The sequence below is a fragment of the Cupressus sempervirens genome, chromosome 3, assembly GCF_028749045.1.
Source record: "Cupressus sempervirens isolate cs-2001-9-10 chromosome 3, ASM2874904v1, whole genome shotgun sequence".
NCBI classification, from domain to species: Eukaryota; Viridiplantae; Streptophyta; class Pinopsida; order Cupressales; family Cupressaceae; genus Cupressus; species Cupressus sempervirens.
This window is the reverse complement of record NC_143120.1, coordinates 22021208-22165386: the sequence shown is the minus strand read 5'-3', so window position 1 is coordinate 22165386 and position 144179 is coordinate 22021208. Positions and strand designations below refer to the sequence as shown.

The following is a 144179-nucleotide window of genomic DNA, read 5'->3' as shown; positions in this document are numbered from 1 at the left end:
AGACGATCATTTTTTTTGTTTTGTAGCTACACTAGCTTTACATAGTGGCATGAGACACAGATGAGACCCCTTCAATTCTTCTACATTTCAATGGTATGACGATTATTTTTAGACCAAAATGTGTTCGAACATCAAGCTATATTTCAAAAAGGTGCTTAGTGATGTTGATAATGATAAGACTTAGCTCTGGGAAGTTAGGTAAGGGATGGATGTGTGTTTCCATTCATGCTTGACTTGATGTATGAAGTTGAGGTAATAGCATCTATTGGATAAGAGTCCCTATGTAGGGTTGGAACATTGATTTCCTTAAAGATATTGGTCATTTTTAGGATTCCTCAGTTTTGCAGAATCTTAATGTAGGAAAAAGGTACCCAAATCTATTGTTTGCTTATAGATATTCTATGTGTAGATAGGCTCTATTTTGAAAATTGTCTCAGATGCACTAGAGGAATCTTAAAATGCATTATTTAAGTGCTTATATGTATCATTTCATGGTGTGTCAGGAATTGTTCTATAGGGAAAAAGTATTGTTGTATGTGCAGATGTGCTATTGTATTGTTCAAATGTGTTGTTTCACTTAACAAGTGTGCTAGTCCAAGATTCAAATGCATTATGGAAGTAATCAGATGTGTGTTTAAGGTATGTGATGTATTATTCCAGGGTATAAAACAATGTTTGTGTTTTGTTTAGTGCTAGTTTGCGGTTATGTTTGAATTGGCTTGGAAAGGTTGTAGTCTTAAGTTCATTAACATGTATTAGACACATTCAGGCACAACATTAGCAAAAATGACAATTAAATAATCTCACACACACCTAGAAAATGAAAATAAATGGCTTCTTGACAAGGCTAAGCTAGCAACTACAAGGTTTTAATGTTTAACCAATAGTGTTCGAATTTACCTCTCTAGTGATAGATAGCTTCCCACCAATGCAAAAAAGGTTTGGCACAATCTCTTGGGAGACTACTAGAGAAAAGCTATGTTTCAAACACGATTGACTTTATTTGATTAGGAATACAAGATGGAAGGCTTTCCCTCTCACTGACCTTGCTAAGGAAAATCTCAAGAGGTAACCTTTCTATGACTAAATAATCTACCTAGTGAAAGGTAGGAAAAATAGAAATCAAAAGTAGGCTTGGGAATTTGATCACCCTAAAAGAGTGAGAGCATATCCCTACTACTCTGGTCTCTCAAACACAACAATTGAGATTGTTCAGTTACAAGCCTTTAACTATGGAAGACAAGAGGCTCTTATTTAATCTACACTTTTGTTCATTCCTAGATTAATTCCTACTAACGTTTACAGAAGGTTTGGCATTCTGATCAACTCAAAGTATTGAGAGTATAGGCCTATTTTTTAACATATCAATGAAATCAAACTTCTTACTTAAGCTAGGTTATGAATTTGGAAATGGTGCAATTTAATTGACAAGCGTTTAGGCCTACTTGATTCGATGCTAGCAAAGGGTAGGTGCAAATTTGTTTGTCTTCATTCCCTTCTTACAATTTCAATGGCCTAGGAATTCCTGTCTAGTCTAGAAGAGACCTATAAATAGCTAGCAGTTAGATCTACAAGTTAAATAAGGCAGATCGGATGTGTTAGAAAATGGCATATGTGTTATAGAAATATGCAAATGTGTTATAATGTCAGTCAAAAGCGTTAATTGAACATGTAAATGTGCTACAAGATCTAGTAAATGTTCTATAAAACAATTTAGATGTGTTACAAAACACTTCAAATGCATTACAAAACACTTCAAATATATTAGAAAACAATGTAGAAGCATTAAAACAGTGTTCAAAAGTGCCAAAACATCATAGAAATCTCAGATCTAGTATTTGTGAGCTCCAGAATGTCTTCAAAAGGTTGTTGCTCCTATTAATGTGTCTTCCCAAGTGTTATAAAACCTGTAACAAGTTAGATCTACACAAGAAACTAGAGTAATACATAGATCTACAAGGAAAACGAAAGCTTAGAATGAAAAGTTAAAGAACAATGACACTCTAGAACAAAGCCCCACAGTGGGTGCCAATTCGTACACAATGGAATCACACATTCATGAAACCTTAGTGTGGAGTGCAATTAGAATAACAATGAACTAATATAGACCCAAGAGATCACTATTAAATAAAATCTCCACAAACATCTCATGTTTCCCTAACTACAACTACTAAAATTGATCTCAAGCCAACACCTTAGTGATAGTTTTAGAATGGGAGTGTGATATTAATGCAGATCTAAGTAAGTCTATATGAGATCTATACGAAATGCCAACTATATGAAGATAATAATACTAAAATGCTATGATTAGTGGATGTATAAGGCTAAAGCAATTCTAAATAATGCTAAATAGATATCAAAATTGTAGTGCCTACCCCTAGTGTACATTTTTGTTATCATTGTCGAACTCTTTTAGGTCAATTTTATGCTTGATGATTAGTAGCATTATTTTGAGATTATCGGATATTGTTTTAGACTCAATTAATTATATGATGAGGTTACTTAGTACTCTATACTTCATGTATGCACGATGATTATTACAGTGATTTTAGTAATTGATGATGATTAGTTAGATGGTTTATCATATGTGTTTTCTTATGGATACTTATCCCATACTACATGTTTATGGTGTCTGTGTATTTTCTTTATGTATGATGTTTCTAATGTGGTTAAGGAAGGGAGTCATAGTCACCTGCTAGTCGGGATCTACATGATGCACCACTTCCTACCATTACCTGTTTAGCTTAGTGTATGTGTTTGTACATGCGTGAATTTTATGTAGATTGCATGTATCGGGTATCGGCTTCCCTGAATTACCAGGATGAGCATACCCTATCGCATTATCTCAATGGTAAGAGAGGGGAGATAAATTCTTAATTCCAAATCCTAACCTTTAAAACCATTTGTCTTAGAAAATTAGGACAAGTATCTGAGTTGATTACCTTCCGAATGCATCATATGACATAAGTTCATGATTATAACCCTTTAGTTTCATCTTGTATGTGTTTTTCCATGATGGATTTTCATATTTCGCCCTTTAAGTCTTTGGTATTTTTTATTAATTAAGTCTAATTAAAAGATTAAATTAATAATTTAATTAAATGGAAAATTATTATGATATTTTTAATATTTAATTAATTGGAAAATTAATTAAATAAAAAGAATTAAATTTAAAGATAAAAATTATAAGTTTAATTTTAGAACGTGATAATATTTATTTAATTTAATAATAATATATTTAGGAGTCCATTTTTAAATAAATGCTAAATATTATTATTACTTAAGTTAATAAATATTTTATCAACTAAGGTTTCGAAAATAAATTAAAGCATGGAAAAGATATTAATTTAATAAAGAATTTTAAGATTGCATAAAGTATGCATGAGAATAAAATTTAATAAATTAATTAAAAAGAGAAGTCAAGTGAATTTAATTAAGATATTTTATATTTAATAAACATGTATGAAAAAGATTATAAAGAATTAAAGACTGGTAAGCAAGGAGTCCTCTTGGGTGATCGCACAATTAGTTCCTTGAATTTAGGAGAGAACTCCTTATCACCAATTGAGGGTTCATTTTCGAGGACTGTGGATTTGGAAGAAGGAAATTTTTGGAAGAGAGAAGGTGTTGAGAGGAGAAATTTCTTTCACAAATCTTTTTGGGCGTGGCGATTTAGCATCAGAGTTTAGGTAGACTCTTGTGATTAATTCACACAATTAATTACACTATTTATTTTCCTGTCTTCTTCATGACTGTGAAATGGTTATCTGAATATTTCTTTGTGATGAATCTTTCTATTTTGAATTACTAGTATGCATGTTGATTCCTTCTGCATACGTAGAGATTAAAATATTTTAGAATCCTCGTTCAATAATTTTACAAATTAGTTTTAATTGGGAAAGGTTTTGAATTGAAAAGGAAAATTTTAATTGAAAATTTGACTGGTTAGCCATATTTTCCCTATCAGAGTATTGTTGGAACTTTTATAATATATATATATATATATATATATATATATATATATATATATATATATATATATATATATATATATATATATATATATATATATATATATATATATATATATATATATATATACAATAAAATTTTGGGGAAGGGTTTTTGTTTTGTATTTATAAAATAACAAATTTTATATAAAATAAAATTAAAATAAATTAAAATAAATATGATTGGGTGGGCAAGGGCCACCAAACCCCCACCCCCCTTCTTACCTTTACCCCCTGTAGCTAGGACAACTTGCGTACGCAGACCGCCTGTTGGCCGCATTAGCAGTATTCAATACTACTGCGTGCGGCCACACGAAAGTCACCTTTTGAGGCCGGTCGGCGGACCTTAATTGCTTATCATTTTTTTTTAAATTATTTTTTAAAATTATTATTATTTTATTAAATTTAAATTATTAATTGTTAATTTTATTAATCCCTTTAATTAATATTTAGTAATTTAAGTTTAATTATTAATTATTAATTTTATTAATACTTATTAATTTAATAAATAATTAATGAAAGTTGATATAGTTAATTTATATAATTATAAATTAATTTAATTAAATATAATTTAATTAAGTTTAATTAATAATGGAAGATGTTTACTGAAGTTTTAAATTTGTTTAATTATTATTATTAATTTTATTGATTTTAATAATTTGTAAATTAAGTTATTCAAAAATCAATAAGTATTATTTTAATAATTTTAATAAATAATTACCTTAAGTTATTTGGAATTATGGATTTAAAATCAAATAGGGGTAATTCTATATTTTATTCGAATATCAACATGGATTAATTTGTAAGGGTAAACTATGAATCTCATCTACTTGAAACATGCCTTGAAACAAAAATTGAAAACCTTACATTTAACTCAACAATATGTTTTCAAAATCAAATCAAACTATGAAACCTACACTATGTTATCTGCATGTTGTTTATTTTTTGGGCTTAAGTTGACTAGAGTATTGACCAATTTTAGGACATCTACTAGAGGCTTGGGAGGTTTGTGATTGTGGTATCATGCTGAACTGATCTTGATCTTTTAAACTCAACCATGGTAATGTGGTGGTATGCTCTATGATGAGCGTGAGTATATTGTTGGTTATTGTTTTCATTGTCATTGTAGGATAGTGAAATGAATGCTATGATATATTTGACTTAACCATTTTGAGTCTTCGATCACTATTTTTGGGATACTTTCCAGTTGCTAGTAGAGAATTGATGAATTAATGTGATTTATCTTTTGATGCTTTCTAGTCACTTGTATAGGACTGAGGTGATATTATATGATTCTTTGATTTGTGATTTCATGAGCTTAGGGTAGGTTATCTATATGTAATGTTGGGAAGTGGCTTGCAATGGAGGTTGGGGCCCTAAGTGGCTACCAGGGTAGCCCATTGTAAGTTGTTTAATAAGTGAAAACACTACACTAAATGAGAGTAAAATGAACCTAATAAGAGTCTTCGTATGTTCTCACTCATGCCTCGAGTGCTAGTATGAACTAGGATGGGAGTAGAGAGAATGCTTGGTTGTGACCATGCATCGTTAGTATTCCTTGTCAGTACGAGAGGATACTAGTGCCGCATAGGGTCACTAGGGGGTCAGGGTCCTGAGAGACTGCTAGGGTAACTCTAGCATTGATTCGTGCGATGACACTTGCTCACTTACATAGTAGATTCCCTACGTGTCTTTGTGTGCCTCTGGGTCTAGATGTCAATTTACCTTGGAACCTTTGAGTTAGATTACTTTTAGGGTTTCCTAGACTTAGAGAGTACTTTTGATATTTGGATTGATATCATGTTTGGGACTTGAGACTATCTCCTTAGTGTGGTGACAGTGGGCCTTTTTGGGTTACCACGCAGTCGATGGTAGTGCTTTTTATTCATACCATTGAGATCTATCCATTGATACTATGGCTAGAGTTTTCTTGTCTGCATTTCCTTTCATTCTATCTCTATGTATTATGATGGATGGTTTCACTTATTTCATTGTGCTTTGTATCATGGATCTAAAAGGGATAATGTAATTATATTTTTATAAATGTATATTCTTTTAGCCTTTCATACCCTGTGACATGTACAGTGGATGATTGAGCATTCTGAATTTTATTGCCAAGTGGCATTCAGAACAAATGTATATTATTTAAATGGGCTTTGGACTCTCAATTATTCTTTCATGTAGATGTGGTATTTATTAGACTTAGTATTAATTATATTTAACTTTGATTCAACATCTTGGGATCCTTAAGGAATGTAATCTATTATGTTTTCTTCTGCATGATTGTATGTTATTACTTCTGCTACTTTATGATTGGTGTGTACGTTATTCTTTCTTTTTTTTTAAATGTTTGAAAAACTTAGTTAAAACTTTAGGTTAATTTTTTTGGATCCCTTGGCTAGGTGTTACAAAAATGATGCTAAAATGGCATTAACTCTCAACAACAAGATGCTAAATGATAGCTCTAAATGCCTATAGTATGGATGCCTACAAACTTGGGTGCCTTTGCTCTTGATTTTCCCTCCTATTTATAGGATTTTAGAAGGGGGTTGGAATAAGGATCAAGATTTTAATTTTCACTAGAGGGTAATGGTGAAACTAGAAATATCTCATAAGGCACCAAGAGGAAAAGTCCAACAAACTTAGTTTGTGAGGATAAATGAGGATTTTTCAGTTCTTTTAATTTCAAAAACGATAATTTTGACTTTTGAGAGGATAAATGGTTTTTGTTGATTTATTAAAATATTGCATTTACTTTCAACTTTTGTCTTTACCTTTTTCCTTTTTTATTTTGTTTCATGATTTTATGAGCTGTCTTTCCTCTTTTTAAAGTTATTTTAGTCCTTGTAGATTTGATAGGTGATTGATTGATTTAATCACTTGAATGACTTGATGTTACCATTGATTTGAAAGTTTCTTTTATTCCTTTTTTATCTAATTTTGTCCTTTAATTTTCATTGTTTGATCAAAATTCTTGTTGTTTTAGGTCTTTGCCAATTTTAGGGTGTCTACAAATTCCTCTCATTGAGCTAATATGTGAAGCATATTAGTTCAAAGACTATCTTGATTTACTGATTTTTAACTAGATTTTTTTGTTTAAGTGTTTGATCAAAGATATTTGCTTGATAATTGATGATTTGATGTTTAATTATTGATGTTGTTACGATGTCTAATTTGACATTGGTACGATGTCAGATTGTTGATAGTTTGATGTCTAATTTGATATTATGATGTTTAAAATCCTTTGTTTAGGATAACTTGCTTGGATGCCTTAGTTTTGTTTGATTTGTTATTGAAATTTGGTTAGGGTAGAACATTTTTTATATTTGAACATTTTTTATGCCCTAGTTTGATATGGGTAGAGTGCCTCCTTAGAACTTAAATTGGAAAAATATTAATGTGCCAAATAGGAAGATTCCAATTTTATTTATGGAATTGTTGATGATAAAGTTTGATAGTAGACTGGGGTTGACATATGTGTTTGAGTTGAAATGGAATAATACCCAGGTCAAAGAAATGGGTCAAGAGGTCTTAATTTGGGTGTAGTATGTTGAAAAATGTCATACATGCCTTAAGGGAGGGTCAAATAGGTCAAAAGACCTTTTATCCATTTCATTTTGCACTCCCCTTTTACTTTTTGTGTCTTGGAGCTCTGAGCCAGCAAGGATGGTTGTCCCATTATGAGAGCATAGATTCAAGAGTGGTCGCAGATATGAGTGTCAAATCAACTATGGTGCCTTGGTAAGTCATTGAAATCCTTCATTATTTTAAATTTTTGAATTTTTGCATGAATGTTTAGATTGTTGCACGAATGTGCCACATAAATGCTTAGATCGAATGTTTTAACACATTTGATGTTTCTTTTAATGCATTTAAAATCTGTTAATGTAACCATGACTTAGGATAGTGCATTTGTGGGCTAGAATAGTGCCTTTTATAAGAAACCTAGGTTTTTTCAAATAGTACATATTGTAGAATTGTAGCGCATATGGATGATGGTGTAACACATTTAGGTCTTTTAGTGCATATGAGATGCGTTTTAGCACATATGCTTGGTAGAATAGCGCATTTGATAATTAGGGATTTTTGGTCCAAAATGATGATGAATGTCAAGTTGGATGTATGTTTTGTAGTGCATATTCTAGTTTTCCTAGCACTTTTTTCTTTTGTAGCACATTCATTTAATTGTATAGCACATATGATTAATGGAGTAGTGCATACACATTCTATTGCACATCTAATCTGTTTACTAGCACATATACTGTAGTTAGTAGCATTTATAACTATTGTAGCACTTCCATGTTAAGGAATAGCACATTTGATTAGAAGATTAGTGCATTGGATTTTTGTAGTGCAAATAGCTAGTTTGATAGTGCATGTGATGGATGTGATTGTGCGAAATAATCTTGAAACACTTTTGGTGCATCAGATAGTGCATAGGGCTAGTTTAAGGGTTGAAAAATAGTATAATGTCATGATAGGTAGAGCCAAATGTGTATAACATTTCTTAGAGTATAGGATAGAATCCTGATGTGGAATCAATGAGTCTGAAGTTGTCGTAAGGACTAGTTCATGTAACGAGTCAAATAATAGGGAATGTGTGTTGGAATACTTTAGAATAACTGAGAGGGGGGGTGATTTAGCTATCCAAGGTCCAAATGTATAAATAAAACTTTTCATAGCTTAGTGAACCCATAAAACATTCATATCCATGCATGCATCCATAAGATTATGCAATCACTAAAACTTATAGGTTATTGTCAAATCAACTTGCAGAAATGTAAAGCATGAAACATAACAAATTCATGAACACACTTGACACAATGATTTACATGGAAACCCAATTTGGGAAAAACCACCTGTAACATGCTACTCCTTTTCACTCTTTTGAAGTGATGTCCTATGAAAGGCCAACCCTATTAAAGGTTACAATACACATTGTTAAATGTGACCCAGTTAAGGGATTTCAATCACCTTGTTAGAAGTGAGCCTTGTTAGAGGACTTTAGGCCATTCACTTAGAATGCCACCCGGTTAAAGGATTTACAAATGATTGTTAGGTAAACTTTATTCCAAAGGATTTACCCTATATTGATACAATCGTTATAGAGTAATAGTAGAGCTTTGATCTGGTACAACTTACAACTTCTCTTACAGAATATAGATCTTTGTTCAATCCTCAATTATGCATTGCTTTCATACTTTACAGCTCTAATAGCTTGTTCACCTTCAACCATTCATCTCCTTAAGCCTCTTACTTAACATGTCATTGCAAACTCTTCTCTTAGGTCACTTGATGAAGAAAAACCCTTAACTCCTCTTCCTTAGGTTCTCGTACATGACAACTTTTCTTTGTGACAAGACTTTCCTATAAGTAGGAAATTAGGATATTTTTCCCGCTCATTTTCCATCATCAAAATTTAGGGTTTGGATGGATTAGGTAGGATACGATGCATCTACCCCATATTTCATATCTCTTCTAGAAACTTTTAGAATCCATTTGAATTCACCAAAAAATGATTTACCTCAAAGTCTGTGTCACCAGCTCATCAACCATATCTTCCACTTGGTTCACAAAATTCAAGAAAACAAACTTGTCAGCTCAGATTTAGTGAATCTTCAATCTTTAAAATAATGTAGTAGCTCAGCATTATCAACCTTTTGATGTTCGACACATACTGCGTTGCTCGGCATCAACTGTAAAATCACTCGGCATCAACTAAAGTTTACTAATGCTCAACATCAACTAAACTTTACTCGACATCAACTATCTTGCTTGGCATCCACTAGAATTTTCTTTCACTCGGCTCCAGCTAATTTTTTGCTCGGCTTGCACTGACTTTGCTTGGCACCCACTATCCACTCAGTCAAGCTTGGCAAAAAAAAAATTTGTGTAACTTGTTCTTCTAACTTTTCCTAGTGTAGCCAACATTCGTAACCTTAAGTAGATTATCAATACATCATGTTTTCACTGTCTTAACTAATTCTTGTACTTCATTACATAATCATAACTCAACCTTTCCTCTAAGTGCTATTGTTACATCTTTTGATCAAATCCTCTTCATTAATCAACTAAGTGATAGTACTTGAATCTTATAAGCAGTTATCTTACCAGCAAATAGCAGGTTTGACATCAATGAGAAAATAATGATTGAAACACATAGTCTTCTTCAACAATCTCCCTCTTTCAATAATCTCTCTCAACAATAATCTTTTCAATTAGATCTCAACAATGTGTGATAACAAAGTGATTTGTAGAATCAATCAAGTGATGTTTGATAGATAGGAAAGTACCCCCCTCAGGATACAAAGTAAGGAGAAATAACATGTCTATTTCTAGATATAGAGCGTGACAATAAATAGGTTCAAGATAGAACCTTCAGCTAGATAGCTAGATGTTTGTTTTTTTATTGATGTAGGATAATCACTTGTGATAAAAAAAAATTACTTCATTATTTGGTTGTTTGATGAAATAGGTACATGGGTGAAAGCTCATGGTTTGGGGATTGTATCTATGGCCGTTAAAGTTGATAGGCAGATTGTCAGTGGTTGAATGATAGGTGATTGATAGATATGGGTTTGCATACCTTCTTTAGATGCCTCAGTTTTGAGTGAACAGAGGATTATTGACAATTGTGGCTGAGCAATGGCACTTGGACCACAATTCCTTTTGCATGGCCCTAAGAGAGATGATGATTACTCTAAAGAATGTATATAGGATTCTTAGGATCCCTACTATGGGGGATCTTGTCTATTATGATCATAATGTCGATGGGACAATATTTAGGGATGTGTTTGGGGATGACAACATTGGTGATGACAGTGTTCCATGGTTCTAGATGTTACAGTATGAGCCACTACCTACAGTATTAGTTAGATTGATTGGAGAGATTCTTCTGCAAGATAAGTGAGGACGTAGATGTCTTATTGGATGGGATCATATTATTTAGGATATGATCAACTGATCGCAGATATTTTCATGGGGGAGCTACATATTATCCCACTTGTATCATGATTTACATCAGGTGGTGTACTTGGGGGCCACTTCACTTTCAGCAGGGGTGATATTATTATAGATATGGACATGGGAGCATCTTCCCATTATCCAACTGATATGTGTGTGTCAACAACTATAGGATATATCATATATTTATGTATATTCAAGTGTGCTAGTCCAACCCCATTTAGGCAAGACAAATTACTAGTGACGTATGTTGGATGACCTTGATTAGGTCATGTGGAGACTGTATAGATTTACAGAGCCATGGGTAGAGGATGATGATGAGATAGTCTATTTCTTTGTTGCTTGATATTTTCTCAATCAAATCCTTGTAGTGATTGAGAGATTCTTATTTAGGTGGGTAGTCTGTTAGTTCAGTCGTCAATAAGGGATGACCAAAGGAGTGGCGTATTATGCTTGAGTTTAGGTAGAGAGGCTTGTATGGGGTTTAAGATTAGAGGATGACTTGTGTCGAGAGGAATTTATGTAGATGATAAAGACTCCATAGGTATGGACTTTGAGGGATAGGGAGTCAGATGCGTGGATGGAGGGAGATTATGCTTGGTGGTACATAGATCTAGTAGAGATGATATCTAGGATAGAGGAGGAGTTTAGTGGAGGAGAGGATGGTGGTGGTGGTGGAAAAGGGAGAGGTAGGGGTAGAGGTTGTGCTAGAGACAGAGCTAGAGTGTGGGGGAGGTATACATGTTGAGGCAGGGCAACAACCTTGCCACAATGGAGGAATCTTGTATGACCTAGTGTAGAGTCTAGGGGATGTCAGAGTAGATAGACTCAAAGAGGTCCATGAGTAAGGCAAGGTGGTGATGAGAGGCAGCACAAGTAGTAGCACAAGGACCATTTTATTAGATGATGTTTAGTTTGTCAGGAGATAGAGGATATGTGTATAGGTTCCTATCATAAGGGCATAGAGCTCACAACCATAGGGATAGCCACAAGTGTATACATAGGTTTTTGTAGCACCAAAGCCACCACCAGTAGGATCGAGTGGGCTAGCAGATATTGAGACTCATATGAATGCCATGGAGACACAAGTTGGATTGATGGGGACATAGACTACCCAGTTGACTAGTATAGTGCAGGCATTTAGAGCTTTGATGGCACTGATGCCTCCACCTCCACCTCCACCACCGTCACCTAGGACAGATGGGGAGATGACTAGTTAGGGGATACTTTCTATGGATCCAACATATCAGACTCCATAAGATGTGATGAGAGCGCCCAGTGATCAGGCACTTCCTAATCAAACACACATAAATGATGCAGGTGGTGAGACATAGGAGTGATGTGTGTATCATTTTGTGTTGCATATTATTGGCTTATCATGTGCATCATTTATGATGATGACCTTTTGATGTATGATGATTCAATCTTTTTTTGATGTATAATTTATTTGAACTTTTTGATATTCAGATTTTCATACTTTTTGTATCATGGACTATATATTTGATGTCATGGATGGATGTATGTGATTTTGTGATTTTATTTAGATGATAGTCGTAGATGTTGATGTAGTGATTAATCTAGTGGATCGATGCTTAATGTAATAACATGATATTTGGATTATGAATGTGGAGATGAAGTATATAAATGAAATGTATGAATGAAATGTTATGTAATGAAATAACATGAAAAATAGGATAATGAAGCAAATGGTCATGACAATGGTTTAATGGAAATAATAAAAAGAAGAGAAAAGAATGATAAAAAATTAATAAAATGGATGAATTAAATGATTCAATGATGATAATAATGAAATGAAATGCGAGTAAATAAGAAAAGAAAAGAGTGAAAATGGAAAATGAAAATGAACTAATGAAATGGTATAAAAAGAAATAAAATGAAGATGGGATAAAAAGAAATAAAAATGAATATGAAATGCAAATGATGTATAATGAAATGTAATAGATGGCATGAGAATGTGATGAGAAAAATCATAGAAAGATGATAATATGAGATGAAGAGATGTAACTCAACATTTGAGGTTTAAAGGCCACAAAGGAACTTTGAGGCATCAATGAGGAGTGTGAAATAGGGAATGCATAAAACATGATTGATAATGGTAGGAAAAGAAGTGTGAGATGAGGAAATAGTGACCAAAACTTTTGAGATGCGAACGTCACATAATGCAATAAATGATATGAAAGCTTCAAGGAAATGATGGAAATAGTGACCAGAACTTTTGAGATTTGAAGGTCATAGAATGCAATAGGTGATATGAAAGGTGTGAGATAATGATGGAAATAGTGACCGAAACTTTTGAGATACAAAAGTCACGTAATGCAATAGGTGGAATGGATATTATGGGAAAATAGAGTGTGATGAATAGTGGTGGTGTTGTGATGACACAAAGTCCACAATAGTTGGGTGTTAAAAGCTCATGGTGATGTTGATGTTATTGTCTACCATTTGATAGTCGTATCTTAGTTTTATTACCAATTTATTGGATGATGTTGTGTAGGTATCCTTGTGTAATCCTAATTTATGTGCCAACCATTTGTCTTTAAGGTACCCAAGATGAAATGCAAACTAGATGGATGTAGCTAACTATCACATTTTGTAAAGAGATGCAAATTAATTTCATCATTGAGCTCCTAATTAAAAAGTGACATAGTACAACCACCACTAGCTCGGCTATGGTAATATGAATACACTATCATGTTGAGATTCATGACCAAAACCAAATAATGTTCATGAAGGATATGATAATCATGAAGAACAGAAGTTATTGCCACAATAAATGAAAACAAACATGTAAATAGACACATGTCAGATAAAGAATCTCATCTGAATTGTCATCCAAAACTAGTTGAGGTACACATGTCCTTCCAAACAAGAGGGGGCACTTACAAGTGGACATCAATAATGCATAATATCAAAGGATCACTAGATTAGAACTATGAAAACCAAAAGCAAATAAAAGATCATGCCTTCATCTTGGTACCTCTAGTCAAGTACATCATCGAGGTACTAGAAGCTCATAATAGTAGAAAAGTCATTATTTGCAGACCAATAGTGCCAATGGTTTTGTGCAATAGTGTCAAGTTTGTTTAGTTCTTTGTGGATAAAGTTGTAGGATTCTAGTAACAAGTCATGGGATGTGATAGAGGTAAGTGTGCAATGGAATGCATGGTGATTGTGTTGGAAGATATGTGTCGATGGGGATCAGGGCATTGTAATGTTAGATCAGAGTGGCAAATGTACTTGGTATTGGTATGGTAAATTGCATGGAATGAATACGTGACAAGGTTAGTGAAGTGCAGTGCATGGTGAGTGATGGTCATAAATAGATGATTAATGCACATACAAAAGGAAGCACAGTGAAAGGATAGGTAGTGCAACTGTTGGGTGATTTAGTTGTTCGAGAGGCCAAGTGTGTGTTTGAAAGCATGTCAAGCTCACCATATCAGCCATAACAGGAGGCAGAGATGGGGAATGTTAGCTAGGGAGGATGGGTGAGGCACGAACAAAGGGAAAATCATATATGCCATGTGTCAAGTGAATTAGTGTATCAACCTAAGCTCCAAGTGCTAGTTCATGAGCAGGGTGAGTCGAGTTATGTAGGGCTAACACAAACACAATCAAGGGGTTCTAGAGTTAGGTTGGAAGAAACTCCTTTGTTAGCATTGATGATGTTGTTAGGGAGTGTAGCATAGTGGGCATTGTAAGAAGCAATGGGGGATGATCTGATGATGTAAGCAGAAAGTAGTCTTCTTGGGGTGATAAAAGGTGTGTCAGAGGCAAGGATGGTGGGGGAGATGGACTCTTTGGGGAAGACCACAGGAAAAGCTTAGAGAGTAACCGAAGATGTTAATGTGGTGAAGTGATGAGCACAAGAAGTCAATCAATTTGCCTCACAATCCTAGGACAAAGGTCAACGAAAGAGGAGATGGGCGTATTGGGTGTGATGGAGCCACAGCCACAGGCGAAGGGTGGAGCACAAGCAACAAGTGAAGTGGAGGATTAACAAAAAATGTTGGCCACAAAGAGAGTCTAAGCAAAAAATGTGCAACAAGACATCACATTTGTGTTGGGTTTGATGGATAAAGCTCATGAGGATGGAGCACAAATAAAAGCTTGACAACTCCAAGTGGTGGTGAATACAGACTGGGTGAGAGTGCAATCATAGGGAGCTAAGCTATAGGTAGAACAATCACAAGTGGAGGGGAATGATGTGAGGATCTGGGCTAAGCAAGCATGACCACAAAGGTTACAAGATTCATCGAGGATGGTGTGCGCAGGTTTGGAAAGTGTGCAAAATGAACTAGTGTTACTGCAGGCAATCAGAGTCTTTTAAGGATGTGGTGTCAAAAATGAACATCATGTCATTATAGCTGCAAGAGCAATTAGCGTCTAGCAAGTCAAAGGTGAGGAAATTATAGCAATGACTACGTGAGATAAAAGAGGATGAATGGCAACCGAACAAATGCAACAAGAGTGAGATGTGGCTCAACAGGTAATCACCATGTTGGGTATAAATAAGCTTGTAAATAATGTGTTCGTGGATATGTAAAGGACCATGAATGTACACTAGGAAGTTGCCTATTATATGGGGCTATATTATCAATCGATCCCCTTGAAGTGGCAATGGAAACTCAGTTCTTAGATAGACAATTTGCACAACTATTGAACATGCAACGACGTAGTGGGAGGTTTTTGATAGCAATGGATTTTGTCTGGTTACAAGGGAGATTTATGCCAGGAGCCTCCCTACCACTTCCATAAGGGAGGCCAGAATAAGTGACCTGCTAGATGTTGCTTTGGATGTAATATTACTTTTGTTGTCGTAATAGAATAAAAAAGTGTGTTGTTTGTGGCAAGCAAAAAGGTTGATTGGCACTCATTTTATGTTGATGAACAATGTGATTGAAAGCATATGATAATTATTGTTATTTCTATTTTTGATCTTTTTTTAATATGTTTTGGATGTTTTTTGTATGTTTGAAATGATTTGGATGTTTGAAATTATTTAGATTTTTTTGGTTTTTTTTTTGGAAATATTTGGATTTTCTGGTATCTTTTCGAAAATATGTGAAAGGGTGCCAACATCCACCAAAGTGTGAGTGATGGGATATTTAGAGGAAGATTAACCTTAGCTTATGTATGGTAATTGAATTCCAATGTGGGCTCTCAATGAAAGATGAGTACAAACTTGTGTAACATTTTGAGAGCAGAAGTGCACAAGGTAGAAAAAGCAGTAAGTTTAAACCATGAATTGGAAGCAAAATGGGAGTGTAAAATTCTATGTATATTGATAGCCTTTATAGACAAGCATAGGGCCAAAATTAGGATTTGTCTCTAGGTGTTTGCTGAGACAGATACTCATGTTGTCTATGAAAAGATGTTTGGGCCTAAAAAGGCGGAACCTGGCCTTGCAAAAGGTGTTTGGGCCTAAAAAGGCACTATGGGGCCCTAGAAAAGACATTTAGGCCTGAAAAGGTGCTTAGTGGGCTTGAAAAAGGTGTTTAGGCCAAAAAATGTGCTAGGAGACCCAAAAAGAGTGGGGAGGTCATTGTGGTCTCTCAAATGCACGCTTACTTATTCTATGCCAATGTTGAGTAGTGATGACAGAGTGTGATAGATATCTATGACAATCTGAATGGTGTTTGGATTACCAACGCATCCTTAGAATATAAAGATAAGTCATGAGATCATAAGGACCTTTCAGGATAGCATTGATATATTTGTTGAAGGGTGTTGGATCAATCATGGTCTTTGCAACATAAATAAGGTTGAAAAACCTGTTTGATATTGTTGTGAGAGATACAGAGGCAATTATGCTTCAATGATTCACATTGTGCCATATTTTCCAAAGCCCTAAGATATGTGTCAAGACATAACAATGCTGCATCTTAATTAATTGATGTACTTGTTTATTGTCTTTACTGGAAGTAATATGCCATAAAAAATTTAAATATTTTTCAATGTAGGGGGCCTCACCATTAATTTCATATAAAATTGGTTGAGGTACGCAAACCTGTCCTGAAGGAGCAACATTTATAGATGGACACCAGCTTGACATGAAATCAATGGATCATCAGATTGAAAAATAAAAAAATAATTTATGTCAAATTAAAGACAATATTTGTGGCATGTTTGTGATTTATCATTTTATATTTATTTTTTGATTTGTTTGTTGATTTTTTTGACTATTTTTTATGATTTTTGATATTTGTTTGATGTTTATGATGATTTTTGAGGATTTTTTTATTATTTTTTTAATGATTCTTTATAGTTTTGTGACTGATTTTGATGATTTTTAATTTGGAGATAGTAAAAGGACAAAAGGGAGATTTCTTGGAATATGGAGATCACAAGAGCCATTTTGAAGCACATAAGGAGACCAAAAGTGGGCCATGAAGGCTAAAAGGGAGCTCATAGAGCTATATTTGGAATAATGGAGGATAAATGGACTTTTGGGAATACAAATGAAATTTATGAAGGCTAAAATGGATTTTGGGAAATATTGGCAGTGACAGATATTTGAGATGTGCACTGATTTTCTTGTAATTCATGCCTATGTTATCTTAGAACATAATTGGACTCCATGTTTCATTTGAGTTGCTCATCTACCCTTTGTTTTTGTTTTTGTTGGTTGTCTTTGTTGTGAACTATTTCTAATACCAAGAAACCACTGCACTATAACCCATAAGTGTTTCTCAATTGGGTATGTGTAAAATTATCTAATATGTGCCAAGTAGTGTGGAGATATAAAAGGAAAAGGCCACAAACAAGAAAAATTTGGCTCAAAGAGTGTTTTTATAGCCATGTCCTATTGTATTTTCACATTGAAGGGCTTGTGTTGTTAGAGAAGTTGAAAGGTGTTATCTGTCACTCCTTTTATACTAGATTTCTCTTTTTTTTGGATTTTTTTTTAATATTTTCATATATGAGGTAGTTCTTCAAGGCTTTAGACATGGAACTATTTTAGATGGATAATGTTAATGGGTTTTGCTAATTCTTGCCCATCACAATCAAAAAGTTTGTAGGTACTTATCACAAAATATTTTGTGATGATTTAAATGGTCAATCCAATTGGCTTCCCACTTTCCTTTCTTTTCTCACGTTGCCTAATTTGTTGGGTTTTCTTAGAGGACTAAATCTCCATTTTGGAAAACACAAGGCTTTACCTTCTTGTTGTAGTGTTTGGATAGTCTGTCCTAATGTACTTTAAGATGTTTGTGTGTTGTGCGTTGATACTTTTCTAGGAACTCTAGTTGTTCTAACCAGGCCACTCTATAGTCCTCATCTAACATGACATCATCGAGGGTGACTCTTAGAGATGGGATTTCAACCTCTAAAGGGACAATTTCTATACTATCATAGATGAAAAGAAAGATGTTGCATCTATAGGCATTTGAACACTTGTTCTATATGCCCACAGGGTAGGATTTAACTGTAAATGCCAATCTCTACCAATGTCATTGACATATCTTTTAAGGATTTTAATGATATTTTTATTGGTGGCCTCCACTTGGCCATTGTTGTAGGGAAAGTAAATTGAGGATGAATGGTGGATGATGTGAAAATTTTCACATAGCTCGTCAACTATTTGGTTTTGAAGTACAAGGAATTATCTGTTAAGATAGCATGAGGTATGTCAAACTAACAAATGAAATGGTTTAGGATAAATGAGGAGATTTGTTTGTCAATGGAGTCTATGAGTGGTGTCGTTTTGACCCATTTGATAAAATATTCAAATGTTTGAATAATCCATTTATGCCCGCTGAAGGAAGGTGGGTGAATTGCACCAATCAAGTCAAAACTCCACTGATAAAAGGGCCATGATGTGGCTAATGGGTTGAGTTCCTAGGCTGGAGCATGAATGAGGTTGTCATAGATCTGACACTTCTTACAAGTTTTCACATAGTTGATAGAATCCCTTTCCATTGTGGGCCATAAATAAACCATTCTAAAGAGGTTTTTGGCTAGGGTGAAACCACTAGAATGTGAATCGTAAATACTAGCATGAACCTCTTTAGAGAAATCTTAGACTCATCAATTTCTAGACATCTAAATAAAGTGCCATCTAGACCTTTCCTTTACAATGTATCAGCTACCAATGTGTAATGCGAGGTTTGTCGAATAAAGTTTCATTTTTGGTTTTGAAAAAAAAATTAGAAGGCATAATGTTATCATGTAAGTAGGTGGAAATGAAATCATACCAAGGGGAGTCAAAGTGTCTAAAAGGCAAGTGATGTAGGATTTTGGTTGAGTAAGTGTAGGTTGAACCACCTCCTCTACTAAGAACTCATATCTTTCTTGTTGATCTGGTAATTGGAGTAGAGAGGCCAAAGTAGCCATAACATCAACTGCCCTATTCTTGTCGATAGGAATCTGCTCAAATATGATCTTAACAAAGCATGCCTTGAAAGTATCAACCAAGTGTTTCTAAGGGAGAAATTTTTCATCTTTGGTTTGATATGTATCATTCACCTAATCAATGACTAGTTAAGAATCTCCATAGACCTCCATTGCCATCAATTTCCATTCTAAGGTTGATTTAAGACCAAGAACTAAAGCTTCATATTCTATCATATTATTTGTGCATGGGAACAACAGTTTGTATGACTTTGGTCTGGTGACGCCTAGAGGCGTTATGAATAGTATATTGTCACCTGAGCCATGATGTGTATATGAGTCATCAAAGTACAACTTCCATGTGACTGGCTCTATCTAGAGGATATGTGTATCTAGAAAATCAGCTAGGATGGGATTGGTGCTTTCTTGAGTGCATCCACTAACTGGTTTGCAATGGCTTGTACCTTTATGGCTTTTCTATCAATATACTCAATGTCAAAATCACCCTACCTTCCTATTAATGTTATTTTATGCAAAAGATACTTGAGTGGTTCTATTTTAGCTATGATTTTTACTTTGCGAGTCAGGAGATAGTGATGTATTTTTTGGGAAGCAAAAACTACTATCAAACAAGACTTTTCAATGAAAGTGTAGTTTAACTCATAGTTGACCAAGGTTTGACTAATGTATTATATGGTGTGTTCCTTGCCTTGGTCATTCTCTTATGCCAAGAGGGCTCCTATTGATTTTTCTGTCAAAGATATATATAACAATAAGGGTTTGTATGACATAGGAGGCACCAAAACAGGTGGATTCATTAGGTAGTTCTTGAGAAGGTCAAAGATAGCTTGACATTGATTGTCCCTCTTAAAAACTATATGTTTGTGAAGGAGATGGGTAAAAGGCACTCACTTCTCGGCTAGCTAAGATATGAATCTATGAATTGATTGAAGTCTCCCTTGGAAGGAGCATAGATGGCTCAAGTTCTTGGGAGGTTGCATGATAACAATAGCTTAGACCTTTCTAGGATCAACTTCTATCCCTTTTGTAGAGACAATATAACCTAGGAGCTTTCCAAATTGTATGCCAAAAGCAAATTTCTTAGGATTTAGTCCGACTTTGAAGGATTCAAGGCATGTGAATATCTTATCTAAAATTGACAGATGCTCTTCACAAGTATGAGATTTTTCCAAAAGGTCATCTACATAATTCTCCATAAAGGTATGCATCATGTCATAGAATATAGTGGTCATAACCCATTGATAAGTACCTTCTATATTTTCAAGGTCAGAGGGCATGACGTTCCAACAAAACATTCCCCATACACAAGTGAATGTTGTTTTCTCTTGATCTTCAGGTGTTATTCTGATTTGGTTAGAACCAAAAAAAACCATCCATGAGGGAAAACATAGAATTTCCTACTACTAGATCCACAATAGTGTCAATATTTGGTAGAGGGAAGTCATCTTTGGGTCATGCTTTTTCGACATCATGGAAGTCAATGCAGATTTGTATGCTAGCATCTTTCTTGGAAATATGCATAATGTTTGAGATCCATGAAGCATAGGCCAATGGTGTAATGAAGTTGGTGTGAAGTAACTTTTCTAGCTCTATTTTGACCAACAATGCCATATGTGGATGCATTTTTTTGAGTTTTTGTTTGACTGGCTTGGAATTTGGAGCAATGTCAAGATGATGAAGGATTTTATTAGGATCTAAGCCTAGCATGTCTGCATAGGACCATGCAAAATTAATTTTTCTATCTTTGAAGAAGTGAATAAATTCACTTCTTTCTATTGGAATTAATGATTGTGCCAAGTGGATGATTCTAGGTTCTTGCTTTGTTTTGATGTTAACTTTCTTTGTGGCTCAATTAGGATTGATGACCTCTCTTCTAAATATTTGGGTAAAGGATCAATCATCTCATCTTTAGGTGCCATAGTTGGGTTTTCACTGTCAAATGCATCACTTCTATTTTTTTATCCAGACCTACCACAACGTGGTTTGGATTGTTGGAAGTTTGAAGTGTTAGACCTCTATTCGTATGACTGAGATGATTGATACCAGACCCATCCATAGGTGTTTCTTTTGGTCCTTGTTTCAGATATGGTTCAACTATGTTAAGGTACACACAACTGTCATGGTCAGTGTCAAAGTTAGAAATGTAATGAGACTAGGTTGTATCCCAATCAATAATCTCGGGATGGGTCAAGGAAAATGACTCAGGATATGGATATGGATATGGTTCAACTTGGCTTAAGGATATAAGCTCATTTGGTGACTTATACATTGTATAGGTCAAGTCTATAATGTGCACCTCTTCTAAGTTGTCTAGGAAACTAGAGGTATCCAACTACTCATTTTCCTCATGTTTAAATTATACCTTAAATAAATATGGAAATAAGGTTTGGAATTGGAATTTTTCATTTGGTGTGTCACCACTCTAGGGAGTAAGATTGGATGTTTGTTCCATATCTACTTCTGAATTAGTTTGTCATGAATTGGCTATGTGTGGTGAAGGGGAGTTTGAGCTAGAGGCAAACTCTTATGTTGTGACAATGCTCTGTGTAGGAATGTGAATTACATCACATTATTTATTGTGAGTAGATTCCTTAGATAGTGAATCAAATTCCCATTTGGTAGAGTCATTATTGTCTTCATTGCTAATGACATCCACAAATTTTTCTTCTGTCATATGTAGATTAGGGATTGATAGGTCTATATCCTTTAGATGGGATGCAGTATGATCTACAATGTCCTTCTCTTTTGGTATTCAAACCAAAGTGGAGAAGGAGTCTTTGTGTCTATGTCATGAATTATCAAGGTGTAGGGGCTTAGGATAAGATTGAAAACCTTCCTTTTCTTATTCTAAATAGATCACTCATTTTTAAAGTTTGTTGGGTGTGAATTGTATTGTTAGTGGTTCCACAATACCTTTGTCTTTTCCTAAAGGACCATCCCTCGAGTAACCCATTTTTTCATCAACTCTTAACCTTTTCCAATAAGTTGGGGGGATATATCATAATGTCATATTCTATAATTTTTGTGTTCATTGTACTTGTAGACATATTGCTTTCTTTTAAAAAGTGTCCATTGTAAGTGTTCTTTGTAGGTAGTCTGCCATGTGATTTTTGAGATGATGGGGGGTCAACTAATGAAACTAAATATTCGCCTACACCCTTGCATTGTAGTTTTCATTTTTGGTCAAATTATTTCATTAAACAACTCATTTCCTTGTAATGTGTTTGATTTGAGTCTCTAGGCATTAGTGATGATGAGGTAGAAGAATTAGAACAACCCACTTTCTTTTTTCCCTTAGCTATTGTGGATAAGTGGTTATTGTTGAACCCTTGGTATTTGGTCTTTGATTGTTGTCATTGATGTCAATAATGTAATTGCAATGAGAATATGGTATTCTTAACATCATGTAATTATATTATTTGATTTCCTTTAATATTTTTCAAAACATATTCAAGACAAACACTTAAGTGTTATACAATTAACACTTAATGTTCACATTGGTTTAGAAAATAGTTATAAAAAAATAGTTTTTGTCTATGAGAAAATCGACAATATTTTTTATCTGATAGACCCCAACTATCATCACTTTTTGGAAAGGTCATTGAGTTAACTAAAATGGCTCTTTGTTAGTTTTTGCATATCACATGTATGGAAAGAGGAAAGGTCTTTATCAAAAACAGTTACCAAATTGTTATGACAATTTTAGCATTTTTGAGTGGTTTTGGTCTAATGGAAGTTTGGGGTATGTACCTAACTCCAAAATTTTGAATTTCTTGGTTTATAAGTAGAGGATACATTCCTCTAAAACATAAAATAGATGATTTTGATAAAAAGTTGCAGGATTTGTGGGTAATTCCTTGTAGACCAAATAGTTTGCAGGCAGATTTTTAACAACAAAGAAGAGGGTAATGTTTTATATTTCTATTTTTGTATTTGTGATTTGATTTTCATTACAGAAGTTTATCAGAGGTAGAAGAAGGGTTATATATTGCACCTTCATTCATTCATATCAATATTTGATTAGATCATTTAGTGGAAAAGGAAAATATATTTGGATACTGGATGTTTTGAGGAGAATAGAAGTATATCCTGCATTATGTTTTTTACAAGAATTTGAAACTAGTGATTCATGATTTGTGTTGTAATAGAGATGATCCTCTAATTTTATGTCTCATTTTTTCATTTTTGGAGTTGGTGCTTCTTGTATTTATGAAGTTGGTGATCTAGGCATAAGGGATTGGTGTTCCTTGAAATTGGTGTTTCGATAACAAGGTGTTGGTGCTTCCCAGAGTTGTAACTCTAAAAGACTTGCAAAAGAGACCAACAAATTTTAAGATTCAAAGTGGTTTTTTACCCTAAGGGGTTTTCCACATTAAAATATTTTGTCACTTTATTATTCATTAACTATCTTGCTCATGTGTTAAATTGTATAACTTGTAATTGTTTCAAGTTTTGAAAAAGTATTTTAAACCATTGATTCACTTCCCCCCCGCCACTCTCTCAGTGATTGCATTCCAACAAGTGGTATCACAGCAAGGTTCCCTACATCAAGTTTAACAACTTTGGGTAGATTTTTGTTGAATGGAATACTTATCTTTTATGGCTCAAGATAGTTCTTCAAAGGTTCCTATCTTTAATGCATCAGAATATGCTTTTTGGGAAGTAATGATGCAAACATATTTTTTATCTGTTAATGTTGATGTTTGGGATTCATTTGTTAATGGTTATAAAGTTCCTAATACTTTACCTATAGATCTTGATGAAAAGAGGAAGTATGAAATTGATATGAAAGCTAAATTTTCTATACTTAATAGTTTATCTAAAGATGTTTTTGTTAAGGTAATGTATTGCAGTTCTTCTAAAGAAGTATGGGACAAATTGAAAAACACATATCATGGTAATGATAGAGTTAAAGAAGCCAAGATACAACATTTGAAAACAATATTTGAAGACCTTAAGATGGGTAATGATGAAAAGGTAGAAGACTATCTCCTTAAGATAGATGAAACTATAAATGGTATAAGAGAATTTGGTGAAAAAATTGATGATATTGATGTTGTGAAGAAAGCTTTGAGATCTCATTCCTAATAAATTTGATTCTTAGATATGTTCTATAGAAGAAATAAGAGATATTAACAAGTATACAATGGAAGATATTCATGGAGCAGTTGTAGCTTATGAAATGAGAAAGTTTGGCAAGCATGAATCCACAAGCAAAGAAGTAACATTCAATGTGGAAAAGAAAGTGAAGCAAGTCTCTTCAGAATTAGAAGATCTTGATGTTCTTGAAGTGCATTTATTAAGGAAATTAAATAAAGGAGCAGGTAAATACAAAGGTAAACTTCCTTTTAAATGCTTTAATTATGGTGAAATAGGACACTTTGCATCTAAATGTCCTTTTAATAGTCATGATGAAAAATCTATAACAAAAAGAAGTTCTTTAAGAAGAAGAGTTTGATTGTTGATGTATCAGATAGTGAATCTAGTAGTTTTTAATGTGATGAAAATGAAGTTTCATTCATGGCAATAGAAACTACTTGTCAAGAATCAGATAGTGATGATGATGTTGAACTTGTTGAGGCTGATTTAGAATGTGAATTTCTTTATGCACTTAAAAAGATCGAGGAATTAAAAAGGAATTTAAGTGTTCAAGAAAATAAATTCTTAAAGGAAAAAGAGAACTTTGAAAAAGAAAATAAGGAATTAAATCAACAAGTTATAGAATTGAAATTGCAAGTTGAGGAACAAAAGAGAATTGTCTTTGCTACTAAGGGAGAGTTAAGTTTTAAAGATCACGAATGTACAAGGTCAATGAATGAAGTAGTATCATATAGAAGAAAGTTAGAAAAATATGAGAACACTACTTTGGATGATATTTTAAGAAAAAAAAGAAGAAATGATGATCTAACAGGAATTGGTTTTGAACTTGGACAATGTTTTAGTGACAAGAAAGATAAATCTTTATTCAAAATATTTAAATTTGAAAGTAAGGATTCAAATCAGAATGCCACCACTTCAAATGTAGGTAAAAATGAAGATTTTAAATTAGATTTATAATGCTAAAAATAAGGTTATATCAAGTACTTCATTCATGGGTAAAAGATACTCAAACAGGTTCACTTCTTTCTTTGATGGGCATTGCTTCATGTGTCATCAATATGGACATAGAATAAGTAAGAATAGATACATGTCAAGGAGGTATTCAAAGTTTCAATTTGGTTATTCCTTTCCTAAAGTGAATAGTCTAAGATGTTACAAATGCAATCTCTTTGGTCATGTTATGAGTAATTGCAAAACTAAGTCAATTCAGAATGATCAATCTTATGCTAGTCTACAAGTTGATAAAGAATTTGATACTAAAGTGACTAAGATATGGAGGCCTAAGATTAATAAGTCTATGTTTGTTCAAGTGGCTCTACATTCTGAAGAAAAGGACTAGTGGATAATTGATAGTGGTTGTTCTAGACACATGATAGGAGATAAAACAAAGTTTGACAAAATGATTAACTACAAAGGTGGCAATGTTAGTTTTGGTGATGATTCTTTAAGGCAAACTAAAGGTTTGGGTTCTTTGATGCTTAGAGACAAAATGTCCATTCATGATGTGTATTATGTTGATGGATTAAAGTACAATCTTCTAAGTGTTAGTCAAATTTTTGATCATGGATATGAAGTTCTTTTTGATGACCATGGTTATCAAATCAAATTAAAATCTGGACATTTGGTTACATCAGGTAAAATATCTAAAGGGAATGTATACAATTTAAAAGATATCATAAATACTATCAATCATGAAGATGTTTGTCTTATGGGATAGGTGAATGAAAGTTGGTTATCGCACAAAAGGCTTGGGCACTTGAAATTTGACAACTTGGTAAAAGTTAGTAAGCATCGAAAATTAAGAGGTATGACATGTATAAGTAAGCTAGAGAATGTTATTTGTGAAGAGTGTCAACATGGTAAACAAAAAAAGGCATCTTTTCCTTCAAAAGAATATTTTGCTTCTAAAACATTGCAATTAGTACATGCTAATTTATGTGGTCCTACAAGGACAATGTGGTTAAATGGTAAAAAGTATCTCATGATTTATATAGATGATTATACAAGAATGACATGGGCAACCTTCTTAAAGCATAAATCAACAAAATTTAACAAGTTTAAGATTTTCAGGAAAATGGTCAAAAATGAGTCAGACCTGAAGATTAAATGCTTATAATCAGATAAAGGTGATGAGTTTACTTCAAATGAATTTGTTGATTATTGTGAAAAGCATGGCATCAAAAGACAATATGCAACATCGAAGACACATCAAAAAATGAAGTTGTTGAGAGAAAGAATGGAATAGTGAAAGAAATGGAAAGGACTATGGTAGATAATCTAAAGTACCAAACAAGTATTGGAAAGAAGTAGTTCACACAATAGTATATATTTTAAACAAGGAACAACTAAGGGTAAAAATGAAGTACACTTCTTATGAGTTATGGTATGGACATCCTACATCTATTAAGAATTTTAGAATTTTTGGAAGTAGATGCTTCATTAAAAATTCCAATGATAAAATAGGAAGCTTTGATTGAAGATGTGATCAAGGAATCTTCTTAGAATATTATTCTCAAAGTAAAGCTTACAAATGTTTTAATAAAAGGTTGAATAAACTTGTTGAAACTGTACATGTGAAAGTGAACGAAGTTGTGTAGGATAAAAAGGAAATAAGAATGGATAATACTTTCTTACAAGATAGTGATAAAGACTTGAAAGAAGCAAATAATAAAGTTGATGAAGGTAAAGAAGCAGATAACAAAGTTGGTAAAGGTGAAGAAGAGATAAAAGATCAAATAGGAACACTAAAACCCATAGGTACAAAGGCTACAGGAACAAGATTGAAGAAGTATCATCCTCAAGAATAGATTATAGGGGATAAACATGTAGGTATTCAAACAAGAACAAAAACTAAATCTAGTGAATGTGCTAATCTTTGCTTGTTATCTCAAAATTGATCCTAAATCATACAAAGAAGTTAGTATGGATGAGTTTTGGGTTAATGCTATGAAAGAGGAACCAAGTCAAATTGAAATGGAACTTAGGAATTAGTGCCTAGACCTAAAGATAAACATGTAATAGGTGCTAAATGGATCTTTAGAAATAAACTTGATGAAAATGGAAAGATATCAAGAAACAAGGCTAGACTAGTTTATAAGGGGGTTTTATCCCTCTCTTCTCTTGCATAAGTTCATAAATGAGTGATAGGTTTCGAGGGGAGCATATTTTTCTTATCTTTTTGTTACACTAAGACCTTGGTATATCTCCTTTGTCATTGATGTCAAAGGGGGAGAAAAATGAAGATGAATATGTCTATATGATGGATATACAAGTACATGTACACATGGATATATAGGTACAAATATAGGATATACAAGTACATATGGATATATAGCTACAAATATAGGATATACAGGTACATATGGATATACAAGTGGAAGTTGGTATTGACATCAATGCCAAAGGGGGAGTATGTTGAACCTTTGGTATTTGGTCTTTGATTGTTTTCATTGATGTCAATAATGTAATTATAATGATAATATGGTATGCCTAACATCATGTAGTTATATTATTTAATATCCTTTAATATTGTTCAAAACATATTCAAGACAAATACTTAAGTGTTATACAATTAACACTTAATGTTCACATTGGTTTAGAAAATAGATATTAAAAAATAGTTTTGGCCTACGAGAAAGTCCACAAGATTTTTTATTAGATAGTCCCCAACAATGATACCTTTTTGGAAAGGTCATTGAGTGAATTAAAATGGGTCTTTGTTAGTTTTTGCATATCATGTGTATGGAAAAAGGAAAGGTTTGTTTATAAAAAATAATTACAAAATTGTTATGATAGTTCTAGCAATTTTAAGCGGTTTTGGTCTAGTGAAAGTTAGGGGTATCTATCTACCTCCAAAATTTTGAATTTCTTGGTTTATAAGTAGAGGATACAATCCTCTAAAACATCCAATAGGTGGTTTTGATAGAAGTTGCATGATTTGTGTGTAATTCCTTGTAGATCGAACAGTTTGCAGGCATATTTTTAACAACAAAGAAGAGGGTAATGTTTTATGTTTCTATTTTCGTATTTGTGATTTGATTTTCATTACAGAAGTTTATCAAAGGTAGAAGAAGGTTTATATATTGCATCTTCATTCATTCATACGAGTATTTGATCTGATCTTTTAATGGAAAAGGAAAATATATTTGGATACTGGATGTTTTGAGGAGAATAGAAGTATATCTTGCATTATGTTTTCAACAAGAATTTGAAACTAGTGATTCATGATTTGTGTTGTAATAGAGATGATCCTCTAATTTTATATCTTGTTTGTTCATTTTGGAAGTTGGTGCTTCTTGTATTCATGAAGTTGGTGCTTCATGTGTAAGGGATTGGTGTTTTTGAAACAGGGTATTGGTGCTTCCCAGAGATGTAGCTCTAAAAGATTTGCCCAAGAGGCCAATAAAGCTTTAGATTCAAAGTGTTTTTTTACCCTAAGGGGTTTTCCACATTAAAATATTATGTCACTTTGTTATTTATTAACTATCTTGCTCATGTGATAAATTTTATAACTTGTAATTGTTTCAAGTTTTGAAAAAGTATTTTAAACCATTGATTCACGACCCCCCCACCTCCCTCTTAGTGGTGTTTGTAGCCAAACAATTGTTGTCTTGACTGGTGGATGTTGAGGTTGTTTATGATTGGTTGATGACACTTGTGAAAATGTTTATTTCTTCCCTATTTTGAGGAACAAGGGAGTTACAGTAGTGTGCATGGTTTTGGTTCCCGGGTATGGTTACTTTCTGACCCATTTATGAAAATTTTAGGCACTGGTGATAAGTGAAAGGGACTACTTGCATATCACGGATCCATGGTCTACCTAATAAGATGTTGTAAGTCAGCTTCAAGTCCAAGACATGAGATATAGTTTCTTTTACGACTAGGCCAACTCTTATGGGTAAAATTACCATGCTTTTAGAAGATCTCTCCTCATCGTCATAAGCTTTAATTGTGATCTTCTTCTTAGAATCAAAAACATCCTCTCTATACCCTAGTGCTTTTACTAGGTTTGGTGTGCAAATATTTAAACTGGCTCTATTGTCAACCGAGGCTCTCTTCATTCTATTCTTGTGTATGAAGACTTCAATGTGCAATGGGGAGTTTTGAGGATGAGTGAAGGACATGTTGTCCTACACCGAGAAGGATACATGGTAAGGGGCAATAAGGTTGCTCACCATGTTTTGGACTATATTTACATCAAGGTCATTGGGCACTAAAGCTTTGGTGAGTATCTCCTTATGCTCTAGGTATATTTACAATAATTCAAAAATAGAAATATGAGTAAGAGTTTTCAATAGTTGCTTGACCAAACTATATTTGGGTATGGTGGAACTTATTGTGGCTTGGTCTAAACTGGTGGTTGCCCCCAATAGGATTACTTTAGAGGCTTGACCTTGAGTAATGACGTCCAAGGCTTGTTTCTTGTGTTTATCTTTGACCACGATGACATTGACAATGTCATCAAATCCTAAGATCATGTTAATTGTGTTGTTGTAATTATGAGTGTAGTTGACTTTGTCATTAGAGGATGTGGGTTGGTTAGTTTCAGAAGACTCGCCTTCCTCATGATTCATGAAAGGATTTTCAAAAGTCATGTGATCCTCATTATTGCAAAGATGGTGTCTTCAATTGTCTCATCATCCATTAATTTTTGGATGGCTCCTTTAAGAGCATATCAGTTATTTGTGAGGTGTCCTTAGTTCTGATGGTAAGGGTAGACATATTTTTCATTCCACCACCATCGTTTGACTTGTGGCTCATAAGGTTTAGCTTTTGGTAGTATGATGAGTCATCAACTAAAAGCATCTATAAAGATCTTTCATATGTCTCACCAATGGGTGTGTATACTTTGGGTATGTTGGTGGACTTGTATCCTCTTGGGGGAGGAGCTTGGTTGTATGCTAGTTGTTGATTGGGATTGTTCTGCATTGGAGGAGTAGCTATATTTTATCGGTAAAATAGATGAATGTTATCTTGAGTTGGTGGGTTTTGGAAAGTATGTAGGTTGGTGTTATTGACAATTGTGTATGGTTGATTTGGATATGGGTGAGGTTGTGGTTTGACATGATTGACTTCTACCACCTTGTGGTTTACCATGTTCTTATTAGTATTCCTCCACCATGATTTATGATTGTCATTTGATCAGTCAGATGAGTTATGTGGTTGTAAGGAGTTGTTTGAGAAACCTTTGCCATCTTTTGATAGCTTAATGATGTCATTTCTTAACAAGGTTTCTTCCACTTTAGCTGCATTTTTGGACCTTGGAGCTATGGCCGATAATTTATGGGTTTAGATAGGCTATTGATGAAAATATTTATTTTCTCTTTATTTGGAATTTCTTAATGATACTTGGAAAAGGTGTATCTCCATCTTTGTAAAAACACCTTAAAGGACACTCCTATGAGTTGTTTTGTATTGCATAAGTCAATCATGGTAACCTCCCTTTCAATGTTGTATGAGTATTGTGTGATGAAAATTGAAGTCAGTTGGTTGAATGACTTGATATTGAAGGGGAGTTTTTTAGAACCACTCCATGGCTTGCCCACCCAAACTCCTAGGGAATAGCTGCATAAGGTAGGTCATGTCATGGATGAATTCCATACTTAAAGTGTAGAATTGTCAAAAATGATCTTGAGGATCTAATGTGCCAAACTACTCGTCATGTTTTAGCATCTGCATGTTCTATGGAAAGGGTGTCAAGGCAATGTTTCTATCAAATGGGAGAGGGCATACCTTCTTAAGGCTAAATTCAGCTGGTTGGACCTTTCCTTGTTTCATTCTCTCCATTTCTAATTGCAGGTCTTAGAGTTTTTGAGTTACAACCTCTAGGGGTGATTCTTGTTCATCCCTCCTGAGGTTTGATATATTGAAGTCAAATAGTAATTTCACACCTTGTTGTGCCAATTATAGCAAGTAACATTCTTTATGTCATTTGAGTATCTTTTTTATTATATCAACGAGTTTAGGATTTTGTTGGAAATCCTCAATCTTAGTTTCAAGGCTATTTTTGTCCCATATTTGAGATGAACCCATTTTATTTGAGGGTTTTGAGTTTTGTTTTTTGAACAAGGGTGATTAATTGGCAATGGTGGTTGATAAGCATTCAACGAGTATAACAGGATCAATGATATATGGAGATTGCATAGATTTGATATTTCATTTTAGTATTCTAGAACTTACCTGTATAGGTGATCTTTCTGGTTCTCTTTGTTTTGTAGCTACATTGGTTTTACATAGTAGCATGAGACATGAATGAGAACCCTTTAATTATTCTACATTTCAATGATATGATGATTTTTTTAAGACCAAAATGTGATGTAACATCGATCTATATTTCAAAAATGTTCTTAGTGATGTTGATGATGATAAGACTCAATTTCGTGAAGTCAAGTAATCAATGGATGTGTCTTTCCATTTGTGTCTGACTCGATGTACAAAGTTGAGGTCATGATGGCTATTGGATAAGAGTCCCTATGTAGTGTCAGAACATTTCTTTCTTCAAAGATGTTGGTCATATTTAGGATTCCTCAAGTTTGTAGAATCTTAATGAAGGAAAAGGGTATCCAAATCTATTGTCTATTTATAGATATTCTATGTGCAGATAGCCTCTACTTTGAAAATTCTCTTAGATGTGCTATAGAAATCTTCAAATGCATTATTTAAGTGCTTATATACATCATTTCATGGTGTCCCAGGTGTTGTTCTATAGGATGAAAGTGTTGTTATATATGTAGATGCAATATTGTATTGTTCAAATGCATTTTTTCACTTACCAAGTGCCCTAGTACAAGATTCAAATATGTTATAAAAGTAATTAGATGTGTTGTTTTAGTTATTTAATGTGTTATTCTAGGCATACAATAATTTTTGTGTTTAGTTTAGTGGTTGTTTTCAGTTGTGCTTGAATTGGCTTGGAAACGTTGTAGTCTGAAGTTGATTAACATGTATAAAAGTAGACATACTCAAGCATAACATTAGTAGAAATGACAATAAAATAATCCCACATGCCCCTAGAAAATGGAAAAAAAAAAAGGTTTCTTGACAAGGCTTGCTAAGGCTCATGACTATAAGGTTTTAGTGTTTAACAATAATGTTCAAATTTACCTCTAGTGGTAGATAGCTTCCCACCAACACAAAGGAGGGTTGGCACAATCTCTTGTGAGACTACTAAAGGAAAGCTATGTTTCCAACACAATTGACTTTATTCAATTAGGAATACAAGATGGAAGGCTTTCTCTCACCAGCCCTACTAAGGAAAATCTTGAGAGCTAGCCTTTCTATGACTGAATAATCTACCTGGTGAAAAGTAAGAAAAATAGAAATTGGAAGCAGGTTTGGGAATTTGATCACCCTAAAAGAGGGAGAGCATATCCCTACTACTCCAATCTCTCAAACACAACAAACACAATTGTTCAATTATGAGCCTTTAACTATGGAAAACAAGAGGCTCCTATTTAATCTACATGTTTGTTCATTCCTAGATTAATTCCTATTGATCTTTACAGAAGGTTTGGCATTCTAATCAACTCAGTGAGTTGATAGCATAGGTCTTATTCTAAATAGATGAATGAAATCAGACTTCTTACTTGAGCTAGGTTATGAATTTGGAACTATTGTAATCTAATTGTCAAGGGTTTAGGCCTACCTGATTCGACATTAGCAAAGGATAAGCACATTTTTTATTGTCTTCATTTCCTTCTCACAATTCAGTGGCCCGAGAGTTCCTGTCTAGTCCAAAAGAGACCTTTAAATAGTCAGCAGTCAAATCTGCAAGTTAAATATGAAATTTTATAGCTATGATCAGATGTGCTACAGAAAATGGCATATGCATTACAAAAATGTACAAATGCATTATAATATCAGTCAAAAGCACTAATTGAACATGTAATGCGCTACAAGATTTGGTAAATGCGCTATAAAATAATGCATGTGTTACCATAAATACTTCAAATGCATTACAAAACACTTCAAATGCATTAGAAAACAATTCAAAAGTGTTAAAACAGTGTTTAGAAGTGCCAAAATGTTAGAGAAATCTTAGATCCAATATTTGTGAGCTTGAGAATATCATCAAAAGGTTGTTGTTGTTGTTAATATGTCTTCCCAAGCACTGTAAAACTTGTAAAAATTCAAATATGTACAAGAAACCAGAGTAATATAGAGATCTACAAGAAAAATCAAAGATTAGAATGTAAGGTTAAAGAACAATGAGGTGCTAGAACAAAGCCCCACAGTGGGTGTCAATTTGTACACAGTGGAGTCATGTATTCATGAGACCTTAGTGTGGAGTGCAATCAAAATAACAATGAACTAATCTGGACTGAAGAAATCACTATTAAATAAAGACTCCATGAACATCTCATGTTTCCCTAACTAGAACTACTAAAATTGCACTCAAACCAACATCTTAGTGAAAGATCTAGAATGAGAGTATGCTACTAATGTAGATCTAGGTAAGTCTATATGAGATCTATATGGAATACCAACTCTATGAAGATAATAACACTAAAATGTTATGATAAGTGCATGTATAAGGCTAAAATAATGCTAAATAATGCTAAATAGATATCAAAATGATGCTAAAATGACATTATCTCTCAACAACAATAATGCTAAATGATAGCTCTAAATGCCTATAGTATGGATGCCTACAAACCTCGGTGCCTTTGCTCTTGATTTTCTCTCCTATTTATAGGATTTTAGGAGGGGGTTAGGGTAAGGATTAAGATTTTACTTTTCACTGGAGGGTAATGATGAAACTAGAAATATCTCTCAAGGCACCAAGAGAAAAAGTCTAGCAGACTTGGTTTGTGAGGATAAATGAGGACTTTTCAATTCTTTTAATTTCAAATAGGAGGATTTTCACTTTTGAGAGGATAAATGGTTTTTGTTGATTTATTAAAATGTTGCATTTACTTTCAACTTTTGTTTCCACCTTTTTCCTTTTTTATTTTGTTTTATGATTTTATGAATTGTCTTTCCTCTTTTTCAAGTGATTTTGGTCCTTATAGATATAATAGGTGATTGATTGATTTAATTGCTTGAATGACCTGATGTTACCATTGATTTGAAAGTTTATTATTTTCCTCCATTATCTGATTTGGTTCTTAATTTTCATTGTTTGATCAAAATTCTCATTGTTTTAGGTCTTTGTGCCAATTTTAGGGTGCCTACAATTACTAATGAAGATAAATGAACCTTTTGTTAAGGATGGGATGCCTAAGCCTTTTAAGGACAAGGTGTCTTAACTTGTAAAGGCAACCAGAAAGAGGAAGAAAAAGAAAGAGAAAAAGAGAAAAATATGTTGATAAGAGAAAATAAGAAGCTAAAGAATCAGAAGAATGCCAAAAGGAGATGAAGGCTAATGGAAATAAGTCTAAGGTAGTTGGTGCCCTAACCATGAAGACTATATCACCAAATAAGAGTAAATTTTTTTCTAGACTAATAAAGTTTTAAATAAAGTTATAGATAAGTATTATGACAAGTTGAATGAGGAGGAGAAAAATAAAATATAAGATGTTGTAGTATTAATCATGAATAAATTCAGTTAAATTTTGGTTGAGTTACAAGGATGAATTCCTACATCCTTATATGATAAACTTGAAGCAAGATCCAAAGTTGTCAAAATAGGAGATCAAGGAAATTCTTAGCAAAGACTAGACTGACATAAAAAACCAAAAAAAGATTGATACTATTGCTAAATGGTGACCCTTAATTAGTCCAAGAGGGGCCTAAAGTCATCTTGAAGATGTTTTTAAGATTGATGGAATAAGAAAAAGAAGAAGTAAACATGATTGTAGATGAATCAGAACCAAAGGAACCTAAGATCACTCATACAGATGAGGGATGCAATATTGGAGGTGCACAAGTTTGATTGATGATATTTGTTGCAGTGGCAAATCAGACAAACGCTATAGGAACTAGCATGGTTGAAAATGCTACATAAAGTTAATGTAATGTTTTATGTGTGTTTCCAATTTTAATGTTTGTAATAAAGTCCTATGTGTGGTGGCATAAATGGAGTAGTAATTCGATGAACTATCCAAGTATAGCCACTTAGGACAATGTGTGTTTGTTTTTCAATTGAGTCAATTTTCTTTCAGTCAATTTTGTGTGTTTAATGATGAAGCTATAGGAAGTTAGTGACAGATTATAATTCCTCATAATTCTAAAATGAGTTTCTTTCCTTGTTGGGATAGGCTAATCTTTCATCTCTCAAATCTTAGCAATAGGAAAGTATTGAAAAGGTAGATTTTGAGGGAATTATTGAAAGAGGGAGATTGTTGAAATCAGATTGATACAAGTATGATAAATGTGTTTCAATCATTGTTTTGTCATTAATGTCAAACCTACTTTTTGTTGGTAAGACAACTACTTATATGATTTAAGTACTATCACTTGTTTGATTGATGAAGAGGATTTGATCAAAAAGATGTAACAAAAGCACCTAGAGGAAAGGCTGAGTTATGATATAAAAGAGGAGTACAAGAATCAACTAATATAGTGATATCATAGTGCATTAATAATCTACTTAAGGTTACAAAGGTTGGTTACAGTAAGCAAGTTTAGAAGAACAAGTTGAACAAAGTTTGTTTGCCAAGCTTGACCGAATGAATAGTAGGTGCCAAGCAAAGTTAGTGCAAGTTGAGCAGAAAATCAGTTGGAGCCAAGTAAAAGTTCATTTTAGTGTATGTCGAGCAAAACAATGAATGTTGAGTAAAGTTTAGTTGATGTCAAGCACTAGTAAAATTTAGTTTGTGCCAAGTTATTTTTCAGAGGATGTCAAGCAACACAGTATGTGCTGAGCATCAGAAACAAGTTAATTTCAAGTGTTAGCATTATTAGAAAGATTGTAAATTCAATGGATTTGGGCTGACAAATTTGTTTTCTTGGATTGTGTGAACCAAGTAGAAGATAAGATTGATGAGTTAGTGGCGTAGAATTCACGGTAAACAGTTTTGAGGCAAATTCAAAATCGATTAAAGGAGAAGTTTCTATGGAATGAGGGGTAGATTCATTGAATCCTACCTAATTTGTCCTAACCCTAAATTGAACAATGGAGAATGAATGACAAAAGATCTTAATTCTCTATTTATAGGGATGGTTGGTCAGAAGCAAGAGTTGTCATGTGCGAGAACCTAAGGAAGGCAAGGAGTCAAGGGTATTGCTTCATCAAGTGACCTAAGTGTTACGATTAAATCACAGATAGAAATAACAATTATATGCAAATATAACCAATATCATAAAATAATAGATCGCATAAAAAAGAACACAAGACACCAAGATTTAACGTGTTTCACCCAATCCCTGGGCTACATCCACCAAACAACAAGTTCAATATTATTACGATCTAGTGATTACAACCTGAGTACAATCTGTAATCCCTTATAGCTCAATACTGCTGCAAGAACCAATTTTTACATTACAACACTAAAACAATCCCTAACCCTAAGCCCTTTTGTACAAGTATTTTTCCCGCTTTAGGGTTAAAATTAATTACATGTCAGCCATACATTGGCGAATATAAACAATAACCAATTGGCGAATAGTAGCCCAAAATTGGTGAATAGTAGCCCAAACTTTTTTTTTAGGGTGATACCTCAAGCCCCAAATAATTTATGAAGTATGTACAATAATTTCCTGATCAGTCACCACAAATTAACACTAAGTGAAGAGTTTGTATTGGCATGTTAAGCAAGAAGGCTTAAGGGCATGAATGCTTGAAGGGTGAACAAGATATTAGAGTTGAAAAGTGTGAAAGCCAAGTAGAATGGAGGGTTGAAACCAAGATTTTTAATCTGCAAATGGAGTTATAAGTTGTTAACATATTAAAGCCTTACTATTACTCTCTAATAATTGTATCAGTCTAGAGTAAATCCTTTAACCGAGTGATATTCCAAGTGAATGGTCTAAAGTCCTCTAACAAGGCTCACTCCTAACAAGGTGATTGAAATCCTTTAACAGGGTCACATTTAACAATGTGTATTGAAACCTTTAACAAGGTTAGCCTATTATAGGGCATCACTTCAAAAGAGTGAAAAAGAGTAGCATGTTATTGGTGGTTTTTCCCAAATTGGGTTTCAACATAAATCATTGTGTAAAATGTGTTGTTGAATTTGTTATGTTTCATGTTTACATTTCTACAAATTGATTTCATAGTAACCTACAAGTTTTTAAGTGAATGAACAATCTTATAATCTTATGGATGCATGCATGATGATAAATATTTTATGGGGTCACTAAGCTGTGAAAAGTTTTATTTATACATCTAGACCTTGGATAATTGATTCACCCCCCCAGTTATTCTAAAGAATTCCAATAGGAATGTAATGGGTTATCGAATGTAGAACAAAGGAATAGAAAGCTTTTGAGTTTTGTTTTGATTTTTGTGATTTTTGGTTGTGAATGTGTTTTTCTTTCCTATCTTATCTCTAAAATCAAAACATAGAGTTCTAAGAATCTACTCATGGAATATTCATAGTTGGATGAATTTATTGTCAAGTTTTTAATTCCAACTAAAATTGTTTATTTTTGAATTTACTATAGAGAATTTGATTTCTTGAATCGTGAATGTGAGTACTTGCTATTTTGAGGGTCACAACAATAGATGAAAGTTTTTTAAACTCTCCACGATCTAGTTAGTTGTGTTGAATAAGTAATTTGACAAAGTAAAAGTTAAGAGATGGTTTATTTTCTTAGTAAAATAGTTTGATCCGAAATCAAGGCACAGAAATCAATGAATTGGCTCTGGCTCATGAAATTTGAATTGATTATGGAGATGACTTATGGTAATATCTCTTAGGATTTTTTCATTGGCTTAAAACAAGTATTTAAGCAGAGTTGTAGATCGAATTGTGGGATGTTATGTGATATTGTGATACTTGAAGGTGTTAGTGTAGAATTCTTAAGGAAGAAATTTAAAACAAAGCAATTAAGCACAAGTACATTTGATTTGTCACATTCACTTCTTGATCCAAATAGATTGGCAAGCTAAATCCCTTAACCAGGTCACTTCTAAGAGGGTGAAAAAGATCCCAATAGGTTTAATTAATAAATCCTCTAGCTAGGTAACTCTCACAAGAAATTTTGAAATGCCTTACTCAAGTAGATCTACTAGTCTTTGTAGTAGATTTTATCTGAGCTATAAACACTCTTAACCGAGTATGCCCCTAATAGGGTGAATGTAATGCACCTAACATGGATAACTTATTACAATAACAATGTGATTGGGGGTACTAATTCCACATGAAAAAACTTGGTATCTCTTGTTGCATATGTGGATGCTTAATTTACTTTACTTCTATGTTGCAATGTCCATTGCATGTTGGATATTGTGGAAATTATTGGTAAAAGGTTTTAGATTTGTGGTTGCATTGATTCACATCCCCTCTCAGTGCCTTATATCATTAACACTTCCCCAGTCCCTTCCTCCCCCCCTCTTGTCCTCTCCCTATATATCATTTCTTTTATCTTTATATTTTTATCTCCCCCTTATTGTCTTCCTCTTTATATCTCTATTTCTTCCTCTCTATCACCATCACTCCTCTCTTTGTCTCTCTCCCTCTCTCTCATACAAATATACATACTCCTTGTTCTCCCTCAATATCCCCATCTCAACTCTCGTCCTCCTTATCTATATATTCCTCTCTATAAAGCTCTCTATAATACTTTTGTTTCTCACCTTCTCTCTCTCTCTCTCTCTCTCACACACACACACACACACACACACACACACACACACACATTATTTTCGCTTCTATCTTTATCTCCCTATCTTTCCCTTCCACTCTATATCTTTATATCTCCACCTCTCTATCTTTCAATATTTCTATCCATGCTTTTCTCAACATTTATCTCATGCTCTCTCTCTATTTCTTTATGTATTACTCTCTGACTCTCTATCTACAAAGTCCCCCCTTCTCCCCCCTTTTATATCCCCCGTCTCTTCATCTCTCTCCATCTCCCCAAAACTCCCTCTTTGTTCTACCCTCTCTGTAATTTTATTTATTTATTTGTCTCTCCATACATCTCTCTCTAAACCTCTCTCCACATATCTCATTATTTCCTTCTCTCACTAACATCTTCGACCCCATCTATGTCTTTAAAGAATTAGAAAAAAAAAATCTCTATATTTCTTTCTCTGGCTAAACATCTCCTTCTCCATCAATATGTCCAACTCCATCTCCATCCCTACCTTTCTCTTTATCACTATCTCCTTACCTCTCTCCTTCTCCCCTCTCCCTCATGTTGCCCTATTGCAAACATAAAACACGTATCTCTAAAGTGAGCTCATCTATGTCTCTACTTCGACATCCATTTCTATCTTTCTCTTTATCATTATCCCTTATCTCTATCCCCTTACCTCTCTCCCATTTTTCCACCTCACTTCTCCCCAAAAAAATAAAAAGTAAAAAATAAAAAATAAAATAAATAAAAAATAAAACAAAATAAAAATTCTCTATATTTCCTTCTCTGGATAAACATCTCCTTCTCCATCAACATGCCCAACTCCATCTCCATCCCCAGTTTTCTCTTTGTCACTATCTCTTATCTCTATCTCCTTACCTCTCTCCTCGCCCTATTGCAAACATAGAACAAACATGTCTAAAGTGAGCTCTGATTATTTTAATCTTGATTCAAAGGTTTTATTTCAATTGTGTTTGGATCCACATCTCTCTCTCTCTCTCTCTCACACACGCACACCCACTCACATAACATGAGCCTATTCGTAATGAAAATGATAATCATCCCAAATCACATACTTTTTTGTTTTGGTTGTGTTTAGATACTTGCAAACGAGTGGATGATTGATTTAAAGATATCACTTTTCCATTGAAACCCTTTGTACACAAGTAACATCAATTTATAAATGTCTTACTTATTGACCTCATCAGAATGAGAAATAACTATACATATACAATTTCTATTCAATTTGATAATTTTATTGCATTTATTAAAAATTAAAAACTAAAAACTCAAAAACTGTCTTGTGAATATATACTTTAATTTAATATTATAAATTAATAGATAAAACCTTATTAATTAAAAAAAAGGGTTATAAAAGTGTCATATCAGATGGAATTATGGGCTGTATAGTGAATTCGGTAAAAATGTATCGCAGCATATATACTCAAACAAAAAACATTAATTTAAAATTAATTTCAAATCTTACGGACTCGTGTGCAAATTGCTAGTTAAAGGTATAATTCTCAAATCATATAAGGTGTTTTGTCATTTCAGATTTCCTCTATACAAGCTCTGGACTCCTTAGGTTTACTAAAACCCCAGGATAAAACCTGAAGGATATATGTCTACGGAGAAGTGATATCTCGAAAACCATCTTACCCTGAAATTTTCAAGCCATCTCAAAAACCTTTATTAACCATACGGCCAGAATTAATAACTGCTTTGATACCATAGGTGAAAGCACAGGTGAATGTTGTTATGTCCATTTAAGTGTAAGTTTATTCTACGGAGTCCCGAATGATTGCGAAGGACACTATTAGTAAATAATAAATATTCTGGTTTTGTAATCTGGGCTGAAAAAGGTTATTTTATTTGCATGTGGGTATTGTTCATCCTTTATAAGGCTGTGCAGCATTTGCTCAAATTTAATCATCTAAATGAATAATTTATAATAATTTTTAAAAGGACAAATCATCGATTATAAATAACAGATTTGTGTTCTGGGAACAGAATTGGCAAGATTGAAGCTTTCTTGTACTCAAAACATGATTTCAAAATGCTCTGATTTTTAACTTTTTCAGGTTGACTGACGGGCATCATAGTTCCATTGATCATGGGGTCAACAAGCAAGGATCTGCTCCATTTGGAACAAACATCTAATAAAACTGCTTTAGGTAAATTTCTAGGTATTTATTGGATTTTTATGATGTTTCGATATTTCCGTCTTAAATATATTTGTATGGTTTGTACGTGCAGAGAAGAGTTTATATGTGCTTGAAAATGCCACAGGCAACCCCCAGAAGAAAGAAAATGCTATGTCAAGTAGCTGTAAGAATTCACTAAGAACCACTGCTGTGCCAGAAAGCCAAGGTAACACAAATTCATCTGTTTATAATCTTTATTCCCCATGCTTCTGGTTTTTATGCAAATTACTAAAGGAAATTTAGTTCCAATTTCAAATCAAATAAGTTTACCAAATTGAAAGTTTAAGATATTTAGGGCTTGCTGATGCAATTGTTTCTCCTTAATGTTTTACTTTTTAGTACTGGCATGTTCTGGAATCCAACTACAAATATGATTACCACTGATCAAGTAGCTTTTTTAATATATATTTTGCCATATAAAGTAGATTTGCTGGCTAAAAACAACCCAGGATTTTTTCTTGGCGGGAATTATTCTAGGCAATGATTATTGTGCTTATTCCCCTTCTTTTCTCAAAATAGGATGGTCATGTGTTGTATAAGAATCATGACGGAGCTATGAAGAGCATCAGAAGACAATCAAGATTGATATATGATCTGACCTGCACAATCAAAATAGTATAGTACAATTAAATGCACAATAGAATAAATGATGTAGTTCTAGAGTGTCTAAAACCCATTAAGGCTATTGGCCAAATTTTGAACTTGAAATGCCAAGCTTTCTTAATAGGAAAACCTTCACATCAGATATTGACACAAAGAGAAACCCATATATTGATGTAAGCAAAGCAATGGCTTAGTTTTTCTTTTCTGGTCTACTTCATTGTTCCTAATGGGTAAATTATTGTGTACACTGCTTTGGGATCTTGCTCCCATGCCAAATGGGTGTACTTATATGTCTTAGGATGAGTGGTCTGGGGACACCTAGTGTGCCTAGGAGTGACCCTAGGCATATCCAAGCTGCTCTGGTTAAACCCAAGGGCCATCCTAACTAATATATAAATAATTTTTTTAAAACATTTTCGTAAAGAAGAATGTGCCAAATACCTAAATTAGCAGATTCACATTCTGAAAGTGCAAACCATGTCTGAATGCAACCTCTGAATGCACTCCAAATGCATCTACGATGTACATTTTGGTCCGTATCAGCACATCTGATCCACATCCAAAGGCCAATATCGCATCCTGGACGCATTCGGAGCTCACATTTTGTCACTTAAAGAAACAGAATAAGATTTTTTTTTTTTTGGCTCAAAACCAAAAACAGCTCTTTATGTGGTCATCTTGCTAGAGTCACTACGGATGCTGACAATGATGACGACAAAAAGATACCTGCACATGGTGCACTGAGTACAAGTGACATCGATCTGGGATCAAATGATCTTGAACTTGCAGCAGCTGAAAATGCAATAGATGATTTTTTTGATAATTCTTTTGATGACTGATGAACTACATAGAAGATAGAAGACAATTACCATTTTTGATTGTCAATTTTGTAATTGTAATGATTTTCATTTGAATTGTGAACCTAGACATATATGATATGGCTTATTTGAGTATTTTTGACCCATCAACTGGCATTTACTAATTATCATTAGCATTTGGCATTGATCAATGATGAAGTATCATACTATCAAATGATTTATGTTTACAATTACGTATATTTCTTAATTTTTTTTAAGAAAAAAAAATGATATTATATATTATAATTATTTATACACACACACATGTACCTAAACCCCCCTTAAAAAATGCACGTACCCACATGCTGGGTTCTCGTACCTGTACTGTAATGTCCCCTTTTTAGCATTCATAGCATGATGTTGTCGTTAGCCTATTTCCCCACAGTCCTGTAGGCTGACCAGGACATTAAAGGGGCTTAGAGGCCATTTGGCCTAGATAGTTTTAGTGGGAGGTCTTTTTGAGGGGTTTTGAGGCAACTTTGGGCATACTTACTAATTATAGCAAGTCATCTTGGATATGGTCGGACATCCAGTGGCAGCGGTATGTCGATGGTAATTGTTTAAAATCGGCAAGAAGACTTGTTTATCATTGAGAAGATTTGTTATGCATTGATAAAGCTATTTTATAAAGTTAAATTTAAATATTTAACTTTATTAATGCATAGACTATAGTTTGTGGGAAATATTTAAATTAAAAGAGTCCCCTTTATTTTATGACACATTGGAGACATAAGTTACATAAAGAGAGTGATGTTTTATCCCACATTGAGAAAACAAAGGATTGAGCTCTTGTGAGAACACTATAAAAGAAAGGGAAGAGCTTCTTTTTAGTAGGCTTGGAAATATCAAAGAAATTGGAAAATTTTCTGGAGATTATGTCTCAATAGTTTGAAGGACGAAATCTCTTCAAGCTGGAAATCTTGACGCCATTGAAAGATATGGTCTTGAGATTCAACAGGGTAGCAGTCTGAAAAAGCAGATACGAAAAAGCGGAACCGAAAAAGCAGGCCGAAAAAGCAGTCCGAAAAAGCGGAACCGAAAAAGCAGGCCGAAAAAGCAGGCCGAAAAAGCAGTTCAAAAAGCAAATCGGAACTGCAAAGCAGAAGGGGCAGCATTGAAGAAAATTATTACAGCCATCTACAAACATGTTCCTTTATTAGTATTGCTTTTTAGGGTGTTATAAGTTTTAGCTGTAAGTGTGCATTATACCAGCATTACCATTTTGTAATCCATGTAAATGCCAAAGTCTTGGCCATATTTCATGAGCATTGTATTTTTCATTGCAATTAAGAAGATAATAGTTGCTGGTGTCATTTAAGCAATTTAATATCATTATTTATCAGCTAGTTAGTTTGCATACCAACTGTTTGTAAAAATGCCAGTTGGCTGTAGGTGTTTATTTCTCATGCTTAGATCATATATATACACTGAATATTGTCAAAATTAGTAGCACACTCAGGTTAGGTCATTGTGTAGTCCATTGTAGTCTTCTAGCACAAGATTCTCATTGATGCAAATTGAAGAAAAAAGTCATATGAAGCTAGCTGAAATACTAAATCAGTCATACGTCCCTTGCATGTGAATTGTTTGATGAAATTCCTTGAGCTTTCATCAACATTTTTTTTGAGGGCAGATTTGAGGAGGGTTATTACAGTAGTATCAGAGCTTGCTTGCAAAGTGTTTGATGAAATGTCAAACAACTGAAGTATAAAGATTTTTGTTGTTTGAAGAAGTTATAACCTATTGGGGTTATTACATGTACCCGAACTAGCAACTTAGCCAAATACCTAAATTGGTGTTTGTGACAGGCTTTATCCCTCACCTTGCTTTGTCTTGCTAGGGGTGTTGCCCCTAGGACCCCATGAGGGGTGCTATTACGATAATAGATAATCGTCTATTATTAGTTAATGGTAATCTATTAACTAATCTATTGTAAATATTAGAATGTTTCTAATATTTAGTTAGTTTTAGTTAGCTGTAGCTTTTTTAGCTTTCTTTCAGCTAGAATAGAATGTTTCTATTCTTTATGATCATTTCTTAAGGAAACATTGTTCCATTCTTTTGTATATAATGACCTCTTAGTCTTTGTTAATAACAAGCAAGTATTTACCAATTACTTTGTAATATGGTATCAGAGCCAATACTTCAAATTTTTTTGTCAAATTTATAATTTCTTTCAAAATTATTTGTTTAAATTTTTCAAAATTATTTCTGAGATTTTCTCTACAACCTGTAGGGTTTTTGTTCTTGAGAAAATCATCTAGGGTTCCTGCTGGTAAAAATCGTGCCTTCCCTCTGCAAAAATCACGATCCCAGTCTTGCATTTTCGTGGCTTAATCTGCAACTCGCGTCTAATTTTTTTTCTCGTGTTTTACATAGTTGTTTTTTCCAGCGATCTTCTGCTCTGCTTGTATCTCCATCCAACACCATTGTTTTTTGGGCAGCAAATCGCGATTTTTTTGCAGATTTTTTTTTGTATTCCTATTACACTATCTTTGGGGTCATTTTCGCTTTGCCAAGCCAAAAATGACCTTAGCTCGGCTATTCACACCCTTTGATTACATTTTCCTATCCTCCAAAACTCCATTTTTTTGCAAATCTGAGCTTTCATGGTTGTCGCCTAGGTTTTTTTTGAAACCCTAATTTTTGACCTCAATTTTTTTTTATTATAGATTCTTGGTGGGTTTTTCAAGAGCTCAACTAGGTTGTCGTCCTTTTTACTAGGTGCCTCAATTTTCATGCGAACTGATCGAAAAACTAACAACATTTTCTTTCTGGGTTTTTTGAGCTCTCTTTTGGGTCATCCTTCAAATTTTTGCCTTGAAGAATGTGTCTTCTATGATTTTCACATTTTTTCCTTGAAAAACTTGCCATGGCATCTCTAACAAACATTTTGCTAGAGCCCAACTCCAAATTCAATGGTTGAAATTATGGCACTTGGAAGTAGTGGATCATAGCAATTTTTGAATATCAAAATATTGATCAAATTGTCCTAGGTGTTACACAGCGTCTGACTACCCTTGGTATTGATCAGGATACATGGGATCCAAATATTCGAGAGGCGGTGATGCTTCTCAAATGATCCGTAGCTGATGATCAACTCTCTCAGATTCCTTTCGGCTAGATAGTTGCCGAGATATGGGCACATCTCAAAGGTCTTCATGAGACTTTTGACAAAAGAAGAACTTTCTTCTTGAAGAACACTGCTTTTTATTATCATGGATGAGCGAACCTTGCTCCAGGGACACTTGAATAGGATTTAGGAAATCCATGATTAGTCGCTTGCCATTAGTTGCAAGATGGAGGAAGAGGATATTGTGGTTATCACTCTTCGGAGTTTACCATAGTCCTATGATCATTTTATCGAGACTTTCAACATCACGTCTTTTGATGTTGATCTAAAGTTCACTGATCTCTTCACACTTTTGCTTTAGCTGGACATCATGAGGATGAATTACTGCAGGCTCACATTGCAGTAGATCATTGATCTTAACATGCTCAAAATCCCATCCAATCTCTAGACAGAAGATGATGGCAATATTCTTGATCTAGAATATCATTGTGCTAGTTTTGACAAGTAGTGCCCTTTTCCCATACATTGGCATCAGAAAGAAGGCGTATCTATCTTGGCAAATACCAACAAATGGTTAAAAATCAAAGGCCTAAAGAGGGTGAATTCTAAGCTCGGGGTACACTGTGGCAGTTTTGGAACACCTGGAAGGAAATAATAATTGGAAATTTCAAGCAAAGATGGTGCATCTTCCTTCATTTCAGCTAAATCCCTCAAGTTTAAGTTGAAAGGCGGAAAGGGGTCTAAATCACCTCCACAACCCTCACAAGCACCTGTGCAAACTCAAGACCCTAAGGAGGAATTTGGATAAGAACTTGATGAGGAGGATGAAGAGGAAGAAGGAGAGGTTATGATCATTTCCTCTCCACATCAAGCTCCATCCATTCAGGAAACACCTTTTCGAGGTGTCATAGATGATGATGTGGATTCATTCTCCACTGTTTTCACACCTACCATCCTTGCCTTGGAAGTAAATGATGAAAATTGTCATTGATGTCAATTTAGTGAAGATATGCAAGCATACATACAGAGGAAATTTATCTACAACTATTAAAGCAGCAATCAATAAAAGTAACAAACATTCAAACTTATGGTGACAATCTACAGTGACTATTGTATGCAACAACAGCTAAACATGGTCAACATAGAAATAAACAATAAAAGATGGTATTATTAAAAAACAAGGTTCAATGATCCTACAACAATCTAAACAGAATAGATGGTTCATCATTTCAATCAAGTTTTAGTGAGCAGCAAGTAATCGTGTCTACGTTTGAAATATAGATGACAGTAATTTGAATAATGATGCCTATATCAGTTTAATGGGAGTCATGATAAGTTTTGAGCAACTTGGATACCGTATAATAGTCATGAGAATGTCTGAAGGTTTGAACATCAGATGTTTTCATATGGAATCTAATCAACAAAAAAAGCCGTCTAATTCATGGATAAAGAAACAAAGCAAAGATTGATTAAATAGAAAGCAAAGGTCGTGCAACAGGTAATCTTACTCGAGCGAAGCATCATTTGAATCAGTCCAGATCTGTCCAGAAAGAATGATATTATTATCCAAAGCATGAAAACGGAGAATCATGGAATAAAACAAATTCATATTCAGGATGAAAGCAAAAGTATTCAATCTATAAAATTCAGAGGCGCGATTCTATGTAGGCAAGCATGTGATATAAAGGCGACATCCATTCTAAAGATAAGCAGCTGCGCAACACAGTAAATCTGAAAGCATGCATTAAAAAAATTTAATAATAGGATTCTGTGCATACTAGATAAATAGAGGAGCCATTGGGGTTTATAGAAGTCAAATGTCTTTGGCATCAACAATATACATATATATAGATGAGGAAAGAACATTATTTGGCAAAATCCATGGAACGTGCAAATTGGTATAAACCATATATGGCTAGCGACAATAAGTTTGGGTTGACTATTCCAAGGCACCGTGTGTATCCAGTCATAACGCTGGAGATTTAGACAATAAACAGTCATAGTTCAATTAATAAATGCTACTTGAAGGATATTTGGATAACGTGTTTTCTGTTGCCAATAATCTCATTGTTTGCTAATTTGTGCCAACATATATCAAATTTATCAACCTAAGTATGCCACGTCAACATGGAATATATTGCGTCTCCACCAGTTCGTAAATTCTTGGTAACGTTGAGTTATCTAGTATCGTGGAACGGGTTTTACCACAGGGGAATCAACGACAATTAAATTGAGACTTCAATTATATGGGAGCTCTTCTCAGCAATTGTTTCATCATGAAAAAATAAATAGAGAGAGGTACTCACATCAGATTTTTGAAGACCCCATGTGAAGCAATACTCTTGCAGTCGAGCAGCATAAACAGTGCCGTTGATTGAGGAAAACATATTCAAAAGCCATAACCTTTGGGGATGTGAATTAATTAAAAAGAGAACAATGTTATTAAAACACTAATTACTGTAATATGTAATGGTGCCATTAAAAACTAAAAGATGAGTAAAGAACATTATTTGGCAAAATCCATGGAACGTGCAAATTGGTATAAACCATATATGGCTAGCGACAATAAGTTTGGGTTGACTATTCCAAGGCACCGTGTGTATCCAGTCATAACGCTGGAGATTTAGACAATAAACAGTCATAGTTCAATTAATAAATGCTACTTGAAGGATATTTGGATAACGTGTTTTCTGTTGCCAATAATCTCATTGTTTGCTAATTTGTGCCAACATATATCAAATTTATCAACCTAAGTATGCCACGTCAACATGGAATATATTGCGTCTCCACCAGTTCGTAAATTCTTGGTAACGTTGAGTTATCTAGTATCGTGGAACGGGTTTTACCACAGAGGAATCAACGATAATTAAATTGAGACTTCAATTATATGGGAGCTCTTCTCAGCAATTGTTTCATCATGAAAAAATAAATAGAGAGAGGTACTCACATCAGATTTTTGAAGACCCCATGTTAAGCAATATTCTTGCAGTCGAGCAGCATAAACAGTGTCGTTGATTGAGGAAAACATATTCAAAGGCCATAACCTTTGGGGATGTGAATTAATTAAAAAGAGAACAATGTTATTAAAACACTAATTACTGTAATATGTAACGGTGCCATTAAAAACTAAAAGATTATAATCATGAAAAGGCACATTATTTGAAAAGTCACATCTTCTCACTATGTTAAGAAATAAATAAGAAAATATATCATTTGCAAAGACATGTCAGGAGAAAGAGAAAACCAAAAAAGGAATAGAATAAGAAATATATATTCAGATTTTTAATCTGATATATATTTATCAGAATATAGAGGAAGAGGAATATAGAAGAAAAGTTTATATTTGCAGAATCAAAGCTGACACAAAAATAAAATCACGTTTTCAGATTGGAGAACATATTATATCCATCACTGGGTTGAGCAAGCAATCATATAAAAGGTGGAATTTGAGAGTTCATATTAGAAGTGGGAGTAGGTGCTTCCGGTGGGTTGGAGCTTGCAAATTGTGGGAGTTGTAGCTTCCAGTGGGTTGGTGCTCATAAAATTCAAGGTTGGAGCCTACAAATTTTTGTAAAAGATCAAAATTATATATAAAAGCAATTTAATTTCCGTGTTTTTCTCCCATATTGGGTTTCCACGTAAAAATTGTGTTATTGTGTTCACGTGCATAATTATTGATTTCAGCATTTAAAGTTATTTGAAGTTACTTGTGTGTGTAAAATTTTTAAATTGACAAATTCGTTATAATACTGGTTCTCCCCCACTCTCAGTATTATCTTGTGCTTTTCAATTGGTATCAGAGCAGGTGCCTTCTATAAAGCCTAACTGGCGAAATCTTTCAAAATAAAACGCCAATGTTTGATGGGACGAACTATGCCTACTGGAGTATAAAAATGGAAACTTCTCAGATGGCTATTAGTTTCGATGCCTAGCAATTGGTTGTAGATGGTTATACAACACCGCAAAACCCACCAACGGATACAACCGGAAAGAGAAAATGTGAAAATAATGCCAAAGCAAAACATGCACTTTTGTGCAATCTTGCCAAATCAATATTCTCAAAAGTCATGCTCTATAGATCAGCCAAGGACATTTGGGACAAGCTGAAAAATGTTTATGAGAGAACCGAGAATGGAAAGAAATCCAAACTTCAAACTCATCGTAAAGTATTTGAAAATCTCAACGTGAAGGAAGATGAGAATATAGCCACTTTTCTTGATTGTGTAGATGATGTTGCCAATTCTATGCAAGCTCTTGGTGAGGAAGTAAAAGAAAGTCTTGTAGTTGAAAAGATTTTAAGATCGCTACCTATGAAGTTTAATTCTAAAATATCTGCAAAGAAAAGATTTAGATGAATTGACAAAAGATGAATTACATGGAATACTTACCACTTATGAAATGAGAATTGGAAGCAATGAATCAAAGAAAGAAATAACATTTAAAGCATCTAAGAAAAATAAAAGCAAAAAACAAATGTCAAGTGAGAGCTTGGATAGTGCATCAGACAAAGAAGAAGCTTACTTCTTGAGAAAGCAAAAGGGAAAGAATGGGAAAAAACAAAGGAAAGTTCAAATGCTTTAGTTGCGGAAAGCCAGGCCACTACGCATCTAAATGTCCTTTTAACAATAGTGACTCCAGGAAAGATGAAAATGAAGCCTTCAAAAAGAAGAAATGGAAAAAGAACAACAAATTTAATAAAAGGAAACAATATCAAAAGAAGAGAAAAAAAAGTTTTTACTCCAAAAAGTAAAGTAGCTTGTTAGATGAAGAAAATGAGGATTGGCCAAGTGGTGAGGAGGATGAAGTCCTCTTTATGGCTGAATCTGATTTCAGTCACAATAACCATGGAAGGTATAATGGCCTTCTCCAATCATTCATATGATGTTATGTTGTTCTACATTCTATAGCTTTGTGCCCAATAAGACTGCATGAATAACAACAACCATGAAACATATAATGAGATTTGTGCACATCTCTTTATGGTTTCAAAAATGAAAATAAAAGAAAAAGGAACTCTTAGTCTAGATCATGGAAAATCCAAAACAAAGGATGTCCTATATGTAAACGGATTAAAAGAAAACTTACTAAGTGTAAGTCAGCTTTGTGATCAAGGCCATAATGTAATATTTCATCCTAAAGGGTGTGAAATTAGGAAGGATGGGAAATTGATAGCTGATGCAAATAGAACAGAAAATAAGACATTCTACAAGAGATGAAAATGAGACTTGTTTCTTGGCTCAACAAGATGAAAATTGGCTGTGGCACAAAAGATTGGGGCATTTAAACTTTGACAACTCGGTCCAAATCAGCCGTAAAGGAGCTGAAAGAGACATACCAATATTATCAAAACCTTCAAACACCATTTGCAAATAATGTCAACTAAGAAAGAAAACAAGAAGCACATTCAAAACAAAGAAGTACTCTACCACAAAGCCACTTGAACTTGTGCATTCAGATTTATGTGGACCAACAAGGACAAAAAGTCTTCAAGGAGAAAGATATTTCATGTTATTTATTGATGACTACTCTAGAATGACTTGGGTAGCCTTCCTAAAAGAAAAACCAGAAGCACTTGACAAGTTCATAGCCTTCAAAGAACTAGTTGAAAATGAAATGGATACAAAAACAAAATGTTTTAGAACAGATAGAGGAGGAGAATTTACATCACATTAATTTGATATGTATTGTGAAAAAAATGGAATAAAAAGACAACTTTCAGCACCTAGAACTCCACAACAAAATGTAGTAGTTGAAAGAAAGAACATAACAATTCAAGAAATGTTGAGGGCAATGCTTAACGAATCAAATATGGCCGATACCTTTTGGAAAGAAGCAGTACATACATCAGTCTACATTTTGAATCGTGCAAAAATAAGAGTAACTCATGACAAAACACCCTACGAATTATGGAAAGGAAGACCAGCATCAGTCAAATATTTCAGAATCTTTTGAAGTACATGCTATATAAGAAGGGATGAAGATGACTTGGGTGAATTTGAAGCTAGAGCAGATGAAGGAATCTTTGTTGGATATTCATCTAAAAGTTAAGCATATAGATGTGACAATAAAAGACTTCACAAGATAGTTGAAAGCGCAAATGTTAAAATTGATGAAGAATTTGAAAAGATAAAATAAAATGCAGAAATACCAAGTACATTTCAAGAAGAAGAAGATCCAAAAGATGAAGAAAAAATTGAACAAACACCTTTGAAGACACCAGCAAAAACTCCTTTAAAGGCACCAGCAAAAACACCATCAAAATTTGTCCAAAGAAATCATCTAGAAGACTTGGTAATCAGAGATCTAGAAAAGGAAGTTCAAACACAAAGAAGATCAACAAACAATGATGAGCATGCATATCTTTTTCTTTTATCAAAAAAAAAAAAAAAACCAAAGTGTTGAAGATAGTAGCTGCGATAGAGATCTTTATCTCTAGAAATATGAACATTATTATCGTTATTGTCATCTTCATCTGAAAAGGACACTTAAAGTTTAATTTGTAACATTATAAATGTAAATGACATGTGTCATTCACATGCATTGAGGCATGAATATTTGAAGAGTCATATTTAATTATAGGAGTTATGAGAAACTCAAGAGACCTTCAGTTAGAATATGAAGAGTCTCTTCTATTGTTATATATTCGCATCATGCGATAAGCATTGTACACTTGAACATTTTATTATCAATAAAGATATATTTTGTTGTGCGGCTGGGTTTTTCCTAGGATATTTCTGGTGTTCTTTGTTTCAATTTTATCTCTTTAGTATTGCTGATTATTTCATAGTTTTTTGGGCCCTAGTTTCAACATGGTATTAGAGCCAGGTTTTCTTACCACAACAATTGAAGGAATCTATGTATTGGTTATTCTCTCTTTGGTTGTATCTCATTCTGTTGCATGCATATATATATATATTGTGATGAGGGTTAAGGTTTGTCATGTTTATCGCGGTGCCTAGGGTTTGGAAGTGTTGCTTTGTAATAGTCCGAGTATTCTCAAATATTGGGTGCTTATTATTTTCGATACAGTGTTAGAGATGAATAGCTCTTGAGTTTGATAGGATTTAAACCTACAATTTTTTTTCTTTAAAATACAATTTGATTATCGGGGTTTCGTTTTTTACTTGTAGTAGGATGAGGTATGATATGTCCTTTTTTGGGGTTTTAAGGGTAACATGCATTATGTAGAAAATTCAAGGATTTGGGAGGATTAGTCTGCAATGTCCAGAGTTTGGAGCTTCAAGAACCGCATATTTGAGAAGATTAGCCTGTATTTATTTTGGGAAAACACAGTTGCAAAGCATTTTCTCTGTGTTTGGAAAGCTGAGACTTCAGAAGCATTAATCTGCATTTTTCTTGATAAGACGTTGTTCGAAGGGTCTTGCCTTCAGTTATTTTTAAAATCTGCAGATTCATATGATTTGTTATCAAGAATATCCGGAAGTTTAAAAAGTCTAGGCACGGAAGCTTCTTCGTTGATGTCTCGTGCGCCGATCATGGGTTTGATCTCAATCCATTCTGTAGCTCATAAAATCTGCTAAATTGTTGTCATCGCTAGCTTTGATTTTGTACGTCATTTTGTTGCCGTGGGTGTAACGGCAGTAAGTTTGACTCGTTTTAGGCCGACAGTTGTTTTTAAGTGTTGTTGTAAAAATTTCAGTTTCTGTAACACTTGATATCATCTGCTATTTTATTTATTCTTGGCGTCTTTCAAAGTTCTAGTTGTCATGTCTAGGCATTGTCATTTCTTTGTCTTACCACTTTGAGTGACGTTTGAAAGTTATTACTGACGTTTGGATACAATTTGTATATATTTCTTTTGTGACTTCTTTATAGTTGGTTCATATAATTTCATATCAAAGGAGGGGTGGTGCCATGCTTGGGGTTGTCAGATTTTCAGTCTGTCACAATGATACTTCGCATTCTCTCGCGCACTTTCTATGCTGCCATAAATTCTTTTTTATGAACCACACTCCCTCCTCAGTGACTTTGAGCTGTGTAATATACATTTTCTCAGTCGCAGATTGAAGGACTTCTTGACGAGATTGCATTTCTTGGTTTTCATATCACTTTGCCTTCACAACACGGAGGAGGAGCTGCCGCTAATGGTACTTTACTAATTTTTTTAGGAGTTTTATTATCATATTATAATGTCTCTAAGTTTATTTTGCAGTGTGTCATTTAATCAATTTGAAAATCTGGAGTTTTTGTATTAGTGAGCATCGTTCTTGATACCTATCATTGCAAATGATAGTAAGACAAATCCAGTCATTCGACATTCTCTGGTATCATCACGATGTTCTAATATCTTTTGTCTCATTCATGCTAGGGGTAAATTTTTATGTGACTATTTTGGTTCGAAAGTTGGAGGCAGTTGATTTATGCTATCTTTCAATAAAAATTTATATTGTGACATTATTTTATAAAGGATTACAAAAATTCTCACTGCCATTGATTGTGAAAGCATGTGGAGTTGTAGTTGAATAAAGTTTTTTAGTATTCTCTCACACTCAACGTCAAGGATTTTCAGGGATGTCTGGAAGGGCATCATGATATTTGGAATCTTGTTCAGCGGCTCTTGAATAGATTCAAGATGAGAGGCACAGTACCCATACATGAAATTGGCTTGCAATCCAATGGTGAAATTTTTTGGCTCTTGTACTTGAAATGGGACCCACAGATTCTTGATTACACTCCTCTTTCACATCAAGAAATTTTTTGAGACAAACATGAGATAAGTTTTCATATTTTTGAATATTAGTACAATACACTATTGGTTAGTATCTTTGATTGATTGATCTTTGATCTCTCATCGTTACAGCTGCAACAAGAAAGGCAATAGGTTGCTTTGGGAGATGCTAATTTCAGAGGGAGGTTTCATAATTAAGAGGGAGTGCTTATGAAATTCTTTTCATTGTCATACATACTTGTGATGTTTATAAGATTTGTAAAATTTGAGACTTAAATGGAACTAAGTTTTGTTTTGTTATGTCTATTTGTATTCATGTGAAATCAACAATGAAATTGTAAGATCAGCTATGATAACTCTTTCACTATGTGATAGTGAACATCATGTTGAGAGTGTCCATGATGTCATCATGTTGAGAGATTCCGTGATGGGAGTTGATGTCATGTTGAGGGATTCCATGACAATTCACGTTGAGAGAGTCCGTGAACAAAGGCTTAGCTGTGAGTCTTGCAAATTTTTCATGTTGAGTTATTTCATGAATATGATTGGTTGTTACAAATTTGTCATGTTGAGTGATTCAATGAATGTGATTGTTACAGGTTTTCATGAATCTTATAGAATATATTGTAAGATTTTATTTTTAACATTTGATTGCAGTTTTGTGTGCTAAAGATCTCTCTCTGGCTAAGAGGGAGTGTTGAAGATAGTAGCTGCAATAGAGAACTTTATCTCTGGTAATATGAACGTTATTATCATTGTTGTCATCTTCAGTTGAAAAGGACACTTAAAGTTTAATTTGTAACATTATAAATGTAAATGAGATGTGTCATTGACATGCGTTGAGGCATGAATATTCAAAGAGTCATATTTAATTATAGGAGTTATGAGAAACTCAAGAGACCTTCGGTTAGAATATGAAGAGTCTCTTCTATTGTTATATATTCACATTGTGCGATAAGCATTGTACACTTGAACATTGTATTATCAATAAAGATATATTTTGTTGTGCGGCTGGGTTTTTCCCTTCATTCTCAAAGGGTTTTCCCAGGATATTTCTGGTGTTCTTTGTTTCAATTTTATCTCTTTAGTATTGCTGATTATTTCATAATTTTTTGAGCTCTAGTTTCAAAGGAGAAGTCACTAGGAACAAAGCAAGGCTCTTCTGTAAAGGTTATGCTCAAGTTGAAGGAGTGAATTTTGAAAAAAACATTTACTCTAGTTGCAAGATTAGAAGCAATTCAGATGTTCCTAGCATTTGCAAGCCATAAAGCATGTAGACTAGAAATATCACTCAAGTTCATAGAGATATGCTAATCATACAGAATAACACAATTGAGATACACATAAGTAAAGCATAGAATGTACCCTTAATACCACAATACCAACAGGCGAGGAAATGGTTCTTTATTAATACCAAGAACATCATGCATACATTGACAATATTCCAAGTACTTATAGAAAGGTTGGTTGGATGGGAAAACCAACAGATGCATTCCCTCACCTCCTAACTACTTAGCCGAACTAAGCTTTAACAAGTACTAAGCACAATAGTTACTTAATTCCGACTACATCTATCCCCCCCCCCAAAAAAAAAAGTTGTCATTCAGACAACTGCTAAACATGAAACAACAAAAATAACTTTGACTTCAAGAAGAGGGATGGGAGGACATCCCTATGGTCGAAGCTCCCCGTAGCCGCTGTAGGTCCCCTTCAGCTATCTTTTGTTTTGTCCAAATACCTTCCAGTACCCTTAAAGCATCCATTTTCTTTGCTTCTGCTGTGGCGATCTTGCTTTCCAATTCTGCTTTCTCTATCTTCTAAGCTTCCTCTATGGCAACTTTTTTTGCTTCCCGTTGATGTTGTGTAACGCCCCGCCAAGGGATCCAAAAGAACTAACCTAAAGTTTTACTAAGTTTGTCAAACATTTTTCTTTTAAAATAATAAAATGCACAACAATCATAAAGTAGCGGAAGCAATAACGTACAATCATACATAAGCCAACATAATAGATTACATTCCTTAAGGATCCCAAGACGTTGAATCACATTTAAATTTAAATAATACTAAGTCCAATAAATAACACATCCACATGAAAGAATAACGACAAGTCCAAGTCCATTTAAATAATATACATTTATTCCGAATGCTACTTGGGAATTAAATTCAGAATACACAATCATCCACTATACATGTCATAGGGTATGAAAGGCTGAAAGAATATACATTTATAAAAATAGATTACATCATCCCTTTCGAATCCATGAAACAAGTACAATACAATAAGTAAAATCATCCACTATATAAATATAACCATCCATCATAATACACAAAGATAGCACGAAAGTACATGCAGAAAAGGAACTCTAGCCACAGCATCAACGGACGGATCTCAATGCTAAAAGAAAAAAGCACTACCACCCGACCTCGTAGTAACCCAAAAAGGTCCACTCCCACTGCGCTGAGGAGATAGTCTTAAGTCCCAAACAAGATATCAATCCCAAAATCAAAAGTAATATCTAAGTCAAGGAAAACCCTAAAAGTAATCTAACTCAAAGGTTTCAAGATAAATCGACATCTAGACCCAGAGGCAAATAAAGACTTGTAGGGAATCTACTATGCAAGCGGTAAAGTGTCATCGCACAAATCAATGCTAGAGTTACCCTGTTAGTCTGACTTGACCCCGACCCCCTAGTCACTTTATGTGGCACTAGTATCCTTTCATATTGACAAGACATACTAACGATGCATGGTCGCAACCAAGCGTCCTCTCTACTCCCATCCTAGTCTGTACTAGCACTCGAGGCATAGGTGAGGAAAGACAAAGACTCTTATTAGGTTCATTTTACTTTCATTTAGTGTAGTGTTTTCACTTATAAAATAACCTACAATGGGTTACCCTGGCAACCACTTTGGGCTCTGGCCTCCATTGGAAGCCACTTCCCGACATTACATATAGATAACCTACCCTAAGCTCATAAAAGTATAAATCAAAGAATCATAGTATTCACCTCAGTCCTATAGAAGTGATTGGAAAGCATCAAAAGATAATTTACAATAACACCTCAGTTCTTTACAAGCAACTGAAAAACATCTCAAAAATAATTGATCAAAGACTCAAAGCTCAAGACAATTATGTCATACCATTCCTCACGTTATGACACAAGAACACTGAAAGCAATAATAAACAATAGATCCAAACTTATCATAAAGCATACTAGACACATTACCATGGTTGAGTTTAAAAGATCAAGATCAAATCATCATAATATCACAAACACAAAACTCCCAACTCTCTTATAGATGTCCTAAGACTAGTCACACTCTAGTAAACCCAAACTCAAAACATAAGACAACATGCAGTTAATACTGTAGTTTCATAGTTTGGTTTGATTTTGAAAGCACATAGTTTGAGTTAACGGTAAGGTTTAAATTTCTGTTCAATGTAAGTTTTCGCATATATAAATTTCAATTTATTAGTACAACTTAACCCATTCTTGTTTTCGCACAATTTGCACAATTTATCCTTAATTTATGAGGTTACAAATATCCTCATTAAATATCACAAGATGGCTTAAAAATGATTATCTATCAAATTATTAAAATAATAAATATCAATCATTAAATAAAATACTCATGATTCTATTAATAATCAATTTATTAAATAATAATAATGTAATATATATTTTAACATTATTGATTGATGTTCATCAATTATAATATGAATTCCTAAATTAATAATTAATAATTAATTAATAATTAATAATTAATTAATAATTAATAATTAATTAATAATTAATAATTAATAATTAATTAATAATTATTAATTAATTAATAATTAATAATTAAAAACTGTTAATAAAATTCTTTAATAATTAATATTTATTAATCATTAATTAATTTAATAAATAATAATAAAAACTATTAATAAACATTATTAATAAATAATAATTAAAATTAAATTTTATAATATTTGAAACAACTTTAAAAAAATCACATATAATGATGCGTTTTCGGCCATACAAAGCTTGAAAAGGTGCCATCCCAATAGAACTCTGATGTCTGTTGTTATAAGCAAACTCCACAAGGTAAAGATAATCCTCCCAAAGAGTCTGTTTGTTCATCACATATATCCTCAACATATCCTCCAGAACTTGATTCACTCTCTTGATTTGACCATTTGTCTTTGGATGATAAGCTGAGTTGAAGTTCAACTGCGCTCCAAGATCATGCTGCAATGATGTCCAAAATGCGGAAGTGAATACAGGATCCCTATTCGAAATCATCTTAAGATGAATACCATGTAATCTTACGATATCATGCATGAAGACATTAGCTACAGAAGCTACAGTGTAGGATGATCTCATCGGTGAAAAATGTGCCTCTTTAGTCAACCGATCAACAGTGACCATGATAGCGTCATGTCGACGAGTAGTCATAGGCAATCCTACCATGAAATCCATAGAGATGATATCCCACTTCTATGAAGGAATGAGATTTGGTTGTAGAAGCCCTGCTGGATGTTGGTGCTCTGCTTTGACTCTTTGACACTCAAGACACCTAGCCACAAAATCAGCGATATCACGCTTCATCCCTGTCCAATAGAATAGATGTCACAAATCTACATGCATCTTCTTGACACCTAGAAGTGCCAAGTAAGGTACACGATGAGCCTTTGATAGGATCAATGTATGAAGCTCATCTAGTAGCAGTACATAGATCCTTCTTGAATGTCGCAAAAGGCCATTTGACTCTAAAACATAATCTGGAAACCTGCCCTCTAACGGTCTCCTTGAATCTATCTCTCTGCTCACCTCCTGATACCAACTATTTGTAGGAAGTCCTTGAAGTATATGGCCCCTTAAATCCACACCAAGTCATAGATAGTGTCACATGTCTCCTGTGACTCAAAGCGTCAGCTACCACGTTCTCCTTTCCCTGAATATACTGCACCTCAAAGTCATACTCACAAAAAAACTCCATCCAATGCCTTTGCCTAGCATTCAGATTAGGCTGTGTGAATATGTACTATAAATTGCGATGATCACTATGAAGTTCAAATCTGTGTCCCAACAAGAAGTGTCTCCATCTCACTAGGGCATGAACTACCGCAGCTAACTCAAGATCATGCATAGGGTAATTCAGCTTGTGATCCTTGAGTTTGCGTGATTCATATGCAATCACCCGTCCATCCTGCATCAATACTGCTCCAATACCCTTTAGGGAAGCATTTGTACACACCATGAAGTCACCTGTTGGATCAGGTACTGATAAGATAGGTGCACTGGTCAAAAGCTCCTTGAGCTTCCGAAATGCTTCCTCGCATTTCTTTGTCCATAAAAACTTCTTTCCTTTCCTTTGAAGGGAAGTGATAGGATGTGCTATTTTGGAGAAGTTTTGGACGAACTTGCAATAATAACCAGCTAGACCCATGAAACTATGAATTTCCGACATGGTAGTGGGTGTGGGCTAATCTACCATTGCCTGAATCTTCGTAGGGTCTACAGAGATACCTTCACCTGATATGATATGCCCTCACTTTGCCGAGTTGGCATAAAGTTGATTATCTCTCAAGCACTGCAAAACCAAACGCAAATGTACCTCATGCTCCTTCTGGGGTCTAGAATATATCAATATATCATCTAGGAACACAAGTACAAATCTATCAAGATAGGAATGAAACACTCCATTCATCAGACACATGAAAACTGATGGAGGGTTCGTTAGCCCAAATGGGACTATTGTGAACTTGTAGTGCCCATAGCGAGTTCAGAAGGTGGTCTTATGAATTTCAGCATCTTGAATGCGAAGCTGATGGTATCCTGACTTAAGATCAATTTTGGAGAACACTATAGCTTCCTTAATTTGATCAAATAAATCGTCGATCCTTGGTAAAGGATACCTGTTCTTTATTATCACCTTGTTCAGCTGTCTACAATCAATGCATAGGCGCAATGAACCATCCTTCTTCACAAAGAGCACTGGAGCTCCCCATAGTGATACACTCGGTCAGATACTACCCTTGGCCAGAAGGTCCTCAAGCTGTAGGCGCAAATCACTCAATTCTTGAGTGGTCATACGATAAGGAGCTCTAGAAATAGGCTCTGCTCCTAGAATGAGATCAATGCTGAAATCAGTATCTCTTTTCGGTGGCATGCCCGAAATCTCACTAGGAAAGACATCCGCATATTCCTGTAGAATAGGGTGGTCTATAGTCTTTCTTGGAGGGTCTTTTTCTTCCAATTTGCTTACTGTAATAGAAAATACTTGACATCCCTTACAAAAGCTCCGCTTTAATTGCATAGTTATATCATTCGTAGAGATATAGGTCTCTGTATCCACACAATCTCTGCATCCTTCCCTTGATCATCTTGGCACATGATGGTCTTTTTCCTGCAGTCTATACTAGCTTTATGAGAGCCAAGCCAATCCATATCTAAGACCACATCATAAGAGCCAAGAGGAATTTCCCGAAGGTCAATTGACGTCACAAACCCTCCTAGGCTTAATGCACACTTCTGAACTACGAAATCCGTGGAAACCCTCTCACCTGAGGCTAGTTCCACTTGCCAACCCAAATCTTGCTTAACTGCTTCCAACTTACACTTAGCAACCAATGACGGTGAAATAAAAGAGTTTGTGGCACTTGAATTAAACAATACAGAGAGAGGTGTACCTCAGATAGCTCTCGTAGTTTGAACCATGGTACCCTGATGGTTTGCCTGATGGTGGTTCACCGCAGCAAATACCTTGTGAGCTCTACTTGCATCTTCGACTATGTGCTTAGATGGTACTAGCCTAGAACCTGCATGCTGAGATGCATGCTGTGGGCAGTGGGCTGCAATGTGTCCAAACTACCCACAAGAATAACATCCTGTGCCTTTGCCAGATCCCCTCCCTGCTGGAGGTGCACTCGACTGCTGGTGGCTATCCTTACTAGCAAAAGATCGGTTGCTCTGAGCAGGCTGAGTGTTTTGATTTCGCCTATTGTGCTGTGCGTTGCGATAGTTCTTAGAATTAGAACCATCGCTACCACTCTGTGCCTGAGGGTATGATCCCTTCTGTTGCTGTTGGTTCTGATTCCCCTTAGGAAAAAGAGGTTTCTTTTCCTACCTGAGTTGTGGTTACCCTTAGATCTTGATACTGTAGGTGCTCCCACAAGACCCCCATGTCCTAGGTTAACACTCTGCTCTACAAGTATGGCTCGATGTACCGCATATTTGAGGGTTTTAGGTTCAAATACTTTAACACCCCCAACTAGACGGTTGTGCAAGCCTCTGATGAAATTTTGTGCCAACTTTGCTGGGTTATCACTAATTCCCGCATAAGGCATGAGCTCATAGAATTTGCGCTCATACTCCGCTACGGTCATAGTGAACTGTCTTAGGTTGTGGAATTCATTTGCTGTCTGCTGGTTCCATTCCTTAGGTAGGAATCACTCACGGAAGTTTTCCAAGAATAACTCCCATGTGACATTATTCATGTATATACCTAGTTTCTTCTCTTCGATAGTCCACCAAGTGGCTCCAAAGAGTTCCAGGTTGGTAATAGCAAACCTCGCTTTGACATTAGAGTCAAAGTCTTGAATAGCAGAAACCTTGTCAAGAGCAATAAGCCATTGCTTGGCTACATAACCTGAACCCATCCCATTAAAGGGTTTGACCTTGGACCTCTGAAGGTCCTTCATCTGAGCAGCTACAATTGATCTCTGTCGGTGCCTCCGAGAGCTCCTAGACCTAGGTCTATGCTCGTTCCTTGCCTGATGAGCTCTATCCTAACCAACACCCTGAAGAGGAGGTAGGCAATCAATGATAGTCTTCATCATTTACCTTAGGTCAACTTCCTTTGAGTCGGCCACCTGCTCTCTATGGTTCCCTTCTTGATGCTCACTGGCATGCTCTTCCCTACTCTCTTCTTGGTTAAGGCCTTCATGGACAGACTCATGTATACTGATGTTTCTGCCTTGCCCACGACCTCTACCATAGCCTAGGCTATGGCCTCTAACTGAAGATCTCGTCCCAGATGCCATCCTACAATAACATCCAAGATACAAGATGCTATAATAACTGTAAAACATACTATTGTAAAGCATATATAAAAGACACATGTTTTGGAAATAGTATAAGTTCAATTTTCAATTTTGCCTATTTTAGGTTTAAGTATATTTCAGTTTTGAAGTTAAGTGTTCAGTTTGAAAATATACAAGTAATAGTTCAAGTTCTGTTTCAGTTCATTAGTTCGTAATAGATATACATAATAGTTTAAATCTTGTTTTAGTTCAACTAGTTAACAACTAGTGGCGTTCGAATATGCCCAGAGCTCCCAATGTAGAACTTGGGCTCTGATACCAGATGTAATGCCTTGCCAAGGGATCCAAAAGAACTAACCTAAAGTTTTACTAAGTTTGCCAAACATCAAAAAAGAAAAACAACAACATGCACAACAGTCATAAAGTAGCGAAAGCAATAACATACAATCATACATAAGCCAACATAACAGATTACATTCCTTAAGGATCCCAAGACGTTGAATCACATTTAAATTTAAATAATACTAAGTTTAATAAATAACACATCCACATGAAAGAATAACTACAATTCCAAGTCCATTTAAATAATATACATTTGTTCTGAATGCCACTTGGCAATGAAATTCGAAATACACAATCATCCACTGTACATGTCACAGGGTATGAAAGGCTGAAAGAATATACATTTATAAAAATAGATTACATCATCCCTTTCGGATCCATGAAACAAGTACAATACAATAAGTAAAATCATCCACCATATCAATATAATCATCCATCATAATACACAAAGATGGCACGGAAAGAAATGCAGGCAAGGAACTCCAACCATGACATCAACGGATAGATCTCAATGGTAAAAGGAAAAAACACTACCCCTCGACCTTGTGGTAACCCAAAAAGGTCTACTCCCACCACGCTAAGGAGATAGTCTTAAGTCTCGAACAAGATATCAATCCCAAAATCAAAAGTAATATCTAAGTCAAGGAAAACCCTAAAAGTAATCTAACTCAAAGGTTCCAAGATAAATCGACATCTAGACCTAGAGGCAAACAAAGACACGTAGGGAATCTACTATGCAAGCAGGCAAGTGTCATCGCACGAATCAGCACTAGAGTTACCCTAGAAGTCTAACTTGACTCCGCCCCCTACTGACTCTATGGGGCACTAGTATCCTTTCGGTACTGATAGGGAATACTAATGATGCATGGTTGCAACCAAGCATCCTCTCTACTCCCATCCTGGTCTGTACTAGCACTCGAGGCATGGGCGAGGAAAGACAAAGACTTATTAGGTTCATTTCACTCTCATTTGGTCTAGTGTTTTCACTTATTAAATAACCTACAATGGGTTACCCTGGCAGCCACTTTGGGCTCCGACCTCCATTGCAAGCCACTTCCCGACATTACATATAGATAACCTACCCTAAGCTCATAAAAGTATAAATTAAAGAATCATAGTATTCACCTCTGTCCTATACAAGTGACTGGAAAGCATCAAAAGATAATTCACAACAACACATAAGTTCTTTACAAACAACTGGAAAGCATCTCAAAAATAATTGATTGGAGACTCAAAGGTCAAGACAATTATGTCATACCATTCCTCATGTTATCACACAAGAACACTGAAAGCAATAACGGACAATAGATCCACATTCATCATAAAGCATACCAGGCACATTACCATGGTTGAGTTTAAAAACAAGATCAAATCATCATAATATCACAAACACAGAACTCCCAAGCCTCTGATAGACATTCTAAGACTGGTCAACACTCTAGTCAACCCAAACCCAAAACATAAGACAACATACAGTTAATAGTGTAGTTTCATAGTTTGGTTTGATTTTGAAAGCACATAGTTTGAGTCAAGAGTAAGGTTTAAATTTTCGTTCAATGTAAGTTTTTGAATATATAAATTTTATAGTTTATCCTTATAACTTAACCCATTCTTGTTTTAGCACAATTTGCACAATTTGCACAATTTGTCCTTAATTTATGAAGTTACAAATATCCCAATTAAATATCACAAGATTACTTAAAAATGATTATCTATCAAATTTTTAAAATAATAAATATCGATCATTAAATAAAATATTCATGATTCTATTAATAATCAGTTTATTAAATAATAATAAAGTAATATATATTTTAACATTATTGATTGATACTCATCAATAATAATCTAAATTACTAAATTAATAATTTAAAACTATTAATAAAATTCTTTAATAATTAATATTTATCAATCATTAATTAATTTAATAAATAATAATAAAAATTATTAATAAATAATAATTAAAATAAAATAAAATAAAATTTTATAATATTTAAAACAACTTTAAAAAAAATCGCATATAACGATGCATTTTAGGCTTGCTGACCAGCCTTCGCAAGCTGACTGCTGCCGCACGCAGCAGTATTAAATACTGCTACTGCAGGCAGTAGTACAGTCTGCGCCTGTAGGCAATATTAAGGCCCACGGGGTGGGGTGTAAAAAGGGGAGGTGGGGGATTGGTGGCCCCGCCTCCTCCAAAATTATATATTTTTAAATATATATATATATATATTTTTAAATATATATATATATATATTTTATACAAAACGTTTTCTTAAACAATCCTCTCCCAATAATATAATTTTAAATATGTTTTTTTTAATAAACATAGCAAATTCAGTCTGATAGGAAAACCCAGATCAACCGGTCAAATTTTCAATTTAAAATTGATTTCTTTTCAAAACTAACTATTATCTATTAACAATTATTCAACTCATGGAATGAGGGTTTCCTAGTTTTCAATCCTCATATACAAAAGAATTCATATGAATAACAGTAATTCACAATGAGAGATTGAAAGATTTATCACAGACAAAATTTGAAACAAACAATTCAACAAGCACGATGAAGACAAGAATATTAAATTACATAATTCACTGGTTGAACAAAACACAAGGCTCTACCTGGTTCTGATGCTAATATGCAATCACTCGAAGATTTGTGAGAGAATTCTATTATCTCAAAACCTTCTATCTGAAAAGTCCCTTCTCCAAAATTTCCAGTCCCTCCAAAAAGAACTCTCAATCTTTGATATGGAGTTCTTCCCTAAAATCGGGGCATTAATTATGTGATCACGCGGGTGAACTCGTCGATCACAGTTTTTTTAACTCCTTATTAACTTTTTCGAATATTCATGCACACTTTATGCAAATTAAAATATCTTTAATAATTTAATTTCTCTTTCACTCTTTAATTTTCAAAGCATTTTTTGATAAAATATTTATTAAGTAATAATAATATTTAACATTTATTTAAAGATGATCTAAATATATTATTATTAAATTAAATAAATATTATTACGCTTTAAAATTATACCATAAATTATACCATAAATTTCTCTTTAAATTTAATTCTTTTTATTTAATTAATTTCTCAATTAATTAAATATAATTAAATATAATTAAATATTGAAATTATCATAATAATTTTTCATTAAATTAAATCATTAATTAATCTTTTAATTTGACTTAATTAATAGAAAAATCATGAAAGACCTACAAGACAAAATATGAAAACACATCATAAAATACCACATACAAGATCAAACTTAAAGAGTTATAATCATGAGCTTATGTCATATGACGAATTTGGAAGGGTAATCATCACAGATACTTGTCCTAATTTTCTAAGACAAATGGTTTTAAGGTTAGGATTTGGACTCAAGAATTTATCTCCCCTCTCTTACCATTGAGATATTGCGATAGGGTATGCTCATCCTGGCAATTTAGGGAAGTTGATACTCGGTACTTGCAATTTGCATAAAATCCACACATGTACAGACATGTTCTAAATTAAATAGGCAATGATAGGAAGTGGTGCATCATGTAGATCCCAACTAGCAGGTGACTACGACTCCCTTTCTTAACTACATCAAAAACATCATACATAAAGAAAACATACACGCACACCATACACATGCAATATGGGGTAAGTATCCATAAGAAAACACGTATAATAATCCAACTAACATCATCAATAACTGAAATCATTGTAATAATCATCATCAAGGTATAATCATGCATACATGAAGTAACTAGTACCAAGTAGTCTCATTCTATAATCAATTGAGTATGAAAACAATATCTGATAATCTGAAAGATAATGCTACTAATCATCAAGTATAAAGTAGCCTAAAAGAGTTCGGTAATAATAACTAAATGTAAACTATGGGCGGGCACTACATGTTGAAGATTTTGTCTTTCCAGCCCCCACACTTTAGCCAAGCTTTTTTTTTGCTGAAGTTCCAAGAAGGTTCCTTGAAAGGCAATGTCCATAGCTGCAGGGGCCTCCATGAGAGGCGGCAATTGTTCCTATCCACTGGAAATGATAGAACTGCTTGTCCATGTAGTGGTCATATCCTTCTCTGAATATCCACCCTGCTGTAATAGTCCCCAATTTGTATGGCATCTAGTTTGTGTAAACACAGCCAATGCTTCCGCTGCTATTATGACAGCTTCCAGATTTTGAGACCTAGCCTATTGCATGAGCTCCCTGGTAATATGCTCCATGGCATGCAACTCAGTGAGAAACAACTCTACCTTGGCTACAAAAGAAGTCGCGTCAGGAAGTTCCCCGCGCTCGCTTTGTATCTCTACCTTTTCCTCAGCAACTACCCGTAGAGGGGAAGACACCATGCCTTTTTTCTCGAGTAACCTGTCAACCTCTTCTAGGACAGTATCTGCCATAGCCATAGCCGTAGCCGTCACACTCTCTTGAGGGTGTATTTCTCCTTGCAAGTAATCCACTGCTTCTATCGACTGCACTACGAGGGCAACTAAATGTACTACTTTTGGGCTTAGAGGTGTTTGCAACATCACCTTATGTGTACACTTTGTCTGGCATCTCAAATCTATTACTTTATTATGGGAGTGCTGTTCTGGAGAGATTAGTGGTGCCATCCTCGGAAGTGATATGCTGGAAGCTCCCCCCCCTGTCGGAATTTATTGCCTGCCGTTTGTTTCTTTCTCGACTCTTTCCTGATTTGGGTCAGGAAAATCTGCTGTAGTAGTTCTTTCGGGATCACTAGTCATGTTATGGTAAATCTCTGGAGATTTTGATACTCTTGTTGGAAGTGGCCCCTTTGCAGGTGGTAAGAAAGTAACTTCCCATGGAGTCCCCTGTAGATGACTTAGGCAGGTTTTTGCCTCATGTGAGTTAGAGGAAGATGAATCTGTATCGCTGGCCTTTTCTTCTAAACTCTCTTCATCCCCTTCCTCCTTTTTGAGTGTCTCAGCCACAATTGCTTGTGTCGGTTTCTTTTTCTTTGGTTCGCCACCGTTGTGAGATCCTACACTTAGGGTGTTCATATGGAGCCGGTATGTCATAGTAGGTTTGTAGGGTTCCACCCTATTGGTTGGTATCAATGTCCCTCGATGCTCACTGCTCACCTGAGTGTGTACTCCTAAAAATAAAGCCATGGCATGATGGGGCATGTAAAAAGCCTTGTATTTCAACTCCATGAATTCCTGAAGTCTGTCAGAAAGAAATTGAGCCCAGTTATATGCCTGTACTTTATACAATCCATCCACTATGGGCAAAATCCAAAGGGCAATATCTGAAGTGTGACTGCCAGCGGTGAGCGTACTTTTCACCCAATCTACAATACATCGCCATTCATCATTTATAATGAAAGTTTTCTTGAGACCCCTACTATTTTTTAGGATTCCTTCCCATTGAGAATTTGTAAGATCTTTTCGGCACACTAGTTTCCACCACTTCTTGTCCTTTATTGTCATAAGGGCTTTTTCTAGTTCTTGCCCTCTATTAGGAATTTCGAAAACCCTACTTATTTCCTCTGCTGATTAAGAAATTGTCACCTGCTGCTGGAAATACTGCACTATAGATTTATGACATGATCTTTCGTAACTTGTGATTAGATTTTGTAGTATAGGTTCAAACTCCTTCAATTAAAAAATTGGCATGAAGATTATTTTGTCTACCTCTGCTATGCACAACACCTTTTTAAGAGGGTGATCCTCTTTTGTTTTCTCCCATCAGGTTCAACACTCCCTTCCCATTACACTTTCAAAAGTGATATTCTTAGTCATGATTTTCTATGCCATTTTGCCCTAGCCTTTTGTTCTCTTCCTTATCTCTTTCTATGCTTTCAGTGTAGTAGGCTTCTTCTTTTTGGAATCAATAATGTTCCCTCTGCTGAGGTTTCCTATACTTAATTTCACCATTGCGTGGTAATATCTCACTTCCCAACAAATTTATTTTGTTTGTATGTGCCAAGTGTGCAAACCATTTGTATGACGTGTTGTTATGCACCCTTCCTTATGGACCTCTTTCTACTTTTGTATGGCTGTAGTATCTGCCTGTACGGCCAAGGAGTAAATGTTGCCGTACCTACTGACAATGATAAGTACGTACAAACTTGTTATGGAGTATGGGTTATATGAACTCTTGTTATCTTTGACTATGATTTGCATTTGTTATCTTTGATTCATGTGTTTTTGTGTCATTAGTAATTGAGCATAAAGAGTTAAGAAGCAATTGGAGCCAAAGCTTTGATTGGGAATGATTGTGGTGATACACAGACTAGGAGTTTTGACTATAGCTTGTGTCACCTTCTTAATTCAAAGAAATAGTTAGAATTCTTTACTTCTAGAAGTCTTTGTGCCCCAATAGTAAAAGTTATTCGTATATCATAGATTAAGACTGAACTTAGAGCCAAGCTGGTATGCCTTTAGCTAGCCTTTGAGTTAGTATTGGTTTATCAGTACACCATTTATAGCTTTAGATTGTGTAGTTAGAGATTGCATTTTGCCCATTACTCACTTTGCGGATAAGTGAATTCTTTCTTGAAAGCTAAGAGGAAAGAATATTGGTAAATACCCTTTCAAAATCTCTCAACTTCTTGCTTACCTTGAGTTGATCCAAGGAATGATGAGAAGGGGGAGTCTTCCCTTTAAGGTAGGAGAGATTCTATCTTACACGCTGTGGCTGGTCTACCTATTTTGTGATTGAATTTTATCCAAACTGTCAGTTGCAAAATATCCACCCAACAAGTGGAAAATGATTCTCTTGCTGAGAGAGAAACTCAACTTGAGTAATATCATGCATCATCTTCTCTGTAACAGAAGTTCGAGGTGTAATCCCTTGATAATGAGTTCTTCTATGAGAGAGAAATTCGAGGTGTAGTCCCTTGTTAATGAGTTCTTTTCTGTGAGAGAAGTTCGAGGTGAAATCCCTTGATTCACCCACTGCGAGTAGGCATGGTGAAAGTCATGAGTCTGGTTTCATGACATTATTATTATGTTTCACACTATAGGAGTTACTTCAATGATTATTGTTATACTGAGATAAGAATTTCTTTTGTCTATGGTAAAATTTTGTGTTAACAATATCTTTGATTGCAGCCATCTGCACTTATTTTGAGAAGACACTCTGAAGATCTCTCTCTTACTAAGAGGGAGTGTTGCTGCGAGATAGAACTTCTACCTCTGAATTTTGCAGATAATTCCTCTTCAGTGTTGAGTCATTATTCTTAATCTGTTGTGTTTCTTGTCTCTGTGAGAGCTCATGATGTTACCGATTCCTTGTCATTTTGGTTATCTCTATCTGTGTTCCCTGTTGCAACTTCACGTGTCTTCAGAGCAGGAGAACTTCTTCATGTTTCACATGTGTCATCTATGCAATATTTTGTTCTCTCTATGTGGCACCTGGTCTTTTATCACTTGACATCATTGTTAACCTTGTCTTTCAATGACATGGCATCATGCTGTCTTCATGTCTCTTCATGCGGCAACAATTTCCAAATAACATCGCCTTCATTGGCATCGTTCCTTATTATTATGTGGCAGTGGCTTTTTATATTACGATATTAAAGGCTCACTTCGAGCATTTTTGGTTTTCCAGCGGTCTTCTTTGATTCTCGGCATTTTCTCTACCACGCTGATTCCAGTCTACAGAAATGTTGTCTTTTGATGTCTATTTCTTCTTAAGATATTTTCTATGTTCTCAACCAACTATTTATAATTGCAAGGATTCTCGGTCTCAGTTAGAGATATAAAATGGCTATTGATTTGTTATTGTCGTCTCTCTGCTAGTATTGTGCAGATTGTTGTATTTGGTAATCTGTGGTGTGTGAGTAAGACAAATACTTTCTGAGACTCAGTTTATATATATTGTGACTTGTTTTGGTGATATATTCTTCTCTGATAAAGGTTTGATTATTGAGTTTTAAAGACTCTGTCTGCAGTGAAGATTTGTGATTGTTCAAATTTATCAATAAATATCAAATTTTGTCAGGCTGTGTTGTTTCCCTCCGAGAGGGGTTTTTTCCATGATAACCCTGGTGTTTCATTGCTCTATTTATTTCAGGTGTTTCTTATGCTTTCTGGTTCAATCATTAACATTAATTACACATTAAGTAAATAAATTAATGCATTTAGAGAACATAAATGTGTAACTTGACTATTAATGTGTCATAATTCAAACAGTACACATCATATGATCCTCGAACTCTTAAAACTTAATTTTAATATTGTCAAGCTTGAGCAATATACTTTAGTACAAGAGAGTTATAATTTATAAATAATGAATGTATAACAACATTATAACCATTTACATCTGATATGTCCGAATTAAAGAAAAAAAAACAAAACCAAATAATTGTAATAGTAAATTGATGTCGTAATAAACAAAGGAGATGAAAGTTTCTTATATAGATTTACAAAGACGATGTTTCCAAAAGAAACAATTGTGAACTAAAGACAAAAATAGAAACTATCTAATAAACTAAAACTAACTAAGATGACCTTTAAAGAAACATTACGATATTGTAATACCCTCCCTTAATGGTCATTGTTTAACTACTATCTTTTGGTCACAATTTTTTTAGAACATTCTATTATTGTTGAGTCTTTGTGTCTGCAAATTTTTTAATGACTAAGTGTTGATTTTTTAAGATTGCTGCAAATGTACTAAGCACTGCCATGTATTTGGTATGTGTTTTCCAAATGGCAGTGACCTCTTATATATATTATTACATGAGTAAAGAATAGACATGCCCCTTTAGGGACATGTCTGTTCGTTAACATAATTACAATCTTATTAATTATATATATATATATATATATATATATATATGCTACAATTTATCCGAGTGAAGTTACAACACATCAACACTCCCTCTTAGCTAGGGAGGATAAACACAGGACATATATTAAACCATTGGTAATTTTAGATATGGCAAAAATATATCTTTGATCAAATGATATCTATCATTTTGATATCACAGTTGATATTATGAGTATTGGCCTCCCAGAATATCAAAGATATTCACCAAGTACTCAAAAGGTTTTGATATCACATTTGATATCAAGAATATTGGCCTCTTAGAATATCGACATCCGATATTCACCAAGTACTCAAATAAGGCGTGATATCACATTTGACATCACGAGTATTGGTCTCTTAGAAATCATAAGATATTCACCAATTACTCAAACAAGGTTTGATATTACATTTGATATCAAGAGTATCGGCCTCCCAGAATATCAATGATATTCACCAAGTACTCTTTGAGTAATGGCTTCCCAAATGTTGAGATGCAAGACATTCACTATATACTCAATTTGTTTGATCTCATAATACAAGTTATTGTAAGATCGTCACTCTACAATAACTTCTGCAAATACAAGTGACATCATTTGGAAGTCGTCACTTCCTCATGATATACATAGAGGGTAGGCCCATTAAAATCACATAGTCAAGAGACATATTCATGAATCATTGTCCTCTTTTCTGCTAGAATTTATTGGATCATGGAGAGTCATCACAACATAAGTTACTCCCTCTTAATCAATATGATCAAGATTATCGAACGTTGACTGAATCATATCATCTATTTGCTCCCTCTCTTCAAGGTTGTCTGAAATATCAACCTCCGTCTGAGTCTCAATCTTCCTCTTTTTCTTGTAAGAACATTCTCAGAAAAGATCAAGGCAAATAGTTCTTATAATGGAAATACCAATAGCAATTAAATAAATAAAATACTTAAGGATAATAATTATTTATCTGCACATAGATATCCTTTTATTTAATCATTCATTCCTTGACATTATAATTGTAATTGAAAACAATTGTTTATTACATTAATGATTTCATAGGGATATCTTAATATCTCTCATACCCCACACAAGGGATTTACTTAATCTTCATGCTATCCATAAATCAACACAAAAGAGTTTGAGTGATAACACATGATCATAATGATAAATTTATTCATTATTTAGTTTAATCATATATAACTGTAAATATATATATATATATATATATATATATATATATATATATATATATATATATATATATATATATATATATATATAAAACATATTATCAAATAGTAATTAGTACTCACATTCATAAAAAATAGAATGCATTGACCAACATCTTACCTCCTACATACTGAAGGTTTGTTCCTTCTCGCCGACCCTTCATCTGCTTGGAATATATATATATATATATATATATAACATATTATCAAATAGTAATTAGTACTCACATTCATAAAAAATAGAACACATTGACAAACATCTTACCTCCTACATACGGAAGGTTTGTTCCTTCTCACTGACCCTTCATCTGCTTGGAATTCCTTATATTGAATTTCAATTCATGTTGGGGTGTCAACCTATCCAGCTGTCTATTGTCGCTGGCGTTTTCGTTGAGAAATTTGTTCCTTTATAGTCCTCTCTATACTCTAATTTTGTTTTGAAATCCCAAGATAGTAGCTAATTATCAAGATCTCGGTTTGCTAACAACTCCAGATGTTTGACATGTATATAATAAAACAACATGAAGTGTCAATGTAATCTCAGTCTCAATTTTACTGAATCTCGGCATTGAATGAAACTAGAAGGACCATCGTATTGAAGAGGTGTTTGATACCAACTCAAGAACTTCCTCTTATTCTTGTACATCATGATTAATTTCCACCAGTCAGATATGTTCTTATTTACAACAAAACTCATATTTCTTATTGGATAGATTCAAGCCGAACATATGAGAGCCTGTTCTTAAGAGTCTGAGTAAGAAAATAAGAAAATCCCCCTTTCTGTATTAATTTTCAGCAGAAAAACTTTTCAGGCACTTGACACTAATGGCTTGGAATAGGAAACATCTGACCAAAGCTTCTAATCAAATCAGGAGGACACATAACTTTCATCTGCCAGCTATCGTTTTGTATTTAAGCATTCGATTGATACTAAGAATGAGACATTCATTCGAAGTTCCGTCTTGGCCGAATAAGAGGAGTCTGACTGGGAACAACTTTGGAAAACTAGTGTTGAAGCCACAGATTCTCAATCATGACAACCTTTTAAAAGTTTTAGATTCTTCCCTCGATAAAAGAATATGAGTTATAATAAATGTCACATATAACAAATGATTTTGTTGAGACACAATTTTAAAATAGGTTTCAAAATCTCTATTTGATGGGACTTGTCTCATTCAGCAAGACCTCCCAATATTTTTAGCTTTCTTCACACAGAAAAAGGCCAGACGAGTCCATTCATTAGAGACACATCATTATTCAGGAAGACAATCTAAACTTTTGGTGATGACATATGTTCTGCCAATGATACTAAAACCATGTTTTTGTGTTAATTTTTAAAAATGTTATATCTATCAATGTATGTTGTCATTCATGAGTACTTCCAATGCATAAGCATCGAAATTATAATGCTACAATAATAACACTGTTTTTGGACCATTTGATATGGTCTCAAGATGATGAAAGTAATGATTGAGCCCTTGTTGGCCTTCCTTACGTTTCTCCGCATTTTCTCAAAGCTGCAATGGTTTCAACTACTTTCTATTTGGACTGGAAATTGCTTGCAGAGATAATCTTGTTTTTACCAACGATGATTCTTCCATCATACATGAAGATGATTCATTTAGTGGTCTCTATTTGTACATTTGCATTTGCAACTTGGCTCTGATACCATGTTGATTTTCTAAGATCGCTGCAAATGTACTAAGCACTGCCATGTATTTGGTATGTGTTCTCCGAATGGCAGTGACCTCTTATATATATATTATTACATGAGTAAAGAATAAACACATCCCTTCGTGGGACATGTCTGTTTGTTAACATAATTACAATCTTATTATATATATATATATATATATATATATATATATATATATATATAATTTATCCGAGTGAAGCTACAAAACATCAACACTAAGAAACTATCCAATCAGATGTTGGGTAACAATGGTACTACTTGTAGCTAGAGATATGGAGATGCAACTAAAACTACAATTTTGAGGAAAATCACAAAACTCTTTTGCAAATGTGCACTACGCCCCAAAACAGACAACATGATGATTCTCCTAGAACTTTTGCAGATGAGCACTACGAGTCAACGCAAATCACAAGAAGCTATGATTTTTGAGGTGAATATTGAGAAAAAACAGAAAAAAGAATTGGAAACATGGATCGGAGAATACTAAACTTCATTGGGTAGCTCAAGGACTTGGGAGTTTGACAAGTCTTGTAAAGTCTTCAAAAGATGGTTAAAGCCACCAATCCCACTAATAAGATGCATAACTCTCACAAACATGTTGTAAGGTTGTGTAAAAATTATGAATTGCATTGATATCAAAATAATGTTAACAAAACTCAAGAATGTTGCCCAAGATTAGTCCATTGCCTTTCCTTGCATTCACCAATTGAAAAGGAAAAAGGAAAGGGTTAAAAAGTTAATGTCACAACCAGTCATTCCAATTCTCTTAAAATAACCCTAAATTCAGTTGTGGATCATTCCTTTCAAATTTTCACTTATACCAAAACTAGGTGGACATTTGACAATCATAACCAACTACAAAATGAGATTTTGTTTGACTCGTCTGAATCATATTTCTTATAAGCGATTTACGTTACTTTGAATAACATAATGGATATGACTCCCAAGATTTTCTACAATGACTCATGTCAAGAATCACCACCTAATGTTGTATAATGGTTTGTATATAATTAATTACGATTAGTCCGTACTTTTGATGTTGTATCAGTTTTTAATAAAATACTTATAACTTCAATTGTAAACCCTTGATCAAATATAGAAGACATTCTATATAATGCTGCTAGTCTATTGCCTTTCATAGAACCCACCAATTGAAATGGAAAAAAAAGAAACTACAAAAAGTTATATTTGCAACTAATCATTCTATTTCTTACAAAATAACCCTAAGTTCGAGTGTTTATCATACCTTTCGATTAAACCACAATTAGGTCGACACTTGACAATTATAACCAAATACAAAGAGAGATTTAATTGACTCATCTGAATTATATTTCTTTTAGTTGATTTACATTACAAATTTCGATGGCTATGACATGCAAGATTGCTACAATGACTCATGTCAAGACCCAATGTTGTATCATGATTTGTATATAATTAATTAATGATTAGTACACACTTTTGAATTTGTATCATTTTGTAATAAAATACTCATAAATTCAACTTTAGCCCCTTGATCAAATTTATAGGACATTCTATATAAATTTCAATCTGCATAAGCATTGCACCTCCTTTCGGTGCAAGCTCTATTGATATCTATTTGAGAAATTTAAAGTGTGTGTTATGCCAGGATCTTAGGCCAGCCATAGTCCAAATCAAGTATGGGCTCCATTGCACATGGAACAATCCTTTTTAACATCATTGAGCAACACATATAGCCTTATAGGTATCATATGTGTGGCAGGAAGTAGAATGAATAAAGCAAACTGTTCAAACCTCTTGCCATAATGTCTATTTCAGAAAAAATCAGCTATATTTCCTCCATTTTTGCTTCTTCCTTCCTCATTGTGATGAGGTCAACAATTGCAAGTTCATCTGTGCTATGACACGTGAGATCATCCTTCAAAATAATCTCTAGCCATCATCAATTGAATACAAGATAGTAGGGATATCAATTATTGTGATTTTGCTATCAAGATTTAACCATGTAGTTTCTGAGTCAAACTCATTAACCCATCTCTCATGAGAACAAATGGAACACTTATCACTCATTGCATTTAGGTGATCTCATGATAGATGAGGTCTTGTGAACCAGTACTCATGAAAAATGGGTCAGTGAGTTTGACTTGAAAATCGAATAGTTGAACACTGATAGCAATATCACAATTTGACTTGTCATGGAAAATCTCCTACTTATTCATATCAATTATGTTTGTGAGAAGATCGAAATAAATATAGCTGAATCTATTAAGCACAAGATTTGTCTACTTCAAACTTCAACTCTGGAAGAGCATGTGTGTAAACAACTCTCTTCGCAACCCAGGACTTGAACAATGACTGTGTTGACTACAAATTATTTAATCTTCTATTTAACTGCTATAAAGGAATCTGGGGTTTGAGTATTCAGGTGGTATGCTATAATGCTTTCTGTTAATATATAGAATGACCAGAACTATTGCTAACCTTTAAAGAATAAGACGACCATTTATTCAACAGTAATTAGCAGGAAGTGAAAGTTCTCCAAATATTAATCCTTTGAGACATTACATTCATCAGAAAGGTTCATTTTAGTCTAATCTTAAGCTTCAAACAACTCACAAGTGTATACCAGAAATAATATTAAAGAAGAATAGCCCTAAAAACCTGTGATTATGTGGCCTTTTCCACCTTGGCTGGAGTAGACATGATTAGGCAATGAAGATCTCAGAACTGCCGTTATCCCTGTTTTGGATGTTGTCGCACCTACAAATCTCTCCTCTCGACACCAATCGCCACAGCACTTACCAACAAGCAGAAGACTACCGAGTTTGGTTCTTCAGTATCTTAGTCCCATGTTATAGCAAATTTGAATCAGTTTGAATCTGGGGTTACGGCCCAGCTTCCCTCTCTTCCTATCAGGATTTTGTCCTTAGGAAAATGCAAATACAATGATGCCCAGTCTGCCATGATAATAGGTTTTTCTCTTTTCTCCGTGTACACAATGCTCAACCATGACAATGGCTCTTCTCGGGCACTACTTGTAACATCAACTGGGATATCATCCAGTTGATCCAACCAGTGATGATTATTTTCCTCTTGATGGTCTCAGAAACTGATCAGTTTTTGCTTCTCCATAATTTTCGTATCCCGTCCCGAAAGCTGCAGCTAGCCTCTAGATACCTTCCACACTTGCAGAGCCATTACACCACCCTTAACATGCACGACAAGATTGGAATGGTGTCGCATAGAATCTCCAATAATAGCAGAGATGGCGTGTTAAAGATAGGTGTGTCATCCAACTGGAAAAAGCAGGCCATGTCACCACAAAAGCCACAACCACCACAGATCTTTTAATCAAGAATACATCAATCCAAGTGCTTGTGGGGCCATACTAGGTAACGACAACCTTACATTTTGGTCAACAAATAGTCTTTGGGTCCCTCATGACATCCCTCAACATACCACTCTAGCCTATCGGGATGCATCATTGGGCTAAGTGGGGCGTACTTTGTGTTAAAACAGGGAAGGGGACATGACGGGTTGCTTTTAGATTGAGAGAGAAAAATAAATTGGAGAGATCTTGGACAGCTTCTCCTTTTGGATACAGTAAGATGAATACTGATGGTGCTTCAAGCTCCAGTTAGGTTAGTATGGGAGGCATTGGTAAATATTCAGATAAATCTGCAGCCTTCTTTTCTGAGGAATTGGGACATGAAAATAATAAGTTAGCAGAGATTAAAGCTATTTATAAAGATATACAAGAGGTTCTCAAAATTGGGTGGCAAAAATGCTAAATTTTGAACCAGAATACATGAATGCAAAGATCAGAAACTCAACCACATAAATGACATGAGCAATAAAAGCTTATCTTGAGAAAACCCTCCACTTGAGGGTGAAAAACCTAGCCCACAAAAATGGTGCCTCAATTGATTTCAAACAGCAGATACACTAATTTCAAATTATGAATATATATATATTGAAACAAAGTTTCTAGTATCTCTGAGATACTGATGCAGTCTTACAGAATAATGATATCTGTTAGTTTTAGTGATCTCTGATAGATAAAACTACTACTGCAGATATAGACAATAATGGATATTCTTACTTGAATAATCACTGAACCAAAGATGCAGAGTTTGTTCTCCCAATGGTGATTCGCTGAGTCTTTAACCTTTAGTGCTGAGGGTTGCTAAAGTTATAATGTCTTACAATAGAGATTGCTGATGATGCAGATAGAATATGTAAATCACCTTCCAATGAATAATGCTGAGAGTTATCCTGCAAAGTGATTATGCAGATCGCTGGGACTGTAATGCTGTGTATTGATTATCTTTCCCATCGATCTGCACTCATATTTATATATGTGAAAGGTCATGCCCCTGTAGAGTCATGACTCTGTGGCCTTTGGCCACGTAGGGTCATGCCTCTACGGAGGCATAACTAACCAACTGTTAGTTTAGGTAAACAATAACAATACAGCAGTTTATGTGATCAGAAGTGAACACAAGGCCCCCCGATAATATGCTCATCACAATTTCTGCCGATAATATTAAGAAGTATATTATGATAATCATCCAAACGTATGTTATGTTTAATCATCCAAATGTGTGTGTGTGTGTGTGTGTGTGTGTAAGCATACATCTGATGAACATGATTCACATAACATAATTTTATCATTACTTCTACTGATGCTATACATCAACACTCCCTCTTACCAAGGGAGAAGTAATACACCCTTTTAATAGATTTCAGAATAGAATATTTGAATACATTATCTGATCTAACACTCTAAAAGAGTGACTAGTCAAATAATTAAAATCACCATACTATGAACACTATCATAACATATATTATGATCTCTAATCGTCCGAAACAATATCTAGAGTTATCATAATGGATTCGTTATCAATGATCTCTTATTGTCTGAAACAATATCTAGAGATTTCCATGATAACAGGCCTATCATTTGCAAGATCGTCACCTTACAAATGATTACCTTTTGAATATATATGTCCATGAAAGATCATCACCTTTCATTACATATCTGATGCAACTAAACAACAATAGAAACATAAACCCACATGAATTGAAAATTTAAATTCAATATTCAATATTACAATTTAATCATACCAAGTTTTTCTCTAAAGTATTTCAACTTCACTTTAGCAAGAGGCTTCGTAAAAATATCTGTTGTTTGCTCATAAGTACTGATGTACTCCAGTTGAATGACTTCTTGATCCACCCTACCTCTAATGTAGTGGTAAGGAATTTCAATATGTTTGGAATGATTGTGGAAAACTGGATTAGCTGAAAGGTTGATACAACTTTGATTATCACAATGGGCTTCAAAGGTCTTTTGAACAAATCTACTAACAACTTTCGTAGCCATACTGCTTCTCTAGCACTCAAGGAAGAGGCAATGTATTATGCTTCGGTAGAACTTAATGCAACTGAAGGCTGTTTTCTGCGGAACCAAGAAATCATTCTAGATCCTAGAGTGAAGCAACATCCAGAAGTACTCTTATGTTTAGTAGGGCTGCCTGTCCAATCGGAATGAGAATATCCATGAAGGTTGATGTCTACTGATTCCCATGCCAATAGTACCTTTTAGATATCTCAAAATGTATTTAGCTGCATGTAAATGTATCTTCTTTGGTGCACACATAAACTGACTCAAGGTGTTAGTTGCATAACATATATCAGGACGAGTATTCACCAAATACATTAAAGATCCAATGATCTGCCTATAGTAAGTAGAATTTGTAGATTCTGATTTGATCATATCATACTTCAACAAGTGTAGATTGACTTCCATAGGAGTAGAAGCTGGTTTACATTCCATCATTCCAAACTTTGTTAAAATACCAACTGTACATTTTCCTTGATTCAGAAAAATGTAGTTACCCTTTTGCCAGACTTCCAAGCCAAGGAAATAATGTAGAAGATCTAAATCCTTCATATCAAACTCTGCTGTGAGTTCTTGTTTGCATTTTTTTACGAGATGTTCTTCACTTGTTATCAATAAATCATCAACATATAACACAAGAATAATCATATCATCACCATCTATTTTGAAGTATAAGTTAGGATCAACTTCATTTTTAGAATATCCCAACTTCATTAGATAGTTGTCGATCCTTTCATGCCATGCTCTGGGAACCTGCTTGAGACCATATAGTGCTTTCTTTAATTTACAAACGTAATTTTTCTGTCATGAGTGCAGAATCCTTCTTGTTGCTCGATATAAACTTCTTCAATTTTGCCATTTAGAAATGCTGTTTTGACATCCATTTGATGAACTTTCCATCCTTTAGATGTTGCGATAGCCAAGATGGTTCTAACTGAAGTGTATCTGGCAACTGGTGCAAATGTTTCTTTATAATCGATGCCTTATTTCTGTGAGAAACATTGTGCTACAAATCTGGCTTTGTACTTTTCAATGCTACCATCAAATGCATGCTTAATTTTAAACAATTATTTAGAAGAAACAACTGATTTGTTATTAGAACTTGGTACAACATGCCGTACATCATTTTTTAGTATGGAATTATATTTTTCAATCATTGCTTCTTTCCAAGATTGACTTGATAGTGCTTCTTTAACATTTGATAGTTCTATTTTTATAAGTTCAGTTAGTAATGCAACATAACATGACTGATTTCTTGTTCTTTTACTTTCTCAAATCACTTCATTAGATTCAACTTGATTTTCTTCTATCATTTTCCTAGCCCAATGCAGCCTCTTTTTATTGTTAATATTTTCAGAATCTTCATGATTATATGTAGTGGTAGAAGATGGTTCAATATCATTCTCCCTCTCAATTTCTGCTTGGTGATTTTCATCTACTTCACGAATAGATTTAGTAATAGATTCATCACTATTTCTAGAAATATTAAAGGCAATTATCTTCTTCAAATTTCACATCTCTACTAATCTCAATTGTTCTTTGACCTAGAATAAAGACCCTGTAGTCTTTGGTTGTTAAATTGTATCCAATGAGTATCCCCTTCTTTCTGGATGGTTCTAGTTTTGTTCTTTTCTCTTTAGGAATGTGGATATAAATAGGACATCCAAATATTCTTAGATGACTTAGATCTGGTTTAATACTCGTAAATACTTATTTAGGAGTTGTGTTCTCTAATACTGAGTGTGGACATCTGTTTTGAATGTAGACTACAGTTTTAGATGCTTCAGCCCAAAAGGAAGTACGAAGATATTGATCGTGCATCATTGCTCTAGCTGATTCAACAATTGATCTATTTTTATGTTCTGCAACTCTATTCTATTGAGGATTAAATGGTACAGAAAACTCCCTTTTAATCCCAACAACAATGCAAAAGTTTTTCAAAATTTCGGAGATGTATTCACCTCCATTATCTGATCTTGGTGTTTTTATTTTTTGTCCTGACTGATTTTCAACTAGGGCTTTGAATTCTTTGAATGCTGATAATACTTAAGTTGATTCTTTCTATTTTAGAAAGTAGATCCAACTTCTTCTAGAGTAATCATTAATAAAAATTACATAAAAGAAGCACCCGTTAAGAGAAGGTACAAACAGAGGGCCACAAAGGTTAGTGTGAATCAGTTCAAGAATGGATTTTGATTTATGAACACTTTTAGGAAATGATCGCTTTGTGTTTTTACCTAGAGCACATCCTTTGCAAATGCTTACGTGATCAATTTTGAGACTAGGTAAACTTTTTACAATTTTTCCTATAGATGATAATGCACGATAGTGAAGGTGACCTAGCCTCCTATGCCAAATTCGGTAGAGTTTGATGTTGCAAGACTTAGAGCTAAGTTTTGATTATTACACAGTTTATATAGACTGCTGTCTCTAAATCCAATAGAAATGGCTTTCTTGATATTAGAGTTCTTTGGCCAAGATAGAACTTTGTCCTCTTGAAAAGTGATTCTGAATCCTTGATCAACAAGACTAAAAATAGAGACTAGATTTCTTTTTATTCCAGGTATATATAAAACATTTTTGAGTTGGAGAGTAATTCCTGAATTTAAATAAATTGAATAGGAACCAATACCTTTGATAGGATGAGTGGAGTTATCTCTAATGGTAACTTCTTCTGAGGAGTGTTTTGAGAAGGTTTCAAGTTTGTCTCTAGAACCGGTTATGTGTCGAGATGCTCCACTGTCTATGATCTAAGTGTTGTTGTTTGAGTTTAATTCACCTGAAAGAGCTAAGTAAAATTGACGCAGGGAAGGGATGAATAACCAGGGCCAAAGGCTCACCCAGCTATCGAAACCATCTTGCAAGAGTTAACACAACGGAAGCAAATACAAGTGGATAGCAACCAAAGGAGGAGAAGAGGAAAATGCTTTTATTGATTCATCAAAATATCTTCATACATGCCCAGCTGTGAGGCCTTCTGGGTTACGGCCAATTATAATACATTCACATTCAAAGATCCAACAGCAAATTCACACTTTCAGTTCTGCTCCCTCTAAACTTTTTTTCTTCTAAAAACTTGCTTAGCTCTAAGCCTAAACTCTCTATTTATACTTGCGAAACGGCTTACAGATCATTCTAGAATCATTACATAAGATGAAGGCCGACCCAACAACGGTCTGGACTCATCCCAAGAAAAGATCCTAAATTAAATGTCGCAAATGAAATAATTCCCGCAAGTCGGCTCGTAGAAATCACGTCCAAATACTGGCACTCGGCATACACTGGGTGACTCGGCACCTGAAGGAATGCTATAGTAACTCGACACCTGAAGAGTGCTACAGTAACTTGACACCTAAAGAGTGCGACAGGAACTCGGCACCTGAAGAGTGCTACAGTAACTCGGCACCTGAAGAGTTGCGACAGGAACTCGGCACCTGAAGAGTTGCGATAGGAACTCGGCACCTGAAGAGTGCTACAGTAACTTGGCACCTAAAGAGTGCGACAGGAACTCGGCACCTGAAGAGTGCTACAGTAACTCGGCACCTGAAGAGTGCTATAGTAACTCGGCACTTGAAGAGTGCTACAGTAACTCGACACCTAAAGAGTGCTACAGTAACTTGGCACCTGAACTCGGCACCAACTGCAAAAGAAGCAAAAAAAAAAAAAAAAAAGAGCAGGATGACAAGGCAACCCAGGATGCTCCTGCATCAGACAACCGGAGTTGGAATAAATGATTCTCCTAAATCATTGAGATGTCCCAACCTGAGCTGAATCCAATTCAAATTGAAAAATCCATGAAGCATCTTCAATAGGTCTGTTCTTCAACTTCACCAAATATTCATAGTAATCTTTTCCTCTTGTACTCTTGCCAACTCTCTGATCCAATATCTGTTCAACTTCCTCAATCTGTTTCTTAGGATAATCATTTGGTATAACAACTTCATCCTCTGACTCATGATACTTATACAAATCAGCAATGTTAAATATAGGAGATATATCCATGTCATTAAGTAACTCAACTTCATAAGCATTACCACTGTCAAACTTCTTCAGGATCTTACAAGGTCCAAATTTTTTCATCTTCAGCTTGCTATATGTTCCAACTGGGAATCTTCCTTTCTTTAAATGAACCATCACCTCATCACCAACTTGAAAATTGTGGTGTCTTCTAGACTGATCAGCATTCTCCTTATACTTCTGATTACTTTGTTCCAACCTCAACTTCACTTCTTTATGCAAGGACTCCATAAAGTCAGCAAATTCTTCTCCCCCATCGCTTTTCTTTTCTTCACCAACAACATCTCTCAAATCTAATATACCTCTAGGATGCATTCCAGTAACAATCTCAAAAGGTGTCTTCCCTGTACTGCTATTCACAGAATTGTTATATGCAAATTCAGCTTGTGCCAATACCATCTCCCAATTGCTCGGTTTATTCCCAACTAAACATCTCAGCAAATTACCCAAGCTTCTATTCACAACCTCTGTCTATCCATCTGTTTGTGGATGGAATGTAGAACTAAACTTCAATTCAGTACCCATCTTCTTCCAAAAATAATCAACGAACTTACTGTCTCTAGCTGAAATAATGCTTCTTGGTAATCCATGCAATCTCACAATCTCTTTAAAGAAAAGTTCAGCAACATGCTCTACATCTGATGTCTTCTTACATGGTATGAAATGAGCCATCTTAGAAAATCTATCCACTACAACAAATATGGAATCATACCCCTTCACCGTTTTAGGCAATCCAAGAACAAAATCCATACTGATATCAGTCCAAGGTTTCTCAGGAACAGTAATAGGTGTATACAAACCAGTATTTTGACTCACTCCCTTTGCAACTTGACAAACTCCACAGCTCTTTACAAATTTCTGAACATCCTTATACATTTGTGGCCAATAATATTTCTCTTTCAGCAAACTCAATGTTTTAACTTTTATCAATTCCAAAATATCCAGCTAATCCACCATTATGCTTTTCCTTAATCAAATTCAACCTCATAGGACTTCTAGGAATACACAACTGAATACCTTTGAACAACATACCTTCTTGAATGAAATACTCATCATACTTATTTATGTTATCTGTCAGATTTGGTGCTCTGCACTCTCCACGCCTCAGAAAAATCAGTATCAGCATCATATAACTCTTTCATCTCATCAAAACCAAGAACTTCAACCTTCATTTCAGTCAACAAAGAACATCTTCTACTCAATGCATCAACAACTTTGTTAGTAACTCCACTCTTATGCTTGATCACAAATGTAAAACTTTGCAAATACTCAACCCATTTCATATGTCTTTGATTCAATTTATGTTGACTTCCCAAGTATTGTAAAGCTTTATGATCAGTATACAACACAAATTCCTTAGGCATCAAATAGTGTCTCCATTTCTTCAATGCTTGAACAATGGCATAGAATTCTTGATCATACATAGAATATTTCCTTTTAGCATCATTCAACTTTTTACTAAAGAAAGCAACAGGCTTACCTTCTTGACTTAATACAGCTCCTATTGCATTACCACTTGCATCACATTCAACTTGAAATACTTTGTTGAAATTAGGTAAAGCCAATACAGGTAATTCAACAACCTTTTGTTTCAAAGTCGCAAAACTCTTATCAGCTCTATGCGTCCACTTGAATTCCTTTTTATCTCCCCTCATTGTTTCAGTCATAGCATTACAAACAACAATGAAATTCTTTATAAACTTTCTGTAAAAACTAACCAAACCATGAAATGATCTTACCTCACTCACATTCTCAGGTGTAGGCCATTCCAAAATTGCTTTAACCTTTTCAGGATCCATCTTCAAACCATCAGCTGAAATCACAAATCCCAAATACACAATCTCCTCTTGTATAAAAGAACACTTTTTCAGATTAATCAACAACTTTTCCTCTTTCAACCTCTGCAATACTTTCCTAATATGCTCAAGATGTTCTTCCTTAGTCTTGCTGAATATCAGAATATCAACCAAATAAACGATCACAAACTTACCCAAGAATCTTTTCAGAACTTCATTCATCAACCTCATGAAAGTACTAGGTGCATTAGTCAGACCAAAAGGCATAACCAACCATTCATACAAACCATCTTTTGTCTTGAAAGCAGTCTTCCATTTATCACCTTCTCTGATTCTAATCTGATGATAGCCACTCTTCAAATCAATCTTGGTAAAATACTTTGCTCCACTCAAAAAATCCATAATGTCATCCATTCTTGGCATAGGAAACCTATATTTCATTGTTATCTTGTTAATGGCTCTGGAATCAGTACACATTCTCCATTCTCCATTTTTTTTAGGTGCTAATACAACAGGTACAGGACATGGACTCAAGCTTTCTCTAATCAAACTTTTCTGCAATAGTTCATGCACTTGTTTGTTAAGTTCTTTATTCTCTACAGGTGTCAATCTATATGGTGCTTTGTTTGGTAAACTAGCTTTAAGGATCAGGTCCATACAATGACTTATACTTCTTACTGGAGGTAAACCATCAGGAATATCTTCAGCAATAATGCCTTTATACTCATTCAGCAACTCTGCAATTTCTCCTGGCACTTGGTCAATACTACCATCTGTCACTCGGTCACCACTAACTGGCACTCGGTTAACATTGTTTTCTGGCACTCGGTCTCCATTGACAAAACTTGGTTTTCTTGGAATTATAGCAAAACAAACTTGATTCTTTTTTTACTTCTTTTTCAAATTGTTTCCCATTAACCATGCAAATTTTTATAGCAGTACAATTAACCTCATCTGGAACTTCAATCAAAGGCAACAATGTTTGTTTCTTCCCATTCACCCAAAGAGTATATTGATTCAATCTTCCATCATGTACAACATATCTATCATATTGCCAAGGTCTACCCAACAAAATATGACAACAATCCATAGGCATAATATCACACAAAACTTCATCAACATAATGTCCAATTTTGAATTTCACAAGGCATTGCTCACTTACCAATATCTTATGCTCATCTTTGATCCATGAAACATGATAAGGTTTGGGATGTTTGAGCCTCTCCAACTGCAACTTTGTAACCAACTCTTCTGATGCCAGATTTGTAGAACTTCCACTGTCAATGATCACTTTACAACATTTTCCAGCCATATTACATCTTGTCTTGAAAAGAGTTCTCCTTAGAACAGGTTCCTCATTACCTGCCTTATTACATAAGGTTCTTCTAACCATCAAATTTTTTCCAGCCTTAGGTCCACTTGGTGAACCCTCATCATCTTCTTGAATCACAACATTTTTATTATTCTGCCCATCTTCAAAAGATCTACATTCAAAGGATCGATGCCCTTCTTTGCCACATCTAAAACAATTACCATGAAATCCACCTCTAGAATAAGAATTACCTCTTCCTCGGTAAGAATTAGTGCCTCCTCGGTAAGAATTACCACCTTTCTATTCAGTCTTGCCTTTGTCATCATTCTTCCATTTAGATCTGCCTTTATCCTACACAGAACTTTTAGATCTACCACTTTCTCCATAAGATCTACCTCTGCCTCTCTGGAATCTACCACCTCTACCTCTCTGTCTTTGTTCATGCTTCTTTGTCAAGATCTCCTCAACTTTCAAGGCATATTGATATGCTTCTTCTACACTTTCCAGCTTCACAAAACTTATTTCATCTTGTATTCCAGATCTCAATCCATTAATGTACCTTGCAATTTTCTCAACATCATCATCCACATGTCCAGATCTGATGTCTAATCTATAGAATTCCTCAGTATATTCTTTCACAGTCATGTCTTTTTGTTTCAAATTTTGCATCTTTCTCAACAAGCTAACTTGGTAATCATCAAGAAGGAATTTGTTCTTTACCTTGTTCACCATCTTTGGCCAAGTTCTGATCTTCTTCTTTCCTCTCCTTTGTCTATCAGTTTGCAAGTGCTCCCACCATAGTGATGCATGACCTTTCAACCTAGTGACTGCAATTTTCACCTTTCTATTATCAGGAGTGTTTTCATACTCAAAGAACTTCTCCATATCAGAGATCCAATCCAACACAGCATTGGTGTCCAATTTTCCATCATAAGGAACAACTTCTACAACAGGCTTTGAATTCGCTCTAGACAATACTCTCAACAATCTTGCTTCATCTTGGTCTTCTTCAGGTTCTGGATTATGGTTTGGTGCTACTGCTTCATCATCACTTACATCATCAAGATGTGCTCCTCTCCTCTGGGCTGTCTCCACAGCATCTAATCTGGCTGCAATTTGTCTCAACTGATCCAATATAACATTATCAACATTATTTCCTCTACCACAAACCATCTTTACAAATCAAGTTCTTGCAAGATCGTAACCCTCTGCAAGTTATAGGTCAAATCCACAGATCTGCCACCCTACAACCAAATCCAAATCAGGGTTCTACACGATCCAATCTCTACAAGGACAAACCTCAAGCTCTGTACCAACTGACGCAAGGAAGGGATGAAAAACCAGGGCCAAAGGCTTACCCAGCTATCCAAACCATCCTGCAAGAGTTAACACAACGGAAGCAAACACAAGTGGACAGCAACCATAGGAGGAGAAGAGGAAAATACTTTTATTGATTCATCAAAATATTTTCATACATGCCCAGCTGTGAGGCCTTCTGGGTTACGGCTAATTACAATACATTCACATTCAAAGATCCAACAGCAAATTCGCACTTTCAGTTTTGCTCCCTCAAAACTTTTTTTCTTCTAAAAACTTGCTTAGCTCTAAGCCTAAACTCTCTATTTATACTTGCCAAACGGCTTACAGATCATTCTAGAATCATTACATAAGATGAAGGCTGACCCAACAACGGTCTGGACTCATCCCAAGAAAAGATCTTAAAATTAAATGTCGCAAATGAAATAATTCCCACAAGTCGGCTCGCAGAAATCACATCCAAATATTGGCACTCAGCATACACTGGGTAACTCGGCACCTGAAGGAATGCTACAGTAACTCGGCACCTGAAGAGTGCTACAGTAACTCGGCACCTGAAGAGTGCAACAGGAACTCGGCACCTGAAGAGTGCTACAGTAACTCGGCACCAACTGCAAAAGAAGCAAAAAAAAAAAAAAAAAAAAAAAGAGCAGGATAACAAGGCAACCCAGGATGCTCCTGCATCAAAAAAGCGTAGTTTTCTTTTTCTTCATTCTCTACTTCCTCTTCTCTGATTTCTGCTAGATCAGCTTGAATTCTCTTTCATTCAGGGAAGAAGTTATGAGAGTGACCAATTTTATCACATTTGAAACATCTAACTCTCGACCAGTCACGTTTCTTATATGATTTGTCAGTTTCCCTCCTATTATGTTTGAATTTGCATGAAGCGCTTGCATGTCTCCCTCTTGATTTATACTTAGTCTTCTTGAAACTAATCTTGATTTTTCTTGTGTGCATTCATTTTTAAGTAATTCAAATTTAGGAAGCTCGGGGCAGGAGCTTAGACCTCGAATAAATGTTTTCCAAGATAGAGGAAGTCCTCTTTATGCTATCATGCTAAGTTCTTTGTCATCAACTCGATTTTCCATTGTTGCAAGTTGATCTTTTAACTCATAAATCCTTAGAAAATAGGATGTAATAGATTCTATATTTTTCATCTTTATATATAGTAGATCTTGTTTTAAGGTTAATAATCGACTAGTATTGTTGATTTCAAATGTATCTTTGATACTAGAGAACATTTCAAATGCAATCTTGAGACTGGAAATGGATGGAAGAATATGATCTTTTACAGAATCTATTATAATTTTCATTGCCTTGTTATTGTGTCTTTTTCATGTTACTTTCTCTGGGTTATTTTCAGGCATGGATATGTTTGATTCTATATACTCCTCTAATTCTTTTCTCCTAATATTATCATGACTCGAATTTTCCATGATGAAAAATTTGATGCTCCCTCAAGTCTATCCTCTAGCCTTCCATGATTCACAATTTTGATTTTAAAAATATAATTTAACTTTTATAAATCTGAGACTTTAGATTTTAATTTTGAGTAATAGATTTTCTTATTAGAATGATTCTGATACCATGTTAGTTTTAGTGATCTTTGATAGATAAAACTACTACTGCAGATATAGACAATAATGGATATTCTTACTTGAATAATCACTGAATCAGAGATGCAGAGTTTGTTCTCCCAGTGGTGATTCGCCGAGTCTTTAACCTTTAGTGCTGAGGGTTGATAAAGATATAATGTCTTACAATGGAGATTGCTGATGATACAGATAGAATATGTAAATCACCTTCCAATGAATAATGCTGAGAGTTATCCTGCAAAGTGATTATGCAGATCGCTGGGACTGTAATGCCGTGTATTGATTATCTTTCCCATTGATCTGCACTTAATATTTATATATGTGAAAGGTCATGCCCCCGTAGAGTCAACTGTCTGTTTAGGTGATCGGCAGTAAACAATACAGCAGTTTATGTGATCGGCGGTAAACACAAGGCCCCCCGATAATATGCTCATCACAATGTCTGCCGATAATATTAAGAAGTATTATGATAATCATCCAAACGTATGTTATGACTAATCATCCAAACGTGTGTGTGTGTGTGTGTGTGCATATATATATAAAAGCATATGTCTGATGAACAGAATTCACATAACATAATTTGATTATTACTTGTATTGATGTTATACATCAACAATATCAATCCTATACAGGTTAAATCATTCTACCATAAGTTTTCATCAATACATACAAGGTTAGCCAGTGAATACACTTTCCAGAAAAATAATCATGACAATTCTAAACTGCATTCTCAGAGATGGCATTAGTTCTGTGAATCAGATGCAATCCTCTAAATATGACATCCATAGATATTGTAGATTGGTTCATAGCTACCGTTTAACCAGTAGTTTATCTACTCTACCGACAATCTGAATCAAATGCAATATAAAACTGATGAAATACCATAGTATCATGCAAGGCGAAGGAGATGATTTCTTATATTGATTCCAAAACAGTCCATATAAATCCGTCTTTTCATTACATGGATCAGTCCTTACATATTATTCCCATTGGTTAAGTAAACCAACAGACACATCCCTTTGCAACAGGTAACTACCCCAACTCCTCTTACAATGTTAACTACCCCAACTCCTCTTACAACTTTTAGCATCAAATATACTAATGATTTATTACTGACCTACAGATATGCTATAGAAAACAATTACATTTGTGTTCATATGTTATGTGATATAGAAAATACTTTTTGTTTCTTCGGGAATATTTGGCTTGTGGGATTCAGATGCACGGCAGCATGAAATTAAGGGAACATTAGAGAATTTTCACACTTATGCTTCAAGATGCAAGAGTTTTTGTTGATTCTTCGTTCAGAAAGATACTAAATTAGTGTGAAAGAGACTGGAAATAGGAAAATAAATAGTGACATTATTCAAACATCACTAAAACCCTTACGAGTCAAAAACAAGGAGTTCTCAAAGTTTGAGATGGTTCATTTTTTGTTCTTTAGATCTTACAAATGTATATTTTTCATATGCAAAATCTTCTCGTTTATTATAATGGCTCTTTGTCTGTAGGTTTATTTTGAAATTTTAGGAACATTATTGGACCTTTGCTACAGAAATATTTGGAAATTTTCATTTTTTTTTAGTTATAATTGTTTTTTTGAATTGACGAATCAACCAATCTTGAGTGGCAGTTTTGGGAAGGCTTAAAGGATTCTTGCAAGTTATTGATGAAGCAAATCGCCAATTCAATACTAATGTAAATGTTTCTACTCACAAGCTGATTTTGTCATTCCGTACTGAACAATGAAATATCATTTGGTGTCACTGTGGAGTATTGGACATTGAAGAAGTGGGCATTTGATGCAGGACAAACCTCGTGAAGACTATGACATTGAGGTGCTGACAGGAGAGGAAGAACACTACATTGAGATGGTTGCTTAGTTGATTTTCTTGTTTTATGTTGGATTGTTTCGAGAATACCAATTTTTGAATTTGACTGTGGTTTTTGTTCATGGGGATTTTTGCTTAGTCAATGGACTTGTTTTTTTCTAGGATCTGGCTCTAGGTGTTGCCGATCTTCATACTCCAGAAGCTCTAGCTGCAGCTGAGTCAGCTTTGGCTGGTCAAAAGGAGATTTGTGTGCCTGCAGTTAGTGATGATAGTCATAGTAGTTACAGCACAGAAGCCACAGATGACAGTGACTATGAGACAAAAGATTATAATGTTAATGACAGTCCTGGGAATTGTGATAAAAAAGATGGCAATAGCTATAGCAGATTTGAGTCGGAAGCTGATATGGGTCGGTTTCAGAAGTCTGGAGTAAAGAGAGTAGCTTGCATTGGAAAGGGACAAAAGCGCCCTAAAATTGAAGTGCTTAAATGATATATTTGTTTGAGGCTAACATTTTTTTGTTGCACTAGGCAACAATGATGTAAAGATAAATGGATTCTGTTAAATTTATTTTGGTGGGTATAAGATGAAGTTACTGTATTAGTGTTCTTAATCTTTTCAAAGTATAACATCTTATTAATGTTTTTATTCGGTAACTAATAGTTGGCCACAATGTTATGGAATAAACTGTGTGAATAAGATATTGCAAGTGTCTGTAGAAATTTGTAAATTGTTGTTGTGGGTAAATGCTTTTGGCTGGAACTAGGAAACAGACAAAGACCAAGAAGGGAATATCAAAAAAATTCGGATAACAATGAGCAAGAACATGAAACATTAAACACAAAGGCTGAAAAACAATAGCAAATCAGCAAGAAACATGTAGCAGCTTTTGAAAGAAAACAAGAAAACCTAATTCCTTTTGAGAGCTCTGCAAGTTCCAAATGTTTCGAAACATAGGTGCTTTCTGATTGCTTTGCATCCTCGCTGGACTCCCAATAGTAGGAATTAACAATAAGAAGCCATGGATGGACAGCTTACAGATTTCTTCAAAAGCCCTTTATCTCTCCTAGGAGTGGATGGGGGCTGAAAAATATCATCCTCTCGCATCTATATCATTGATGGTAGGAGTATAATCACTATCATCTAATACTAAAATCTCCAAGCTAATGTTGATCCTCACAACACCAATATCTGGAAGAGGCAACAGCTCAAGGCTTTTCAGGCCCTGTTTAACCTTTCCCAAACTATGGAGAAGTTACTGGCTTATATGCAGTTTTGGCACATGACCAAGGAGCTTGGACTTTTCATGAACAATATGTTACTGTTCCATGGGGGTGCATACCCCCCCCAAAAACCCTTTGTCTCTAGTCTGGCATAGGGATGTTTCCGAGACTTGGGGACTTGGGGGAAATGCTCCTCCACAGTACCACTAGCTCTGCCACCTGGACTGGGGGCATCGCTGTATTGCTTGGTATATGGCACATGCCATCAGGTCCATTACACACTAATTACAATCTTCATGAAAATTAGTTTGCCTTTTGTGGTTTACTCACAAAGATATATTGCAGATCATAGAACCAAGACTTTGACTCGGCAAGGGCAATTTGGCTCGTGACCCGGCTTAGACTCCGTTGTGATTTGATAGTGACTCGGCAAAGTGGCAAACCTTTGAAATTTAGAGATTTTTTAGGATTTAAAGAACATTCCATGCACCCATTACTGAATAAAGCTTAAAGACGCAATAAAGTCATGAACTAGAAGGTAATTTGATCACATACATAAACATACATTGATTACTTATAAGCACAAAGGTACATTCTAGCTGAAGGAAATAACAAACATAGATATATAAAATTAAAAATTTCTACATATTGTTAAAGACTCAAATTAAAATGTTTATCAAATCTATGAAATCCATCACATCAATAGTCATCATCAAATGTTCCAAACATATGGAAACAAAAACAAGTCTATAGCTATGGCTCCTCATCCTCATCCAGGTCTAGGTACTCAACCTTAATCTATATTATACCTCCTAGTAAGGCGTTTAAGATAGGTCTTGGATGACAGATTAGGCATAGTCTCTACCTGTGAGGGTCCACTAGGATCAACTGTAGCTCTCTGCTCCTCTGGTGCCATAGCCATGACCTTAGCCTCTTTGTCCATCCGGCCAATCCACTCTATGTCCTCATCATTGAAGAAAGGACTAGTAGCCTTAGTAATCGACTCGGACTGTGGATCAACCTCCTCTAGAGTAATCGAAGAGGTGTCACTATCCAAAATTTCTCTAGTCGTAAGGTGCAAGTTGTAATGCACAAAGACCAGATTATTCATTCTCTCCACAACTGACTTGTTACGCCTCTTCGAGTGGATGTGCTTGAACATGCTCTAGTTGTGCTCACATCTATAAGAGCTACATGGCTGGCTCAATATGCAGATGGTGATTTTTTGAAGGTTTTTGGCTAAAAGCCTAAACATTTGCCACCATCTATCTAAAAAAAGGAAAAAAAAAGTTTCATTTCCACCTTTAATGCTAAAACCTAGAATCTAGATAATAAAATTAAATTTAAAATGCATAAGCAACATTTTTTACCTGACTACAATTTTGTATGACTTTTGCATATTTGGCCTCCAGAAATGGGCCCTAATGGATTATTATAGGCATCCATCTCAAGCAATGTATTTGTGGCACTAGTGCTCACTATTTTCCTTATCAGAGTATAGAGGCCACTATGAACCTCCTCATCTGCATTGAAATCATCACAAAAATAGAATGTCGGATTAAGGTAATAGGCTGCTACATGGATGGGTCTATGAAGTTGGTTTTGCCATCTCCTATCATTTATGTCTCACATGGGGCCATACTTCTCCTCAGCTCTTGCATATTTAGCTCCAATGGCCTCATATATGTAGCCCATAGCGGTCTTCTCCCCATCAACAACTTGTAGGAGGACTAAGAGGGGCTCAATGACCTACAAAACAGTGAAACCAAAAAACAATTGAGTGGATGATCATTAAAATACGAAATTTGGCAAAGTTGCACTATGAAAATAAAACAAAAATATGCTTATAATAATTAATTTATAAATCTTAAGTTTTTAAATTACCTCCACAATCTCCTTACAAAGGTCCCAAAAGACGTCATCAAAAATAATTTTTGCCACATCTATCCCTATAGGGGTGGTAGCATAGGACGAGGAAGTCCACTCTGGTCTAGCAAACATGGACCTCAATTCTAACCTTGAATTTAACAAGGATTTGTGTGATAAACTTTGAGGCAAATCTTGTAATATCGGGATGAATGAACTCCTTTTTCCTTGTGTAATCCCTCATAATGTTGAGGCCCAATGCATGATTATAGATGAACGTGCAAATAGTTTTGGCCTTATCAACACATGATTTGACCCATTCAAACTTGTTAATATCCCATAACATCAGTCAAGGTAATGTGTCTCACATTGAATCCAAAAGATTTTTGGGTGCCTCTCCATCAGTAGTTTTGCTACAACAATTTTAAATTAATTAGTAAAAATTTAGATGATTTTTTTTTAAAACTAAAATAAAAAATTTAGGAACTTGGAGTTTAAGTTGCAACAACATAATTAGTTGCATTAGCAATCACCACCTGCATAATATTCTCTTCCCTCACCTTCTTTATGACCTCAATTGTCTCACACATAAATATGTCACATTTTTGACATGTGAGGAAGCATCTATAGATTTCAAAAACTTGGTGAATCTTAAAAGTGAAAACAAAACAAAATAATTACCATTGACCAATCAATAAATCATAATTTTAAATTTAAATTTTAAACAAATCATAATGATCAATCACCTCTATAAGAAACAAGAAAATTTATGAGAGTCTTATTTCTCCTATCTGTTCATCCACCTGTCATAATGGTGCAACCTTGTTAGTTCCAACTCTTTCTATGCTCCTCCAATACAAGTTTTATTTCCTCAACCATTTCTAGTAAGGGGCCACTCAACTTAGCCTTAGTGGGGGCTTTAAACCCTAGGCCACATATGACAACCACATCAATCATGCCTTGCCAATAAGGAGTCCTGTAACATATAGAGAAATATTTAAATTAGTAAATTTCAACATCAAGTTATAATTATAAAATTTTATTTTCAAAGTTTAATTTAAAAATAAAACTTAAAACAATCAAATATAAATTAAATGCTTGACTGCAATAAATGGAATGTTGTAGAAATACCAAAACTTGCAAATTGATCTTCTTCTAGCAACATGGATCTCCTTGAACCAACTTGTTCTCTCAAGGGAGGGTTGTGCAGTAGGAGTGGTGCGTGGTACAAAATAATTGTCCAACCTAGAAGTAGAAGTTTTTTTTTTACTATAGGGCAAAAGGTAATACCAATACTACTATCAAGGGCAGAGCCACTAGCAGGGCCAGGGACAAGAATAGATGTAAAAGTGCTAGCACAAGCAGAAGTAGTAGGACGATGGGGAGGAAGGGAAGAACTCTCTCCAACATGACCTAAGGGTCTAAAACTAGACACATGTAGATGCATATACAAACGAGGGTGCATGTAAACCAATCTAAGCCAACTTTTTGTAATTGATTTTGTCTTAATTTCTTTGCTAGTTCATATTTTTCTAAGGCAACATAACAAAAACATTAGCTTCAGCAAATGCCAATTTACAAGGCTCGATATCATGGCCACATATCCCAACAATATGGTATTTCAATCTATTTATCCCCTCACTATTAACGCTCTTACAAAATAAATATTTTGTTTGATTTCTTCCTCTACCTGAGGAGTCTATGGTGTACTTCCAACACTCATCTCTTGGATTGGTTTTGGGTTTTTTTAGGAGTAGCCATTATGATTAGGGAAAAAATGTTTTCAAAATGTCAAGGTTGTTGCAATAAGACAATTTAACCTAGAATTACTATTTAAGCATTATATTTTATGAATATTTAAACAAAAAAAATAGCAAACCTTACATTTTTCTATAAATTTTTTTTGCAAATACTTGAGATTATAAAACGTAATGTTGAATTTAAGGAAAGCTTGAAAAAAAATGACAATACAATTATAAACAATAAAAACCATAAACACAGAAAAATCATGTAAATCCAAAAAAGCCAACTCTTACCTCTCTCAAATGAGTTCATAAGTGTTGACAAGAGCTCCTATAAACTCCTTGATGATCTTAGTGCGAGTTAGGTGCTCCAATGTGCTCTATTTAAGCTTTTCTCCTCTTTCTTTCAGCTGGTTGCAAAACAATGTCTCTCTCTCTCTCTCTCTCTCTCACACACACACACACACACACACACACACACACACACACACACACACACACACACACACACACACACACGAATTTTTTTGATTAAGGAAAATAGGTTTTAAAGGGTGCCTGGAACTTTTTGCAAATCATAAAATTTTTAATGAAGCCCAAACCAAATAAAACTATAGCCCAAAGGTGAAATAGGTCACCAACCATGACAAGGTGACCAAGGTGGCATCACAGGTAACACAGTTCACTATAGCCACAAAAACAGGTTTTGACCGCGCACTTGAAACCCCATGGTTAAAAAGGAATAGACAATAAGTCCCTAACTATATTAGACTATAAAGAACAACATGCCAAAAGAGCCAAAAACAACAAGGCCACATCAGACTTTCCCTTTTGGTCTCGTCTTTTGAGAGTGTAAAGCCATATCAAAAGAGGGAGTGGAGGGCTTGACCTTTTTTTCTTTTAATGTGGTCCATCCATCCTCCACCATACCAGCAACCTTCTGCCACACAAAGTCAACAACACCACAACTAGCCCCAAAACCCACACAGTTGGAGAAAGGACCACAACATAATAAGGGATAACAACATCCATAGACGGACCAATAACATCCTGAGATAGAGCCATGGGAGGGGCAACAATTGAATCGCTAGTGACAAAATTTGAGAGAGGGTGAATAGAAGAGGTCACCATTGTTGGGGCAACAATCATACCATCAGAGATAGCAATCAAGTTTGCCACCATAGTGTCCTGAGAAGAGTCACCATCCCTCCAGAGGGGGCTTTTTGAACTGTGTAGTGATCATCCAAAACTCCCTTCCACCAAGAAGGGGACTTCTTCGGTCTAGAATTTTTTAGAGGAGCAGTGGGTAGCAAGGTGGCTGGTCTTGTGGCATTTCCTGCAATGGAAGGGGATACTTTCATAATCAAGAAGTTAAATCCAAGATCCAAGAGGAGAGACCAACATAATCTTTTCAGGGAGTCCCTTGGATATGTCAATCTAAACTAGAATTCAAGCATACATCATCCAAAACACATTAAAAGGTGCAATATCAACCAGCCAGAAGTCCTCTAGGACTTCTCCCATCACCTCCAGGGCTGAATCCAATCATAGGTGAAGGGGGCGATTCAACAACCTAACCCACAGATGGATCTTATTAAAGGATTCTGTTAATAGGTCAAAATCCTTATACCAAGGTTTAGCCATCAAGGGAAACTTCTCCCCTCATGAGAAACCACAACGCATGATGCATTTCTATCTTCAGTAGTATCAAATTTCACAAGGAAAAAACCCCTTGCCACAGGGTATATTTGGGGTGTCTCTGAAATGATGGGCTCCCAAACATGGGTGATCCAGGCGTGTAGATTTGACAGAGAGGGCCAAAAACCCTTAAAATGAAAGATAGCAGCAATGGATGAGAAATCATCCACATAAGTGGAGATCTTATCAACTATATCAGGTTCTAAATCAATCATTATTGGGTTACTTACAACAACTGGCACGTCATCATGGAGCCCCAAATCCACAATCAAACCTCAAATGCCGGCCTCATAAGCAGTCACATTAGCGTAAGAGATGGCGGAGCTACCCATAGCACCATGAGTCGGAGAAAAAACCATCGCATCAAGAACAAACCTAGATGAGCCACCAAAACCAGCACCAAAGGCAAAGGTCGGAGATTGAATCCCCTCTAGGGCATCGCCGTGGAGGAAGGAATCAAGGGTGAAAGAATCATTTACAAGAGGCACCGAGCTAGACCCAACAACAACCACGCCCTTAGAAGATGCCCACACAGAGGCCTGGACAAAGATGGGAGTTGGGCTGAGAACAGATGTCCGTGTGGGCAAAGTAGAAGCAGATGCAGTTGCAGTCGCGGGCATTGTTCTCACATAAGAATGTTATGGAAGCCCTTTTAGGATTATATAGAAAAGAAACATTTAAAAAAAGTTTTAAAAAAATTCATGTTTTGGGCAGACAATTTTTTTTCTAGCTGTGGTCAGGTCAAAGGGTACAACCTTGTTGGGTTAGGGGGTGACTCGCGAGTCACCCAACTTGACTCATTGAGTCAGAGTCACAGGTTAGTTGGACCCAACGAGGCTGAAATGACTCACGGCGAGTCTAGTTACTTTGTTACAAAGTTCTTATTGAAGACTTCAATTCACTTCAAATGTAAACTAACACTACCACTCTAATGCCATTCCCCTGCCATCCCCTTGTTATGTCCATATTTAGGCCCTTGGTCCCCCTATCCCCTAAACTTGTCACCACATCCTCATATCCTCTTGTTAGGAAACTCCATGGAATTATTGTTGCAACTAAATCCCTACTTTAGAAGACCAGGTAAGGGAAACACCTTTTACCCATGTTCATAAAGACACAAGTTGGAAAAAAAAAAGTCCTAGAAATGGTAATTAGATTAGAGACAATAAGTTTTTCAATCAAAGTGCCTATACCTTTTAGGAGCTCCTTCAAATATTCCAAGGTAGGCTTGAAAGTTTCACTCACATAGGAACTATGTTAATGCACTCCTTAAGATCAAACACTAGCCCATATAGTACAAACCATCTAAAAGAGTTTGAACACAATCTTCATGACACATAAAGATTAGGAAGAAGCTCTTTGTCATGGCCATGATCTCAAAATGACCAACAACACTTTCATTTTCTTTCAGCCAAAATCCATAAAGCATCAATATTTGGCCTTGATCTCCACAACCTCCCTACTACAAAGTTTTCAATATGAGAGAACTTTGTTGACAACTTCTCTATTGACAATGGAGTGTGGAGTATGAATGATTGAGGGAGAGAGCATAACAACACATAGCAAATTCTTCAAGGTTGGTTAGCACTACAATGATAACTTTTGACCAACAAATGTTGTTGGGTCAATAGTGTGCTCAAGCTGGAGTAGTACTGGGATGGGTGACCTCCCGGGAAGTCCTAGTGCTTCACCCTTGTGAGCATCACCTAGATCCAATGAGTGCTAAGTGTTCCATTTATTCTCATGAGAGATGGATTCATGTTGAATCACTACTCATGAAACATGGGTCAACGAGTTTGACTCAAAATCACATAGTTAAATCCTGATAGCAATATTACAATTTGACTTACTTTGGAAATTATCTCCTACTTATCAATTGATGAGCTTAAGGGTCTTTCTAATGAATGGTTCATAAGGCACCACTCTTGGTAAAGGTTTTGAAAATGGGGTTGCAAGCTTTGGGTTTAACCATGGAGAAAACTCTGTAGTTAAGTACACTTAGGCTGGAGTAGTACTAGGACTGGTGACCTCCCAGGAAGTCTTGGTGCTTCACCCTTGTGAGCATCAGCTATATCCAATGAGTGCTAAGTGTTCCATTTATTCTCATGAGAGATGGATTCATGTTGAATCACTACTCATGAAACACGGGTCAACGAGTTTGACTCAAAATCACACAGTTAAATCCTGATATAAATATTACAAGTATATTTTATGTTAAGAAATTATTTTGTTGACCAAAAAAATTAATTGACTATTTAGGGATGATATCCTAGATGTTAACCCTAGGTGGGAAATGTATAGTTTTATATTTTGAGATGTGTGGAAGCATGAAGGCTGACAATACAAAATATTATGATATAAAGGAAAGATTTGAAATGAGAGGTTAAGAGTGGTTATTGTGGTATCTATGTTATTATTTTGTGATACAAACTTGATGAATACAATAGTATAAAGGAAGAGTATGAAAAGTTGGCACATCAAACTACAAAGATCATATAAGATATTGAAGATATCAATATTGAGAAAGAGGTTAATGTATCTATACTTTTGTATACCAAATATCATTGTATATTGCATGTTTGGGCAGTAGGTTCATCTTGCATACATTTTGTAATTGTAATAACAACTCCTAACAGGACTGCGACTTCTAGCAAGGCCTAGTCATCTAGCAAAGACCAAGACACTATATAGATGTAATAGATTCCTAACAGGGTCAATATCTTTCACAAGATACTTTTGATTAGTGCATATTTTGTGGGTACCATCCTCACTGGGGTTTTCCCTTGGCTATGGTTTCCCTAGCTAACAAAATATGATGGTATGTGTTGCATTTCTTTGTGGTTGTGTTTATTGTTAAGCTTAATTAGTTTATTTATTTATACAAGTTATAAGATTGTGAATGATATCAATAGTTGGGAAAACATTTGTGGAATACTAATTCACCCCCCTCTTAGTATTTCATATTTCTAACAATATGTATGTATACACTCATACACATAACATACACATGTACATGCACATGCACATGCACATACACATACACATACATATACACACACACCTAAATATATATCTACCTCTACATCTATCCCATAATCATCTCTATCTATATCTCCTTGCCTCTATAGGCTACATTTCTCTCCCTATTGTTCTATCTTTAGACATCTCTCCAATCATCATTTATCCTCTCTCCATTTTTGTCCTCTCATCTCTTCCTTCTTCAAAAAGTTAAAAAGTCGTTTGCTTACTTCTAGGTTGTATGAATTTGATTTTTATTTGTAGGCGATTACTGTTAAATAGGTCATGTAACATTGTGTAGTGGGTCATTTTAGAAGGCAAAAAGAAAGTAATGTAGGTTCTTTAAAATTCTTTATACTATTTTAATATTTTTCTTCTCTCAAGATATTCCACTTGTGAATTGTTGGTCATCCCCACCTATTGGCGAGATAATGAAGATCTGAAACATATTTATTTAGCCTACTTAAATAGAACATGATCCTCTTTCAAAACAACAATATTACTTTGATGATCAATCGTCTAAGACCTGTACACATTTGAAATAAGGGGAAACACATTATTGACACAAATCCTAATGTAGGGAGTTCAGAGAGTCATAACTATTGACTCGAATCTAGGTTTTCTTAGATTTTTCTTGGTTTTTTTCAAAATCCATAGATGAGGTGGGTTCTAACTCAGCTAGTTTTGTTGAGGCTATTTTGATTTATTTTTCGAGACCCAGAAATTCCATCTTGACCTCTAAATTTTAGTTTTAAAATATCTTAGGTGTTTTTTTGTTTTTTCTGCTTTGTAATAACTTCGAAATTTCTTTCTAAATTTTAGAGATAAGTTGGTAATTCACCTTTTTGGTTTAAAGGGTAGATATAGGAAACTTTGGATTTTCTTTCAGAAGTTTTTTAGAAGTTACCAAAAATGGCATATTTCTCCAGTTGTCAAAATTTGCCAAATTAGGAAATTTCCTATTTTCTCTTTTGAGAGTCAGTTGTTATTTAATGGAGTTAGAGATCCATGTAGAAGGAGTTTTTCAATAATGAACAATTCAAAGTTTGAATATATATTGAGTTTTATCATGAGTTATCAAGTTTTCTGTGAATTGAGATCGGTGTGCTACATCATTTGGTATTAGAGCCACAAGATGGTTGGGAGAGGAAGAGGAAGACGAGGCGTTGCCCAATTTCAAAGAATCATATTGGATTTGCAAAGGCAGATTGAGGAACTTACTGAAAGAGTTGATAATCAAAGAACATGAAATGATAATGTATTGGAGGAAGAAACAGACGGAGGAAGCAATGATCGAACAAAGGGAAATATAGAAGATGAAGCTAAGGAGTTAGCATGAATGATCCATGAAGATAGAGTCCTAAGGGCTTTAGAAGGAAATAATGATGGTATCGAAATTGAAGTCTCAGACTATGCCGGTAGCCTTAAAGCAGAAGAATTGATAGATTGGTTAAATGAGATGAGTAAATTTTTTGACTGGAAGCCTATGACAGAGGAAAAGAAGATGAATTTTGCATGCATGAAGTTAAAAGGTGATCTGATTTAGGATCTATAAGATTATGACTTAATCCTAACAATAGAATATAATGTCCCGATCCAAGCAGTAAATGCATGGCTATGTTCCTTAAATCGTTGAAATTACAGAGAAGAAGATTAAAGAACTGATACAGAGGAATTCTAACCAATTATGTGCATTTAATTAATGTTTTAACTAAAGCAAATTAACGTAACTGAAAAATGTAGAAAAGAGCAACATAACTCAATTGACAGAAAGAAATGAGAGACAAGAGGCACAACACGATTTGATCTCAGAGTTCACTCTATCAGGACTACATCTTTGGGTCCAGCTCCAACTGGTGGACCGATCCAATTAATTCCAAATCAAGTACAATGTGTTACAAATTCAACCCCTTGTAGAAAAACAACATCACATTGCTCCATTGTTTAGGACTGAAAACACGTCCTTCAGATTTTCTCTCTCCTCAAGGATTTAATTACATAAAAATCCTCAATATTCCATCAGTATAATGCTCACATCAATTCCCCTATCAATTTTGCATCAATTGCCTTAGCTCCATTAGCTAGATCAACTGAATCTCTTATGTTCAATATGAACCTATCCCCCTTTTTATACAAAAAAATGGCCTAAAATAGGCCAAAACCATCTTTTACAAAAATAGGGCATTTAACAAATTTAAATTCGTAATTACCCCCTTGCCAATCTACATTTTTGGCATTACACCTCATTTGGGGGTTAAATCAATTAACAAAATAACAAATAACCTACTTTTAAGGAGGGAGCAGTTGCTTGTTATAACTTAAATAAGAATTAAGCCATATTAGTTTTAAACTATAAACATGGCACAATGGCCACCACACTTTTGGTATAACCACCGGGTCAGGGGTTCAACCCCCGCTGGCGCTTCCTTCAATTGAATCGGTGGCACATTCACTTTAAATTGAACATTGCAATCTATGGTATTAAGTGCGATCGGTGGTCTAATGACCACCAACTATTTTTGGTAACTGGTGGTCGTAGGGTCGAACCCCCCCTCCGACCACTTGCTAATTACCTGTCGACGTGTAAAAGCCAGTGTCACATGGATGCTAAACCCAGTTGTTGATGACACGTCACTTGGTGATGCAGATGCCATATGGGCTTCCTTGCCATACACGTGGCACCGATTTTTTTACCCCATAGTGCCATGTGTCAACTCTAGATTGGTTGGCTAAATGTTGACATCATCATACAGACATGCCACATCATCAACCACTTTGGTCAACTAAACTTTGATTGAGCATATCTTTCATGTACAAGCTCCGATTTTGAGGAAACAAACATTTCTAAAAATCTCTCAACGATACCTTCATTTTGATGCCAACTTTGACCAATTTTGGAGAGTTCAAATTTTTTCCTTTTTGACAGCCTTTGACCAACCTTTGACTGGCCATATCTTGAGGATATGGACTCCTTTTTTGCCCGTTCGAGTTGCCTTGGATTCTGAATTTTGAGGACTTCAATCTGGTACTGATTATTGGAGTTTTGGAGATACTTCAAAATTCAGTGAAAATATCCTTCGGATCAAGCTTCCTCACTGAAAAAAATCTTTCAGATCCTCGAAAGTTTATTTTTACATAAAATACAAATGAGGGCATGTTCGCCTCACTTGTCTAGTATCACCTGTACAAACTACTAGAATTCTGAATATCTAAAACATCGTAGACATTATGAAGAATGACATAGCAATGCTAATACAATCAACCATAAACCCACCAGTTTCCACTAGTACATCCATCACCCACATAGTACCAACTAGTAGAAATAGAAGCAACAAAACTGAAATAACTGATGAAATGGAAAGAGTATCAACATTTTGGACGTCTCGTACAGAAACATCACTAGAAAATGAACCTGTCAAATCCTCTTTTACGTCACTAGTTGAAGGCTGGATTCTGTTTGCTTGGATTCTGTTGATATGAGAGTCAGTTTACTGCTTCCATATACTATCATTTTCAAATGTCCTGTGTTTACAATCGATCCTGCATTCTTCATGCGATGAGCTCTTATAATGTATTCAATTCCATCTTTAAACAAATGATACTTGTTATGTTCCCTGTAGAAGATAGCTTTCTTATCATATAAGTACGGGCTACCCAACATAATCCCACAGATGTCAAGTGGAACCACATCAAACTCAACCTCATCTATGAATTTAGATGTTATTGCAAATCTTAACTTACATTGCTTAGTAACTCGCAATTTGTTATCATTGCACACCAAATCTAATGGATAAGGTCTCCTATGCAACATAGTTTCCAATCCCAACTGTTTAACAATTTTCTCTGAAATCAGATTAACTTGGGACCCACTATCTACCAATGTGTCAATTTTAGTGTTCTTTGAAATGACCCTGATATGAAAAAGTTTAGATCTTTTACTATCTTCAGGAACAACATGACTTTTAGAAGTAGAAGCACATGAAACATTAGTGGTAGAATCAACAAAAGCTTTACCTTTTAAACCCATAGTCCATATTGTTGCTTCATCCCTAGAATTTGATCCAAGATCCTAAACAATAGCTATAGACTTTTGTTTTCCCTTTTGATCCTTCTTAAACCACTTTGGTTTCAATTTTGGATGCAATTTCCAACACTTTTCTTTTGTATGTCCTGTCTTTTGACAATGTGAACAAGTAGGCTTGTCACCTTCCTCTTTCTTCACTGTGGCTGCTTTCTTGCCCTTCTTGTGTCCTTCAGGAGGAACAAATTCCTTCTTAGAACTGAAACTTGCATTTTCTCCACTTGCTTCAATATGGGTTGCTTGAACACACACTTCATCAAAGTTAGAAGGACTAAACATCAATATTGTATGCTTCAAATATGAATGCATTCCACCTATATACTTTAATAAAGTATCTTGCGTGTAAAGAGGAATTCCAAGAGCTAAAGCCTTCTTCCTAAACACCTGTGTATAATCTTGCACAGATTGCCCTTTAACTTGTTATAGGTTTTGCCAGTCCATAATGGCTTGTTGCATATAACCCAAAGTATAAAATTGTTTCTTCAAAGTAGAAGTAAATTCATACTAAGATGAAATGATTTTACTATGTGTAGCAAGATCATCTTGGATCTTCGTCTCCCACTAGACTAATGTAGTGCCTCCCATTCTGAGAGTAGCTAGCTGGATTTTGGAAGAATCATCCAAAATCTTCTGAACCTTGCAGTACACTTCAATCTGCTTAAGCCAATTATCCAATTTCTCTACATCCAATTCACCACTATATATAGGCAAATCAAACTTAACATCTAATTTTAACAAAGGCACATTAACTTGCTCATGTTTCTTTGAAGAATAAGTAAACAAAGAAGATGAAGAAGACGAAGAAGATGATGAAGACAAGGATGGAGGTTCAAGAGGGTCACTACCACCTCCTACTCCTTTACCTTTCACATCTTCTGATGAGGATTTTGCTTCCTTCTTCTTAGCTTTATTTGCTTTCCTCAACTATCATTCATGTCTCTCTTGGAGAAGGATGTTGACCAAAGCCTATAATTCCACAAAAGATCTCTGGAATGCTTCGATATCAAACTCATGAAAATTCTGTTCAAATGCCATCTCTGATCAAGGAAAAGTCCTTCTTTTCCCAATTTCTGGATTAAACTCTTCAAGTTCACCTTCTCCTTGTTTTAACCTCAACCTGGTTAATATTCACGACTTGTAATTTCTTTGCAAAAACAGGCTCTGATACCAAACTTGATTTGGTTTAGGATCTATAAGATTATGACTTAATCCTAACAATATAATATAATGTCCCGATCTAGGCAGTAAATATGTGGCTATGTTCTTTAAACTGTTGAAATTATAGAGAAGAAGATTAAATAACTGATACAAAGGAATTCTAACCAATTACGTGTATTTAATTAATGTTTTAACTAAAGAAAATTAACATAACTAAAAAATGCAGAAAAGAGCAACATAACTCAACTGATAGAAAGAAATGAGAGACAAGAGGCACAACACGATTTGATCTCAGAGTTTGCCTTGTTAAGACTACGTCTCCGGGTCCAGCTCCAACTGGTGGACCGATCCGATTAACTCCAAATCAAGTACAATGTGTTACAAATTCAACCCTTTGTAGAACAACATCATCACACTGCTCCATTGTTCAGGACTGAAAAAATGTCCTTTAGATTTTCTCTCTTGTCAAGGATTTAATTGCACAAAAATCCTCAATATTCCATCAGTATAATGATCACATCAATTCCCCTATCAATTTTGCATCAATTTCCTTAGCTCCATCAACTGGATCAACTGAATCTCTTATGTTCAATATGAACCTACCCCCCTTTTTATACAAAAAAATTGCCTAAAATAGGCCAAAACCATCTTTTACAAAAATAGGGCATTTAACAAATTTAAATTCGTAATTACCCCCTTGCCAATCTACATTTTTGGCATTACACCTCATTTGGGGGTTAAATCAATTAACAGAATAACAAATAACCTACTTTTAAGGAGGGAGCGGTTGTTTGTTATAACTTAAATACGAATTAAGCCATATAGTGTTAAACTATAAACATGGTGTAGCAGCCACCACACTTTTAGCATAACCGTCTGGTCAGGGGTTCAACCCTTGTCGATGCTTCCTTCAACGAAATCGACATCACAATCACTTTAAATAGAACATTGCAATCTATAGTATTAAGTGCGATCAGTGGTCTAATGGCCATCGGTTATTTTCGGTAATCAGTGGTCACGGGGTCGAACCCCCCCTTTTGACCACCTGCTAATTACCTATCGACATGTAAAAACCAGTGTCACATGGATGCTAAACCCAGTTATTGATGACACATCACTTGATGACGTAGGTGCCACATGGGCTTCCTTGCCATATATGTGGCACCAAATTTTTTACCCCATAGTGCCATGTGTCAACTCTCGATTGGCTGTTTGAATTCTAACATCATTGTATGAACATGCCACATCATCAACCACTTTGGTCAACTGAACTTTGATCAAGCATATCTTTTGCGTAGAGCTTCGATTTTGACAAAACGAACATTTCTGAAAATCTCTCGACGAGACCTTCATTTTGATATCAACTTTGACCAATTTTGGAGAGTTCAAAATTTTGCCTTTTTGACAGCCTTTGACCAAGGTTTGACCAACCTTTGACTAGCCATATCTTGAGCATACACACTCCTTTTTTGCTCGTTTGAGTTGCATTGGATTCAAAATTTTGAGGACTTCAATCTGGTACTGATTATTGGAGTTTTGGAGATACTTCAAAATTCAGTGAAAATATCCTCCGAATCAAAAGGTCATGCCATTATTTGGTCAGATCATCTCCAGAAGGAGCGGCTGAAGAAAAAAAAGGACAAGATCAAGACATGGAGTAAGATGGAAAAGAAATTGAGGGAAAAATTCTTGCCTATAGATTATTCTCAAACTCTTTTTTGTAGGTTGCAAAATCTAAAGTAGAACTTATCTTCTGTGCAAGAATAAACAAATAAATTCTATAAGCTATCCATGGGTATAAAACATCAAGAAGATGATGAGCAAATGGTAGCTAGGTATATAAATGGTTTAAAATTCACCATCCAAGATGAGTTGAGCATGCACCGTGTTAATAGTATGGAAGAGGCCTATCAGTTGGCTCTAAAGATTGAAGAGAAATAGAACAGACAATATAACCAAAGGAATAGAGGAGGATAAAGAGGCACATCAAACCCTTTTTGAGGAAGTTCTAGTTATGGTCAAGGAGATTCATCCTCTGGATTTGATAAAGCAATAAATACCCGACAAGAACTTCAAAACTTAGAAAGAGGAAAGGGTTTTCAAAGAGGACAAGGCTATGGTAGTGGAAGAGGATGGGAGAATCAAAGAAGGCCTTTTGTTTGCTTTAGATGTAGAGAGGAAGGATACAGGGCTTTCAAATGCTCAAACTAAACATGCCAGAAAGAAAGCAAGGAGGAAAAACCAGAGTGAACTTGTTGTAGACAAAAGAAGAGGAGAAAGAAATCTCACCAGACATAGGAGAAAATCTCATGGTGAGGAGATCAATGATCATCCCAGAGAAGGACAAAACTCCTACAAATAACTTTGACAATTCATGGCTGCGAACCAACATCTTCAGAACCAGGTGCACTTCAGGTGGAAAGATATGTCAAGTTATTATTGATGGGGCTAGTTGTGAGAATCTGGCGTCTAGAGAAATGGTAGAGAAACTAGGTTTACAATGTGAAAATTACCCTCATCCCTATCGTATTGCATGGTTTAAGAAAGGAAATGAACTCACTATCGATAAAAGATGTTTAGTAAGGTTTACCATAGGAAATCTTTATAAGGATGAGATATGGTGTGATGTTATCCCTATTGATGCTTTTCATATATTATTGGGGAGAACATGGTAGTATGATAGGACGGTCACACATGATGGCGAGAAGAATACATACACATTTTGGAAGGATGGCTCAAAAGTGGTTCTATTACTACTTAAGGATGAAAGGAAGAGTGAGGCCATGTTGTCTATAAAAGAAGTTGCCAAGGAAATGAAGGTAACAAGGTGTTGTTATGCCTTGGTAGTGAAAAGGAAAGAAGACCAGGAGAACCCAATACCATCTGATGCAATAAAGGTATTAGAGGAATTTTCTGATGTTGTGCCTGATGAATTACCAGATTATCTACCACCAAAGAAGGATATCCAACACCTCATTGATCTTATCCTTGGAGTCACCCTACCTAATCAAGCAACCTATCAAATGAATCCAACCCAACATGCAAAGCTAAATAAACAAGTCACAAAACTCTTGCAAAAGGGTTTGGTTAGAGAAAGCATGAGCCCATGTGCAGTACAATCATTGCTGACTCCAAAAAAAGATGGTACATGGAGGATGTGTATTGATAGTAGAGCAATTAATAAGATTACCATTAATTACTGATTTCTGATTCCTCGTATTGAGGACATGATGGATGAATTAGTAGGTGGCGAGTACTTCAGGAAGATTGATCTTCGAAGTGGTTATCACCAAATTCGTATTCGAGAAGGGGATGAATGGAAGAAAACTTTCAAAACAAAGGATGGTTTGTATGAATGGACAGTTATGCCATTTGGACTTTCTAATGCACCAAGCACATTCATGCGATTGATGAATGCTGTACTACAACCTTATATTGATAAGTTTGTGGTTGTTTATTTATATGACATCTTGATTTTCAGAAAGAACAGAGAAGAATGTGTACAACACCTAAAAGTTATCTTGGCTGTACTGAGAATAGAGAGACTTTATGAAAACTTAAAGAAGTGTAGATTCATGTAGACTAGCTTAAACTTTTTAGGATTTGTCATTTTTGGAGATGGTATCCAAATGGACCCAAAGAAGGTCATATCAATTCTCGAATGGCCTACTCCTACAAACATAGCAGAGGTAAGGAGTTTCCATGGGTTAGCCACTTTCTGTTGAAATTTTATTAGGAATTTTAATAGCATTGTAGCACCTATAATAGATTGCACAAAGGGAAGGGATTTTGCTTGGATAATAGATGCAGAAGAAAGTTTCAAGTTTTTGAAGGAGAAGGTAACTACAGCTCCTATACTTGCACTTCTGAATTTTGACAAAGTTTTTGAAGTAGAGTGTGATGCCTCCCATATTGGAATAGGTGTTGTTCTTAGTCAAGTAGGTAAACATATAGCCTTTTTTAGTGAAAAAATCAATGATACAAGGAAAAATTACTCCACCTATGATCTGGAATTCTATGCCATTGTTCAAGCATTATGCCATTGGAGACGCTACTTACTACCATAAGAGTTTGTGCTATTTATTGATCACCTTGCTCCAAAATACATCAACACCCAAAAGAAGTTGAATACATGGCATGCCAAGTGGGTCTCTTTCATACATGGATACACCTTTTTTTTGAAGCATAAATCTGGGAAACAAAATCATGTTGTTAATGCCTTGAGCAAGCGTACTTCTCTATTAACCACAATGACAACCGAAGTCATTGGATTTGATACTATCAAAACACTATATGCTCCTGATGATGATTTTTGGGAAATTATGGAATAGTTGAATGTTTCAAGCATTAGTAGGATGTCTCATGTCAAAGTTGATTATTTTATGCAAGATGGTTATCTATTCACTCTATATGAGAAAATATTATTTGGAAATTCCATAGTGGAGGGATGGCTGGACACTTTGGAAAGGACAAAACAATACACTTGGTGATAAATAAAATGGCTAAGGGACATTCATAGAATACATGTTTATACATGCCGTTGCCAATTCCCGTTGAATCATGGACTGACTTGAGTATGGATTTTGTATTGGGTCTTCCACATACTCAGTGAGGTAATGACTCTATTTTTGTTGTTGTTGATCAGTTTTCCAAAATGGCTCACTTTATTGCCTATTAAAATACTAATGATACCACTAGGATCATCGAATTGTTCTTCTCAAAAGTTGTTCGCTTACATGGTCTACCCAAAACCATTAATTCTGACCGTGATACTAAGTTCTTGAGTCATTTCTGGAGGACTTTATGGAAGAAATTGGAAACCAAGTTACAGTTTAGTAGTGCCTACCAACCTCAAACCGATGGACTAACGAAGGTAGTCAATCAGAGTTTGGAGAATTTGTTACGATGCATTGTTGGTGAGAAGCCCAAACAATAAGACATGGCATTACCTCAAGCATAATTTTCTTACAATAGTTCTGTTAATAGGTCAACAGGGAAATCTCCTTTCCAAATTGTTTATGGTAGAAATCCTTTAGGTGTTCTAGATCTCATGTCTCTACCATTGGGTGATAGGATTAGTGATGATGGAGTGGCCTTTGTTGAACACCTTCAACAACTCCAACAAGATGTCTGACAGAAGTTATAACTCAACAATGATAGCTACAAGATTCTTGCAGATGCTACTAGAAGACACCAAACATTTACTGAAGGTGACTTAGTCATGGTTTACTTACGCTGCAAACTATTTCCTACTGGCACATATCACAAACTGAAATACAAAAAGATTGGGCCTTGCAAAATCCTTAAGAAAATTAATGATAATGCCTATGAAGTCAGCTTACCCGACAATCTAGACATCTCTCCTGTGTTTAATGTTGCTGATTTGCATAAATTTCATGGAAATGTTCCAAAGGTAGCTGATGGATAGGAAGTTGAGTGGCAACATCACCTTCCAAATAAGAAACGGGATACCGTTGCCCAAATTCTTGACAAACAATCTACTTCCAGAAGGCATGATCAATACAACCGCTATTTAGTATAGTGGGATGGCTTACCAGACACTGAAAACACATGGCTATCTAAGTGTACAATGTTGTAGTTAGATCCTTCCAAGTTGCACCACTTCACCAACAATCACTTGTAGGAACATCGTTTCTTTCAAGAAGGGCGAGATATATAGAGGGGGAGAGGAGAGATAATATGATAGAAATGGAGAGAGAGAAATAAAGGGAGATGGGTAAAGAAAGAGGGATATGGAGAGGGAGGAGGTAGAGATAAATATAGAAAGAGGGAGAGGTACAAAGGAGATAGAGGGAGGAAGGGAGAGAGGGGTGGGGGAGCGAAAGATAGAAACATAAATGAATGTAGAGTGAGATGATGGGAGAAAAATAGATAGAGAAATAAAGATAGACTGATAGAGAGATGGGGAAATACAAAAAGGATGAGAGGAAGAGATAGAAAAAGGGATAAATACTCAGTTGAAATTTCATACCTCTATGGATAAAGGGACACATACAATAAATTTGGATAGGTCAGTAAAATAGGAAAAAAGGTTATGGGCATTCCAACAGTATTCTATGTCAATGTATTGCATGCAAAGTAAAAAAGAAATCTTGTCCATTTTATCATATAATCATTCAAAAATGAAAACAATTTCCACATTCAACATATGCTGTCATGAATCATTTAATATTTTTAAAGACCTTGAAATTAAAAATATTGAGAAGGTTTGACAAACATATTTGACATAAGATTATATTTATCCATGTTCATCTCCATCTTCAATGCCATCCTCCTTCAAATCATCATTGCTAACATCTACACAAGTTACGTTTTCAAATTTGGAGGGGTACTCTTCATTATTAGGGGAAGTAATTTTAGTTTTTCTTTTTCTTACTTACACTTCTTGGGAAGCGTGAGTCGCCTTGAGAGTTATTACAAATCTACAATTCTTGTTAGAAAGGTTAATCTTTCCTTGGATGTATTAATTGGGATATTCCAAGGGTCCCTAAATGTAGTTTGTCCTCTTGTACACATGTGGAGGACATGTCATTGTTTGTCCTTTATTCCACATGTAAGGACAACTCTTGTTTATTTCTTTATTTAGTTTATCCTCCTTAAGAGGATTGTGACACTTTGCACACACCTATTATGAATGTGGCATTCATAGAAATGGGAGTTACAAATGCAACTCCTCTCTCATCTCTATATAAGAGATGCTCCTCCTTCTTTTTTCTACACTCTTAGCACCTGATGTTATTGTATTGAGCTACTTTTGCTCCAACACTCTCTCTCTCTCTTCTCTAGGCATTTGCCTTCATTCATAATACTCACAAGGGGTTTTCTTTGCTTTCCCCTTATAAATCCTTGTCTCCATTGTTGAACCATCTTGGTGTATGCTCTTGGAGTTTGCATATCTTATGGTAACATTGTTTCACACTTAACTTACTTGGATTGTTTCTCGTTCATGCTCAACATTATCATTTCTTACATGGTATCAGAGCTTGGCTATCTAATCCTTGTTTTAAGTTTTGTGTTGAAGGTTGCCATTCATTGGAGCACACCTTATTTGGAGACGTTATTGAGAGAAGAAGTTTGTATTGTGGTTTTAGCTCATTTTAACATATCTTGTGTATGCAGGTTTCATATTTTTTTTACTAACCCTCTTTGGAAGGCTTGCGGCCAAAGGGTTTTCTTGTAAAATTTCAATTTTTTTTTTCTTGTTTTGGAAGGCATGCCGCCAAAACAAGAAGTATTACATGAGTAAAGTTTTCAATAAGTCTCTAATTTTCTTACTCCTTTAAATTTTTTTTTTTTCTACTCTTTAAAAAAAAAAACATTCCAATATATTGTTTTATATATTCTATATCTATTTGTTGTATGCTCTTGAAAATTTCTAACATACAACATAGATGTTTTCATAGGATTTAATCCTTATAAATCTATTATCATTGCATTTTTTTTAAAATCTCGCATTTAAATTTGTTTGGGTGGTTGCGCCACCTGCACGCCACCCGCGCACCGCCGCGAGCCATTAGCGCACCCGCACGCCGCCGTGCGACACCTGCGCGCCGCCGCGAGCTGTCAGCGCCGCCGCGCGTCGCCGCCCAACACTACGTCTGCGTCACGTAAACCTTTTTTTAGTTTCATTTTTTCTGATACCACTGCCACATAAATCACCCGCTCGAGCGAGTTCTGCAACTTCGCCGATGCCATAAACCCTGTGTTAACTCCGTTCATTTTTTTGCCGCTTCCGCCGCCCCCTTCACACCCGGTGTAAACCCTTCGGCGCGGCCTGCGTCCAGGCCACGCGACAACCGCCGCCTACGCAGCCATGCCAACATCCCTATCCACTATCATCCGTTTTTAAAAAAACTGAAACCCCGCCCTTTTCCACCGACCAGGGCCGACCAACCACCTCCGCCCTTTGGCCACGCGGCAGCCGCCGCCTGCGCTCCGCTCCCCTATTATCCTCCATTTTACAAACCTTCGCCCTCTTTGCCGCCCTTTTATCGACCTCTTTTATTTCAAATCTTGTTTTATTTATTAAAAAAAACAAATTTTTTTTTCACAATTAATAAAATAAATTTTTTTTTTTTTCTCAACATAAATTTTTTTTTCTCAATTGATTTTCAAATTAAGGAATTTTTTTTCTAATCATGTCAACCTTAATTCCAGAAATAAAACTTAATTATTCTAATTATCATTCTTGGAAAACTCATATCTCATTTATTTTTCATTTTAAACACCTTTTCGAAATAGCCACTGACCCTTCTCTTGAACTCGATTCAGCGGCTACTCAAGACGAGAAAGATACTTGGAAAGCTAAAAATGAAGAAGCTTTAGGGTTAATTGGTATTTCCATTATTCCAGATTTATATGTGTTAATTGCTCACTATTCTAAAGCTCATGATGCATGGTCCATCTTGCAAACCAAGTATGACAGTGGAGATGAATACCGCAAAATACAGTTGCAGGATCAACTTGAAGATCTCAGGTATGCAGATTTTAAAAGTATGGATGAATTTCTCTTAAAATTTGATTCTCTTAAAAGTCAAATTATTGCCTCAGGTGTTCAATTAGAGGACATTCGTTTAATTCATCTTATTCTTAAAAAATGTCTTCCTAGACAGTTTCAACAGTTTATAACTAATATTCATGAACAACTTGCTATTCCTACTTTAACTTCTCAGTTAAGTTATGTTATTTTTCAAACTTTATTAAGACAGGAAGAAGCTAAGCTAATTCAGTTTGGTACCCTTAAATCAATTGAACATGCATTTGTGTCTAGAAATTCAAATAATAATTTTTGTTCCAATAATAATAATAATAATCATAAACAATATAATACTAATTCAAATAATTCCAACAATAAATTTCATGCCAAATATAATAATAATACCAATTATCCTAATAATACTCGTAATACTAATAATCAAAGGAATTATTCCAATTCCAAACCTCATTGTTCTTATTGTGGCAAAGATGGTCACATTGTCAATAACTGTTTTAAAAAGAAAAATGATAAAAAACCTATGAATAATAGTAACAATCATCAAAACTCAAATCATAAAAAAAGTAACTCTACTGGTTTTAATTCTCGTCATGCTTTTACTTGTAGCTTTAATTTTTGTAGACCTTTAGAATGGATTGTTGACAGTGGTGCATCACAACATGTCACTTCTCATAAAGAAATTTTTGATTCTTTACAACCTGATATTGCTAACATTCCTATTCAGTTAGCTAATAATCAGACTTGTAAAGTTGAAGGATTAGGTGATGTTACTATTCCTAATGGTAAATTGCATAATGTATTATATGTACCTGACTTGAAAACTAATCTGCTTTCTGTTTCATAGTTATGTCAGGACTATAAAGTTGAATTCTACAAAGATACATGTTATATCATAGATCCTAAAACTCTCAAAGTGATTGCTCATGCTAAAATGGATAATGACAATTTGTTTAAATTCCATGAATTTGCTAGTTCACGATATTCTTTACATACTTCTATTGATTTCAATATATGGCATGAAAGACTTGGCCATTTAAATTTTGATTATATTACTTTCATGCAAAAGTATAATATGGTTGATGGCTTGCCTCACATTATTCCTTCCAAGATTGCCTGTACAGGTTGTATGAGTGGTAAGATGCATAGGGAGCCCTTTCCAAGTGGAAAATCATGGCGAGCAACTCATAAGTTGCATCTTGTCCATAGTGACCTTTTGGGCCCCATGGAGAATAACTCCATCCAAGGTTCTCGGTATGCACTTACCTTTGTTGATGATTTTTCTAGACGAATTTGGATCTATTTTTTGCATAGCAAGGATCAAGTTCTTGATATATTTATTGAATTTCAGTTATATGTTGAAAGGCAATCTGGTTTTAAACTTAAAATTCTTAGAACTGATAATGGGAAGGAATATGTGAATAATGCTTTTCATTCTTATTTGAAATCATGTGGAATTAAACACGAGCTTACTATTCCTTATACACCACAACAAAATGGTGTGGCGGAAAGCAAGCATCAGACCATTGTTGAAATGGCTAGAAGCATGTTGCATGCTAAGAATCTGCATTATAAATTTTGGGCTGAAGCCATGTTTTGTGCAACTTATATTTTTAATCGGACTCCTACCAAAGCTCTCAAGGCTATCACTCCAGAAGAGGCTTGGTCTGGTAGGAAACCTAATTTACATCATTTACGGATATTTGGTTCTATTGCTTATGTTAATACGCCTAAACAGAAAAGGCATAAATTAGATGCTAAGTCATCTCCTTATATGTTTGTTGGGTATGATGAAAACACTAAGGGTTATCGTGTTTATGATTCCACTACTAACAAAGTTCAAGTTGCTAGAGATGTTTGTATTGCAGAAAATGGAGTTCATGATTGCTCTACTACACATGATGAAGAATTCAGTAGCACTAAAATTGTGCTCGTGGAGGACCAACCTCCTTCTCTTAACCCTACTCTTTCTCTTAATCCTTCAAATCAAGTACCACCTATTATTTCTGCTCCTACAACTCATGATACTCAAGTAGATACTAATGATACTTTTATTACTAATGATTCTTCCTCTAGTGATAATTCCATTGCAACTAAACGTAAACCTAAATGGGCTCAAAACTTAATCAATGAAGGTGATGATTACATTTCTAGATTTGGTGGAATTAAACATAGAAGGATTAATTATTGTAATTATGCTTTGATGACTACTATTATGAATTCTAACGATCCTAAGTCTTTTGATCAAGCTAACTCTCAACCTCATTGGCAGAAAGCCATGCAAGAGAAATATGATTCTTTAATTGCTAATCAAACTTGGGACTTAGTCAAGTTACCTCATGGAAAGAATATAGTTTCATGTAAATGGTTATACAAAACAAAATTGAATACTAATAATGAAATTAGTAAATTCAAGGGTAGACTAGTTGCTAGAGGTTTTTCCCAAATTGAAGGATTAGACTATAATGAAACTTTTGCTCCTGTTGCTAAAATGCCTACTATCAAATTAGTTCTTGCTTTACCATCTAAACTGAATTGGCCCATTCATCAAATGGATGTTAAAAGTGCCTTCTTAAATGGTGATTTACATGAAGAAATCTATATGGCTCAAACTCCTGGATTTGTTAAGAAAGGTAGTGAAAATCTGGTTTGCAAATTGAACAAATCTATTTATGGTCTTAAACAATCACCTAGAGAATGGTATTCTAAAATTAATTCTTTCTTTATTTCTCAAGGTTTTACTAGAAGTAAGAATGATCCTAATTTGTATATTAAACATACTAACGATGATATTATCATTGTTATTGTTTATGTAGATGATCTAATACTCACTTCTAGTTCAAAAGCATTGATTTTTGATATCAAATTTCAACTTAAACAGCAATTTCAGATGACTGATTTAGGTATCTTACATTACTTCTTAGGTATGCAAATTTTTCAAACTCCTAAAGGTATCTTTCTTTCTCAAAGCAAGTATGCTTATGATCTTTTAGAAAAATTTAAGATGAATGACTCTAACCATGTTTCAATTCCATGTGAATTAGGTACTAAATTAATGACTGATATGAATACTCCTTTTGTTGATGGAACTTTGTATAGGCAATTGGTAGGAAGTTTAAATTATTTAACTCTTACTAGACCTGATATTGCTTATAGTGTTGGTTTAGTTTCTCGATTTATGTCTAAACCTCAACAAACTCATTTTAAAGTTGCTAAACACATCTTAAGGTACATTAAAGGAACTCTTAATATGGGATTATTTTATGATGCAAATTCTGAATTTATTTTACATGGCTATACTGATTCCGATCTAGGTGGAGATCCCAATGATGGGAAATCCACTTGTGGTTATTTTTTCTTTGTTGGTTCAGGTCTAATTTCTTGGAAAAGCAAAAAATAACACTCTATTTCCCTATGCTCCACTGAAGCTAAATACAAAGGTTGTACCAATGCAGCTAAAGAAGCTTTGTGGATTAGAAGACTTCGTGACGATTTGGGTCTACCTCAACAATCACCTACACCTATACATTGTGACAATCAAAGTGCTATTGCCTTGGCAAAGAATCCAGTTTATCATGCACGAACCAAACATATTTCACTTCAACATCACTTCATTCGAGAACAAGTTGAAGACAAGCAAATTATTCTTCTTTATTGTAAAGGAGAAGATCAAGTGGCTGATATTTTAACCAAACCACTTTCTAAAGAGAGATTTCAGTTCCATTGTAAAAATTTGGGTTTACAACCCGTTGATGTAAACTCCCCAAGTAAAGATTAAGGGGGGGTGTTAGAAAGGTTAATCTTTCCTTGGATGTATTAATTGGGATATTCCAAGGGTCCCTAAATGTAGTTTGTCCTCTTGTACAGATGTGGAGGACATGTCATTGTTTGTCCTTTATTCCACATGTAAGGACAACTCTTGTTTATTTCTTTATTTAGTTTATCCTCCTTAAGAGGATTGTGACACTTTGCAAACACCTATTATGAATGTGGCATTCATAGAAATGGGAGTTACAAATGCAACTCCTCTCTCATCTCTATATAAGAGATGCTCCTCCTTCTTTCTTCTACACTCTTAGCACTTGATGTTATTGTATTGAGCTACTTTTGCTCCAACACACACTCTCTCTCTCTTCTCTAGGCATTTGCCTTCATTCATAATACTCACAAGGGGTTTTCTTTGCTTTCCCCTTATAAATCCTTGTCTCCATTGTTGAATCATCTTGGTGTATGCTCTTGGAGTTTGCATATCTTATGGTAACATTGTTTCACACTTAACTTACTTGGATTGTTTCTCGTTCCTTGCTCAACATTATCATTTCTTACAATTCTCATAAGTATCAACATTTTCTATTTTATCCACACCCTCCGTACTATTGCACAAATAACAAAATTTTTAAAAATAAAATCACTCTAATTGATCTTTTATTCCTCATCGACATACCCATTTCACACCGAGATACAATTTCTAGGAATAAAATTAATTCAAAAAATAAACTCCATAAGACAAATTTAATACAAAATAACTAGTAAAATTATTATTAAAGAAAAACAATGATCCAAAACATAAGGGATCATCACCATGATAAACATTAAAGAATTAAAAAAAATGCAAGGAATCATACCTAATACAACAGAAATTGATCCGCCCACGTTAGGGACAAACATCACAAAATAGATTCCAACCACCATATTCCAATTTAGAAACTCATCGGTTATAATAACGAACATGTATTTCATTATATCATACATATATTTCAACGCATTGGGACCCACACGTCCCAATAATTTTACTAATTATAAGCTGAATGGTGGACTCACTCACGATGACAACTAAAGCTTGGACTTTTATCATCCTCTCCATGTGATCCTTCTCTTAAGGAAAACAAATAGTTTAATTTGAAATTATGTTGTGGTGGGTATCACCATAATTTATGGTTATCAATTTTCAATCATCGAAATTCAATTTGGTACCTTTGTAGTTTAGGTGGTCCATCTATTTTGAGATTTTTCAATTTATTTCAAAAGTGTCATCTATTGTGATTGCATGTATACTTTAGTTGCATATTTCTTTTTTGAAATTTTTTAGTAAAAAATGTTTGAATTTTTATTTGTATTCACAATAATTATTATTATGCATTTTGTCATTGTATATTGTGTAAATTTAAAAGTTTTTGCCAATAAATAAATTTCATATGTTAAAATCTATTAATTTAAAATTTACATAAATCATTACTACTATTGGTATAATAAAAATGATGATACATGAATGTGTATTACTTTTTCCATAGTAAATGGAAGTATAATAGAAGTAAATAGTTAAAGAACATACTAGAATAAATGTCAATTTAATTGAACAACAATGTTGTAAACATACTATTGTAGTGTTGCTTGTCTTATTGTACTTGCCGTAGGCTAGTATTATTGCCACCAATCACAAGTAATAATTTTTGAATAATTAAAATATTTTAAAAGTTTTTTTTATTCTTTTATAAATTTTATATTTCGTACAAATTATATGATTGGCTCAACTCATTTTGTGTTATAGGAGCCCTTTTTTCGATAGTTCTCCATAATGCAATCTTTTCGGCTAGATTGAAGGTAAAATAAAAGTTGCATGATAATAATTGTATTAGTTTTAGTTTCTCTATGCATAAGTTTTGGTTAATCAAATTTACAAAAATCAGATAAATCTTAATAAATATAATAATAACATGGTTAATTTTTTGTACTTTGTAAAGATTATTTTCATCGAAAGAATATATATAAGTGAAATTTTATATATGAGATTGTATTTACAAGATGTAAAAGCATCAAAGTAAAATTTATTTAAAACTACCAATGACATAATAAAAGTATAATGAGTTTTTACACTATTCTATTTATTCATTTTTAATTATGCTTAGATAACTTATTAATTATATAAATATTTTTTCCATTTTTCACAATAATTATTTTTTGATTTTCTAATATTTGAATTAGACTAAATTAAATTTATTAAAAAAATTATAATTTGTAATCAAACAAATACAATTAATAACAATAAGGCAAGTACATGCCACTATGTGGCACTTGTTTACTTCAGCAAACGACCATCATTTAATTAGGAAATTACATTAGGTTTGAGCATTAGTAGAGGGACTAGAAAGTTCTTAGCTGAGTTAAATAGAACAATTCTAGGGAGTTCTATACTTTAATTAAAAATCAATTTTTGTATAAGATATTTGTAAAGTCTCAAATTAGTAGGTATATATTAATTGCAATATTATCACTTGTCATTTGCATAACAATAGAATGCTTCAAAAGTATTTTTTTTGTTTTTTCAGAATTAAAAATTAAAGCTCACACACTACTATAGCAGACATTGGCCAATAAGATTTTGGAGAAATAATTTATTTTGAACTATGAAAAAATCAAGATATATCAAAACTAATTACTTTCAAAAAGTAGTTGTAAAATAAATTGATTTGATTAGACAATCAAATTTAGGACATATATTTGAAAGAGAGTTTAAAATTTCTTAAATTTTTTAAGTTTAGGACGTGCCTTTTGAAATCTTACTAATAATTATGACAAAACTTGTAAGGTGTACAATTCTTATTTTTTGAAGTTCTTAAACTAGGGATGTAAAATGATTCATTACAATGGTGAATATTTTAATTTAGTTATAGAGTGTTTTTTGATTTGAGTAACTTTATTTTATTTTATGAATAGTTTCTTTTATTTATAAAAAGTGCTAAAAATTAAGATATAAACTATATTAATGTGAAAATATGCATAATTTAACTTTATAAGAAGTTTAGTTTTGAAAAAAATTTATCTTTCACAATAGGAAATATTAGTAAGCATGATGAAATTTTCATAGTTACACTCAATTTTATTGAATATTTCTATGTATTTTTCTAGGAATTGTTCAATGCGATTTTCTATTGTGTTAATCACTATTATTAATGTGTTGTCATTGATGTAATTATTTTGGTTGGCAGGATTGTGAGTGCTAATTATGGGCCTCTAAATCCATAGACACTTCAACATGATCATTAGTTGCAATTAAAACCTCAAGATGAACATGGGATTGTCCATTTGACGTGTTTGGACAAGGCCATCTATTGCCTTCTAACTAGATGAGGTTTTACTATTCCCTCTCTAAATTAAGAGTTCAGTAACCAAACCAAACTAGTATGAAGGATTTATGAATGCAAAATGCAATCTAATCTATATATTTGATGTTTTTCAAATGCAAAGATGCAAACTAATCTAAATAAATTTTAGATTAATCTAAGAATATTGAATAATAATTTAAACTAAATAAATGCATTTTAGTCTAAATGATGAACATATAAAGACAAAGTAAATTTGAATGCAAGAAATCTTTGAGCAAATGATTCAACAACAATTTGATACTATTCATGTGCATCCTCCAAAATGAGAGATTGCACGTTTCTTTTATAGAATCTTGGAACCAATCAACGATCAAGACTAATCTTAGTGTACGATCTAGATCAAAGGTGAGATCAGTCCTCCATTTTTGATGGAGTTGAATGAGATGAAATAGGAGATAAGCTTGATCCATTCAAATATGTAGTCAACTATTTTTCTAATTAATTAAATAATCAATTTCAACAATTATGAGCACATATTTGATTTAATCAATATTTTCAATTCCTTTTTCATATGAGATGAATTAGGAAATAATATATATCCATTCAAATATGACATCATAATTAGATTTTCTAATCAATTAAATAATTAGTTTCAATAATCATGATATATATTGAATTGATCCAAGGTATTTTAATTCCTTTTTTATGTGTATTAGCTAAAGAGGGTGGATTTAATTTAATTAAAGTACTTAGGACTTATAATTAAATTAATAAAATTAGGATATTACTTTAGCTCATTTCAATCAATATTTAAGAATTAAATCACAACAGATTCATATGATTAATACAGAAAATTAATTTCCTGCATTTGACACTTAGGTCAAGTAAAGAGGATTAGAATAAAAAATGCCTAATACAATATTACTAGTTGATTTAACAAACAAATGTTGTGAGATTGATGCATCGAAATTGGTTTAGAGTGTTGATGTGCCAATATTGGGGTATTATATTTGCCCCTCTTTGAATAAATGTGTGAGCAACACGTTGATTCAAAGAAATTAGAAGTTTGAAGTATAGACCAAGAGTTGAGATTGATTTCGAGAATGATAACATATAAATCAATTGATGAGATTTTTTAAGGTTGTCTCCAGAATGAAGCTTAACCTCCCAGAGTCCAGATAGAACACCTAGATACCAGTCTTAATAGAACAAAGATTGTCAAAATTCACATAATTGTTCCCAGAATGTGACTCAATCCTTAGGAGTTAGGGTTAGAATTCCCTACTATCTGTCTATTAGAAGATGACAAGATTAATCACAATGCATAGAATTATCCTTAAAATGAGGCGTAATCCTCAGGAGTTAAGGTTAGCATGCCCCGATACCTGTCCATTAAACATCTTCAAAACGAAGCTTAATCCTCCAAAGTCCAAACATAATATTTGAATACACTGGTCCATACAAAAAATAAGACCTAATAATGAGTCATAGAATTAGCCCCAGAATGAGGCTTAATCCTCATGAGTCCAAGTAGAACACTCAGATACCTATTCATCAAACTATGACAAGGACTGTTATAAGATTGATAAGTTGGATAAGATATGATGCCAGATAGAGGGAACAAAGATGCCCCAAGTGATGAGATGCCCCTAGCGAATAGGACATTAAGCTCATATTTGAAGCCATATTTGAAAGATTCAATGATATTCAATCATGTAATCATCATCTTGCCCCCTCGAGTTAAAAGTTGAAAGATAACAAAACAAAATGAAGGTGATTTAGAGTGATCTGAAGGTCTGCTTGACCATGGTTGACCAAAATTGACCAAGGTTGACTATTATTCTAAAAATTGTGAAAAAGTTGGAGCAATATGCAAATTGATAATATTCCCAGATTCACACAGTATCAATAAGATGGACTACAAAAGTGTTCAATTGTGTCAGTCCCAAAAATTTTATCCATGATTTTGAGCTATTTAAGTGTGTTAGATTTTGAATTTGATCCCGAAAATGAGTTCAAAGCAGTTCAATTAGCTAAGGGGGTGAAGTTCACATCCACCAGAGCACTTTGAAAAATTATATCAAAACCTATATAAGGGCCCAAAGGGTCTTTTTCAAATCATTTGTGCATTTGTCTTTTGTGAAGAAGAAGCTTTGAGGCGAAAATGGTGGTCCTTGTACATAATCATCAATTCAAGCATTCCACATGACATAGTCGACCATCAGACTATGAACTGCTAGTGAGTAGTTGATAAACCTCCTATAGATTTCAATTTTTATGCATTTAGATGAATTTTTTTCATGTCTTGGATCGTTAAGTTTACTATTCTCAAGTCCTCGTGTGAGAAATTATTTTCTCGCGTAGGCCTATATGAGTTCTAGCCCGAGGAAATGCCACTAGGGCATTTCTTGATGCGAGACATGGAATTTCCTTACGCAGGAGACACCCAATTCTCACACAAGAAACCCTAGTTTAGGCTTCCATTTGTGCTTGTGTTTGTGTCTTTGTTCATGTGAGACAATTTTCTCATGTGGCCAAGAGTTTCCTTGCATGAGGAAACATATCTTCTTGTGATATTGTACATCCTCATGTGAGATTTTGAGTCTGTTTTTGTCAATTTTATTAGAAATGTCATGTTTTATCATTAGTTTTCCATCGTCGTCAGTCATTGTAGCATGTATTTAGTATGTTTTAAGCATAGTAGTAGTAGGCAAATATTGATCGTATTTTCTTGTTAGCAGGTGAGCTTCCCAGATGTAGGATTTAGATCACACTATCCTACAATTGGGGCACTAATTAGATAGTTAGATGTAGTAGAGGTGACACATATCTATACACTTGAGGTTTCTCTTTAATGTGATACCCCTGATTTGCAAGTGAATCATAGTTTATTGACAGCTTTGGTGGAGCATTTTTATTCAAAGACAAACACATTTCATTTGCCACTCAAAGACATGACTATCAGACTTGAGGACATCTACAGGATACTCCAGATTCCATTCCACGGGTCTCAGGTAGAGTATGACACACAAAAATGAGTAGGTACATTGGCATTGAGGGCCATATTTTACGAGGATCTCATCATGGGTAGAACTCTCTCATGGGAGGAGTTAGTGTAGGCAAATTGATGCAGGGAGCTCCCTTTAATACCATAAACTCATAACAGAAACATAGAAATAATAGAAAATGCAAAAAAAAATGGACTTCTTATTTGCACCTCAAATGTGGAGTTATAGAATTCATAAGTACAATATGTTAACCCACATGGGCACCTTCAGTAAAATAATTTGCAAGACAAGCTGTGAACTATCACCCAGAGCTGCTCTAGACAATGATCAGGCATTTCTTAAATAGGCAATTTCATGCTGCCTAGGAAGGTTGTAGACATTGAAACTTAATACCTAGGGTCGAAAAACCCTAACAATACGTATAGAGTCAGCCAAATACATCTTTGACAATTATTTTAGAAATTTCGGGTAGTCCAACTTGGAAAGGCCATAACTCATGAACTGTTGCTTTGATTGGCTATTATAACCACTTTTTGAAAATGCCAGCTCTTGATCTATAGGCTCACAACTATGCTAGCACCCTTCTGTCGAGTTTTTGGACCTCATCTGGGCACTCTAAGGCCTCCAGTAGTGAGCCTGAAGATTTTTCTACAAATTATTCCCCTTAAAATCCACAATAACTTCTCTGATACTAACATTTGAGCAATGAGATTTTTATGGTGGGCTTACAACTCTATAATGAACCTTCTTGTAGAAAATGAGAATATTTTGAGCTCGTATGATAAACTTACTAAAAATAGTAAGTTCCCATAAACAGTAACCACCTTGTCTACTAGTCCTTATTAAAATAGAAAAGACTAAAAATAAAATATTTTTGGGTGATGCAAGATTGCTCTTATATCGAAGATGCTCCTGCATCAGACACCTGGGGTAATTTGAGAAGTGACCCCGTCATGTCTTAGGTGTTCAAAGGAAAACCAAGACGATTAAATTCCTCCTTTTCTAGCCACGATGAATCCTCAATTATTCTCCCTTTCCATTTGACTAGATATTCCTCATAAGTTTTTTTTTTGATTCTTTTTCCAAAACGACTATCTAGTATCTCCTCAATCTCCTTTGTAGCTGAACTAGCTGCTAGAATGCTCCACTACGCTTCTGCAACTTCATCTCCATCACCTCCCATAATACTCTACCAAATCTAAAATATTAAATACTAGTGAGATATTCAATTCAATAGGAAACTCCACTTCATATGCATTGCTAGAATCATGCCTCTTTACTATCTTGCACTGTCCAAACTTCTTCATCTTCAACTTATTGTATGTACCCACTAGAAAACGCTCCTTTCTTAAATGAACCATGACTTCATCTCCAATCTAAAACTCCTTATATCTCCTTTTCACATCTACCTCAACCTTATACTATATATTCATCTTTATGATGTGTTTCCTCACCTCCTCATGGATGCTCTTCAAATGTTCAGCAAAATCTTCTGCTTCAACACTATGTATCTCTCCTTTATCAAACTACCTCAGTTCGGAAGCATTTCTGGGACTACTCCCATATACAATCTGGAATGGTGATTTACCAGTTCTCCTATTGACAAAATTATTATATGCAAATTTCACTTGTGGTAAAATCATATCCCATCCTTGGTTTATCTCCAACCAAGCATGTGAACAAATTTCCCAAACTGTGATTCACAACTTTTGTCTATCCATTAGTCTGTGGATGGTGTGATGAACTGAACTTCAAAGCTGCCTTGAACTTCTTCCACAATGTACGCTAGAAATACCCAACAAATTTTGTATCTTGATCTAAAACTATACTCTTTGGCAAACCATGTGATCTCACCACTTCTCTGAAAAAAAACTTTGCTACATGAACAACATCACTAGTCTTCTTAGAAGGAATAAAATTTACCATCTTTGAAAACCTATCAACCACCACAAAATAGAATCATGCTCACACTGTGTCCTTGGTAATCCAAGAACAAAATCTATGTTGATATCCTCCCATAGCTTCTTTGGGTACAGGTAATGGCTGATACAACTCTGTATTTTGCTTCACTCCTTTTTCCATTTCACATACTCGAAAACTTTTTACAAACTTTGTCACATCTTTGTTGTAATTGTGGTCAATAATAATTTTCAACAACCAAAGCTATAGTTTTATCTCTACCAAAATGACTAGCCAATCCTCCACTATGCTTCTTCTTGATGAGGTTCTCTCTCATTGAACTTCTGGGAATGCACAATTGGCTTCCTTTGAACAACATACTTTCTTGGATCATGAAATCCAACCACTTTTTCTTGTCAACTGTAATAGGATTTATTAGATTTTTACAATCCATGAACATGAGTTTTACTTATTGGATTTGATTGTGTAGAGTTTTTTTACCACCAATGTTTCGAATCATACTACATGATCCATCATCAGGATGTAGGAGAACATGAAGAACATAAAATGATATATTGCAGATCTAGCAAACCACACAAAAATCTTTTTAGGAATGCTAAATCTGCAATCTTCTTTGTCAGTCTAGTTCTTAAATTCTTTAAGTTCTTAGATTCTAATCAAATCCAAAAAGTAAAACTCAAGTGTAATAGGTTCTATACAAGCCTTCCACACTTCACCAAAATTAGGATCATCTGGATACAATGTACTGAGTTCCTTGAACCCAACCACCTTTATCTGCATTTTTGTTAGTAAAATTTGTCTTCTACTAAGAGCATCTACAACTTTGTTAGACTTCCCACTCATGTGTTTCAAAAAAAATGTATAATTTTACAAAAACTCAACCCACTTTAAATGCCTTTGGTTCAATTTTCCTTGACTATTAAAATATTTCAAATCTTGATGATTAGTATACAAAACAAACTCCTTAGGAAGAAGATAGTATCTCCACTTCTTCAATGCTTGAACTATAGAATAAAATTCTTGATCATAAATAAAATGTTTTTTTTTTGTATCATTCAACTTCTCACTGAAATAAGTAACAGGTCTACCATCCTGGCTCAAAATAGCTCCTATTGCAGTACCACTGGCATCGCAGTCTACTTGAAAAACCTTGTTGAAATTAGGAAGTGCTAAAATAGGCTACCTAGTAACTTTCTATTTCAATAGATTAAAACTCTTATCTGTTCCTATTGTCCACTTAAACTCTTTCCTATCCCCTCTCATTATTTCAGTCAAGGGTCCACAAATACTGCTAAACCTTCTTATGAACTTTCTGTAAAATGTAGCCAGTCCATGAAAAAATCTTACCTCTATCACACTCCTTGGAATAGGAAATTCAAGGATAGTCTTCACTATCTCTAGGTCCATTTTTAGACCTTCTCCTGAGTTTACAAATCCTAGGTACACCAATTCTTTCTTTAACTTATCAAAGACCTTGCAAATATGAACCAAATGCTCCTCTAATGGCTTACTAAAGATCAATATATCATCTAGGGAAACAATGACAAATTTTCCCAAAAACTCCTTTAGTACCTCATTCATGAGCCTCATGAAAGTGCTTGGTGCATTGGTTAGCCCAAAAGGCATGACTAATTACTCATATAGTCCTTCCCTTGTCTTGAAAGTAGTCTTCCACTCATCACCTTCTTTGATAAGAATTTGATGGTACCCACTCTTCAGATCTTTCTTTGTGAAATACTTAGCTCCATTCAAATAGTCCATAATGTCATCCATCCTTGGCAATGAAAATCTATACTTTATTGTGCTCTTGTTGATAGTGTGAGAATCTGTGCACATCCTCCATTCTCCATTCTTCTTTGGTGCTAATATTGCTAGTACAACACATGGACTCACCCTCCCTTGAATCAACCCCTTCTGCAACAACTCATGAACTTGCCTATTCAACTCTTCACTTTCTGCTAGTGTCATTCTATGCATTTCATTTTCTGGTAAAATGGCTCCTAGAACCAAATCTATTTGGTGACTGATCTTCCTCATTGGGGGCAATCCATTAGGTACATTTTCTAATACAATATCAAGAAAATCTTTAAACATATCTGTAACTTCTACAGGTACCTCCTCTACTTCTTCTTTACTATCTTTAGGAATTATAGCAAAACACATATGCTCATGTTTCATACCTTTAAGAAACTCTATTCCATAAACAAAACATATTTTGATAGCACTACATACCTTTTCTTCTTTATCCTTCAAAGGCTTCAACTTATGTTTCATTGCATCCTTGGTTAGAGTGTAGGTAATTGCTCACCCATTATGTACAACATTCCTATCAAACTACCATGGCCTACCCAAAAACATATGACATATGTCCACAGGTATGATATCACGTAGTACCTCATCTTGGTAGCTCCAATCTTGAACTTCACTGAGCACTGCTCATTGACTATGACCTTGTGGTTATCTTGCACCCAAGCAATATAGTATGGACGTGGGTGTTCCTGCCTCTTCAGATTCAACTTGGTGACCATTGTCACTGACACTATATTATTAGTACTTCCACCATTAATGATCACATCACAACACTTATCTTCACGTTTGAACCTTGTGCGAAACAAGCTCCTTCTTTGTCCAAGTTCATTCTCACCACTCAACAGGACTCTTCGGTTAACTAGGACTTCTTCTCTTTTAGTATCTTTAGAATGTGAGGATCTGAAATCTTCATCAACATGTACAACTCTCATCTAACCTTATCTTCTTTGATCTATCCTTCCTTGGCACTAGGTACATTCAAATACTCTATGCTCTTCTTCTTCGCAATGAAAACATGTTTCATGGAAGCTTCCTCTTCCAAATCCTTGTCCACTACCTCTTCCTCTTTGATCTTTATTGTTCTAATCATGGAAATGATTGAAATTGTTTCCCCTCTGGTTCTGACTACTACTTCTAGCCTCATCTTTGTTGTTTTGATCATCATTATGACCACGATAAGATCATCCACCAGATCTTCCACCATGACCTCTTCCACTATTCTTATTTTCAAACTTCTTTCTTAGTTTCTCCTCAACTCTTAGGGAAAATTGGTATGCCTCCTCAATATTGCTCATTCAAACTAGACTTAGCTCATCCTGAATGCTGGGCCTTAACCAATTAAGATAATAGGTGATTTTCTTCTTATCAGCTTCTACATGACCGGTTCTAATGAGAACTTAGTAGAACTCTTCGGTATAATCTTGAACAAATTTTCATACTTTCTTTAACCCTTGCATCTTCTTCAATAGATCAAGCTCATAATCCATCAGAATAAATTTTTGCTTCAGTTTATCTTTCATCCAATCCCATCTAGTGATTTTTTCCTTTCCTTTTCTATTTCACTCCAACTAAACATCCTACCACTAGATCTTCACATGTCCATTTAGTTTTGCCTTTACAAACTTGACCCTATCAAGATCATCAATATCTTCATACTCAAAGTACTCCTCTAGTTCACTGATCCAATTGATCAACTCCCCTGGGTTAAGATTTCCCAAAAATGTGGAAATCTCAAACTTAGGTCTTTTTCCAATTTTGGAGATGGTTCTAAAAAGCCTCTCTTCCTCTAGATTTAGAACTACCTCTGCTTCGACATTTTATTCTACTTCATCTTCATCCTCACTTTCATCTTTTATGGGAAGATTCATTCCTCTATGCATTTGTCTTTGGAGGACACAAAAACCCTCGGGTGTAACACCTATAGCTCTTCCACCATGCTCTCTTTGTGGAGGCATTTTTATGCTTTCGCCAAAACCCTAGTGCAAACTGCCTCAAAATCAACAATTCGTCTAAATGCTTAGCCCAAACCACGGTCCTAGTGCAAACTACCTCACAGTTGGCAATTTTTCCACACACTTAAGAACTCTAGGTCTTATACCACTTGATGTAGGGAGCTCCCCTTAATACTGTAAACTCATAATAGAAACATAGAAACAATAGAAAATGCGAAAACAAAATATGGACTTCTTATTTGCACTAAAAATGTGGAGTTACGAAATTCATAAGTATAATATTCTAACCCACATGGGTGCCTTTAGTACAATAATTTGCAAGACAAGCTGCGAATTGTCACCCAGAGCTACTTTAGACAATGTTTAGGCCTTTCTTAAATAGGCAATTTTATGCTACTTGGGAAGGTTCTAGACATTGAAACTTAATACATAAAGTTGATAGATCCTAACAATACATATAAAGTCAGCCAAATACATCTTTGACAAATACTTTAGATATTTTAGGTAGCCCAACTTTGAAAGGCCATAACTCATGAACCGTTGCTCCGATTGGCTATTATAATCACTTTATGGAAATGCTAGCTCCTGCTTTACAGGTTGGAAATTGCACTAGTACCCTTTCGTCAAGTTTTCATACCTCATATGGGCACTCTAAGGCCTCCAACGGTGAGCCTGAAGATTTTTCTACAAAATTTTCCATCGAAAATCTACAATAACTTCTCGGATACTAATTTTTGAGCAATGAGATTTTTATGGTAGGCTTACAACTCTAAAATGAACTTCCTATAGAGAATGAAAATATTTTGAGCTCGTATGACAAACTTACTAAAAATAGTAAGTTCCTATAAATAGTAACCACCCTGTCTACTAGTCCTTATTAAAATAGAAAAGACTGAAAATAAAATATTTTTGGGTGATGCAAGATTGCTCTTATACCTAAGATGCTCCTGCATCACAAATGGGCCAACACATAAATCGGTAGTGGTTCTTGGTAGCTTCTTAGTTTGTTATCTAATGCTTGATAGAGGTCAACATAGTTTAGAGTGTGGATGGGGTCAGATGTTGGAGTAGCTAACACATTTTAGGTGGGGTCAGTGCATGCTAGCTCATATGTTTCATTAGATGCATTAGATGTCATATAGAGAGGTAGAAAGCATAGTGATAGGTATCCATTGTTAGAATATATAGTCTACTGATATAACTGAGAAGGAGGGGGGAGTGAATTAGTTATCCAACTATTATTTCAATTATCAACCTGAAAAAAACTTAACCATATGACCAATATAATTTGAGACCACAACAAGATACTCATAGACAATAACCCTCGATATGTTAACTAGGGAAGCCCTTGATAAGAGGGAAAACCCTAGTGGGGATGGTACTCACAAGATGATGTACTAATATAAATATTCCTTGTTAGAGGATGGACTCTGTTAGGAGTCTATGAATACATTTAGTACATATGAGTCCCTGTTAGGAGACTTTGAATCCCTATTAGGAGATTACAACCCTGTTAGGAGTTGTGGAAAACAACTAGACCCACTGCCTAAACAGCTTCAAGGGCAAGATCAATGAATCCAGTATCCAAATGATCTATGCATTATTCCTTGTAGAATACTATAATTGTGTTGTATTGTTCCTTCATCTTTCTCTATCTTTTAAACTAGAATTTTGCTCCTTCTGATCTCATAATCAAAACACAAATCTTGTATCCAATAATCCCTTGGATCGCTTACACACATTCCTTAAGCATTCTATTTCTTTTTGCACTTCACACTTCATATAACAATCACACACACTCTAAAAACAAAGAAAAAATATTTCCTTTATACCATATCTTTAAAATAATTCCTTGAGTCAACCTTAAGGCTTTCCCAATTAATTATAATAAGATAATTAATTATTTACAATTACAATAGAATTGTTAGCTCATAGTTTATAAAAAAGTTCACATGTGCAATACTAGGTTTTGCACATTTGCTAACATCATTAGCTGACTACCCTCTGCCACTTTCTTACTGTTGAAATCTGATTGAAAAGATCATTATTGAAGAAGGGAGATTATTTATAAAGAATGTTTTCAATCATTGTTTTGTCAATGATGTCAAACCTACTATTTTCTGGAATGACAATTGCTTATAAGATCCAAGTACTATCACTTAGTTGATTAATGAAGACGATTTAATCAATAAGATGTAACAAAAGTACCTATGGGAAAGGTTGAGTTATGATTTTGTAATGAAGTACAAGGATCAATTAAGACAATGGTAAAATGATGTATTGATAATACACTTGAAGATATAGAGCTTGGCTACACTTAGAAACTCTATAATAATAAGTTATAACAAAACTATCTGCAAAGCTTGACTAAATTCATTAATGGGTGCCAAGAAAGTTAGTTCATGTCAAGAAAATTATCAGTATGTGCCGAGCAAATATAAAATCTAGTGTGTGCTGAGTGAAACAGAAGGTGCCAAGCAAGTTTAGGTGCCGAGCTAGACAAAATGTACTAGGTGCTGAGCATCAGTAAAACTTAGTAGATGTCGAGTGAATCCACAGTAGCTGCCAAGTAATACAGTATGCACTGAGCATTAGCAAGTCAATAGTGGGGAGCTATTGCATTATTTGAAAAGTCAAAGATTTTCCGAATTTGAGCCAATAAGTTTGTTACCTTGAATTTTGTGAACCAGATAGAAGATAAGGATGTTGAGCTAGTGGTACAAAATTATAGGTTAATTGTTTTTAGGTGAATACAAGTGGATTCCACATGATGTTTCTAGAAAAAACAAGATAAGGGGAAGATACATCGTATCTTACCTAATCCATTCAAACCCAAATAAGAGTGGGAAGATTAGAGTGAGAAATGTATTCCAAACTCCTACTTAAGGAGTTACAAGTCAAGAAGCAAATAGACATTGGAGAGTGTGTGTGGTGTCAAGGAGAATGCATTGAGAGGGAAAAATAGAGTACAAAGACTCTACTTTGATAAGTGATCACAGAGGTGATCGCATTCGCACAATGAGCAAGGAGACTCAAGGAGGCAAAGCTTGAAAAGAGGACAAGCTGTTAGAGCTGCAGAGACTGAAAGCCAAGAAAATTTGTGAATTGAATTGAGATCTAAAATCTTCAAGTTATGTTGTGAGTTATATCAGATCAAAATCCCTTATTATTACTCTCTAGCAATTGTATCAGTTAGGGAAAGTTCCTATGGACTTAGGTTGGTCTAACTACCATTGAGAAATCCTTTAACAGGGTGACATTCCAAGTGAATTTTCTAAAGTCCTTTAACCAAGCTCACTCCTAATAAGGTGATTTGAAATCCCTTAATTGGGTCACATTTAATAGTATATTTTGTAGCCTTTAACAGGACATGCCTTTCACAGGGCATCACTTCAGAAGAGTGAGAAACAAGGTAGAATGTTAGTGGTGATTTTTCCCAAATTGGATTTCCATATAAATCATTGTGTTATGTGTTGATTTTTCATGTCTTATTCTTGCATGTTGAGTTATCCGTAACTTACTAAGAAGAATGTTTAGCTTGGATGCATGGTTTGATTAATGGGCTCACTATACCTAGTGAAAAGTTTTATTAGGACATTTGGACCTTGAATTGATTCACCCCACCCCATCCCCCCCTCTCAGTTATTCTAAAGCATTTCTAATAATTGGTATCAGAGCCATCTGCTGATTTGGTTTAGAGGTACTAGAAGTAGAAAGATCAAGATGTCTAAGAGAGAAGTTCCCAAGCACAATAGAAATAACTTTTCTGCATGCAAAAGTTTAATGAAACTACATCTAAGATCAATAGGTGATCATGAAAAAACCTCAATAATAGTAGAACATGTTGATCCAGCTGGTATCCCTACTACAAAAGATATGAAGAAAAAGAAAGAATACAATCAGGTAATATTGGAAATTGCCTCTACTCTCAACTATGCTGAATTTGATGACATCAAGGGATATATCTCTAGAGGCATTCAAGATGTGGGAATACTTGACAAATATTTATGGAGGAGATAAGAATATCCAAAGAGAAAAAGTAGAAAGTCTCAGAGGAAAGTTTGATGACATGAAAATGGAGGAAGGTGAGAACATTGTTCAATATGCCTCTAGAATAAAGGAAGTAGTAAGTGCAATAACAAGTGTGACTGGTCATTTAGATGATAAAACTATTATTAGTAAAGTTTTAAGAACCTTGCTTCCCATCTATGCAATTAGAGTATCAACCATCTAAGAGTTGAGATTCATACCAAGAAATAAACTAACTCTTGAAGGTATAGTGGGAAGACTTATTACATTTGAGTTATCCAACTTTGATAACTACAAACCTAAGAATCTTGAATTTTCTTTCAAGGCCAAGTTGTTGTTGAAAGAGATTGAAGAGGTGAAACCAAAGAAGAAAAAAACAAAGATAAAATATGCATCTAGTGACAACAACACATATGAAGAAGATGTGGAATAGTTCGAAGCATTGCTGGCCAGAAGATTTCACAGAGGCAAAGGTAAATTTAAAGGTAAGCTGCCTATCATTTGTTTTAATTACAATGAAGTAGGAAATATTTCTGCAAGGTGTACATAAAAGAAGAACTATAGAGAAGGCAACAAGTACAAGAACAAAAGAGAAGATGATACTGGAGATTAAAAAGACAAAGGAAAAAAGTACCACATTGTTGAAGAAGAGAATTTTGATGAAAATGATGATGAGGTAGTCTATGTAACTATGAAGGATGAGTCAGATGAAGATGAGGTAACAACACTGGTAACCTATGTAAACAAGAATGGCAGTAGGATCATAGATACTAGATGCTTACATCACATGATAGGAGACAAAAGTAAATTTGTTACCTTAACTCAGTATGATGGAAATGGTGTTAGATTTGGAAATAATGCTCCATGTCTAATCAAAGGAAAAGGTTCCATTAATATTACAAAGAAAATTTCATGTGATAATGCATATTATGTTGAAGGATTGAATTGCAATATGCTAAGTGTCATAGTTAGGCAATGTAGGATGCAAAGTAGAATTTGGAAACAAAACTACCAAAATCTATGACATTGATAGAAATTTGATAGGAAAAGGAGACCAAACTAGGAGTAATCTAATTTACCTAGACATGGAGGATGTAGCTTGTCTTATTGTAAGATTTGATGATGTTTGGCTATGGCATAAAAGGCTATGTCATGTCAACTTTGATAATCCGATTAGCATCAACAATATGAAGAAAGTCAGAGGTTTGCCTAAATTGAAGAAGCCTAACAATACAATGTGCAAACAATGTCAGCTAGAAAAGATGACCAAGTCAAGTTTCAAAAGCAAAATCTATACTTCCAAAGAAGTACTAGTGTTAGTCCATATTGATTTATGTGGCCCAATAGAAGTGCAAAGTTACAAAGGATACATATATATAATGTTGTTTGTTGATGACTACTCTAGAATGATGACTGTCATGTTCTTAAAGAAAAAATCAAATGCATTTCATATGTTTAAGTGGTATTTGGCTAGGGTTGAAAAAGAAACAAATAATAGTCTGAAGTGCCTAAGATCAGACAAAGGAGGAGAGTTCACATCAAAATAATTTGAGAAATTTTGCAATGATAAAGGAATTAAGAGACAAATATCAACACTTAGAACTCCCCCATAGAATGGAATTGTAGTGAGGAGGAATAGATCGGTGATGGACTATGCTAGAACATTAATGATGGAGAAGAATGTTGCTCTAAAGTATTGGAGAGAAGCTGTAAGTACAAATATCTACACACTAAATTGTGTACAAATTAAAAGAGGTACAAATGCAACACCACCCAATGTAAAAAATTTCAAAGTGTTTGGTTGTAAGTGATATATTCTTAAAGATTCTAGAAATGACAAGTTTGATGAAAATAGTGATGAAGGTATATTCTTTGGATACTCCACTAGAAGTAAAGCATATAAGTATTTAAATACTAACACTAACAAAATTATGGAGAGTGAAAATGTAAACTTTGATGAGCATACAAAAGTTCAAGATGACGAATCCATCAAGAAACTAGAAGAGTATAGATCCTTTCTATACTTCTATGAAGGAATGCCTACTAAAGAAGAATTTTCCAATCAAGTTGGGAATCATCAACAAGTTTCAGTATCTTTCGACTCACAACTAGTGAATGCTGAGTTGCATTCAGAAGCTGAGTTGCAGAATGAAGAAAATGCACTTTCTGATTCTCAAATTAGTACACATGAAAGAGATGTTGAGCTACCTAAAATAAATGTGCACAATGACTATGAAGCTAAAAGACTAGATATGGAAACAAGGAAAGAACCAAGGCTATCCAAGTATGTGAGAAGACATCACCTTGTTGAACAAATCATTGGTGACAAGGAAGCCAAAATAATGATAAGGAACATACTAAGAAATGAATCATGTCTACTGAGAAAGATTCAACCCAAAATAGTAAAAAATGCACTACAAGATGATGATTGGTGCAAAGCTATGGAAGAAGAGATTGAGCAGATAGAGAAGAACAAAACCTGGGCTTTAGTTCCAAGACTAGCTGATAAGAATGTGATTGGTACCAAGTGGGTATTTAAGAACAAGCTAGATGAGAATGGTGAGATCACAATAAATAAGGCCAGACTAGTCTATAAAGGTTATGCATATGAAGAAGGACTAGACTATGAGGAAACATTTTCCCCTATTGCAAGGATGGAAGAAGTAAGAACTCTACTTGCATATGTTGCCTACAAAGGTTTTAAAGTCTACCAAATGGATGTAAAATCTACTTTTCTAAATGGTATACTAGAAGAAGAAGTCTACATAGAACAACTAGAGCGATTTGTTGACAAAAAAAATGATATGGTTTACAAATTGCATAAAACACTCTATGGTTTGAAACAAGTGCCTAAAGCTTGGTATCCGAGACTTCACAAATATCTTGTGAAGATAGGATTTGAGAGAAAAAATGACAACAAAAACCTATACATCAAGACAAAAAAGGTAAAGATATTATGATATCTGAAATCTTTGTTGATGATATAATATTTGGAGGAAAAGATGCACTATGCAAAGATTTTGCCGATCAGATGAAACATGAGTTTAAGATGTCAATGTTTGGGGAAATCAAATTCTTTATTGGATTGCAAGTATATCAATTGAAACATGGCATATTTGTGACCCAATAAAAATATATCAAGGAGATACTCAAAACATTTGGCTTAGAGGTTCAAAACTAGTCGGTACACCAATGATAATAGGACATAAGTTATCCAAAAATGATGAATCAACTGAAGTAAATTAGACAATGAACATATCAATGATTGGAAAGTTACAGTATATTGTACATAGTAGACTGGACATTGCATTATCTATTAGAATAGTGGCAATATTTTTCACAAATCTAAGAGAAAATCATCGTATGATAGTAAAAAGAATAATGAGGTACCTAAAAGGAACATATGAGTTTGGCTTATACTACGAAAGGACTGAAAATTTTGAGTTGAATGCCTACGTTGATACAGATTTGGGAGGAAATATTGATGATAGAAAAAGAACCAGTGGAGGAGCACTCTTCTTAGGCAGAAGATTAGTCACTTGGACTAGCCAAAAGTAAAGTTGTACCTTCTAATCCACAGCTGAAGCTATGTATGTTGCTGCTGCCATAAATTGTACAAATATTGTATGGATCAAGCACCTATTGAAAGGTATGAAGGAAGAGATAACTAAACCTGTGATACTCTATTGTGACAACACAAGTTCCATCAACATATCAAAGAATCCTGTGATGCATGCCAAAACCAAGCACATTGCAATTAAGTATCACTATGTAAGAGAATTTGTGGAAGACAAACAAGTGAAGATGTAATATGTCAACTCAAAGGAACAAATTGCTGACATCTTCACAAAACCATTACCTAAAGATGAATTTGAGTATCTTAGAGGTAAGTTAGGGGTAATACCCCTATCCAAGGCTATTTGAGTAACAACAAGAATGCCCTACATCTAATGAGTTGATTGCTGAAATGATATAAATTGATGCAGAGGATACTTACTTTAGGTTTTGCCTAAAGTAATTAAAATACTAAAATTCAAAACAAGTCATAGGCAAGGTGATAGAGGGAGAAATTTGAGTTTTTACAAATTCTACACTTGCATGATAAGATGTTGAATAATATGTCTTTGGCATTGTTGTCAAAGAGGGAGAAATAGCAGAAACTAATCAAATTTATAGGATCAAATGTATACAAGAAGAAATAGCAAAAAGGAAGGAGAAAGGAAATAACAACTAAGAGAGAGAAAATAACACAAATAGAAATCAATTAGGATGACAAGATTAGAGAGGGAGTAGAAAAAAAAGAAGAAGACAACATATCAACAAAAGAGATATCCTAATACTTTGAAAGAGGGACTTACAGAATTCAAAGGGAGTCATAAGAGATTCAAAGTTGCTGATAGAATGAATAGTTTTGGATACAAAGTTTTCTTTTTGGCATTTGACTTACTGTTATAACCTAGTTAGTATTTTGATAACTTGGTTGATCATTTTGGTTTGCCATCAATGCCAAAGAGGGACATTGTTGAAATTTGATCGAAACAATCAATATTGAAGAAGGGAGATTGTTGATAAAGAATGTTTTCAATCATTGTTTTGTCACTGATGTCAAACCTACTATTTATTGGAATGAAAATTTCTTATAAGATCCAAGTACTATCACTTAGTTGATTAATGAAGAGGATTTAATCAATAAGATGTAACAAAAGCACCTAAGGGAAAGGTTGAGTTATGATTTTGTAATGAAGTACATAGATCAGTTAAGACAATGGTAAAATGATGTATTGATAATACACTTGAAGATATAGAGGTTGGCTTCATTTAGAAACTCTAGAAGAATAAGTTATAAAAAAACTGTCTGCAAAGCTTGACTAAATTCATTAGTGGTGTTGAGCAAGTTAGTTCATGTCGAAAAAATTATCAATAAGTGCCGAGAAAATTTAAAATCTAGTGTGTGTCGAGTGAAATAAAAGGTGCCGAGCAAGTTTAGGCACTGAGCTAGACAAAATGTAATAGGTGTTGAGCATTAGTAAAACTTAGTTGATGTTGAGTGAATCCATAGTAGGTGTTGAGTAACACACTATGTGCTGAGCATCAGAAAGTCAATAGTACCAAGCTGCTGCATTATTTGAAAAGTCAAATATTTGCCAGATTTAAGCTGATAAGTTTGTTACCTTGAATTTTGTGAACCAGATGGAAGATAAGGATGTTGAGCTGGTGGTATGGAATTCTAGGTTGACCATTTTTAGGCAAATACAGGTGGATTCAACATGATGTAAGGGGAAGATACATTGTATCTTACCTAATCCATTCAAACCCAAATAAGAGTGGGAAAAATATTCAAAACTCCTACTTAAGGAGTTATAGGTCAAGAAGAAAATGGAGATTAGAAAGAGTGTGTGGTGTTAATGAGAAGGCATTGAGAGGGAAGAACAAAGTACAAACACTCTGCTTTGATAAGTGATCACAGAGGTGATCGCATTGGCACAACGAGCAAGGAGACTCAAGGAGACAAAGCTTGACAGGAGGACAAACTGTTAGAGCTATAGAGACTGAAAGCCAAAAAAAATTTTGAACTAAATTGAGACCTGAAATCTACAAGTTATGTTGTGAGTTATATCAGATCAAAATCCCTTATTGTTACTCTCTAGCAATTGCATCAGTTAGGGAAAAATCCTATGGACTTAGGTTGATCTAATCACCATTGAGAAATCCTTTAACAAGGTGACATTCCAAGTGAATGTTCTAAAGTCCTTTAACTAGGCTCACTCCTAATAGGGTGATTTGAAATCCCTTAACCAAGTCACATTTTACAATGTGTTTTGTAGCCTTTAATAGGGCAGGCCTTTCACAAGCATCACTTTAGAAGAGTGAGAAACAAGGTAGCATGTTATTGGTGTTTTTTTGCAAATGGGTTTCCACGTAAATCACTATGTTGTGTGTTGATTTTTCATGTCTTATTCCTGCATGTTGATTTATCAGTAACTTGCTAAGAAGAATGTTTAGCTTGGATGCATGATTTGATTAATGTGCTCACTATACTTAGTGAAACTTTTTTATTAGGACATTTGGACCTTGAATAACTGATTCACCCCCATGTCTCAGTTATTTTGAAGCATTTCTAACGCTTACTATGCATCTTCTCATTGCATCTTAGATTTAAGATAGAAAATAAACATCAGGAACTACTTTCCCAATGCTCTGTCTTTGAATTGCTCTCTGTAAATTAGGTGCAACTTTCGTATATCTTTGACTTAGATTTTGTGCACTCAACCACATCATTGAGACACAATGTAGAACACATCCATGACCATGCATAACTAGAAAATCAAACCATTGTTCATATCATTAAGATCCATGTCTGCTACTCAACCAGTCTTTACAGAAACCATGCTATGTTGACATCAATGAAAAACACAATCATGAATGTGACATGTCAATACTCTCTAATGCTTAGGATACTCCCCAAATGTAGTGTGACCAACATTCATACTAACAATCTCGCCTTTTTCCATTGCTGGAAACATAGATGAAAAATATCTATGTTCCAAGAATACCAAGTAGTACTCTACTACTACTACTATTCTCATCTTCTCAAATCCTCTATATTTTAGTACTGACATCATCTATTGACATGCTAAATAAATCTCAACACAATAGGTGCATACTTCTTCTTCTTAGACACAAATTGTTTACTTCACATTAAACAATTTACAATACATGAGGTGCACATTCTTACTTCCTTTCATGAATATTTCTAAATCTCCCTAAAGAGATATCTCTCCCCCATTGCTTAGGAGTTCTTCTATCCATAACTTAGGAGATGTTTTCATGCATAGTCTCCCTCATTGACATCAATGCTAAAGTTCTCAATCTCAAAATTACAGCATGCCATATGTTAAATACCAATTGCTAATATGCTACTCTAGGTCGTCAACCAAGTTGAGTGTCCAAAGGCACTATTCAATACCAAATTTCAATAGTCCTCAATAAATCTACTCATCATAGATACTCCCCCATATAGGAAGAATCAACATTTAGTCCAAGCTAATAATAGTTCTCTGTAGCATACCTCTCAAGTATTCAAATGTATCTTTAGGAAAAGATTTTGTAAAGATATCTACAATCTAATCTTTAGTAATCACATACTCCAATATGTTCTCCTTTTATATTGCTTTCTCTCTCAACATGATACTTAATAGATATATGCTTAGTCTTAGAATGTAATACAAGATTGTTAGACATACTTACTATACTTGTGTTATTACAGTAAATGATAAAAAGTTCTTCAAACTCAATTATGATATCCTTCAACATTTGCTTCATCCACATAACTTGATTATAGTTATTTGTTTTTGTAACATACTTTGTCTCAACAATACTTTGCAAAATACAGTCTTGCTTCTTTCTTAACCAAGAAACTAATCTTGCTCCAAGAAATAATGCTCCACCATTGGTGCTCTTTCTTTCATCCATATTGCCTACCCAATCTAGATCAGTATATGAACATAGAGTGAAATCACTTGATCTGGTATACCAAATTTCATACTTGGATGTCCCTTTCAAATATATGAATATTCTCTTTATTGTTACATAATGATGTTCCTTAGGATCAACTTGAAATCTAGCTACAATCCCAATTGCATTTTCTATATGTGTTCTAGTGTGAGTTAGATACTACAAACCTCTAATCATTGATTTGTAGTTCTTCTACTCTAGTATAGGTGTCTCATCTTTACTGGATAACTTGTGACCAGTTATAATAGGTGTACCAACAAGTTTACAACTTTCCAAACCGAACATTTTCAACAAATCATTTAAGTACTTAGCTTGTAAAATAAAAATACCATCACTATACTACACAATTTGCAATCCTAGGAAAATACTCATTTCTCCTATCACTCTCATTTCAAACTCATTCTTCAGCTCTTTAGAAAACTCAACACTCGCTTGATCATTACCTCCAAAAATGGTGTCATCAAAAAATATTACAATAATCAACAAACCATTTTCAACTTCTTTCAAATAAAAGTTACTGTCTATTGTACCTTTAGTAAATCCGAGTTTTGCCAAATAACTGTCGAACCTTGCATACTAGGATCTAGATGCTTGCTTCAGACCATATATAGCTTTCTTTAGTCTGCATATCATGTCTTTGTATTATAATAAAGGAAAACCTTTAGGCTGGTCAATATATACCTCTTCTTCAAGTTCTCCATTTAAGAAGGCTAATTTAACATCCATTGATAAACCTTGAACTTATTATTTGTTGCATACGCCAGGAACATCTTTACTGCTTCCATTTTGGCCACAAGTGCATATGTCTCCTCATAGTCTATGCCTTCTTGCTATGAAAATCCCTTGCATACAAATCTAACCTTGTTTCTCACAACTTCACCTTGCTCATTCATCTTGTTTCTGAATAACCATTTGGTTCCTATCACATTCTTGTCTTTAGGTCTAGGAACTAACTCCCCTATATCATTCTTAACAATTTGATCTAATTCTTCCTTCATTGCTTGAATCCAATGATCATCTTTACATGCTTCATTTGTGCTCTTAGTTTCAACTTGAGATATTAGACACAACTCCTCATTTACTTTGTTTCTTGTCATCACACATTCGTCTTTGCTTCCAATTATTTTCTCAGGAGGGTGATTCTTTGTTAGATTCCTATTAGGGATTGGAGTTCATATCTATTCTCTCCTCTTTGCTCAACAATTAACACATCATTTTGCAAATCATTGTTAGTCTCAAAGAAAACTTCAACGTTCTGTTTAACAATTCCATAATTATCTTCTTCTTCATCTGAATTATAATATACCATCTTTTTCTTAGTTCCAAATTTTTCATCAATCCTTATATTTGTACATTCAACTATTGTCTTAGTTCTATAGTTAAAATATATGTATGCCTTGCTTTTCAATGAATAACCAAGAAAGATACCTTCATAACTTCTTGCATCAAGCTTACCAATGCCATCATATCCCTTAATATAACATTTTCTCCCAAATATTTTGAAATAGATAACTGATGGTGAATGACCAAACCATAGTTCATACAGTATCTTGTTCATACCTTTTCCAATCTGTACTCTATTTAGAGTGTACACTACTGTATTGACTACTTCTCTCCAAAATGTCTTAGAATATCATTCTCAAAACACATTGCTCTTGCTTCTTCT

The 144179-nt window shown here is 34.6% G+C and overlaps 1 protein-coding gene across 7 annotated transcripts; it reads left to right on the top strand.

The window, feature by feature from the left end:
• The first annotated feature begins 40599 nt into the window (after positions 1 to 40599).
• Positions 40600 to 92535, top strand: LOC149564558 (uncharacterized). Of its 7 annotated transcripts, none has more exons than XM_089818108.1 (6): positions 40600 to 40648; positions 41216 to 41308; positions 41391 to 41504; positions 91681 to 91745; positions 91856 to 91921; positions 92042 to 92535. In XM_089818108.1, exons 2-6 carry the CDS (start codon positions 41248 to 41250, stop codon positions 92369 to 92371), a joined length of 636 nt encoding a protein of 211 aa, XP_089674234.1. In that variant the 5' UTR covers positions 40600 to 40648; positions 41216 to 41247; the 3' UTR covers positions 92372 to 92535. The 7 variants fall into 7 exon arrangements, with proteins under 7 accessions (XP_089674234.1, XP_089674233.1, XP_089674232.1 ...); XM_089818107.1 differs by lacking the exon at positions 40600 to 40648 and adding an exon at positions 40669 to 40880; XM_089818106.1 differs by lacking the exon at positions 40600 to 40648 and adding an exon at positions 40674 to 40906.
• The last annotated feature ends 51644 nt before the right edge of the window (positions 92536 to 144179 follow it).

Coding starts and splice junctions, on each gene's coding strand:
- LOC149564558 (XM_089818108.1), top strand. CDS start 41,248: ATGGGGTCAACAAGCAAGGATCTGCTCCATTTGGAACAAACATCTAAT. Junction 91,746..91,855: donor ATCGCCAATTCAATACTAAT/GTAAATGTTTCT, acceptor CATTTGATGCAG/GACAAACCTCGTGAAGACTA. Junction 91,922..92,041: donor AAGAACACTACATTGAGATG/GTTGCTTAGTTG, acceptor GTTTTTTTCTAG/GATCTGGCTCTAGGTGTTGC.